Source organism: Pecten maximus, chromosome 16 (assembly GCF_902652985.1).
Source record: "Pecten maximus chromosome 16, xPecMax1.1, whole genome shotgun sequence".
Taxonomy (NCBI): domain Eukaryota; kingdom Metazoa; phylum Mollusca; class Bivalvia; order Pectinida; family Pectinidae; genus Pecten; species Pecten maximus.
This window is the reverse complement of record NC_047030.1, coordinates 19,102,107-19,246,285: the sequence shown is the minus strand read 5'-3', so window position 1 is coordinate 19,246,285 and position 144,179 is coordinate 19,102,107. Positions and strand designations below refer to the sequence as shown.

Sequence of the window (144,179 nt, the reverse complement as noted above, 5' to 3'; positions counted from 1 at the left end):
TTAAAACAGAAAATTAAGTATATTTCATTTATATTTTAGTTTTAGGGCTTTACAAATAAACGCAATAGGGAAAGGAGTATTTTGGGGTAAAAATTTCTTAAAAGCAAAAATTTAAGGATTTGAATTTTGAAAAGAAAATCTTTAGCATTATAATTTTTTCTCAAAATTAAAGGGGTGTAAAAATATTTTTATACTTATTTTCTTCACCTTTTTATTTTTAAAATGTGGATCGCACCCCCTTCCCGCTGACAAAAAACCCAAAAAGGGTCTGTCCCCAAATAAATCTTTTCTACCCCGGAATTAAGGAAAACTTTTTTTCCCTTTATCATTTTTTTTAAAGGGTGGGACTATAAAGGTTTCGAATATCGCTCTAAGTTTCGTATTTGTTTCCTCGGGTTTTTTTAAAAATCCCGACCCCTGTGAATATTCTGACTGGAACCCTTTAACGAAAATTATGAACCCTTGTTATTATCTTTGATAAAATCACAAAAAGAAAAAAAAAACCCAAAAACCAAAAACTTTAAAAACTGGGCCATCATTTTTTCCTATTTTTGAAATTTGGGGGGGGGTTTTTTTCCGGGGGGGATCGCTATTTTTTGTTTTTTATTTCCATATGGGTTAAAATCTTGGTTTGAAATTCAAATATTTCTTCTCGAAAAACAAAGATTGTAATTAAATAGTGTACTATCAAAAATAAAAATGAAAAGCTAAATTTTTTTCGAAGTAAGTATTTTCCTTTTTTTTTTTTGTTAATTTTAAAAAAACCCCAAATTTTCCCCCCATGTATTTTTCTTTCCGTTTTTTTTTAGAATTAAATTTAAACCAGTTTTGGGGGAAACCTGCAAAAATTTTAACGTTGGGAATTTTTTTAAAATTTCCCTTTCCCAAACCCCCTTTTTCCAGGAAATAAAATCCCAAATTTAAAAACCATTCCCATGTTAGGTTTTTGGGGTTTTTTCCTTTTCCTTTGCCCCCTTCCCCCAAATTTTTTTCCCGTGTCCCCCCCTTTCCCTTAAATTGGGCCCCGTGTCCCCTTTGGGGTTTCCCTGTTGCTGTTTAAACAGACAATCACAGGAATTAGTTATTTGAAGGGCCCGGGTTTCGACATTCAAGTAAACCCTGACCTTTTTCCCCTTTGGGGTTTTGGCCTTTCCCCAGCAATTCTTGATAAAAAACCGAAAAGTTTTACTCCCAAAGAATTATTATATTACAAACAAACAGCAAAGTTTAAATAAAAGATATTTTATTTATAGTACTTTCCGTTTAAATTTTTCGAATGTAAATATATATGAAAAAAGGGAATTGTTAAAAAGAAAAAACCGCTTTCCAACAAATAATTTATTGTGGGGAGCTTATTTTTTAAACCCTTTTTTTAACCTAAAAAAAAATTTCGTATCTTTTTAAACAAAGGGGCCTCAATATTATTTTTAAAAATTTGATCAAAAAATAAACAAATATCAAAAAAAAAACGTTTAAAATTGTTGTTTCCGAAAACAAAATGTAAAAAAACCCCTTTTGGCAAACGCTGTCCCTTTTTTCATCAAAATGAAAAATAACGTTTTATAAAATTTTTTTTTTTTCTCCTTTAAACGGAGATCATTTATTTGGGGCTTTGTTTGTTTTTTAAATTAAAATGGGTTTTATTAAATTCTTTCCCAATTTTAACATTTGATGAAAATTTTTTTTTCTTTTTTTTTCTGAAATCCTGCTTCTAAATTTTGTAAAATTTAAATTGTCATCAAAAACCCGGGTTTTAAGGGGGATAAACAGTAAGAATATTTTTACTAGTAGGGACTTTTTCCCGGTACCATTTGCTCTGCTGGGGGTCAAAAAAACGAACCTATCCCCTTCGGAAGGGTTTTAAGCTTTTGGGTTTCCCAAATTTAATCATTCAAACTTGGGGCCCCTGGGGCAGGCCCCTTCGTGGGTTTAAAGGGGCGTCTGATAACCTGTTTAATTGGGAATAAGGAAAAAGTAAAGGGGCGGTTTTTTAAACGGAGGCATTGTGACTCCCGCCACAACGCCTGGGGAAACTGCCCCCTTCTCAGAACATTTTCCCTACGTAAAACCTATAACTAAAAAGGTTTTTTTTTAATGTTATATGAAAAACTCCCCAAAGACACAAAATGAAATTTCATCGTTAAAAATTGGGGTTTAAAAAGGGAAACAAAGTAACGGCAATTATTGATGCAAAGCTGGGACCATACCGTTTTCGCATTCCCGGGGGACCAAAATCAAAAGGGTTTTTATTTGGGGCGCTTTTAAACAAAACAAAATACGAAATTCACCGAATAAACCCCCTCCCCTTTTTTTTTTAACCCCGGACACGGATCAAAATTAACTAAAAACACTAATTTACAGGTGAGCGTCGTCCGTGCACTCCGGGTCGTCACCAGTGTATGTAAAAAAACTACCAAAGAAATTTCCCCACAAACCCCCACGTTTTGGGGCAGGTAAATTGTTTTATTTATTTTTTTCAATACAAATAAATTCTGGACTCTGTGTTCCCTTTTAAAATTAAGCTAAAACATTGTTTTTATTTAAATTTTGTTACCAAGTTAAAGAAAATGGTTTTATGTATATGAAAGTATTTTTCCTTTTAAAAAAATAAAAAACCCTTTCTGTAAATTTATATTTTAAAAAAAACCCCCTCTATTTAAAAAAGGGGACATGTAAAATTTTTTTTGAAGTACGGGTAAATTTTTAAAAAAAACTTTTTTGATTTTTGGAGCCAATTTTGGTTTTATCTTTTTAATTTAATCAAAACTGTTTTTCTTTTTTTTCCCGGAGCTGGGAAAAACAGCGGCTTGGCGAATTTCGGTTATAAAAAAATACAATAGACCAAACCATTTGGGAAAAAATTCAACGCGAGTAAAATAGGGGGAAATTCTGGTCCTTAATTCCCTTTTTGGAAACCTCAGCAGAGCAATTTTTTTAATGCCACAAATAAACGGTTTAAAAGTGGGTATATATGCTATTTTTTTAATCATTGAAATTATGTTCAGGGCCCAAATTTTTCAAAGGGCCAAATTCTGAAAATTACCCGGTACCGAATTTAAAATTATACAACTTTTGGTTAAAACAGGTAAAAGAATTTACAAATTTTACAACTGTGGGGAAAATACAAAGGGACAAAAATTTTCATTTTAAAACTTGTGGTTTTAACCCGGGACATGTTCCAAAAAACCTTGTTTAAACACTCCCCGACTTTTTAAATGTGGGAAACTGGTTGTATAACATGTTTCAAAAACCGTGTTTTTTTTAAAACACGAAATTTTAAAACGTCCACTTTTTTTTTATAACAAAAAGTAAAATGGGTTTTTAAACCCTTTGGGGGCCGTTTAATACCCTTTTACACTTTTCCACTTTCCACTTGGGGTATATTTAAGGGACAAAAACCATGTTTTTCACGGACTTTTTTTTAAAAACCCCCTGTAAACCCCTTGTGGGGATTTACAGGGACAAAAACCATTTTTTCACGGACCCTTTAAAAACACTTTTACCCGTTTTGATTTCAAGGGGGCCCATAAACCCGGGTTTTCACGACTTACCTGTCCAAAATTGTTTTTAATCCCGTTTCGGGGTTCCGTGTTTCCCAACGACTTTCCCCAAAATTCCCACCTTTTTTGTATTACCCGTCCCATACCGGGTTTTTGTGGTACCCTTTTTACCCTCTTTTTTTAAGATAACCCCTACAACCCTGTTACACCTTTTTCCCGGGACCCCTTTGTTTTAATCCCCTGTTTTTCAAACCTTTTAATTCCTTCCTTTCAAATGACCACTTTGGGTTTAATTACCGGACATACCGTGTTTTTTCACACTTTCCACATTACATTTTCCACTGTTTTTATTCCCTTACTCCATGTTTTCACACGATTTTTCACGTCCCTTTCTTCCCGACCCTTTTTTGGGACCAAACCTTGGGCCCCCCAAGTCCCTAGCAAAATTTTAACCCTGTGGGTTCTGTGGTGGTCCTTTGGGCCGCCAACCCCCCCCCCTTTGCCCGGGTGGTTTGGTTATACTAACCAGGGCCCAAAAAAAACTGATGGTTTTTTTTGTGGAGGCAACAAAAAAAAAAAAACGGAAAGCTCAAGGGGGGGGAAAAATTTGACGTTTTTGGTTAAAGGGAGGGAATAAAACCCCTAATTCCCAAAGAACCCATAAAAATTGGGGGAAGGGTGGGTAATTTTTTGGAAAAGAAATTTGGCCCCCTTTTTTCATAAGTCGAAAAAAAGAACCTTAAGCCTACGGGTTCCATAATTTAATTTTTTGTCCCCCCCCTCATTCCAAAAAGGGAAAAAATACCGCTTGGTTTTTCCCCCAAATTCCCTTTGGGCCTTCACCGGCTAAATCTGTTTGTGAAATAAATTTAAAAAAAGGAAAAAGGGCCAAATTCGTTTGGGGGGGGGTTTTGGGATAATTTTCCAAGAAAGAATAAAAACTAAAAACCGGGTTTGTTAGACAATTTAAAAACTTTTTGGGTTTTAAATAATTACCAAAGTTAAATTTTAGGGTTTTGGGGGTTTTTAAAAATTTTGTTATTTTTTCCTTCAAAAATAAATTGCCCCCAAACAAACTTAGGGGTTTTTAACCCCCTCAAGCCCCAACCGGGGAAACCATTGGTTTTTATTTTCCCAACCCAAAACCCCCCCATTCACTTAAAGTTTGGGGGACTTTTGGTTCCACGGAAAGATTTAACCCAAAAGTTTTTAACTTGGGGTTTTAAAAGAAAGTTTTTAAACAACATTTAACTGTTTAAATTTAGAAAAATTTTTTTTAAAAATTTTATTAAAATTTTTTTTTTGTTTTTAAAATTTTTTTTAAAAAACTGTATTTTGTCCAAAAATTTTGCCCCTCAATTTTTATTATAATTCCAAATTTAAAGGAAAACAAACATTTTGGGAAGCGAATGTTCTATTTTTGTTTTTGGGGAACTTTTTCAATTTTTAATTTCCCCTCCTTGCTGAATTGGGAAAACCGGGGTTTGTTTTGTTAAATTGGGAAAACTCTATTTGGGGATTTAGGTAATTTTTCCCCTTTTTTTTACCCCAAAACCCCAAAAAATTTTATGGAAGGGAATGAGGAAATTTTTTTTAAAAACCTTTTTTTTAAAAAACAAATTAAAACAAACCCACCCAATTTAAAACAACAATTTTAGGGGCAAAAATAAAATAACAAATTCAAGTTTTGTGGGGCCTAAACCATTAACAGGTTTTACTTTTGGGGGAAAATTATATGTTTGTTTTTTAAAAATTTAAAACCTTTTTAAAAGGAAAACATTTTTTCCAAAAAAACAAATTTTCAAGTTCAAAGGGTTTAAACAAATAAAAACTTAAAAAAAAAACAAATAATAAAAAGGTAAACTTTGAAAAACATAAAACGCTTAAAAAACCATTGACCCGGGCTTTTTATTTTTAAATTTTTTCCCAAAAAAAATTTTAAAAACATTCCGCAAAAAATTTCAATTTTTCAATGAAAAAAAAAAATTAAAAAAAAATAAATTTGTTTTAAAAATGTTCCCCTTTAAAACCCTTGCCCTTTAAATTTTCTCAAAGGAAATTTTTTCCGGGGTTTTCAAAAGAAATTTAGAAAAAAAAAGTAAAAAAAATATTTTTTTCCATGTAAAACCCTTTGGATTTTGGTTTTAAAAATTGGGGCCCCTTAAAAATTTTTGGGTTAATTGGGTTTAACCTTTCTTTCTTTTTATGTGTTTTGTATTTTAAGCCAGGTTTGCCCCCTCCCTTCTCGGGATAGAATTAAACAGTTTTTGTAACCCTGGGGGAAAAATTAACACTTTTAATTTTTCCAAATTTTTTGACTGAAACAGAAGCTGGGGTTTTATTTCAGAAAAAACGGGACAAACTGGTTCGTATCTATTTTTGGGGAGGCCCGCTTTTCCGGATAAAATACAACGGGCCCCCCAAGGGAATTTTTAAATGTTAAAACCGAGCCTTTATGGTGAAAGTCACTACGGTTTGAAAGTTTAAACCCCAAAATCCGCCACGGGTCTTGTTTTTGGATTGGATCCACACTTTTTCAAATCTTGGGGATGAACCTTTTTGTCGGAGCGGTCGCATCTGAAAACCCCTTCGAGACAAGACGGGGCTTTTAGGGGACGGCGAAGGGAGGGGGCCCAAATTCCCAATAGTTTCTTTGGGGAGTGACGGCCGAAAACCCTAAAAACCCACGGTAATCCCCCCAAACCCCCCCAAAAAAAAAGTAAATTTTTTTTCCCCTTTTTGTCAAAAAATTTAAGATTAAATTTTTTCCTATTTTTTAATATTTGAAATGATCATGAAAATTTTTCTCGATATTTTTGTGGGGACTAAATTTTTTTAAAAAGCAAATGGTAGGGTTTTTTGTTTTTTTTATTTTGACCAGCCCCTTTGGGGCATTGGAAAAGGATGGGAAAGAAACGTCCCGGGGACAGCACCCCCGCAGCCCCTTTTTTTTGGGGAAACGATGTTTTTTTAAGAAAAAGTGAAAAAGATACTACCGGGGAAAAGAAAAAGACAGCGGGAAAGGGGTTAAAACCGGTTTTTAAAACCCCAGGTGTTTTTTTTTTCTACCCAATTGGGGGTTTAAAGGGTTAAATTTAAATTTTTTAATTTTTTTTGTGGGTTTTTTTGAGCCCGTCCCAGTTTTTTAAAAATTTTTGAAAAAAGGTTTTTATTTGGCCCTTGAACAATTTTAAAATCATAACCATAAATAACCCCAAAAAACTTTTAATTTTTGCACCCCGATTTTATTTTTTGGTGGTCAAATTAAGGTCAATATTATACTTGACCGCTTTAAAAAAAGAATAAAAAAAAACTTTTGTACAACATATTCCCCCCTGAACTAAAGGGGGTTAGGTTTGAAAAAAGGGGTGTGTTAAAGCAAAGTGGGAAACCCCTCATTTTCCTTCTTAGCTGGGTCAATTTTTAAACGATGTTTTCCCCTTAAAAAAAATTTAGTTTAATTAAAAGGGGTTTTTGATTTTTGGGTTTAAATGATAATTTAATTTTGTTTTACTTTGATATGACATTGTAAACCAAACAAGGGAGATTACTCCAATAACAACACTTGAAGCGTAGTATTGCTCATTATTTTACATGTTGAATCTCGTCAATGAAAACTTAACTTTATAAATAAATGAAACATATTTATATATTATTGCAGCTCTATATAGTCAAAGCTACATGCAGACTTATATTATTTGCTTAGTTTTCGTAAAAAAAAACGACGGACTACAAGATTACATCCTAATTTTGTTTTCTGATATTGAAGTAAAATATTAATATATTATATGTAATGTTTCAGCTAATTGGAGACACCAGGTATATGCAGTCAACGACTGATACGTTGTCCGAAAGTTGCCGGATGACGGTAGTCAGACTCGAAAACCTCACCATGACGTCATCACCTGGTACACCTGGCAAATCGGTGTTAGGCGAAATGTTGGACCTAGATTGTAGGAATAATTGCTCCAGAAACGGAAGATGTACAAACGGTAAAGTTGTTTTATTTTTAGGAAATGATAACTTTTTAAGTGAAAAGGTTTGATTTACTGTTTAGTACCAGTGCACGTGTACGCATTTTATATCTATATATTTGTTTTATCATTTATTTATTTATTTATCTATTTTATGCATCAAAGCTATAAATCTCATATTTATTCGAAGCTTTCATCAGTTTCTTTTAAACTCTGGGTGCTTCCTTACAAAAAGTAATAATGAATTTCTAAATGTTATTTTATCTTCAAGGAATTTGCGAATGTTTTGACGACTTCGAGGGAAGTGACTGTTCTATACGGCGATCATTACCTCCTATTATGTCATCACGGACAAACCCAGGACTGTGTCAAAGTGACGTATACGCTTGTACTACCTTCTATGTCTCCGGCTCGAATTTTGCAAGTGAAAATGTGACTTGTAGAGCTGTCCATCTCACGGTGAGTATAAAATAGAACTCGTTAATAATCGTAACAAGTCTTTTTCCCGAACGTATAATGGTTGTCCTCTAATTTGTTGCTTATTGATGAAAGTATTTTTTTAAAGAAATTCATTTTAAAATTTGTAAACTCTCGAAATAGTTGCATCAGCATACGTGACGGCGAGCATCTCTTCATTAGAAACGATTGTTCTGATTTATTTTGTTTGTCATTTAAGATACACGAATCAACATACCAGCTGACGTCACAGAACGAGACATTTCCAGCTGTACCAATGTCCGGTGGTATAGGCTGTTCATGTTCTATACCACAATCTCGCCGGATAAGGCGATCTGCGCATGACAATGCTGCGATTGCAGAGGGATTTTTCCTCAGCGTTTCAAATGACGGTGTTGTTTTCAGTGATGACGTATTAATGCTCGTTTACAACTCAACATGCTTTACCTGTAACACAACGTCCATCTCGTGTAACGTAAAGGTAGGTAATACTATGAATCATTGATTGTCATTGGTTACCGTTCCGTTACAAATAAACAAATCATAATAAAAAAAATTCAGTACAGTCCATAAGGTACATTCAAAAACGTGCATGTACAATTTGTATATCATGCATTTGATTGGTAGGTGTATAATCGATTTTATCAAAGTGTAGAAATCGTTGTTGGGACTAAACAACTCACTATTATAAAACTGTGGTATTGATTACATCAATTGTTTGCAGGTTATTGAAAATGCATGATAACTTAAGTGTCATCTATATAGAAAATCAGGTGATATTTTAAAAGCCTATAAATAACCACTATGTTGTATTTAGCAAAGTAACAATTGTCCTTGCTGTTGATATGTAATTTAGCATATATAAACAACATATTTATATGTGTTTGACTTAAAATTAACCCCTGCTTCAAATAATGTTTTAGAGGAACTACATATCTAGGAAAACATTTTGTTATTTTACATGACTGGCTATTTTGCGAAGAAAATAATTATTCGGTTTTGAACATTCAACATTATTTTCCTATATAGTTGACCTTTAATTGATGACTCGTGATTTAGCGATATTCAAACGTTACATCTGGTATTTGTATTTTATTATGATACAGAGCTCTTGTCAGTCTACAACATCTACGTTACCTACAACGTCCCCCAGCAGCAGCTCCGTCAGTACCACACTGCCTACAACACAGGACGATCAACATCATGGTATTATCTAAGTTTATTCCGTCTTGTGTACTTTATCTTAAAACTTATAAAATGTTTTCGAGAAATCTGACAAATAAAGTATTGTACAAAGGCACCCAGAGAGCACCTTGAATTGTGCCTAATATAGCAATGGATCTTAAAGTTGGTTTTGCCTTCTAGACCTCGCTAATGATGCTTGGTGCCAAGATATGAAAAGTCGAAATAAAAATTGAAATAAAGAACGTGAGGTCCTCAAACACCATGATGAAATAAATTACGAAAATCTCGGATTTTGAATAATTGAAAAAGAATATTAAATAGACATTATTTTGAACCTGTGTCACTTTTCATAAGAAATAAAATATGACATGCCGGGTAACGGTAAACCTCGTGGATTTATAGTATTCTGTAACATAGCTTACCACCCAGCAATTAAAAACTATAACAAATATCATTGCTATAGGGCATGACCATGAAACTAATTATTTTACAAAAATTGACCCAATGCTTCCGATCTGGTAATCAAACTCCGGCTGCCCAGGTGAAAGACAAGCGTGTTACTACTGTACCATCTGATAACATCATTATATTAAACTGTGAAAATTGGAACATTTTCATCTGTCTTTTCAGGATACATCAACACTGGATTAGTGGTTGGCGCTGTTGTAGGAGTATTGGGATGTGCCGTCGTGATACTGGTGCTGACTAAACTCATCTCCGTACACGTGAACTCGTATGTATAAATATTTCATACGATATTAGTAGAGTAGTTTTATGTTTCATGCTTTACAGTATTATACTAAAACAGTTTTATACTAATACAGTATTATGCTTAAAGAGTACCATGCTTATAGGTTATCAATCGAATTGAGTGTCATACTTATAGATTACCACACTAACAGATTATCGTATTTAGAGATAAGCACCCTAATAGAGTATCATACTTATAGGTTATCATACTAATAGAGTATCATACTTATAGGTTATCACACTAATAGAGTATCGTACTTATAGGTTATCATACTAATAGAGTATCATACTTATAGGTTATCATACTAATAGAGTATCGTACTTATAAGTTATCATACTAATAGAGTATCGTACTTATATGTTATCACACTAATATAGTATCGTACCTATAGATTATCACACTAATATAGTATCATACTTATAGGTTATCACACTAATAGGGTATCGTACTTATAGTTTATCACGCTAATAGAGTATCGTACTTATATGTTATCATACTTATAGAGTATCGTACTTATATGTTATCACACTAATATAGTATCGTACCTATAGATTATCACACTAATATAGTATCATATTTATAGGTTATCACACCAATAGAGTACCGTACTTATAGGTTATCACACTAATAGAGTACCGTACTTATAGGTTATCATACTAATAGAGTATCGTACTTATAGATTATCACACTAATAGAGTACCGTACTTATAGGATATCACACTAATAGAGTATCATACTTATATGTTATCACACTAATAGAGTAGCGTACTTATAGGTTATCATACTAATAGAGTATCGTACTTATATGTTATCACACTAATATAGTATCGTACTTATAGGTTATCACACTAATAGAGTATCGTACTTATAGGTTATCACACTAATAGAGTATCATACTTATAGGTTATCACACTAATAGAGTATCGTACTTATATGTTAGCACACTAATAGAGTAACGTACTTATAGGTTATCACACTAATAGAGTAACGTACTTATAGGTTATCATACTAATAGAGTATCGTACTTATATGTTATCATACTAATAGAGTATCGTACTTATATGTTAGCACACTAATAGAGTAACGTACTTATAGATTATCATACTAATAGAGTAACGTACTTATAGGTTATCATACTAATAGAGTATCATATTTATAGATTATCATACTTATAGGTTATCACACTTATAGAGTAACGTACTTATAGGTAATCACACTAATAGAGTATCATACTTATAGGTTTTCACACCAATAAAGTACCGTACTTATAGGTTATCATACTAATAGAGTATTATACTTATAGGTTATCACGCTAATAGAGTATCATACTTATAGGTTATCACGCTAATAGAGTATCATACTTATAGGTTATCACACTAATAGAGTATCGTACTTATAGTTTATCATACTAATAGAGTATCATATTTATAGGTTATCACGCTAATAGAGTATCATACTTATAGGTTATCATACTAATAGAGTATCGTACTTATAGGTTATCACGCTAATAGAGTATCATACTTATAGGTTATCACACTAATAGAGTATCGTACTTATAGTTTATCATACTAATAGAGTATCATACTTATAGGTTATCACGCTAATAGAGTACCGTACTTATAGGTTATCATACTAATAGAGTATCGTACTTATAGGTTATCATACTAATATAGTATCGTACTTATAAGTTATCACACTAATAGAGTATCGTACTTATAGGTTATCACACTAATAGAGTACCGTACTTATAGGTTATCACACTAATAGAGTATCATATTTATAGTTTATCACACTAATAGAGAATCGTTACATATAAATACAGTGTCCCATTCATAAGGTTCATAAATACACAGTATCACACATTTAGAACATCATGCTTGTATAGCATCATACAAAAACAGTTTCATACAATAGCGTACAGTGTATCATACTAACGCAAGATCATATTTATAAAGTATTGTACTAATACGGTATCATAGTTATACAGTATCATAATATTAACATCATCCTAATAAAATATCATATTGATAAATATCATACTTCACAGTGTTTTAGCATCGAAGATCATACTTGCAGAGTATCATATGTATAGAGTCTCATGCTAACAGTTTCAAACCAATAAAGTATAAAACGATTATTTATAGCGCATCATCGTAATACATTATCATCCTAATAAGTTTCATGTTTATAGAGTAGCATACTTATAGCATATCAATCATACTTATAGAGCGCCATACTTATAAATATCATACTTATAGAGTGTAAAAGTTATACAGTATCGTATTTGAAGATAATCATATCAAAATAGTGTCATCCTTATGCGTATATATTACCGTGCTTTCTTTATCAGTAGGAAAAAGGCCGAAACAGTCGACTTGGACGAGGAATACCAGTACAGACGAAACAATTACTGGGAACAAGGCAGAGGATATCCGAGTCTTGGACGATCAACTCTATCCAGCCGCATACATACGCGATTTTATTGAGGATCTCTTACACGCAATTATTTCCTTTTGTCAATGACACTCTAAAAGTACAGGTGGTTAAAATGGCCCGTATCATCCAGTCAAAAAAGAACTGACAGGAGCTTTGAATGTTAGTACTGGATTTACATAATCATTTTATGTGTGTTCAAATACAGTTTGAAAATTCATATGATATAAAACTTTTGTTTTTCTCCCACAACAGTTTCAGTACTTTATGATTATCCATGTTATTTTATATGTTTAACAACATATGTATATATCAGATATATTTTTTACGTAATTCTTATTGGTGTAGAGATAAGAAATATAATGTTCGTGACTTTATCACTAAATTACGTCGTTTTTTTTCTGACGTCACTTTATAAAGTGCATATTTGCATTCGTTCTAAAACTATCCGAAAGGTCAATGTAACTTGCATCGATTTATTATCGGCCGGTAGGACCGGGGCCATTCCATGACATGGTTTTACAAATCAACACTGCGTCGCTAGCGATAGCGTAATTATCATAAACCGGTGTTAGCACAATATGTATTTCAGTTTTACAGAATAACACAAATTATGTTTTAACCATGTATAAACCATGCCCATTTTACGATGGTGGTTTGGTACACGTGTGTACATAGCAAGATCATTATTGACCAGCATGCTTTATTTAGATATACTTTTGTTTTTTATCATTTTGTTTTTTTGTTTTTTGATTTTTTTTTCTATTTTGATATTTGTTTGTAAAAATGTAATAAGCGAGCCACAGGATTACGTTAATGCTAACTATCTACGTGAAAAAATATGTTTATAAGGAACAGTTATAAGAAATACGGTTTGAATTATATGCATACATTGCATATCATTAGTTTTAATATGAAGTGTTGACACTCTGAAACAGATTGTAGGACAGTCCTTTATGACTTTTGTACAATATACTCGCCATCTACTCGACACACGTTTATACATATTTATATATCATTTCATGTGTTAACTTTAATAAACCTGAGTTAATTTTACACAAAATGTAGATTGGTTTATGATTTTCATACTCCTCTACCCCCGATGAACTTGGTCTTGGATGGAAGTTGACTGAAACAGCAAGATAAGTTCCCTGGAATTGTCTGCTGACCAGTGTCTGTAGATTTGGGATTGAACATACTATACATTCACTGGCCAAAACGGTCAGTCTGGGCGGACCCTCCCTCTTACAAAATAATGTTATACAAGCTAATATTATTTGTGTTTGGGTTGTTGTCGTCGGTAGACATGTAAAGCCGTTTCGATCAGCTACTCATATTTCGTCTGTCTTTAGGGGTACTTTTGGAGCAAGATTATTGGACACTGCTTCAGTTTTTGTTTGTTTTTGTTTTCAAAATTAGTCCGTCTACAGAAATATGTGCCGCATCTTTAAGCATTTTTAAGTCGTCTATCAGATGATATGAATACCTGGATCTCAATGTATCACGTATTAACAATATATTTACATACATGGATGCGAATTGAACATATCCTCACAATGTATCATGTGCACTTTGTTTTGGTGTTCTGAAGATAAAGATTAAAATTTCCTGTCAAAGTTGTACTATGAGGAACATGTATAATATATGTGTAATTCGCATCCATGTATGTAATGCATTGCGATCCAGGTATATTCTCAAATAGACGATTTTCACTTCCACTTTTGTTATTAGTTCCACAATAAACATGTTGAAATCATAATAAAACGTCACACGTGTAAACGTTATTGGTTGGATCAGAAATAACAATTTTCAACAAGGGGTAGGATTTTGTCAAGTGATTTTCTGTTTATTCCAAATATTGTGTTTTGCTACCCGATACGCTGAAAAGACGTATAAATAATTCAGGTAGAAATTAGATCCGTGAAAAAATCTTTTCAAATTATTACCTACACTGCACCTGCTTTTACAAATTTGAAATTAAAGCAAACATCATGGCTAAGGCAATCTAAAAAAAAATAAAAAATATTAAATATTATCATGGGGAACAAAAGTTATCGGTTGACCCAGCTTATCTGTAACCACACTGCGGTCATAATACATGTATTTATCTGAAAACAAAATCAAAATCAAAGTCTTGTATGCCTTCTGAAGTCTCGCTTCAGTTACATGCACGCACCTATACTTTCAGTTACGCTCCATTTAGTCAGATATGCACCGCATACATAGCGAAAAGCATTCATTTACACATATTTCAGTTTTCAGTTACCTACGACATCCCATTAAGTTCAGTCATTGTGGGTGATAATAGCTTGCAAGGGCCAAGACACTCCGAACATTCTTGAACGAACAAAATAAGAAACATTTTTTAAGGCTAAGTTCTAAGTTGCTTTTGTAAAACGATTGAATACTTCTCTCAGATTTGGCATGGTGGTTTCAAAATTTACACCAAAAACAATGACTTCGTCCAGGCCAGAAAGTACATACAAGTGGTGAACTGCAAGCCTCCGAACACCAATTGCATCAGTGTGGGAAAATGCAGGTGATTCCATTTAATTCCCTTGCATGTAGAAAAAACGATGTTGATTATTTATCAGTTCTTATCCGTTCGGCTCTGCCAATAGCTGCAAATCAATTGTTGAGAACCATTTTGCTCCTGTGTATCTAAAACTTCACAAATGTTTGGGAGGGATATGCATCTTTGCGTATGACCGAGTTTAATCGCCTGTAATTTATACAAATACGATAGTAACAGTTCAAGACCAGAGACTAGTGCTCGGTGAGATATTTATCGGCAAAACTGTGGAGAATATGACATCTAATATTTACACTGAGTGTTAGTAAAACACAATACAAACACAGACCCAGACATTCAGATTACTCAACGGTTAGTCACAGCACCATTTTGTAGTAGGAATGAAGTGTACGGTTTCCCGACAACCCGACGTTCTACATAATCAAGGGTCTCGCCTCTCTAGTCAGCCACTAATAAAGAAATCACAAAAATATACGACAGGCTAATATTACGTAAGGATAGAGGAGGATGTTCCCTCGTGTAACACATTACACCTGGTGACAAGCACGCGGACATTCACATACAATTTGTACTCCTGAATAATTGTACATTATAACGAGCTCGTAATTCTAAATCGAAATCAATAAAACGATGGCACACTGTGAACAAAAACTACAGAGAATATCGACATAATAAGGAACCAGAGATTCTAATTCAATATAGATACGACCAGGGTACAATATGAACAAAAACTACAGAGATTACCGATATAAAACAAATCTATAATTCTAAATCAAATTCGATAAAACTATGGCATAATATGAACAAAAAGTACAAATAATGACAAAATAACGAGACAGTGACTCTTACTCAAAATCGAAAAAAGGGTACAATATACGAGGGTACTATATTAGTAATAATATTGGTTCCACCCTCTCTGTCTCTCTCTCTCTGTCTCTCTCTCTCTCTCTCTCTCTCTCTCTCTTCTCTCTCTGTGTGTGTGTCTCTCTCTCTCTCTCTCTCTCTCTCTCTCTCTCCCTCTCTCTCTCTCTCTCGCTCTCCTCTCTCTCTCTCTCTCTCTCTCTCTCTCTCTCTCTCTCTCTCTCTCTCTCTCTCTCTCTCTCTCTCTCTCACGAAACACTTGGTCTTTGTTCTGATGTTATCACAAACCTGAAACAACAGACTTTTGAAAAATTATTAGAAATTTCACTTCAATGAAGCATTAGCCAAAAACAAGAAACAATATACAAAGTTAATTTTCAAAAATCGAGTGCACATGGGGCGATTATCTGATGCATGTACTATAAAAGGGGCGTGAAAACCGACAAAATCATGTGTAATTCTGATATATACAATCTCCAATATATCACTCGGTTAGAGAGATATCCTTTGCTCGATCGTTTGTGCGTAGACATGAAGAGAAAATTTATTGACCATGGTCTCATAATAATCAAACAAGGGCGGAATACGAACAAACAATTTATTTAGTGTTAGTTCGCCTTCTCCACGGCCTGTGTTAGATCACCTTCTCCACGGTCTGTGTTAGATCACCTTCTCCACGGCCTGTGTTAGTTCACCTTCTCCACGGCCTGTGTTAGTTCGCCTTCTCCACGGCCTGTGTTAGTTAGCCTTCTCCTTGGCCTGTGTTAGTTCGCTTTTTCCATGGCCTGTGTTAGATCACCTTCTCCACGGCCTGTGTTAGTTCACCTTCTCCTTGGCCTGTGTTAGTTCGCCTTCTCCACGGCCTGTGTTAGTTCGCCTTCTCCACGGCCTGTGTTAGTTCGCCTTCTCCTTGGCCTGTGTTAGTTCGCTTTTTCCATGGCCTGTGTTAGATCGCCTTCTCCACGGCCCGTGTTAGTTCACCTTCTCCACGGCCTGTGTTAGTTCGCCTTCTCCACGGCCTGTGTTAGTTCGCCTTCTCTACGGCCTGTGTTAGATCACCTTCTCCGCGGCCTGTGTAAGTTCACATTCTCCTTGGCCTGTGTTAGTTCGCCTTCTCCACGGCCTGTGTTAGTTCACATTCTCCTTGGCCTGTGTTAGTTCGCCTTCTCCACGGCCTGTGTTAGATCACCTTCTCCGCGGCCTGTGTTAGATCACCTTCTCTATGGCCTGTGTTATATCACCTTCTCCACGGCCTGTGTTAGATCACCTTCTCCACGGCCTGTGTTAGTTCGCCTTCTCCACGGCCTGTGTTAGATCACCTTCTCCGCGGCCTGTGTTAGATCACCTTCTCTATGGCCTGTGTTATATCACCTTCTCCACGGCCTGTGTTAGATCACCTTCTCCACGGCCTGTGTTAGATCACCTTCTCCACGGCCTGTGTTAGTTCGCCTTCTCCACGGCCTGTGTTAGTTCACCTTCTCCGCGGCCTGTGTAAGTTCACATTCTCCTTGGCCTGTGTTAGTTCACCTTCTCCTTGGCCTGTGTTAGTTCACCTTCTCCTTGGCCTGTGATAGATCACCTATTCTACGGCCTGTGTTAGTTCACCTTCTCCACGGTTTGTGTTATATCAACTTCTCCACGGCCTGTATTAGTTCGCCTTCTCCGCGGCCTGTGTAAGTTCACATTCTCCTTGGCCTGTGTTAGTTCACCTTCTCCTTGGCCTGTGTTAGTTCACCTTCTCCTTGGCCTGTGATAGATCACCTATTCTACGGCCTGTGTTATATCACCTTCTCCACGACCAGCTTTAGTTCGCCTTCTCCTTGGCCTGTGTTAGATCACCTATTCCACGGTCTGTGTTAATTCGCCTTATCTACGGCCTGTGTTAGTTCACCTTCTCCACGGTTTGTGTTATATCAACTTCTCCACGGCCTTTGTTAGGTCGCCTTCTCCGCGGCCTGTATTAGTTCGCCTTCTCTATGGCCTGTGTTATATCGCCTTCTCCATGGCCCGTGTTAGATCACCTTCTCCATGGCCTATGTTAATTCACCTTCTCTACGGCCTGTGTTATATCGCCTTCTCCACGGCCTGTATTAGTCCACCTTCTTCACGGTCTGTGTAAGATCACCTTCTCCACGGCCTGTGTTAGATCACCTTCTCCATGGCCTGTATCAGTTCGCCTTCTCTACGGCCTGTGTTATATTGCCTCCACGACGGCCTGTGTTAGTTCACCTTCTCCACGGTCTGTATTATTTCGCCTTCTCCATGACCTGTGTTATATCGCCTTCACGACGGCCTGTGTTAGTTCACCTTCTCCACGGTCTGTATTAGTTCGCCTTCTCTACGGCCTGTGCTATATCGCCTTATCCATGGCCTGTATTAGTTCGCCTTCTCCTTGGCCTGTGTTAGTTCACCTTCTCCTTGGCCTGTGATAGATCACCTATTCTACGGCCTGTGTTATATCACCTTCTCCACGACCAGCTTTAGTTCGCCTTCTCCTTGGCCTGTGTTAGATCACCTATTCCACGGTCTGTGTTAATTCGCCTTATCTTCGGCCTGTGTTAGTTCACCTTCTCCACGGTTTGTGTTATATCAACTTCTCCACGGCCTTTGTTAGGTCGCCTTCTCCGCGGCCTGTATTAGTTCGCCTTCTCTATGGCCTGTGTTATATCGCCTTCTCCATGGCCCGTGTTAGATCACCTTCTCCATGGCCTATGTTAATTCACCTTCTCTACGGCCTGTGTTATATCGCCTTCTCCACGGCCTGTATTAGTCCACCTTCTTCACGGTCTGTGTAAGATCACCTTCTCCACGGCCTGTGTTAGATCACCTTCTCCATGGCCTGTATCAGTTCGCCTTCTCTACGGCCTGTGTTATATTGCCTCCACGACGGCCTGTGTTAGTTCACCTTCTCCACGGTCTGTATTATTTCGCCTTCTCCATGACCTGTGTTATATCGCCTTCACGACGGCCTGTGTTAGTTCACCTTCTCCACGGTCTGTATTAGTTCGCCTTCTCTACGGCCTGTGCTATATCGCCTTATCCATGGCCTGTATTAGTTCGCCTTCTCCTTGGCCTGTGTTAGTTCACCTTCTCCTTGGCCTGTGATAGATCACCTATTCTACGGCCTGTGTTATATCACCTTCTCCACGACCAGCTTTAGTTCGCCTTCTCCTTGGCCTGTGTTAGATCACCTATTCCACGGTCTGTGTTAATTCGCCTTATCTACGGCCTGTGTTAGTTCACCTTCTCCACGGTTTGTGTTATATCAACTTCTCCACGGCCTTTGTTAGGTCGCCTTCTCCGCGGCCTGTATTAGTTCGCCTTCTCTATGGCCTGTGTTATATCGCCTTCTCCATGGCCCGTGTTAGATCACCTTCTCCATGGCCTATGTTAATTCACCTTCTCTACGGCCTGTGTTATATCGCCTTCTCCACGGCCTGTATTAGTCCACCTTCTTCACGGTCTGTGTAAGATCACCTTCTCCACGGCCTGTGTTAGATCACCTTCTCCATGGCCTGTATCAGTTCGCCTTCTCTACGGCCTGTGTTATATTGCCTCCACGACGGCCTGTGTTAGTTCACCTTCTCCACGGTCTGTATTATTTCGCCTTCTCCATGACCTGTGTTATATCGCCTTCACGACGGCCTGTGTTAGTTCACCTTCTCCACGGTCTGTATTAGTTCGCCTTCTCTACGGCCTGTGCTATATCGCCTTATCCATGGCCTGTATTAGTTCGCCTTCTCTACGGCCTGTGTTAGTTCAAATTAGCCATGGCCTGTGTTATATCGCCTTATCTACGGTCTGTGTGAGATCACCTTCTCTACGGCCTGTGTTTTATCGCCTTATCCACGGCCTGTGATAGTTCACCTTCTCCATGGCCTGTATTAGTTCGCCTTCTCCACGACCTGTGTTATATCGCCTTCTTCTTGGACTGTAGTATATTGTCTTCACCATGGCCTGTGTCAGATCGCCTTCTTTATGGCATATGTTTTATCGCCTTCTACATTTGTATCTGACATGTGTTAGTAGACTTTATCCATGGCCTGTTATATATTATATTATATGTAATATCGATTTCTCTTTGGCCTAATTTCGGTCGTCGTTCCCACGGCCAGAGTTAGATATTCTTCTTTACGGCCTGTGTTATATCGCCTTCTCCATGGCCTATGTCAGAGAGTGTCGGACTTTTTTATGATGATGTCATTCGAATGTGTCGATTCGCATTCAAACGACTACTTACTGGTTGTCATACAAGTGAAATGCTTTCTTCTTCTTTTTTTTTTGTTTTTTTCCTTGCAATTTATGAATAACACTTAAAGCAGAACCACGAATATTGACCAATATGTTCAAACATTGCGTCATCAAGGTAGTTAAATATGTACCCCGTTCGATACACGGTTAGTGTGCGCTGACGCTTACACCAAGGATGTTTCATAGCTGTTGGTTTTGGCTTTCCTTTCTGATTTTTTCGACACATGGTTGGTATCAGTGTAAAGAATAAAATCATCCTTATTAAACAAATAAAAACATTACGAAATATTATGATAAATATTTTGGATATGATTTAATTTGTTTTTTTCATTGTTTCCAGGACAAACCGACCCTTGTCCTGAGTTGAATCACCACCTATTGGACGATAAATGGCGTTCTACTGCCGTCACCGCCGGGAGTATTTACCAAAATGATGCTCTTTTAGATACAGATTGGTATCGATCAGTGTCGGGTGCTGGCGGTACCATCCCTCTAACGGCCCCTAATTTGGGAACATGTGGAACGAAATATCCAGTGTGGATGAAGGACAGTAAGTATGCTTATTATAATCCAAATCGTTGATATATTCAAACCTGTCGAATTAAATTCATTTAGAATTAAATATAATGCAGGAATTTTGAAATTATCAATCTGCAAATGCTTTTCCCCCCATATTAAGATATCCTATAGTGACAGAGCAGCATACATTTATTTTAATCTAAAATATAAAAAAAAAAATCATACAGTATATAGAGATATTTCGGACATAGTTTAAATGTCATTCAACGCTAAACGGAGCCAATATCATATTGTTCCCCATTATGCTATATACTGAGTTAAATTCCCCTGCTTGACGACTATGATGTAGAAGTAAACAGTATACCTTGAATTGGCTTTGGGCAATTTAGTTAATATATATTTTATATCTCTCCCTTCTTCAGATTATTAAAATCTGAGTGCGTTAGAATTAGCATGAACGCATTGAAAAGGAGCTCAGCGGAGTAATCAGCGCGGGAATCGGTAACATAATTATAACCTCTCTTTGTGACGTTACCGGAACTTCAACTAAGCGGCGCCATTTTCAAAGGACTGATCGGCGCAATTCTAACGTTTTCTCCTGTTACCCGATGATCTCTTTACAAAAAGCTAATGCCAAGTTAGTATTTTCTCAAAAACTAATCTGGAGATTCGATACGTCACTACTAAAGCTGTGTCAATACCCACTGTGTTTGACAACCATAGTTAATCCGAGACGGAAATTGTTGACTGGGAATTAATCAATTAATTGAAAAAGTCAAATATATTAAACAAAATTTTGAATTGTGTCTTTACTTAGATTCACTTGAACTTTATGACATTAGCAACCACGGCTGCGTAGCTACCAACGTCGTAACACATCCATACATTTATTGTCTTCGTAAGTTATTTCAACGATTTGTTTGATGTAAATATATGCATTGAACGGTGTTTTTATTGCGTTTACGGTGGTATGAACATAATAAAAACACCGTCCAATCCCTATATATTTGTATGTTTTTCTTACCACCTGTTGACACCGTAAGGAAAACACTTAGATAGGTTTTGCCTGACGTATATTCCTATTAGTATTGGCTTTTTCTATGTCAATAAAGTTGAAATAGATTTTGATTTAGTTTCGTTATTATGCCGATATTCTCTATGGGATTTGTTCATATTGTGCCCTGATTTTATAGATATTAATTAAGAAGTACGGTTTTGTCCTGTCGGTATTTTCTGTTGTATCGATTGATATATAGTTCTATCTTTCTATATCAGAGTCGATACTTTCAAATGTAGCACGTCGTTGTGACTATTTCCGGATGTTTTCCATGTTACTTATCTAACAGTGTCTTTAGCCCTGGCTTTGGGACAACCACGCGTTTTCCGAAGAGTTTAATTTCAATGTGCGAGCTCAACTAAGGTTTACGAGGGTAATACATCTGAAGGTTCCTCCTCAAACTATTGTTAACGTTCTCCAGAACTTCCTGTAATGGTTGGTGAGTTCCAGTCAAGCCCTTAATCTGATCACAATTCACTTGAGTTAGCTGACTTGTTCCACCACTAGTCCCTCCTCCCACTCTCTTACTCATTAAAAGCCAACTGAGACAACCAACATTCGCATTTGGTGATTTTGGATGATAGCAAAGGTCGTACTATGCTGTGAGTAAAATTGCCCAACGCTGTAAATCCGCCGAAGCCATAGATGGAATGGCTCTGTCCTATTTGATTGTCCCTAACATGGTAAATTCCATCCAATATTTACGATCATTGCTCCCTGGTCCTTATCAGATTGAGAGTAGATTTTCAGCTGATGCTAATCTTTGGATGCGTATGCGATGATCATTTTCATCAGCTTCAAGCCATTGTATGAGAGAGTACCGCACCCAAACTAAATGGGCTGGCGTCACATTTTTCTCTTTGGATCATAGTATGCAGTGAAGCATATGAGGGTAAAAGGTTCTTGTTTAAACGCTTCACACTTCTATTCCTACCATTTCCATTCAGTATTTTCAAACACCAAAGCATGTAATGCCACTACAGCAGTATTGCTGTGTGGTTAGCATCAAAAGCAGTTATTCAACATTCCTAAGGAAACTTGTAGCTCTTTCACGTGTTTTTGAATAGGAGATTCTTTGATGGCACTGACTTAGGTTTCTAGGTTCGCTTTCCCGTTTCAGAAATTTGTTGCCCTGCAAAATCAAGTTCATCTTGCATAAATGTGCAATATCCACGCTTAAGAAGGACTACAGCTCCATCTTGTTTTACGGAAACTTGTTACAAATGATTCATGTGATCATGTTATCAATTCGTTCCACTACCTAGGCTAACTCTGAAGCAAATTCAACATTGTCCTTTGAAAATATTCCATGGGCTGATTCTGATATTGTGTGTAATTGCTGGGTCAAAACGCCCCACTAATATTGTGTTTAGTTGTTTTATTAAAACGTCCCATTGATATTGTGTTAAATTTTTGAATTAGTTTAATTGATAACTTGTTTTTTATTAATTTCAGATCAGGCATGCTTTTTGGTGCTTAAGGGTTCTGCAAAAACAAGAATTGACGACTTAAATCTGATATGTCTTATGTTGTTTTACTTATTTGATATTATTTTTGTAGCATTACCAAATACCGGAGAGACTAAAAATGTGAAGATGTGTGCTGTCGGTGTGTTCTCAGACTGCTATCCTACATGGTCGACAGTTCAAGTGAAAAACTGTGGTTCCTTTTATGTCTACTATCTGACGACACCTCCAGGAGACTATGGCTATTGTTTTGGTAAGTGTATTTCACGAATACTATCTGACGAGACAACCAGGGGACTTTGGCTATTGTTTTGGTAAGTGTATTTCACGAATACTATCTGACGAGACAACCAGGGGACTTTGGCTATTGTTTTGGTAAGTGTATTTCACGAATACTATTTGACGACACATCCAGGAGGCTATTACTTTGGTAAGAATAATTCCTGATTACATCTGACGACACCTCTAGGAGACCTTGGCTATTGCTTTGGTAAGAGTATTTGACTAATACTATCTGACGAGACCTCCATGAGATAATGGCTATTTTTTTTATAAGAATACTTCCTGACTACTATCTGACGAGACTTCCAGGAGACTTTGGCTATTGCTTTGGTAGTATCTTGGTAGTATTTCGCGAATGCTATCTGACGAGTCCTTGGGACAATGGTTGTTGCGTTGATAAGAGTAATTCACGACTACTATCTGAAGAGACACAGGACTCTGTTTATTGTTTACTGCCGCGACCTGGGGACACCTGCTATGGTACTGATAAGAGTAATTTAGGATTACTATCTGTTGAGACATGTGGACATTAGCCTTTGTTTGCTAAAAGAAATCAATCCACTGCGATTACCAGTGAATTACCTTTTAATATTAGTGTAATATATAATATAATACATTTTATATAAGTGTCATGCATCATAATGCATTCAAAATGCAATACAATTACACGAAATAGCAAGCTGTGATATCAAGCCACAACCAGCTTATGATACACTGTATACCATACATGTAATATCATGGTTCATGAAAATAACAAATGGATTTTGGAGTTTCAATATGATTTCAAATAAAGGAAAACATACTCAAATAACTCTATAAAGAGGCCAAAGAAATTTGAAGGAAACGTTTGAGCAGTTTTTTATTATTATTATTTTAGGAAATGAAACAGAGTGTCCAGATGGTGAGACATCAGAAACTGGATTTACGCCCCGATGTATAAGTAAGAAATAGTTTGTAGTCAATATTTGATGATGGTCTGAATCTGAAAAACAATATTTGTTTATATACTGGACAAAAGTATCACCTAATATAAGATTTGTTACTCTGATTATGTAAGCGCTACAAGGCTGTGTACGACCAGGGCACGGAGACATCCTTTATTTAGGGATGTCCACCTGGCGCATTAGTAGCAGCTTAATATTTGACTTGGCGACTTACTGATGGGGATCATCCATTGGGCACCAAGTCATGTTGTTGTTTTTTTGTTCCTAAGCTATTTATATAAGATCGGGTGTTTGGAATGGCAAGCGTCATCTTCTTTACCTGCTAAACAGACTATGTCGAATCCAGACTCAGTCACACTCTTAGGATGAGAACCACGGTAGGGAGAACGGAGTTACAGAGCATTTCAGCAAGCACAGAACGCGTATGACTTCATATCGCATAAGGAAATATAATATTTCCGAATGATATGTAGATCGTATTAATATATCGCTGTGTAGTCGACATCTGTCACGGAATTCGTGATAGTGGAAGGGGAAGCAGGAATATTACATTCGAAAGTTGGCAGCTTAACAGTTTGGAAATTGAAATATACAGCCAACATGTAAGGTCTTCCTGCTGGTTGTGTTGTGATTAAAGATCGAGGTAAAAGGCCGATGTTGAAGAGTCTGTAGTGTCCTTGATTTCAAGTTCTACCTGATATATCCGATTGACATGGTCAATACATGTTTGAGTTATTTAAGGATCCTTAACATACCTATAGGTGAAATTTAAGGAGTTTGTAGGGTCTCTATTACCTGTGCTGATAAGCTTTTCAATATGTTCAGCCTGGCTTAAAAACAAAGTCGGCCAGAAGAGGGGCACATTTTGTTCTCATGGTAATGCCAATACTCTGTTGGAAGATCTTGTCACCAAAGTAAACAGAGATGTTGCGGGCCAGAAATTCATTTTCTATGTGCCCAAAGTCGTATGTTTAACGATATATCCTCCTGTACACTAAGTAGTTCACAACCATGTACAGCTGTATTTATAAAACATAATGCGTGTATATCATGTACACTTTCCCAAAGGTTAATTATATGATTTACTTGTGTTTTGTCTCATATATTTAACCTTCATACACCTTACGTATGCTTTAAGATGCTTTATCGCCAACAGTATATTCACTGCTTCTCACAGAAATGCACTAAATGACACCACTGTATATAATTTTATGTAATTAACAACAACAAATTAATCAATAACAGCGTCATTTTTAAAATGATCTATTGTAAGACAAAAATATAAAGACTGAGCACAATAGAATTTCTTCATGATGCAAATATCATTACATACGTATGAATTCAAAATATTCATTTAGAAAATTCTGGGGGATATGGTTACATTAATAAGTTTTTGTATTGTAAAAAAATACAGCATTGTGTTAAATCAATCATGATGATGTAGCATGCTTTATCACATCTCTTTTATCTAATTAGTACAGTATTGTTAATTAGTCGTAAGGTTGTGAGTTACTTGTGTCAAATGTAATCAAGTCCTGTCACTGTCTATGTCAAATGTAATAAAGTCCTATCACTGTCTATGTCAAATGTAATAAAGTCCTATCACTGTCTATGTCAAATGTAATAAAGTCCTATCACTGTCTATGTCAAATGTAATAAAGTCCTGTCCTGTGACACTGTCTATGTCATGTGCCATGTGCTTGTGTTTATATGTTGTATTTGTGACCCTTGACTTCATAATAAGTACCTTTAACCTGTGACCATGTGACCAACTTTTGACCACCTGGCCCACCCTGCATATGCAGAACTGGGACAGAACTGGTCTGAACACCGGGAAAGTGTAGTTTGAAGACTCCAATTATAAGGTATGTTAATCCTATGTCTCTCTGATTTAGTTTAATTTTTTCATTAAATCAGGAACTGTATTTGTATATATATGTACAATTTGCAGTAAGTTATATCTTGCCTAATAATGAAATATCATTAGGTTCAGTATTAATTTTATCTACAAAACAAAAAAGTATGTTAAATGTATCGCCTGACGGCCATATTGGAAATAATCTATAAATATCTATAACTTTATGCTGTATGTCCATCATAGCACAGTTCGGTGGCTTATTAATTATCTTTAAAGTATTTTTCCTTTATATGTTACTGTATAAATTATGATGGTATAAGGTATCTTCTTTAACTTTCAGATTCATTGTTATAAACGGAAATTATATATTCCGTGGACTCAGCCCCTGTTTTTTTAAAAGAGTAAGTGTAGTTTATTACATTTTTACCAGTGAAATATCAAAAATTATTCATTCTATAAAAGTGATATTTTTCACTAGTAAAAAATATCACTTTTGCTGATTTGACCAATCAAATTAATTATTAGAAAATACCAAAATAATTGACCAATCAGAAAGCCCGACATATATGTCAGCACCTGGACAGGGGGAACTACATTTTTTGTTTACAAATTATCGCTGTAGGCCTAGTTAGCATACGGGGTAGGTTTTTCGTTGATAAAAAAAAAATGTAATAAACAGAATATCTAACAGTGTCTTCAGTAATACCAAATATATTTCACTCGTGTGGCTAATATTTTGATATTTTTGCGCACTCGTGAAAAATATCAAAATATTAGCCCCACTCGTGAAATATATTTGGTATTACTGAAGACACTGTTAGATATCCTCTATCTATTATTCTAGAAAATTGTCAAATTGTTTACATGGTCTTTATGATGTTTATAATCAATATAATTATCAATGTAATTCGAAATGGTGTAATTTTATCATTATCCTGGTAGCTTAGCTTGATCACATGTAATTTTTCAAAGTTTTTGTATTGTTGTATCTGCATGTATTTGTGATATCAATATCGACCGTGAACTTATAATGGTTGTTTCTATTGTTTTAGGGTGTCTTGTTGAGACTACGGGAATATATGTGATAACTAAGAACTCTGCATCATCGTTATTCATTCCGCCTCTGTTCAAAATCTCCACCCGATATAATTGATCATATAGTAATAACGACAGTACAGAACAGTAAATTGTCGAATTTTTGCCGCAATCTGCCACTTTATCAAGACTAAAGTAAATTACAAGCTATGCCCCAAACCTATTGATCAAACGAAATATATATAACAAATCTAAACGATTGCATTGATCACATGCTAATATGTAACTCTTTCTAGTAATAGAACTAGCGAAACCAATCAATATCACTGTAAGAATGCCATCATTATCTCTGTAGGAATGCAAAATCTTTCTCTTTAAAAACTCTGTAAGAATTCAATTAATTTCTCTTTAAGAATACATTCAATGTCTGTAAGAACTCTATAAGAACATAATCAACTACTCTGTAAGAACTCTGTAAGAATAGAATCAATATAATCAATATCCCCTGAAGAATACAATCAATTTCTATATAAGAATACAATCAATTTCTTTATAAGAATACAATCAATTTCTATATAAGAATACAATCAATATCTATATAAGAATACAATCAATTTCTATATAAGAATACAATCAATGTCTCCGTAAGAATGTAATCAATAGCTCCTGAAGAATAAAATCAATTTCTCCTTAAGAATGCAATCAATATCACTGTAAGAATATACTCATCGTATAATAGGTTTTTCTCAATACGTAACGTGTGTTACTGCACATGTTTTGCAAGATATGTACGACATGACTATATTATGGTTAAGGGACACATAACATTGCGGTGTAAGATAATGAACGATACTTTCTAGTTCAACTTATTTAATCTTCATCTGAATAGTGACCCGGTTTTAAATACAGATATATTCACGTTTACCTGACTTTCTTTTTTATAAATAATTATGAAATTTATCGCACTATTTGACATTTCCTTCCACCTATGTTAGTCCTCTCCTTGTTATCAACGCTTTTGGTCCTCACCATCACTGACGAGTCCTAGAAAAATGAAACAGCTGTATGGTGACCCTAACCATCACTGACAATTTTGTTTGTAAATGTGCTAATATCTTGTTTGTCTTTCGTACAATCCTTTGATTTAATTTCTTTCCTTCCAAATAACAACATCAAAAATGTTGAGTAATCTAGGACAAGGATTTCTGTAATTCTTGTAATTACGAAATTTGTTTTAAAGTAAAGTAATTTATATTGATTAGCTGATATTTGTTTATTTCATGGCACCATTTGATGTAAATTACAAACATTAAAAAAAAATTAAAAATAACGTAGAAACACTTCAGAGAAAGGGCTTTTGCTTGGCTTTCGTACACTAGTATCACTTTTTCCTAACAAGTATTTTATAATCTTTTATAGATGTAGATGATGTGGTCTTTAACGTTTCGATAACCTCTGGGCTGGAGGAAAGAAGAGGACCAATGGTAGGCCTACCTGACTCTGATACTATAAACCTCGAAATAAAATTTGAACACAATATAATATTCAGTGACGATAATATGAACCCAGGGCTGTTTTTATACGACGTTAACTGGTACATCAATATAAACCTATTGACAAACTGTTCACACGCATTGATTCCATACGCCAACCTATCCACGACTCATCTGAGTGAGACATGCTGGCGGGATACCTATAGAATGAATTTTCTGGTAAGCTATGCTGGTATATTTCTGACTATATTTATAAAGCAACATATCGTGATCATTAATATCGATTAATGTATTAAGGTCTAAACAATTTTCGTCTGACTGTCACTGCGACATCCAGAGTATGTTCAACTCCCATAAGGATGCTGATATCATCAACCATATTCTTAGTTGTAAAGGTTGTGTTGGTACTTTTTTGCAATGATTGTATAGTTTCGATAAGTAAACAATGGTATATGTACAGGAGTATGTTTAACGCGTAGACACGACGATATTTCTTCACCAAATCATCTTGTTTTGATTGATTTAGTGTAACGTATAAGGAAAAAGTATGACAGTTTTTTGTACCTTGAATATAACGCAAAAATGCGATTTACAAATGTTGAAAATCCGATAACTCATTATAATCGGTATGATAATAATGAGTTGGTGGAAAGCCATCATTAATATCTCCTTATATATGATGATGACATTGGAAACAAAAACAATGTAAGATATTTATTCAACCTGAGAATCGTTTCCGTGAAAACTGTACAAATAATTTCCACGTGAATATCGTAGATGCTATGGCTTTCAATAGATTTCATAAAGCACACGGAATTGTCTTTTCAGGTTAAATGTGAAATTCGCCTTCGTGGACTTGACGAAAACATACTCAGTGAATTCAGGTCTAGCGATTTATTTGAAGCTGGCTTTAAGGTATGTATATATGACAATATATATATAGTTGATCATGTAGTAATAACGACAGTACAGACAAGTAAATTGACATATATTATACAAATATAGCAAGGGTGTCTGTGCAATAGTCCAGACTATTGACACTTTGTACATGTAATCAACCAATGTATTATTGCACGAGGCCGAACTATTGAAACATTGAGATTTCTGCCTCGTGCAATAGAACAATGGTCGATTACAAGTGCCTCGTGTCAAATATTCTGGACTATCGCATGATATATTTGTATACCATTGCACAGGCACCAATGATATATTTGTTTCATTACATAATCATTAACAGTATACAGTTATTGTATGGGTGTGAGTTAAATAGCACCTTTGTTGTCCACCGAGACATGAACTATTTTCCGAGGCGAAGCCGAGGGAAATAGTTAATGTCAGCGGGGACAATAAAAGTGCTATTACCAGAAATACCCATGCAATAACTGTTTTTTTTATACCAGCATTTAAATCATTCCATTTTTTCTCCTCCACTTTTCCTAATAATTTTTCCCGAAGATAGTCTTTAAGCATGCTAACTGTCGTTGTTATTACTCGTTGTGTGTTCGCGCTGTTTTTTTTTCAGAAAAAAAATCCTCTCCAGCACTTCCTCATCTAGATTATCGATTTCAGTAAACAAACACTGTCTGCTTCGTCTTGGTCTCGAAAACGCACAATGAACGAAGCAAAAAACCAGCGAAAATATAAATGTACTCATTCCGGGTAAATAGCACTTGTGACTATTAATATGGTTAATAGCATTTTTGAAGGATGTGGTTGAAATATAATCTCTAGTGTCTATATGTTATATAGTGTAAAATAAGTATAATAATTCAAAATATAGCTTATGCGTATATTTAAGGGAAATCAAAAGCATTATGTAATAAATATATATATATTTACATTCATATTATCATCATTACGTTGCAAATAAGGAAGTACTCGTTTTAGACGAGAATATCGCCTACAACCGAAAAATACTCGTTTACGACACAAAAACATTCGCTTACAATTGCCGCAAATATCCGTTTACGGCTGGAAAATACTCGGGGAAATTATTCGTTTACAAAGGGAAAATACTCATTTACGAGTGAGAAAATATTTGTTCACGCAGGGGGAGGGGAGGGGAGAGAATACCTGCTGAGTTGAAAATGCTCGTATACGACGAGAGGAGACCCGTTTACGGCTGGAAAATACTCGGGAAAGTATTCATTTACGAGGGGAAAATACTCATTTACGAGTGGGAAAATATTTGTATACGACGAGATAATACCTGTTAACGGTTGGAAAATACTCGTTTACGACCGGAAGATACTCGTTTACAATGGGAAAATACTCATCTACGAATGAGAAAATACTTAACAGGGGGGGAATACTTGTTAACGAGAATGAAATATTCATATATGACGAGAAAATACCCGTTTACTGCCGTAAAATACTCGTTCACGAGAGGGAAATTCTCGTTACGAGGGATAAATACTTTTTACGGCTGGAAATTACTCGTTTACGATTGGGGGAAATTTGTTTACAGGGGGTTACTCGTATACTGCGAGAAATTTCCCATTTGCGAGAGGAAACCTGTTTACGAGGAGAACACTTGTATACGGTCGAAAAATACTTGTTAACGAGGCGAAAATCTTGTTTACGGTCAGAAAAGATTCGTTTACGAAGGTAAAATACTCGTCTACAGAGATAAAATATCATATACGATAAGAAAATACACATTTGCGAGAGGAAACTTGTTTACGATGGGAAAATACCCTTGCCTTTAAGTGAAGTTAGGCAAGCAGCATGCCAACCAGCCAAACTACTCTCACACCCGGGTTCTTGGATTCCAATGTTTTTGCTATTGTTTTACAGACTGATCAGACCAGCTATACTGTAGCAGAGGGTTCCCCAATCCAAGTCCAAATAACACTGACAGTCCCTGTAGGATGTGTGTATCTACTCGATACGCCAATAGAAGAGTAAGATTATTTTTTTTTTTATATATATATATATTTTATATATATTTTCAAACTTTTCTACAATCATCAATAGCAACCATTGATCATGACAAAGACAAGCAACAATTAACTAAAAATAAGTATATGGTATACATTGTATTTGCTTTGAATGGTAATAGAAATGCACAACTATGTGGCACAGTTAGATACGAATTCAGAAATAGCTGCAATGTCAGTATAAAACTGCATGCCAAATATACACAGTTAGTTGGTGAACAAAAGGTGTTGGAATCCGTATTAATGTCATCGAAATCACAATGGACATAAAACTAAAATCTATTTTCTCAAAGGTAATATATGAATAAATTAATTTGATGAATTGACTTTAAATAATATTACACTGTTTTTAATTATTCTAAGTACATGTATCGTGTACCTATCATCTGTACATTTGTACCAAATCGTAATTCCAGTAAATCTCTTTCCAAATGATGCTTAACGAAAAACTTGGCTTTCGATTTTGGTGAACCTTAAGAGGACAAATTAGTTGCATTATTGCAAATAGCAATTTTTGTATAGTATCAATAACGTAAAATCAAGAAATTGTTGATAGTTGATTGCAATCAAAACACTTGATAACTATTGTAGAAGGTATGCTTTTGTGGAGGAACACTGTAGCGAAAATATTGAAGTACACGCACCACGCACTGACGAATGCTCGACAGGAGGAGTAAGTAAAGAAGTACTAACGTTTGAAAATAACAACTATGGTGTGAACGTATCTCATAACGATTGGAATACGACCAAGTATATAACAGTGTATGGCGCGTCAGATAATACAGTGAATGTAGGAAGTCGATCATCATACATACGTTTGAAGTTTCCAGTAGAATTCAATCTTCACTCGGCTTGGAATGCTGCTTCGAAACCGGACATATTGGTAAGTTTCACAACCCTACACTACACTACACTACACTACACTGCACTGCACTGCACTGCACTGCACTACACTACACTACACTACACTCACTACACTACACTACACTACACTATACGAAACGACACGACACGACACCATATGACACCTCGATATTCTACACTGTACTACAAAGCACAATAATGCACTGTACACTAAATTACTACACTACATAACACGTATTAAATATACCCATGATACGACGTATCTCCATTTGCCCACTTTTTAAAATAACAATATAGGGAAAATGTTGTGATAGGGATTATAGTCTATTTCAGAGTAGTTCACCTTGTTTTTACCTGTGATTTACCTGGGATTTTCACCTCTGTTACCTGTGCTACATGGCTCATACCTATAAGGAACTATAAGATATAAGTAGCTACATGTATAATTTTATGCAGTACTTTATATAGGAAAAAATACACATTGATTACAGTATTATTATTTTGTTGTTATTTATGATGCGCAATGTACCTGTTTATAAGTATTTATATTTAAATATACAGTACTTTATATGAAAAAAAAATAATATTGTTTAAAAGCTATTAATGTTTAATATTAAAAGTAATAAGATGTATTTTCATTTGATGTTGTACAATTCAAAATTTATGTCAGCATTTAAATTTCGTTTACCTATCTACTATCTATGTTTATGTAAAGAGAATTCCGGTCGTTATCCAAGCTGATGTTAATTAATTACTATGGGGGGAGGGTGGAGGATTATAGGTGACCATTGGTCAATTATGATCCAAGCTGCTGCTGATGCTTAGCGGTCTCTATTATGTTGTTGACCATTGGTCAATTATGATCCAAGCTGCTGCTGATGATTTGAGGTGTCTGGTCCAAGCTGTTGGTGAGCTGTGTTGATTACAATTACAATGTTGAGTTGTTAATACAAGCCAGTTCATTATAAATTTGACTGAATCTTGACCCATTGGTATCATATTCGAGCTATCCTAGCAAGAGTAAATATGTGCAGATAATATTATCTGAGCCTGACCACTACTACCGAGAGATCTACTACCTCCGAAACCACCACTACCGAGACCACCACTCCCGAGACCACTACTACCGAGACCACCACTACCGAGACCACCACTACTACCGATACCACTACTACCGAGACATCTATCACCCACCACTACTACCGAGACCACTACTACCGAGACATCTATTACCCACCACTACTACCGAGACCACCACTACCGAGACCACCACTACCGAGACCACTACTACCGAGACCACCACTACCGAGACCAATACTACCGAGACCACTACTACCGAGACCACTACTACCGAGACCACTACTACCGAGACCACTACTACCGAGACCACTACTACCGAGACCACCACTACCGAGACCACTACTACCGAGACCACTACTACCGAGACCACTACTACCGAGACCACTACTACCGAGACCACCACTACCGAGACAACCACTACCGAGACCACCACTACCGAGACCAATACTACCGAGACCACTACTACCGAGACCACTACTACTACCGAGACCACTACTACCGAGACCACTACTACCGAGACCACTACTACTACCGAGACCACCACTACCGAGACCACCACTACCGAAACCACCACTACCGAGACCACCACTACCGAGACCACTACTACCGAGACCACCACTACCGAGACCACTACTACCGAGACATCTATCACCCACCACTACTACCGAGACCACTACTACCGAGACCACCACTACCGAGACCACTACTACCGAGACATCTATCACCCACCACTACTACCGAGACCACCACTACCGAGACCACCACTACTGAGACCACCACTACCGAGACCACCACTACCGAGACCACTACTACCATGACCACTACTACCGAGACCACCACTACCGAGACCACCACTACCGAGACCACTACTACCGAGACCACCACTACCAAGAACTCTACTACCGAGACCACCACTACCGAGACCACCACTACCGAGACCAACACTACCGAGACCACCACTACCGAGACCACTACTACCGAGACCAACACTACCGAGACAACCACTACCGAGACCACTACTACCGAGACCACCACTACCGAGACAACCACTACCGAGACCACTACTACCGAGACCATCACTACCGAGACCACTACTACCGAGACAACCACTACTACCGAGACCACCACTACCGAGACAACCACTACCGAGACCACTACTACCGAGACAACCACTACCGAGACCACCACTACCGAGACCACCACTACAGAGACCACTACTACCGAGACCACCACTACCGAGACCACCACTACCGAGACCACTACTATCATGGCAAATGCACAGATACAGGAGATCAAGTTTGTTAGGAACAAACATGGAGGGCGGAATCTGGCACATGGCGGTTATATGTTTAGCGTCAAGAACAACCGTGGGGAGAGAACATACTGGAGATGTGTTGTACGCGGTTGTCCAGCCACCCTTGCCACCCTCAACGACATTCCTGTCAGATTTGGCCAACACCAGCATGTCCATCCTCCTGACCACGCCAAAGTCATTGCTACAGAGATCATGACCACCGTTAGAGACCGCTGTGAGAGAGAGATAACACCCATACCAACCATCTACAATGAGGAAGTGACCAAGCTCCGGACCGACGAATGGGATGACGACAGCGAGAGGATAGTTCAGCGACTGCCGACCTTCTACTCTGCCCACACTAGACTCTACAGAGCCAGACGAAAACAAACTCCAAAGTTACCAACGACAGTACGCGACATTGACTTGGACGGCATGTGGACCCAGACGACCGCCGGGGAATCCTTCCTTTTATTCGATGATGGAGATGACTCTAGGATCATCAGCTTTGCCACTACGAATAATTTGTTCGATCTTGCCAACGCCGACACCCTCTACTGCGACGGAACCTTATTCACCTGCCCCAAGCTTTTCTACCAGATTTACACCATCCATGCAGACATTGGAGGACCAGCAGACCTATACCCGCTTCCTGACCCTACTGAAGATGACTATGAACGAATACAATCTCCCCCTTCAGCCAACCACCGTTTTTGTTGACTTTGAAGCAGCCGCCCACAACGCCATCCACCAGGTTTTCCCCGGAGTGACCGTCAAGGGATGCTTTTTCCACTTCACTCGGTGTATATGGAGAAAAGCACAACAGACAGGATTGCAGCAACTCTACAGACACAACGATGACGTCAACAGACTGGTACGCCTTGCTGCAGTATTGCCCTTGGTTCCCCTTGATAAAGTGGAGGACGTCTGGTTTAATGCGCTAGAGGAGCTGGATGATGCTGACCTACCCGTGGACACCCTACCCTTCACCGACTATGTTGTATCCCAGTGGATGGAAGGAGACCGACAGACCTGGAACCACTACGCAACAAAAGGACACCGGACCACCAACAACCTGGAAGCTTGGCACGGGAAGCTGAAGAAGAAAGTCCGTCATTCCCACCCCAACATATACACAATCATCAGAGTGTTCCAGGAGATCCAGGCGAGCATCGAGATCGACAGGATACAGAAGGACGCAGGGGGACCAACCAGACCAAGATGCAAGAAGTACAGAAACATCGACCGCCGACTGACGCAACTGAAGGAACGCCTGGAGAACAACACATTGAGCCTGATGGAGTATGCTGATGCAGCTTCACACCTTCTGCACCTGGAGTAGATTTTGAGTCTATGTTCTTGATATACATGCATGTACAGATACATGCATATAAAGATAGAGAGATATATCTTTTTTTCTGAAATGTTACGTAAATTGTATTATATTATGCAAGTGTAATGAAAAAATGCAATATGTTACTGCTAATGTATTACTAGTGCTATACATGTTTGTAAATTGTTATGTATCTAATGTTTTTTTTATATCTATGTGAATATGATGTTCTTTTCAAACTGAAGAATGTAACATAGAATGTTTGAAAAATGTTAACTATTAAAAATGCAATATGTTACTGCTAATGTAGTACTACTGCTTAATGTATAATGTGTTATATATGTTATGTATCTATTATTATATATATGTGTGAATATGATGTAAAATGTATGAAAAATGTTTTTAGTATATATATTATAATGTATTACCAGTGCTTATGTATAATGTTTGTGGATATGTTAACTATCTAATGTGTGTCCTTTCTTATATATATATGTATGTAAATATGATGTGTGTATGATGAAATTCACGAATAAATGATAAAATTTTTAAAAAAAACCTATAACTTAGTGTTATTTTCCCCACTTCTCAGGTACATAAATATACCTCTCTTTTTGCCCACTTTTTAGCACAGGTAAATCATACAGGTAAACACAGGTAAAATTATTATGGAACTGACTATAATTGGTTTTCCATTGTTCTCCTATGTATACACTTTTCTTTGTTCTAAAAAAGAACAACTCACTACATTAAATTACACTGCTCTGCACTGCATTACATGCTAAATTACTCTACACTTCACTACATAACACATTAAACGCGATACGAAACTTCATGGCACCATACGAAACCTCCCGACATGATACAACACCATACGCAAGGCACCTTACCTCTCTTAGTTACATTTGTAGTTGGGCAACCAAAGTTCGTTCCGCTATTTCATGGGCACAACTATCAACATTGTTTCGTATTCTTTGCCTCGAAAATGTGAACATTCTCCTGTGATAACACTTAGTGTCGTTGTAGTGTCTTAAACATTCTTATATGTGCTTTGTGAAAGCTGTGAATTGTTTCAGAAAGTCGTTAAAATTAATGATAAATTCGTCAAACCAGAAGATTGACTCATTTTGATTGGCGCTACTTGTTCTATCGTCCGATTTGAGATTTTTTGTCATAATTTAACCGCTCAGTATTATTGTTTGGGAATTTTCTTGTTGATATTATTGATCATATAAAATATTAAGACACCGGAGTTTAGGATCTAAGTCATAACACTAGCTCCATAGAAAAGATATCCGTGTATTTTCTTTTCCAGATCGTTGTGGAGGATTCAGATAAGATCGTTTTGAATAACCAATGTTACAGCAGGGACGACCCACACATGCGTACTTTCGACGGACGGTAAGTCACCCACCATCTCAACAATCTGAAGGTGAATATTCACCAAAGGTTAAAGTTCAAATATATGTGACTGATCAGTTTCCGTTGACCAAATAGAATGATATTTCAGTAAAAAAAAGTTTCCTGTTAATAGTCATGTTAAAACTCTGCATCACGGTCGCCGGTAGACCTAGTTCGTCTTGTGCGTGGGGAGAAGTCGTTACAGTTTAGGTAAATAAATGTTGCAGGATTATTATCAGTGATATTAACTTCATTTCAATGAATCAGTTTCTAAGGAAAGTCTTTAGATATCGAGATATTGCAAGTTGTCGTTTTCGGTGGTACACCGTAAATAACTGTTGTCGTTACTCAGATCAATAGGAATGCTCAAATTATCTTCAATCAATACACACATATAACACAATCCTCAAGTTATCATATGCGTACTTTTTTTTGTCTCTTTGTTACGTAAATTGTGGTTTTCTTGGTAATGTTGATTCAGGTCATGAACAGTAAAACGAAAATAATATAAATAGATAAATATAAGTACTTGTAATTCAATTAAATTTACCATTTGGGTTTGTGAACAAAACTGTTTCAGTGTTGCATCTGTGTATATATCTCAGATAAAAATATATATGTATGCTATTATTTTTCAGCACATGGGAAAACCAGCGACTTAAAGAGTTCGTGTTATATTACAACGAGCAGAGAAATCATTGGGTAAATAAAAGTAACGAAAAAAAAGGCATGCTGTTCACGCTTATTACATGTACAATATTACAAATGTGTGTTTTGTTAACCTAATTCTAAAGGCAAGATAAGTATGAATGAAGCTCAAAAATCATTTATCTGCGGTTCTAGCATAATGTTTCATTTGAATTAGCCGGTTTCACATTTATTGATAATAATAAGAGGGGATCGGTAAATTTGGTACTTAATAAATGTTTGGAAACTTTTTTTCTTTTTTTTTTTAATTTTCCAGAGAAATCGTCCCAACAAAAACTATATATTACATTTGTGATAGACGTGTGTTAATTATTTCATGATCTGCCTCCTGAATTGATATGATATAATATAATATAATATAATATAATTTATAATATTTTAGTAACAAGAAAGTGTTACTGTCCATACAGGTGCATGCAATGTTCCAGTCATGTATGCCACCTTGGGAAAGAGCTGCATGTAACTGTGGAGTGGCGATAAGAAATAATAAGGCTCTTTTTGTCGCCAATTTTTGCGATGAAATCATCGGATGGACAGTCTCTGAAACACGATCAAACAGATATGTAGAAATGTCTTTCTGTGGTGACACACACATGCTCATCAACAAGAATGGGAATAGCTATACGGTAAGCATTGGTATAATAGTAAAGGTAAAGATTTGAATTTCCTGTACTGTGATGGATATTAATAATGTGTGTACAATTCGCATCCATGTATGTAAATACATTGCTTTCCAGGTATTCATATCGTCTAATAGACGACTTCCACTGGCCATGTCATGCTATCGGGCCGACCATCACTGCCCCATTGAAACATTCTTTATTAAGAACGCCAATATGGCGCAGCGGTATCAGCTGCGGGTATTTTTGGCTAGGCGATTGGGTGCCGCAGATTGTGAGTTCGTGGCTCGATCAGGGCAGGAGTTGTCTTTCTTCGTCAATTGTGTGTTACTATGTTATATATTAAATAATAAGCACAATATATCATATGCACTATGTGTTGGTGATCCGAAGATAACGATTTGAATTTCCTGTTGTAGTTGTACTCGAACTCAAGAAAAGAAATTAGTGGGTGATATTATAAAAAAAATACTGGATGCACTGAAAATGAAATAGTAATGGATAAAATAAATGTATTGTGTAGAGAGTCTGGAGAACTCTCAAAATATCATGCAAAGAATCAAATTAGCTATCGTCCCTGAGAACAAAGTTATATGAAATTTATTAGGACTGTACAAACCAAAATTTACGAGTGCCGCTATGTCACTGTGGTATACACTACAGACAGTTGAAGACTGTAGAGATAAAGTTAGGGGCGGGAGGCGTCCAAATTTTGGAAACGTCGCAGCAGTGTAATGTACAAATATTGTCAATGACGGAAGCTGACCAAATAGCAGCAATGGAATGTAAGATATCTGAGGAATGCTGCTGAAGATGTCAAAAAATACTAACATATTAACACTAATGAAGAAGGAAGATCATTTTATAACTCGTGCTCTGATTGGGCGTCGAATCGCGCTCTGCGGCACCTAATCGTCTAGACAGAAATGCCCGCAGCGTATACCACTTCACTAAATCCATGTTCATCATCTATGATGTATTTCGGATATGTGTCCTAAGCAGAATAGGAGTATGTGAATTCTGGACCGGCAGTGACCTTGTATTCATATTCATTGAAGTGCAATGTGGATTAGTTTCCAGTTGCGCATTTCGAAAGCTTAAATATTTGTTTGTGTTGAGTGTTTTGTTGTTTACATCGAAATCCAATTTAATTTTGTATTGAAAGTCCTAAATATTTGTTGGAGTTGATTGATTATAACATAAAGTCGTGACGTATACTGATGGTTGATATGTGTGGAGAGAATGGTGCATTTTTCGGCGAGAATACTTATGAACCAATCCTCTACCAGTATTTTAGATGTGCCCAAACTTTTGCATGTGTTATTGCTGTCTTTGATTAGTTTGTACAGAAGCCTGCCATCTGCAAATTCGTGGAGATTTAGATTAGGAACAGTATTGGTCCTTGCAGGCTCCTCGAGTCACAGAAATGTTGTTCAAGTCTTAGGTAGCAGTGTACAGTAAAAATGCTCAATTTTGAACAATATGGCACATGTCTTAGATATGTAAACATTGCCAGTTAACCCTACATATAACCTCCCATAAAGTATATATATTTGTAATCTCTACAACATTTGCAATTTTAATACAACTCTGAAGGATAAGTAAACTGATATTTTCTGTGATCTTTAGAGCTGTGAATACCATGGTAACCGCTTGAAAAATGCTCAAAAATTGCAAAATATTATGATATTTGACCCAAAATGACACAATTCTCTACACAATTTTTTTTCTGAAACCTATTTAAAATTAAATATCTCTATCCCAAAGACAGAATTAATCTTGTTTTGACATATGTTGTAAATGAAGTTTTTCCGCTATCTCACCTTTTCTGTGGGCTTCCATTTTTCGCTGTAGGCAAAACTAAATTTCATGTGTAAGGACTCACACAACTAAATAATTTACTATATGTTATTACTAGTGACCCCATCCCTTTATTCGCTCGGTTGAAGTTCAAATGATATGAAATTTATATCAAATTGAAGTTTGAAGATTTTTCTATCGGATAAATGTTGTCATTGTATAGGTTTAATGGCATATTAGAGTACATGGGTACTCGAAAGACAGTAACCCTGACGTTAACAGTACACCGGGGTGAAGTCATTGTTACTGTTACTTGGGGAATTCACGCCTTTTTACACCTCGAATTCTACGCCATTCTATTTTCAGTAGGATTGTATATTTTTGATTTTCCAAACCTCAAGACCCTACACTTTATTCTCGTATATAGAAAGTTCCCATTTCATATGTTATTTACTCAGGAAAACAGCTACCATCCTAAGAAACACATTTTCCTCAGGGACTTGGTTCGGATGAAACACCAGCTGATTGGCTGATTTAGTTGTGTGAGTAAATTTTCATTTTTTCTTTATCCGTAAACTAATTAAAATTAATCTATAATGTTCTGCAAACAAAATTCTCAAGTCACAGCAACCTGTATTCAGCAGTTCTCCTGAAATAGCAGATTGTCTCCCATGATGTGCTGGCACATCTGACCTTGACTGTGCCAAGAGTAACAATGACTTCACCTACGTTGATGCCCTCGTTTACCTATCAGTTTTAAACATTATTTTTTTTCTAAATTGGTGCACTTGTGATATACATATATATCTTTAATAAACTAATGATTTTAAACTGATCAACGAATTCAATGCAGTTTTATCAACTTTTAAATAATTATATAATAAATACCTGAAAATTTATTTTAAAAACCAAGATTTTTTAAAAATGTAAGAGGCTGGAGGCACTGCGAGTCTGTCTTGTACTGGTGAAGAGTATGCTTATATGATATAAATAAACATTGGTAACCAGATTTAATCTGGGAATCAAATAGCCATTCTGCTCCCTCAGGTGGGGTGTCTGAGCGATCTGTCAGAATGGGGGGTGGGGACAATTAAGCTGCTATAATGACGCTTGACTGGCCTGACAGACGTCATTATCCTTTAATCTCATTAGCAGAGATACACTACCATATGTATATAACACCCACTGAAATCAATTTTCATTGCATTCTGAGAAAATTCGCCGAAAGTACAGTAAACTTTCTAAATCTCTAAGATTTCCAATGGGGAATGTCCCACACAGCAATCACACATCACTGGTCAACACAAAAATGATATCTACTTGTGTATTAGAATCCAGAATCATGTCTGAAAACAAAGATGTTCCCACTTGTTGTCATATCCAGAATTCCGACAAATATGAAAATACTATGACCAAAAGACAAACTGAAGGCAATACCTACAAATGAGCTCAAACACATAATACAAGAAATTCAGACAGCTAAATTAGTAAGTTGTACTGGTCTATACTAATATTAAGAGACTACGAAACGGACTAATTAGAAAACCTCACAAAAAAGTCTTACTTTGACAAGTTTTTGTCTGTAGTGCCCCTGTAGTAAGCAAACATCGCCGTTGAAATAATGAGAGAATGATAGATAATATACTTATATCAGAGTGTGTTTTTATATTACAAAACACCAAAATTTCACACACACAAAAAAAAACCACTGAACACTGATAATGTGGTTGAACTCGGACTTAATTAACTTCTAGACTACGTTTTACATGTAGTTACTTTAAGTTTAATAGGTACGGTCCCCAGGATCCGAATGGTCACCACGGCCTGTAATATATCACCTTCTCCATGGCCTGTGTTATATCGCCTTCTCCACGGCCTGTAATATATCACCTTCTCCATGGTCTGTGTTATATCGCCTTCTCCACGGCCTGTGTTAGATCACCTTCTCCATGGCCTGTGTTATATCGCCTTCTCCATGGCCTGTGTTAGATCACCTTCTCTATGGGCTGTGTCAGAACGCCCGGGTCTCTCTCATAATCATGTCATCCGATTCCAATGATTTGCATTCAAGCGACTTCTAATTGGTTGTAATACTAGTGATACATTTTCGTCGGTTTTTGCTCCAAATGTTCTACTATGTCCTATAGCACTGCGAGCTGATACACTGATCTTGACAATTGTTTTTAAACATTACGTCACCAACAAGAATGTTATATATGTACTCCATCCTATACACGGTTAGTGCGCGCTGACGCTAACATCAAGGATGTTTCATAGCTGTTGGTTTTGGCTCTCCTTTCTGATTTTTTCAACGCATGGTTAGTATCAGTGTAAAGAATAAAACCATAATTATTAAACAAATAGAAATATCATGACACATTATGATAAATTCCTCAATACTTTGGGTATGATTTGATTTGATTTTTTCATTGTTTCCAGAACAAACCGACCCTTGTCCTGACTTAAATCACCACAAATTGAACGATCCATGGCGTTCTACTGCCGTCATCGCCGGGAGTGTTTACCAAAATGATGTTCTGTTGACTGAAGGCTGGTATCGCTCAGTGTCGGGTGCTGGCGGTACCATCCCTCTAACGGCCCCTAATTCGGGAACATGTGGAACGAAAAATCCAGTGTGGATGAAGGACAGTAAGTAATTCTTATTTATTTCCAAGAACTGGTAATGTATTTAAAATAAATCCGACAAATGAAAGGTATTTAAAATGAAATATCATGCAGGATTTTGAAAATCATAAATAATAGAATGTCGGTATGATCTATAGGTTTTGTCCATATTGTGGCAGTGTTTTATCGAGTTTTAGCTACAATTAATGTTTCGTTGTAATGTCGGTAGTACCATTAATGGGCCCTCGTTTCACCAATTTGGATTTAAAATTAGTATTTCGTTATTATGTTGGTATTATCGGTAGTGTTTGCTCTTAGCGTGCCCTCCATTGGTATTAAGAATTATGGTTTCGTTACTATGTTGGGTGTATCAATCAGTATGAATAATGGAATATGGACATTTTGTTTCCATTTTATTGTTAATATCAATGCAACATTAATTTCATATTGAATCAATTTCATTTCTATCATGAAGCATACTTATTTATTCCATGATTTTTTTATTTTTTTTTAAACAACAAATAAGTTTTCAGAGTTGATAGCTACATTAAGATGTATATCACAATAAATTATCAAGTCAAATTACAAAATTTTAACAGTAAACCGAGCTACTTAACATTGATTTGACAATTAATACAAAGTCTAAACTAGGCTTAAATCCTAATTGTATCTTGAAAATATGTGCTGAGATATATATGATACTGCCTGTAATTTTGAATCAAATTTGAGTTTGATACACGTGTTGACGCTGCCAACAAATCGGGTTAACATACACAACAGTTTCCCCAATATTTATTTCCCGTCTTTGGTACGGACACCGGACTGATATACACCACCATTTCTAAAATCATTAATCCCTGTCTTTGAAAAGACAATCAGACTAACATACACCAACATTTTCCAATCATTATGTCCTGCCTTGGATACTGAAATCGGACTGACATGCACCACCATTTTTTCAATCATTATAACGTGTCTTTGGTTCGGAAATCGGACTTACATACACCAACTTTTCTCCAATCATTATGACCTGTGTTTGGTACGGAAATCGGACTGATATACACAACAATTTCTTAAATCATTATGTCCTGTCTTTGGTACGGTATCAGACTAACATACACCACCATTTCTAAAACCATTAAGCCCTGTCTTTGAAAAGAAAATCGGCCTAACATACACCAACATTTCTCCAATCATTATGACCTGTGTTTGGTACGGAAATCGGACTGATATACACAACAATTTCTTAAATCATTATGTCCTGTCTTTGGTACGGTATCAGACTAACATACACCACCATTTCTAAAATCATTAAGCCCTTTCTTTGAAAAGAAAATCGGCCTAACATACACCAATATTTCTCCTATCAGTGACCTGTCGTTGGTATTTACATATCCTAATGAGTAATACAGTGGCTAGCTTTAGCCTTCATCTTTCATTACAGAGACAGTGTTTAATTTTCTATCAGGATAACCATTAATTCAGAGTTACTTTAGTAGTCAACAACACAATGTAATGTCATGTAAATTCTAACAAGTTTAAAAGATTCAGTCGAAAAATTGAGGATCTCAGAGACAAAAATCAAATGCTCTTATAAATAGATGGTAATATCTTTGTAAAAGATAGGCGAATACAAATTTTCTTCGGTGAATCACAACTATATACCGTGGTCATAATATATACTAAATTTCAAAGAGATAGGTCAATAAATGTAGGCGGAGATCTCCAGACACATACAAATTGATGTCATTTTACTCCCGTCACGTATAAAAAGGTGTATTCGATATATATAAATCAATAGCTTATTGGACGTGTACCAGTAAAGAACAAATGGGGCTTGAGAGTTAACAGCAGTTTAATGTGGTGGAATCGTACTTAATGATAAAATGACAAAATAAATATATATAAATATATGGAGACAATTGAGTAAGAACAAGTAGAATTTGACCAGGAAGTCATGGAATTGTTGTAAGCTATATACTATTACTGTATACAGTAGGTAAATTACGTGAGAGCGTGAGTGAAGTTTACATTACAAAGATATATGTTATGCAATGCTATTTACGAACAAGGACTATTTAGGGGATAAAAAACCTGAACATTTTATTTTGTAATGAATATCTTCTGTATTGTGATGATGACCTGACTCTATCTGATAGCTTTACATTCAACCAACAGCATTACAAAACGTACAGGATAGGAATTCACCAAACCGACACACCTTCTGTTATTGTACCTTTAGTCATATTACCTACACAACATTCCTTGCTAGATTTAGGTCGCCGCCTAACGCAAAATGTCCTCACTTAAAACAACGCCACAAAACAACATTTTTTGTTTCTCCCAGAATTCATCAGATGACAATGGTAATCTTCAAATCCCGGGACCGACTACAAGTGTCAAGATGTGATTATTACCGACCACAACCATACATTTCTGGTCATTACTAATACAGTACATTCCTTCCCCCTTTTGGTTAAAAAATATACAACTCAGTTTTACGATGGTTCACATGACTGAATTTCGTCCTCAAGCATTCTTCACGTTCTCCAGAACTTCCTGTAAGAATGAGTCAGTTTTAGTCAAGACCTTAATTTGATCACAATCCACTTGAATTGAGTTGAGATGCTCGATCTCTAATATAGTCTCACTGTCTCACTCATTGGCGCTAGAATAGTGCAGATGTTTGGTAAAGAGCAAGAACAGTTTTCCAACATACATTTTGTACCGAAGAAAGCTTGATGCTCTTCCACATGTTTTGAATAAGAGTAACCTTGATGGTATTGACCTAGGCTTCTTGTGGACGCATTCCACTTCCAGTGATCCGGTGTCCAAGGAAAACAACATTATCGTGCAGAAATGTACGTTTCCCACACTTGAGTTGGACCCCAGGTCAATCTAGTCGCGTGGAAACTTTTACCAAATGGTTCCTGTGATCCACTTCAACCTTTCACCAAAATATCATCAACCCGTACTCTGATTTTGATGGGCTAATACTGATTTTGTGTTTAATCGTTGGATTAAAAAGTCCCATTGGTATTGTATTCAATGGTTTGATTAAAACGTCCCACTGATATTGTGTTTAAATGTTGGATTAAAACGTCCCACTGATATTGTGTTTAAATGTTGGATTCAGGCGTCCCACTGATATTGTATTTACTAGTTTGATTGATAACCTGTGTTTTGTATTAGTTGCATGATCAGGCTTGCTTTTCGGTGCTTTCGTCTTGATTGGGCGGTATGATTTTGATCTTGCAGATTTGAGTTCAATAAACTGTTTATTTGAAATGAATTGAGGACTTAAACCTGATATGTCTGATACTGTTTTATTGATTTTATATTATTTGTTGTAGCATTATCAAATACCGGAGAGACTAAATATTCAAAGATGTGTGCTGTCGGTGTTTTCTCAAACTGCTTTCCTACATGGTCGACAGTTCAAGTGAAAATCTGTGGTTCCTTTTATGTCTACTATTTGACGAGACCTTCAGCGGACTTTGGCTATTGTTTTGGTAAGTGTATTTCACAAATAGTATCTGACGACACCTCAAGGAAACTTTGGCTATTGTTTTAGTAAGTGTATTTCACGAATACTATGTGATGAGACTTCAAGGAGACTTTTCTGCTATTGTTTTTATAAGAATAGTTCATGACTACTATCTGACACGACTTCCAGGAGACTTTGGCTATTGTTTTGATAAGATTAATTTACGACTACTATCTGATAAGACTTGGGGGAGTCTGGCTATTGTTTTGATATGAGTAATCCATTACTATTACAAGGGAATAGCGTTTTGATATAAGTCCAATACAGTGGTGTTGAATTCAAGTGCCATACATCATGATGCATTTAAAAAAAACAATACAATTATATATAATAAGTAATAGACAGTGTATAGTACACATGTAATAGCATGGCTCATTTAATTTGAAAATAACAAATGGATTCCGAAGTTTGTATTGGATTTGAAATAAAACACATCCTGAAATAACTATGTAATTGCACATTGACACTTTTGTTTTTTTAAGGAACTGAAACAAAGTGTCCAGTTGGTGAGATATCGGAAACAGGCTTTACGCCCGGATGTATAGGTAAGAAATCTGTTGTGGTCGATATTAGAAGATAGTATTAAATACACCGATTTGAAAAGCAATACATTTTAAATATTGGACAAAAGTATCGTCAAATAGTAGATTTGTTACTATGATCATGTCAGAGTACCGGGCTGTGTAAGACTACGCACGGAGACATCCTTTATTTAGGAATGTCCACTTGGCATTGGTAGCGGCTTGAGATATATCTGGCTTGGCGACTTATTGATGGGAATCGTTCATTGGATACCTAAAACTATTTTTTTATTATAACAATCCGACTATAAGAAAATGGTGGTTACCGACATAATAACAAACTCGAAATTATACTGAAAATCGATAACACGAAGGCAAATTATGAGTTTTTGTTATTTGAGGATAGTGAAATTTGCAAAGTCTCTGTTACCTGTGCTGATAAGCTTTTCAATATATTCAGCATGGTGTGAAAAAAAAGTCGACCAAACGAAGGACATATTTTGTTCCCATAGTTATGCCAAAAGTCTGTTAAAAGATCGTGTCACCGAAGTCAACAGAGATGTTGTCGATGAGAAATTCAATAATTTTCTATTAGCCATAATCGTATGTTTAACAATATATGCTCATGTATACTAAGTAGTTCACAACCATGAACAGCTGTACTTATAAAACCAAATGCATGTATATCATGTACACTTTTCCCCAAAAGGTTAATGATATGATTTACTTGTGTTTTGTCTGATATATTTAACCTTCATACACCATATGTATGCTTTAGGATGCTTCATCGCCAAAAGTGTATCCACTGCTTTGCACAGAAATGAACTAAATGACACCTACGGTATATAATTTTATGTAATTAACAACAACAAATGAATCAGTAACAGGGAGTCTGAAGTTGGTTCCCTGTTACTGATTCATTTGTTGTTGTAAATTACATAAAATTGTATACCGTAGGTGTCATTTAGTTCAACGGAACTCGGAACTCGGAACCAACTTCAGGCTCCCTCAGTAACAGCGTCCTTAAAACGATTAATTGTAAGACCAAACTACATGCCAAGTTATAACGATGCAAAAATTAATATATCAATGGCGATTCAAAAGATACAGTTAGAAGCTCAAACATTTGGAGGGTAGTAGTAGCGGTAATGATGTAACGTTTAGTATAAAAAAAACCTATTATTGATTTCAACTAATCATAATGACTCTGCGATATAGCATACAACTAACTTCACTGTCAGAATTCTGGACGAAAACAATAAATTTCTCTGTAAGAATACAATCAATTTCGCTTCAAGAAAATAACCAATTTCTCTGCAATTTAGTCATATGTGAAGTCATAATACGGTGTTATTTCACCGTTTCATAATATATGTGTACTTGACGTTCTTTTAAAATTTGAAAATCATCAATTTATCGAATTATGGAGCTAATGCACGTGTCCATTAAGATACTGCATACCTGATATTTTTCGCCCCAGGTTATTTTCGCCCTTGCGCAACACAAAAGATATTCGCCCAGTTTTAATTTCGCCCTAAACTACTTTTCCTCGTTTACAATCGGAAAAATCCGTTCGGAATTCTCGATACAATTACACACTCGGGATTTATCGAATTTTCCCATTTTCTTTTCTGTGCATATCCCGCTGAGGTGTGAACTGTAATCAGGTGTGAAATAAACAACGTTTACCTGTGTTCATATTTATTTTTAGCTTATATTGATTCAAATAGTATCAGGTATGCATGGTCGATTTTAAGCAAACACAATGAGTGGTAAGTTCACCGTGCCGTGACTAATTACTGTCCAGTGTTTTCTCTTGTTCATTTGTCATCGATGGAAGCCACAAACGACGGTGAACTCATAAAATCAGTCTTCACAATGGCAAGAATTTGATGCTATTTTATGTGCATCATTTTAAAAAATGACTGAATTTGAAAGTTACTTAGTATTTTTAGGTTTTTAAAAAAATGAATATACTAAAACTAGTACGCTGTCTTAGCCCATATTCTCGATTTAACTCAACGTGATATTGCAAATTTACTAGGCCTAGATTTGGATCTAGATTTTATTTCACAAGCATAGATTGGAAGAAAACAATTAATTATTTTATAAATTTAGTGTAAATATATATAACACGTGTTGTTTGTAACTGTATAGAATAAAACACAATTGAAAAGTACGAGGGTATGTTTTGGATCCGACTACAATTAGCCTATGTACGATAACTTGTAAATACTTCAATTAAGCTTGAAATTTTTGCCGTCATCTTAAATTCGCCCTATTATCAAAGGGCGAAAATGGCAAAAATTAAACGGGGGCGAAAATTACCAGGTATACAGTAGTCGCTTCCTTGTTATCAACACTTTGCGGCCCTTACCATCACTGACGATTCCTAAAAGAATGAAACAGCTGAATGGTGCCGTTAGATGAATCTAGCTCTACCGTATCGAACACGCAATTTGTTTTGAATGATGCTCATTTCTAGTTTTGTCTTTCGTTCAATCCTTTGATTTTATTTCTCCCAAACATTAATTTCAAGGTTGACTATGGCCGACTGTGGAACCAGTAAGGACTAATCTAAAGTATGAGGTAGAGTACTATTATTTACGACGTAAGTTGTTTATTTATTGTTTTAGGGTTTTGTTATATATATTGTAAATGTAAAAAAAAGAAGTGTTTTGAAATAGTTCTTGAGGTTGTTTTATTTTTTGAGATAACAATAACTCATTAACGACTTTAAGATTTTACCATGTGATTTTGTAATTACAACATGACTTTCAAAGAATAGTACAATAAACTTAAATTATTCAATTATATTAATTAGCTAATGTTTGTCCATTTCAGGGCACCATCAGATGTAAAATAGCCAAAAGAACATAAAGGAATACTTCAGAGACACAGAGAGATAGAGAGAGAGAGAGAGAGAGAGAGGGAGAGAGAGAGCTTTTGTTTGGCTTTCGTGCTTACTGATTAAATATTCCTTTAAGCTTTATGATATATATCGCTTTTTTCTTAATTCTGCAGACGTACTAATGCTTTTGCAAAAGGCTGCAAATATTACATACACTTCTAACAAATATCGCAAGAAAAAACTAAAAAAAAAAAAAGAGAATAAAAGATAAAAACAAAAAGTACATGTATGTATTACAAATTGTTGTAGATGTTGATGATGTGGTCTTTAACGTTTCGATAACCCCTGGGCTGGAGGAAAGAAGAGGACCAATAGTAGGCATACCTGACATCGATGCTATAAACCTCGAAATAAAATTTGAACACAATATAAAATTCAGTGACGACAATGTGAACCCAGGGCTGTTTTTATACGACGTTAACTGGTACATCAATATAAACCTATTGACAAACTGTTCACACTCATTGATTCCATACGCCAACCTATCCACGACTCATCTGAGTGAAACATGCTGGAGGGATACCTATAGAATGAATTTTTTGGTAAGCTATGCTGGTATATTCCTGATAATATTTAGTTTAGGTAATAATCTTGCCCACATTATGTTTATAAATGGAACTATCATGATCACTACCATCAACTGATATATAGTTGTGTAAACAATATTCGTCCGCCATCACTATGAAATCAAACGTATGTTTAACTCATATCGATTCTGGCAACGACAACCATATTCTTTGTCGTAAAGATTGTGTTAAGTATCTTTTGCAATACTAGTTCGATAAGTAAATAATGGTATATGGACAGGCATGTTAAACGATGATATTTCCTCACAGAAACATCCTGTTTTAAATGATATGATTATATGTCATGTGATGAAAAAACGTATGAAAGTTTCTTTTACCTTGAAATACAATCGCTAATACCTCCTTAATTACGATTATGACAGTGAAAACAAAAACAATGTAAGGTATTTTCTATTTCATTTTATTCAACTTGAGAATCGTTTCCCTGAACACTGGATATATACTTTTCACGTAAGAATCAATGATGACATGAAACATACAGACTTGTCTTTTCAGGTTAAATGTGACGTTCGTCTTCGTGGATTTAACGGAAGCATACTTAGTGAATTCAGGACTAGCGATGTTTTTGAAGCTGGCTTTAAGGTATATATATATATATCAACATTTGATGTATCGTAAATTGATAGCAAAACGTTAACATTATCATCATTACACCCTTTACACCATTACCGCCTGCTTAGGAGGAAATATTTGTTTGCGACCGAAAATGCTCTTTTACGATTGGAAAATGCTTACAAAACGTGCCGACAGTTCCTCTCATTTCTCGGCTGAGGAAGCATGCCGCCGAATACATGAACATAAGGAGCTCTTTGCAATAAAGTCCTTCAAAAGAACAAATACTTAAAAGTACGCTTGCCGATGTCGAACATAGCTATATTTCCATGAAACAGAGATAACAATTCCCGCCACAATCGTTGGGGGGTTAGACAACTCACAAGGTATGAAATAATAATCACAACTGTTGATTAATATCCAGTTTATACCACACATGGAATAAACAATAAATGCGTTTATAGAATCCATTCTAAATTAAATCGATGTTTACACAGAATGATTTTTCTTTTTCTTGTAGGTATGCGATATAAATAATGTATCATATATCTTTTATGTAGACAGAGATATCATAACCCTCGTGTAAAAATGTAGCTAGCTTAGCATCACCAGCTAAATCTACTCTTACACTCGGATTGTCGGATTCCAAAAGTAAATATCAGTTTTCGCCATTGTTTTACAGACTGATCAGACGAGCTATACTGTAGCGGAGAGTTCCTCCATCGACGTTAAAATAACACTAACAGTCCCTTTAGGATGTGTATATCCACTCTCATCGACAATAGAACAGTAAGTTTTTGTTTTGTGTTTGTTTGTTGATATTATTTAATACTTTTCTGTAATGATCAAAGACAATAACCAATTAACTGGAATAAGTAAAATGGTATACTTGTTTTGAATGATAATACAAATATAAAACTAAATAACACATTAAGCTACGAATTCAGTACGAGATGCAATGCTTTATAGTCGAATACTGAATGTCAAATGCAAAGAGTTAGTTGGAGGACAAAATATGTGGGAATCCTAATGGGTGTTATCAAAATCACAATTGACAAACAAATATGCCAAAATCTATATGGGGTATTGCAAAACCCATGATATGAAATATTCGGTAGTCTACGTTTATGGGAAATTACTGAAGGTAGTATATTTTGACGGATATATAAATATATGTATATGGTGAATTGACCTTAAATTAAACGTAAAAACTTGTTGAATGGTTGACTGCAATAAAAAGAGCTACATTCATTATTTTAGATAAAAGTAAAAAAAAAGATATCCTTTGTAGGAGGTATGATTTTGCGGAGGCAAACTGTAGGACAGTGATTGCCGTACAGACAACAGGCACTGTCACATGCTCCACAGGAGGAGTAAGTAACGAAGCAGTAACGTTTGGAGATACCAACTGTGGTGTGAGTATATCTCCTAACGATTGGAACACGACCAAGTCTCTGAAGGTGTATGGTGCGTCAGATAACACGGTGACTATGGGAAGTCGATCATCATACATACGTTTGAAGTTTCGCGAAACTGTCCTGTATCACTCGGCTTGGAGTGATGTTTCGAAACCAGACATATTGGTAAGTTTCACAACATTACACCGTTAGTTTACTGCACTACGCTTTACTGCACTACGCTGTTCTGCACGGCATTGCACGACACGATACTGCACGACACGACACGACACCGTAGGACATATCATTACACTACACTGCACAGAACTGCATAACATAGCACATCGATTTTATGCACACTAAATTTCTCTACATTATACTATATGATAAGGGGCCGCGGTGGCCGAGTGGTTGCGGTGTTCCGACACTTTATCATTAGCCCTCCACTTCGGGATCGCGAGTTCGAAACACACTTGGAGCAGTTGCCTGGTATTGACCGTTGGCCGGTGTTTTTTCTTCAGGTACTCAGGCTTTCCTCCACCTCCAAAACCTGAGCTTAGTTAAAAACTAAAATAAAATCATAAACCAAATGCTATATAATACACATTAAACACGGAAAGGTACTATACGACACAACACAACACGACACGACACGATACGGCATCCCTTTACACAACACTACACTGCAAAACACAATAAAATCACTACGAAACGAAAACGACACTATACCTCACCACAAGACTTCATACGCTATCTTATGGCCACTGCGATTGAAATTAAAGGCATCAAGTTTCATAACACGAGTAGCATACTGGGTATCAGGACGCAGCGTGTACTTTTGAAGCTCATACAAAATGAAAAAATATGAATATATATTCATCCCTATTCTCAGACATCGACAGTATCGAGGGTTAGAATACATGAGTGAAAGTGAATCTAACCCTTGGATAACGAGGTTGCGGGTACATCCCTCGCAAGTGAACTTAATACCTGAAGAATCGAGGATGGGAGTACAGGGAGCGAAAGTGAACGTTGCTCTTTGAGTATCGGGTTGTGGTACATATATTGAAATGACCGTCACTTTTGGATTATCGAGGATGGAGGTAGCCCTCAGAGTATCGAAGATGGAGGAAACCCCCGGATTATCGAGGATGGAGGTAACTTATGGAGTACCAAGAATGGAGGTAAGAGCCGGAGTATCAAGGATGGAGATTATTAACGGAGTATCGAGGATGGAGGTAACTCTGGGAGTATCGAGGATGGAGGTAACTTATGGAGTACCAAGAATGGAGGCAACAGCCGGAGTATCAAGGATGGAGATAATTAACGGAGTATCGAGGATGGAGTAACTCACGGAGTATCGAGGATGGAGGTAACTTATGGAGTATCGAGGATGGAGGTAACTTATGGAGTATCGAGGATGGAGGTAACTAACGGAGTATCGAGCATGGAGGTAACTAACGGAGTATCGAGGATGGAGGTAACTTATGGAGTATCGAGGATGGAGGTAACTAACGGAGTATCGAGGATGGAGATAATTAACGGAGTATCGAGGATGGAGTAACTCACGGAGTATCGAGGATGGAGGTAACTTATGGAGTATCGAGGATGGAGGTAACTTATGGAGTATCGAGGATGGAGGTAACTAACGGAGTATCGAGCATGGAGGTAACTAACGGAGTATCGAGGATGGAGGTAACTTATGGAGTATCGAGCATGGAGGTAACTAACGGAGTATCGAGCATGGAGGTAACTAACGGAGTATCGAGGATGGAGGTAACTAACGGAGTATCGAGGATGGAGGTAACTGACGGAGTATCGAGGATGGAGGTAACTAACGGAGTATCGAGGATGGAGGTAACTGACGGAGTATCGAGGATGGAGGTAACTAACGGAGTATCGAGGATGGAGGTAACTAACGGAGTATCGAGGATGGAGGTAACTGACGGAGTATCGAGGATGGAGGTAAGACCCGGAGTATCGAGGATGGAGGTTACTCACGGAGTATCGAGGATGGAGGTAACCCTAGGGGTATCGAGGATGGAGGTAACCCTAGGGGTATCGAGGATGGCGGTAACGCGGATTATCAAAGATGAAGGTAACTTACGAAGTTTCGAGGATTGAGGTAACTCACGGAATATCGGGGATCGAGGTAACCCTCGGAGTATGGAAGTTGATATCAACCATGTCTTTTCTGCAGTATTTCATATTTTGTAATATTGTTTCATGTTGTTTCTCGAGGAAGTGCCGAAAATTTCCCTGTGAGATCATTTTGTGTCTCTGTAGTTTTCTTAACATGTAACGCGAGACAAAGCTGTGCATTTTCTCATAAAATAATTTTGGTCATACATTTGTTAAGGCTGTCAAGCTATAAGATTTATCCATTTTGATTGACGCTACTCAGTTTATCCATTGTTCTATTGTTCTAGTTGAGATCCTTTATCATAATGCTATCGCTCAGTATTATTGTTTTTGATTTTCCTGTTTATTTTCTTTGATCATATTGAAGATAACGACGCCGATATAAAGGTTCTAAGTCATAAAACTAACGACATAAGAAAGATTTCCGTGTATTTCCTTTTCAGATCGTCGTGGATGATGCAGATAGGATCGTTTTGAATAACGAATGTTACAGCATGAATGACCCACACATGCGTACTTTCGATGGACGGTAAGTCACCCACATATTGTAGTAGAAAGGTTTTCGAATATCGGGATATTACGAAATCAGTAGCCGATGTTACACCGATACAATAACTGTTGGCGTTACTCGGAGCAATAACGTTCAATGAACACTCAAGATTGTGTTCAATCAATGCAAACATATGACATAATTTTCAAATACGCATATGCATATTTGTTTTTATTTCTCTCTTTGTTACGTAAATTGTGGCTTTTATGGTAATGTTGATCCACGTCTTGAACAGTAAGACGAAAATAAATTATTTCTCAGGACTTATAAATTAGGTTTGTGAAAAGAACTATTTTAGTGTTGCATTTGTGTACTTATCCTAGATAAAGATAGTAATGGTATTGTTTTCAGGAGATGGGAAAATCAGCGACTTAAAGAGTTCGTGTTATATTACAACGAACTGAGACTTCATTGGGTAAATACAAAAAAAATAAGTAACAAATGATTTGTCAATGAAAGTAAGTATCGATATTTATATCACATGAGATACTATTCCTGCTGTATCGAACTGAATGTCGTAAAAGACGGCTAATCGATGGGCCTGCCCTGCAGAGTCGGGCTGGTTTCTCCTTTGTTTCTAAATCAGTGAATATTGGAGAACCCAAGAACAAGGCCATTTATATCATACTGCACGTTGATCGTAGATGGTGAATAGAAGTAAGCCCCATGAAGAATCCGTGAATTTCTTCCGTGTCTTATATTTAGGGGATGTGGAGGATACCAAAATAGATCTTCTGTCCCAATCCAACAATCAGGATCTTAATTATATTTCCTTTCTTTCCTCACTACTCTGTCCTTCTGTGCACTGTTTGTCTTCATCTAGATCACACAGGTGCATGCAATTTAACTGTGGAGTCTCATTGACATCCGTCCTCATGTGTCTCTGATGGGGACGTAAACCCTTAAAACAAAAAGAAAAGTACGATGTTCACACTTATCACATGTACCATGTTAAAGTTTTGTAAACCAAAAAATCAAATTATATGCGATTCCAGCATAACATTTAAATTAGTCAAATGTACTTTTATTCAAATTGTTACTCGACTTGTTCAAGAGTGGATTAATAGCATTGGTACCCAATTACTCTTTGAAAACATGCTTTAATTTAATTTTTCTTCAGTCCATTTCTAATAAATGTAACATCAAGAGAAATCTTTACACAAAAATATATATTACACGTATACTAGACGTGTATTAATTATTTCAGAGTTTGTCAGCTGAATTAATATAATATAATATAATACATTTTACTAACAAGAAAGCGTTACTCTCCATACAGGTGCATGCAATGTACCAGTCATGTATGCCACCTTGGCAAAGAGCTTCATGTAACTGTGGAGTGGCGATTAGAAATAATCAGGCCCTTTTTGTCGCCAACTTTTGCGATGAAAAAATTGGATGGAGTATCTCTCAAACACGATCAAACAGATACGTAGAAAGATCTTTCTGTGATGACACACACATGATCATAAACAAGAATGGGAATAGCTATACGGTAAGTATTGGTATAACAGTATCATATATTACACACCAGGACCCAATTGTTCAAAAGGTGGATTAGCTTAATAATTTTATTAGTAAAAATCTCATTTCTCCTTTACTTCAAATCATATGTGTTTATATCCTTCGAAATCAGCAGGTATGAAGAGACTGATATTTGTTATAGTTCAGAAAATTTTGTCAAATAAGTTTTACCAGAAATTATTTCATCAGGATTTTAATATTGTTGTTAAACTGTAATTACCCTAATGTCCTTTTGAACAACTGGGCCCAGATATATATATATATAACATTTTAACACAAATGACGAAGGAAGACAATTTCATGTCTCGTGCCCTGACCGGGCCTCGAACTCATGATCTATGGCACTTAATCGCATAGCCAAAAATACCCGCAGCTTATATCAAAGCACCACATCCACGTTCATGATTTATGATGTGTTTGAGATGTGTGTTCCAGCCAGAATAGCAGTATGTGACTGGCAGTGACCTTGTGTTGGCATTGTTTTTAGTGCAATGCGGATTAGTTTCCAGTGGCGCAATTCGAAAGCTTAAAGATTTGTTTGTGTTGAGTGTATTGTTGTTTACATCATAATTGAATTGAAGTATGTACTTAAAGTCCTAGATATGTGTTTGGGTTAATTTATTGTAACATAGAGTGATAAAATGTATACTGATGGTTAATATATGTGGAGAGAATGGTGCATTTTTTGGCGGGATTGCTCGAGCCAATCTTCTTCCATCATTTTAGTTGTACCCAAACATTTGCATGTGTCATCTTTTTCTTAGATTATCTATACAGAATCCTGTCATCTGCAAATTCCCCTGGAGATGTAGATTAGGAAAAGACTTGGCCTAAACAGATTCCTTGACTCACAGTGATTTTATTTAAGTCTTAGTCATCAAATTTGAACTTTTCAGTTAAAATGTGCCAAGAGGTCTGGGATTTACGCCCTATTTTTTCGACATTGTTACAAGCTTCGGCAAGTTTCATATTTGAATGTATCTTTCTCACTGTGATTTGTCTTATATTGATATTATTATTTTCATAAAGGAAAATATCGTTAAAGGTCTTTCAATATGGTATTGTTTTCTCCAAATGTTTTGCTGATGTTGATAGTCCAAAGGATGTGTGTATATGGAGTTGACATTAATTTACCTCTGGTTTATTGAAGTTGTTGCTGTTTTTGCGAGGTTTCCGTTAATGTTTGTTACAATGATGTATTATAGTTTCTCCGAGTTGTTTACCATGCACAATATCGAGTCCTGTACCTTTTTTCAGTAACCTGGTTGATTTTTTTAAATTTCTTTACAAAATATTGATATTTGAGATATTGGATCCTTGCCTTGTATCGGACATATTACAATTCAGAAATAGATATGATCTTTCCCTACCTTGTTGGTATGATTTCTTCAGCCCGAGGTGTGGCGTTTTCTGATGTCGAACCCGAGGCTTTGCTGAGGTTAAGACAATCAAGAATATCATCCCGAGGTGATTTGAAGTGAATATCGTCCCAGAGGTGATTCGTGATTTAAAAAGAGGAAATTTTAAAAGAATATTTTGCATTGTTTGACTAAAACCGCAAAATATTTGTAACAACAGAAAACTTTCAATCAATTTAACGAAGATTGCAATTGAATGGTAAACTTGGTGATTAAATACTTTTCAAAACTATATCAACCGATAAATATTTGGTTGACATAATTATTAATCTTTATTCGGCATACAAGATACAGTCAACACAATCTGATTTCTTACATTTAGAAATACGAAAACTTGATGACTTCGATTAATTACTCAAAGCGTGTTTTTTCTTTATATTTAGATTATTCTTCCAACAGGAACTCAAATTTCGTTTAGAAGTTTTTCTTTGGAAAACAGAATGTTTATTTCCACGATTTCAATCAAGCCATCATTAGCTGATTGGAAAACCTCCTCGGGGTTATGTGGACACTTGGATAACAACAACAACAACGACTTCAGAACCAGAGATGGAACGACGACCCACGACAGTACAGTCTTTGCCCGCGACTGGATGTGAGTGGGATACAATATAATTATTATGTTCTCATAACGTACGGCTCATGTTGTTGTGGTTATGCTGATGGTTAACATCATGAAATAGCGGGGAAGACTGTATTCCCTTGTTTGGAAAACCTGGTCTTAACTTCATCAACGATTTAGGACCTTACCTTCACTGACGAGTCCTAGGACAAAACAACTCTATGTTGCTTTATAGTTCATCTAATGTGTCTATTGTACAATCCCATCAAAAATTTCTCGTGATACACTCTTTTATGGTTGCTCAAGGTCTTTAAAGTAGTTATTGTATATCATGTATTTTCTCTCAATTATCGTTTAATTAAATGTTGATATAACCATGCTTAACGAAAAAACCTCGTATTACCGATATAATACATAAAGGCATTTGTGTACGAAAGATAATCAACTTTATATTCTCCGCCTTCTAATTATAGGAGAAAAAGTACACTTTTTCAGCCAGAAAAAGGCCATTACCACGGGTTAACTATGGTGCTGCATTAATGTAAACTGCTTCATTCTTTTAGGGTGCCCAAGAACGAAAGTTTATTTGGCGATGTTGATTTGTCTGACGCAGCTCTAGACCTACCACGGTATTGTAAATGCAGATCAAACTCAACTGAAAATCCAGATTTCGACAATAACATAGAGTGTGACATTACGGAAACGCCATTATGCTCGGTTACGGATACAGATAGCGTTTTCAAAACCTGTGATGAACCTTCTAGGAGGAAACGTTCAACTTCACATCGTCGGTATCGCCGAGCTGTAAATGAACAAGACTCCCCGTCGAAATTCGAAATCCTTTTTACTGATGATGCTGACGACGAACCAGAGGTATTCAAAATTAGTCTAGTTATAGACAAATCTATCGATATTACTCTCTCTCTCTCTCTCTCCATTGAATAAATGGCTAATTGCAAATATACAAATGATTAAAATATTGAAGCATTATTTTTTTTAAATGTAATATCAAATTACATTGGAAATTATAGCCTCCGTCGTGGAAGAATGGGTGGAATGAAACTTCAGCGGAAGAAGCTTGCAGAAAATTTATTCAGGATAAGATTTTTTTGAAGAAATGTGAAGAAGTTTTAGAAGCAACAGCCAATGATAATGAAGAAGGTGTTCAATCCTGCATTGAAGATATCAAGGTACTCTACAAACAAGAGCAATATATTATTTAACCTGGCATTCTTTAGAAATTGAAGAAAAATGGAAATTTTCAATTCTTTTTGCGCTATACAATGTACGGTTATGGATAAATAAATTCACACACCCATTCAATCTTCCAGCTTATTGGAGACACTTTGTTTATGCAGTCCACCGCTGATAGTCTTGCCATAAGTTGTCGGATGACGGCACTGAAACTAGAGAATCTCACACAAACAACAACAGCCAATGATACGGGTGGTGAGACAATACTGGAAACCATGCTCAATCTAGACTGTAGAAATAACTGTTCTGGAAACGGAGTATGTCAACAAGGTAAGTAATTTACATCGACTTGTACCATTTTATCATATATTACTCATTCTTGTTTTCTTGGATGGAAACCAGTAGGGGATACCCGGAAAAGGGTGGCGAAAGCGCGATACCTACTCTGTCACTGATAACCATGCAGCTTGTATCATACACAACATGCACTTGTTTCTTCCATTTTCAAGCGTAGACTGTAAATTGTTTAATATAATTATTATTGTTTTATTATAATAATAATTTGCCATTTCATCTGCTAGGTCAGTGTGTATGTTTTGGTGACTTTGAGGGTAATGAATGCTCCACCAGGCCGACACAGCCACCCTTTGTATCACCTCAGACAAACCCAGGGCTATGTAAGCGTGATGTGTATGCTTGTAACACATTCTTTGTGTCCGGGTCAAACTTTGCAGATGAAAACGTGACTTGCAGAGCTGCTCATTTTACGGTACGATAATAGAGAAACAATATACGTGTAGTTTACATTTCAGTATTTGACCATTCCATGTCTCCTCCCAGAATAGGACGCGGTCAATTAGTTACATGTACTGTTACGAGATATGTACTGTTACAAAGATAAGAAAGCCAAGCAAAATATCAATTTCTATTATGTTTTGTATGTAAATACGATTAACGTTAACTTTAACGTTTATCTATATGAATATATGATGATTACATCCTTCACAAGATGTTGTTTCTTATCATATTGAAGTACTTTATTCAAATGATGCAATATTAATAGCTCTGAGATGTAAACTAATTGATAATGCTTCCACGATAACGAGGGAAAACAACTTTGAGATCCACAAATACATACCCATGATCTCATATCGTTATGTATTATGTAGTTACAATTTTTCAATTGGCATTCATGCTGCAATTTTTTTAAATACTGTTACCGATGAAAATTTGGTCCAGCTATCGGGAAGGCATTTAAGTTTGCAACTCTGAGTATTCCCAAGTAATGGGGATGCATAGCGGGCCGCGCTACATCCCTCAACAAAAGTATTGCATTAGAACACCAGTTAGTACACATTGTAGTATTAAATCTCGTCTATAGACAGAGGTGATGAATTTTACATGCACTTTCAGTTTTACGTTGATATGTATAGATTGGCAATGCCATTATTTGTAGTTCAAACTTTGGTAAATACCAAAAATTAAAAAAAATAGATAAAAAAAAAAATATATCCAAAAGCATTACAGAAACAGTTCCTGAACTAACATTCTCTCCTTTAATCCAATACTGCTCTCCTATGGAAAAACTCAGATAAGGAATTTTCTTAAGTTAAGGGACGTTAATGATTCCGGAGTCTGTAGAGTTTACCAGCAATATTAATATTAAAGGGTTATATATAGCACTAGTGAATATAATCTCGAATGTGAATATAATAATGGATCCAGTACATGTCCAGGAATATAAAACCGAACCTATTCTCTACCTTTATCCATAGGTCACAGGGAACGGGTACAATCTGACCTCAGTCAATGACACATTTCCAGCCAGGTCTGTTGGGGGTGGGTTCGGCTGTACGTGCGCGATTAGTGACGTCTTGAGGAGGAGAAAACGATCAATAGACGACGTCTCGGGCAGGGTGAGGCGTTCTACAGATGAGAATCCTATAGCAGAGGGTTTCTTCCTGAGTGTGTCCAACGACGGCTCGACATTCAGTGATGAAATCGTCGTTATCATATACGACTCCTGGTGCCAGACATGTAACACAACGAGTGTATCCTGCTTCGAATTCGTGAGTTTTGATATTTTGTATGAGTGAGTTACGTAATAATATTATACATCAGGTGAAATGCTTAATCATACACACTGTCCATCAATGATGAAATCTTTTATTTCTTCATAGGTAGCAGTATACAGTAAAATGTCCAACTTTGAAAAATAAGACACATGTTAGCTTGGCTAGTTAACCCTACATATTACCTAAAATGAAGTATATATATATTTGTAATCTATACACCATTTGCAATTTCAATACAGCTCTAGAGTATCAATAAACTTATTTTTTCTATGTTTTTTAGACATGTAAATACCATGGCAACCATTAAAAAAAAGAAAGGAATTGGTAGATTAATCTCACTATCTCGGAACACCTGGGTCTGCTACCATAATAATACTATTTCAACAATGTTCTGTCATTTTAACTAACGCCATGAATTTAGACACTTCTGGACTGAGAATTAATTGAGCGCAAAAACAAAAAACGGAATTGCTGTTACAATTCCTGATAGCTTTGTGGTAAGGAACACACTTGCTATAAACTATTCTTTTGTCACATCTATCGGTTGAAAAGGTAATTCTGTAGTTATATCCGTTATATAACAGTTAATGGTTTTTTTCACAGACTTCATGTATAACAACGACGCCCTCGCCAACAACAACCACTATGGATCCTTATAATACCACCTCTGACCAAACAACCACGCTTCAATCGACAACAACTTCGGATGCAGCAACAAACACTGCTGACTCGACAACAACCACTAATGAACCCACAACTACCACTACTGAACCCACAACAACCACTACCGAACCCACAATAACCACTACCGAACCCACAACAACCACTACTGAACCCACAACAACCACAACCGAACCTATAACAACCACTACCGAACCCACAATAACCACTACCGAACCCACAACAACCACTACTGAACCCACAACAACCACTACCGAACCCACAACAACCACTACCAAACCCACAACAACCACTACTGAGCCCACAACAACTACTACCGAACCCACAACAACCACTACCGAACCCACAACAACCACTACTGAACCCACAACAACCACTACCGAACCCACAACAACCACTACCGAACCTACAACAACCACTACCGAACCCACAACAACCACTACCGAACCCACAACAACCACTACCGAACCCACAACAACCACTACTGAACCAACAGCAACAACCACTAGTGAACCAGCAACAACAACAACCGAACCCACAATAACCACTACTGAACCCACAACAACCAGAGCCGAACCCACAACAACCACGACTGAACCAACAACAACCACTACTGAACGCACAACAACCACTACCAAACCCACAACAACCACGGTCGAACCAACAACAACCACTACCGAACCCACAACAACCACTACTGAACCCACAACAACCACTACTGAGCCCACAACAACCACTACCGAACCCACAACAACCACTACCGAACCCACAACAACCACTACCGAACCCACAACAACCACTACTGAACCCACAACAACCACTACTGAACCTACAACAACCACTACCGAACCCACAACAACCACTACCGAACCCACAACAACCACTACCCAACCCACAACAACCACTACCGAACCCACAACAACCACTACCGAACCTTCAACAACCACTGAACCCAGAACAACTACAAATGACCCCTCAACAGCCACTACTGAACCCACAACAACTACTATTAAACCGACAACAACTACAATCAAAACCCCAACGACAACTATCGAACTCACAACGGCCAATAATGAGCCTACAACAGCGAGTACTGAGGCGGCAACAACAGCTGCCGGTATGTATCTTATTAATAATGACAGTTTAACGATATCCGTTCAAGAGTCTGCATTTCATCAAGTGTAATCAGTAAATCCGGAACATTTATTTACATTCATAGATGGGGGTTTTTTTTTATTCAATCTGTAATAATTTATATTTGTTCATATGTTTTCGATTTTGAATTAGTTTCCTTTACCTGTTATTCTTAGTTTTTTTTAATTGTACTATCTATATAACCTCTACTCCTAACTTAATATTTTTTTACAGATGTTTTGTTAACAGCCATTGTTACTCCAGGACTAGAGGAGAGGACGGGAACACCCCCTAGTACCAACACTTCCGTGGAATTCAAACTTTTAGAAATAAAATTTGAGTGTGGTGTAGCGTTTAGAGATAAAAGTGTGGATCCCGAACAATTTCTATATGACATCACGTGGTACATAAACGACGCCATGATACTGAAGAGTTCCATTACGAACCTGACGTACGCTGACTTAGCAACAACAGGACGACTACAGGAGATACACTGGAGGGGCGTGCATAGATTGAGTTTTGAGGTAGAATAAAATATAGATAATTGATAACTAGTTTTTCAGATGATACTTCATAGCAAAACCAAGTATTCATCATATCACGTTAACAGTATAACAGAAGAGGTAGAACCCTGAAAATGAAATGTATTATTTCGTCCGTTGTCAGTGGTCCGTCCGTTTTCCATGGTCCGTCTTTAGTCCTTTAACAATCCACGTTACTGATATCTCTCAGAAAGAACAACTGAATGGTTCTTTCTAAAATATCATAAACAAGATTACTTTGGTCTCTAGTTTTGCATAATATATTTTGAGACAGATCAGGGTCGACAGGCGATAATTTTAAATTTCAATAATTGAAATTTGCTATCACAGTTTATGTATTTTTTATACTGACATTTGGGAATTGGTTTCTATCGTCCTTTATTGAGATGTACTATTATAGAGTAAGACGAGAAAGAAGAGGTATTAGAGAAAATATATGTATATATATAAACTAATATAAACTAATAAAGATAATTCTTTCATGGACTTAAAGATCCCTCTTCAGTATTTTCTATTCTTGGAACACATTTTTTGTGAACGTAAATAAATGGACATCCTCCCTATGGATCATATTAACAGTAAAATTAAGTATATTTCATATATATTTAGATTAATGCTTTACATCAACAGCAATACGTAAGGATGTATATTTGTGTAAAGATATCTTACAGCAATATGTAAGGATTTAGATTTGTGTAAAGATATCTTATAGCATTATAGACTTTCTCTATTACAGGTGTAAAGATATCTTATAGCATTATATGCTTTCACTGTTATTACAGGTAAAATGTGGAGTCGCACTCCGTTCCGCTGACAACAAACCAGGGTCTGTCACCTTAAGTGAATCGTTCTATGCAGGAATTCAGGTAACGTTATTCCTTATCACTTTATTAAGGTGGGACTATAAAGGCTCGAATATCGCATCTAAGTTATCGTATTTGCTCCTCAGGTTATTTTGAATCCCGACCTTGTGAATATTTTGACTGGTATACATTTAACGACATTATGAAGCATTGTTGATTATCATTGATATATCATCGAAACAGAAAAAACCCAAACCAGAACTTTAGAAACTATACCATTGTTCCTATGGTGCAATTGGGGTCATTCCGATGATCGCTGATGCTGTTTTTTAGTCCATATGTTGGTTAATCTTGGTTTGTATTCGAATATTTCGTTCTCGATAATCAAAGATATATATATATGAATTAGTCGTACTATCAAAATAACAATGATAGCTAGAATATTTCGAAGTAAGTATGCTTTCCTTTGTTATTTTACACAATTTCATGTATTTTTCTACCGACTTTTTTTAGAATTCAATTTAACCAGATTTGAAATGCGTAAAAGTTATCGTTCGAAATTATTTATATTAACGTTGTACTAAAACTTAGTATAAGGTCAAAATAACATTAAATAAATAACAAAGTAATGTTAGTTATTGGTAAATTGTTGACGTTCGTGTCCAATATCAGATTTATTGCCGTGATCACATCATTTACAGTTAAATTTGAATTAAGGTCCAGAATGATACCATTGCGTTCCTGTTGCTGTATTACAGACAGATACACAGGAATACGTGGTTACTGAAGGTGACTGGTTCGACATTCAAGTGAGACTGACCATTCCTTTAGGATGCTACTTCCCAGCTAATTCTGATATTAACGAGTAAGTTTACTATAAAGAATTATTATATTACAAGACAACACAGCTAAGTTTAAATAGAGATATATAGTGATAGTAATATTCCGATGAAGTTTCGAATGTAAATATATATGCAAAAATGAATTGTTACAACATATGCAATTCAACGATAATTTATTGCTGAGAGCGTATGTATCTGAACCTTTTTACATAAAAAATATATTCGTATCTTCTTCACAAATGGCCTCAATATTATGTTACATTTGATCAGAAAATGTAAACTATATCGAGTAAAACGATATAAATTGTTGATCAGAAACACATGTAAAACACCCATATTGGCAAACGCTGTGCCTTGTTCAGTCAAAATGTAAAATAACGTTTTATCATGTTTATTTCTCCATTTGACGGAGATCATTTATTTAGGCTTTGTTTGTTATTTTATTAAATCGGTTATTCATTCTTGCCAATTAAATTTGATGAAAACTTTTTTTCTTTAATTTATGTCTGAAATACTGCTTCTGAATTTTGTAGAATTAATGTCATCAAAGAAACCCAGTGTAGGATGACAGTTAGAATAGTTACTAGTATGGACAGTTCCGGTACCATTTGCTCTGCTGGGGGTCTAACAAACGAACCTATCGCCTTCGGAGGATATAGCTGTGGCTTACAATTCAATCATTCAAACTGGGACTCTGCGCAGGCCGTTCGTGTTTACGGGGCGTCTGATAACCTTGTCAATGTGAGGAATAGAAACGTAAAGGTGCGCCTTATAGCGGAGGAAGTTGTGACTCGCCACAACGCCTGGAATGCTGCCTCTTCTCAGAACATTTCCGTACGTAAAACCTATAACTACAAGGTATAGTAATGTCTATATGAAATCTCCCAATGACACTAAAATGAATTGCATCGTTAAATATGGCTTTAAAAGTAAACACAGTAACAGGCAGATTATTGATGCAAAGCTGCACCATACAGTTTTTAGCATTCTAGGTACCAAAATCAAAATGTTGAGATTTGGACGCTTTATCAATACAAAATACGACGAATACCCCCTCCCCTTTTATTTTACCTGGACACGTCAAAATTAACTAAAAACACTAATTTACAGGTGAGCGTCGTCGATGCAGACATCCGGGTCGTCACCAGTGTATGTAAAAGCTACAATGATCCACACATCCGCACGTTTGATGGCAGGTAAATATTTTCATTATATTTTATCAATACATATATAGATTCTGGATTCTGTGTTTCCATTTAACATTAAGCTACACATTAGTTATATGTATTTTGTTACCAAGTTTAACGCACATAGGTTGATGTATGCTAGATCGTATATACATTTAATATAAATACAAACCTTGCTGTATTCTTATATACACCTCTCTATTTAAAGGGTACATGTAATTGGTTTGAAGTAATGATACTTTTTAAAGACTCATTTTTAGATTTTCGGAGGAATTATGGTGATATCTTTTATTCAGTCAAAACTGTTTTCTTGCAGGAGCTGGGAAAATCAGCGGCTTGGCGAATACGTGTTATACTACAATAAGGACACACACCATTCGGTAAAAAATTTAAACGTCGAGTAGATAGGGGGACATTCTGGTCCTTAAAACATTTTTGGAAACCTCAGCAGAGCAATTTTCTAATGCGCACACTAAACGTTTAACTGTGATATATACATCTATTTGTCAATCATTGAACTGGTATGTACAGGTACAGAATTTACATTATACAACTTGTGGTATATACAGGTACAGAATTTACATTATACAACTTGTGGTATAACAGGTACATGATCATACCTTGTTATCACGACTTTACACTGTACCACTTGTTGTAAATACATGTACATACCCTGTTATCACGACTTTACACTGTACCACTTGTTGTATACCCTGTTATCACGACTTTATACTGCACCACTTGTGGTATATACAGGTACATGCCATGTATCAGACCTGTGCCAATGACGTCACTGGAGCGACCTGTAACTGTGGATTGGCTGTGAGGAATAAAAAGGCTCGCTTTGTCGCCAACTTCTGCTCTGCTCGAATCGGATGGTTGGTTAGTGACGTAACCAGGTCAAACCGGTACATAGAGGGGTCGTTTTGTGACGACACACACATGGCGATAGAGAACAACGGAAATGCATACAAGGTATTAGTGAATAGTATTTATTTAAGTATCGTTATGGTTAGAATGCAGGAAAATAATATCATAATCTAAAGAACTAATAATCTGCGGGAGTGGTGGTTTTAAGATGTATGTGTGCATTTTTATCATAAGTAACAAGAAAGATGAAAATTAAGCCTAAGTTCTATAATATGTTTGTAACACTCATGCCACCAACGGGAAACTTATATACGCTTGTTATTCAATCCATTTGACCATATCATCATGTCAATAAAATCTGTTGAAATGAAATAAAATGTGACAAGAAACAAAATAGTTTGTTTAAATTTGGATATTTCAATAGATATAATACTAAACTATTAAAATGTTTGAAATTGAGACATATCAACTATGTTTTAAGTAATTACCGATAAGTTATTTTTTATGTTTGTAGATTTAATTTACGTATTTTTGTCCCAAGATAACATTGCCAACAGGCACACAGATATCATTCTACCACATCACAGACAACAGCAGTACAACCATTGGTGGTATCACAATCAAGCCCTCTATTGCTGACTGGCAAACGTCTGGGGGACTCTGTGGCTTCCTGGACGGAAATATTACCAACGATTTCAGGACTAGGGATGGTGGAACGACAAGTGACGAACGAACATTTGCACTGGACTGGAAGTGAGATAATTGTTTTAGAATTTATTAACATTTTTCTATTGGAAATATTATTTAAATATCTTGACTGCCATTTTGCGTCAATTTTGATTGTAATTCACAAGTTCATGAAGCAAACATAATAAGTGCAAGCAAATGTACTATTTTGTTTCGTGGGGCACTACAACATACATCACCCTACTGTGCATGAATAGTACCAATTTGTTATTGTATAAATGTAAGAAGGAACTCCATTTGCATGTAAGGAATAATATTTGTCATTTTTTTCCACATACAAGTTCAATGGAGAATAAGGCAAATGTTTAAAACATTGTTTCAACAAACTGTAAACAAAACACACACCAATGAACAACAGATTCAGATACGCAATAAGTAACAAATCAAGTAAAAGTGGCATGCATAGAGACACAGTAAAGATCACTGGGAAATGATATGTTCTAGATTTTATCCAATAAAAGCATTCAAAAGAAGCATTCGCAAAATACGATTTCAAGGTCTTAATCAATGAAAACACTCAAGAGAATATAAAACAAATGAATAACGGTAAACTTTGATCAACATATAACGCTTACCTATTCGAGCACCTGGTCTTGTCCATTTACCTTTTCAATGATAATTTATAAATCGATGTATGTCAAATGTTATCTTCATTACTCAATGAAAAAGTAAAAAGTAAAACAAAATAATATTTAGTTCTAACATGTAATGTGGTAGAAAGCCGTTAGCAATTAAACGTACAGGGAATCGGATTTTCTAGCACTAACTAATGCTTGGAGAGAGCATTAAATACCTAGCATTTAAATGTGTCTAGCAAAGGAATGGTCGGCGCTTCAAAAGAATGTTAGAAGTATCTCCTCGGAGAAATATATACCATTTACATTTGAACTTCTTAGGGTGATATTAGCCATACTTATGTAATTGTCGGTATTGTCTTTAGCACCTGTCTGTTCATCATCGGGATAGTATATAGCATTTACATGTACCTTCTTGGGATAGAATTAAGTACGTATATGTACCTGGAATGTATTAAGCAGTTATATCATTTATGACTGAATCAAAGGCTGGGTTCTATATTACAGAATAACGGGACAAACTGGTGACGTATCTATGTTTGGTGATGCCAGCTTGCCGGATATAAATAAAACATCGCCAAGGTATTGTAAATGTAGAGACCGAGCGGCTCATGGTGACGTCACTACTGTCGAATGTAACCTCGAGTCCGCCACGGCTCTGTGTTCTGGCACAGGATCCGACAGCTTTTTCAAATCTTGCGATGAAACTTTTCGTCGGAAGCGGTCGGCATCTGAACCTCTTCAGAGACATAGACGAGCTGCAGGTGACGGCGATGTAGTGGCCAAGTTCCCAATAGTTCTGGAGAGTGACGCCGACCTAGAACCGACGGTAATACCACAACAACAGTAATTCTTTGTCAAATATTTAAAGATTAAAGTTCAGCATAGTTTCAATATTTGAAGTGATCATGAAATTTATCTCGATATTGTTTGTGTACTAAATTTTTAAATAGCAAATGGTAGATTCTTGTTTTCTATTTTGACCAGCCTTTGTCATGGAGGAATGGATGGAATGAACAGTCGGCGACAGCAGCCTGCAGACAATTTCTGGAGAATCAGATGTTTTTGAAGAAATGTGAAGAGATACTACACGAGATGAGAAAAGAGACAGCGGAAGGGATTAAAGCCTGTGTTGAAGACATCAAGGTGTTTTTAGTTCTACCCAATTGGGTTAAAGGGAGTTAAATTAATCATTTTGTTTGTGGGTTTGTGAGCCCGTCCATGTTAACATTGTGAACAAGGTTTCTATTGGACCGTTGAACAGATTAAGATCATAACCATAATATAACACAAAACTTTTAATTTCTGCACCTGATTGATTTCGGTGGTCAAGATTAAGGTCAATATTATACTTGACCGCTTTAAAAAGAAATAAAAAAAACTTGTGATAACATATCTCCTGAACTAGGGGTTGAGGTTTGAACGGGATGTGTTATAGCTATGTGAACCACTCTCATTTTCCTTCTATAGCTGATGCAAGTATTAAACGATGTTTCCCGTAAAAACTTTAGTTTAATTAATGTTTCTGATTTCGTTTAAGTAGATAATTACGTTCACTTTGATATGACATTGTAAACCAAACAAGGGAGATTACTCCAATAACAACACTTGAAGCGTAGTATTGCTCATTATTTTACATGTTGAATCTCGTCAATGAAAACTTAACTTTATAAATGAATGAAACATATATACATATTATTGCAGCTCTATATAGTCAAAGCTACATGCAGACTTATATTATTTGCTTAGTTTTCGTAAAAAAAACGACGGACTACAAGATTACATCCTAATTTTGTTTTCTGATATTGAAGTAAAATATTAATATATTATATGTAATGTTTCAGCTAATTGGAGACACCAGGTATATGCAGTCAACGGCTGATACGTTGTCCGAAAGTTGCCGGATGACGGTAGTCAGACTCGAAAACCTCACCATGACGTCATCACCTGGTACACCTGGCAAATCGGTGTTAGGCGAAATGTTGGACCTAGATTGTAGGAATAATTGCTCCAGAAACGGAAGATGTACAAACGGTAAAGTTGTTTTATTTTTAGGAAATGATAACTTTTTAAGTGAAAAGGTTTGATTTACTGTTTAGTACCAGTGCACGTGTACGCATTTTATATCTATATATTTGTTTTATCATTTATTTATTTATTTATTTATTTATTTTAGGCATCAAAGCTATAAATCTCATATTTATTCGAAACTTTCATCAGTTTCTTTTAAACTCTGGGTGCTTCCTTACAAAAAGTAATAATGAATTTCTAAATGTTATTTTATCTTCAAGGAATTTGCGAATGTTTTGACGACTTCGAGGGAAGTGATTGTTCTATACGGCGATCATTACCTCCTATTATGTCATCACGGACAAACCCAGGACTGTGTCAAAGTGACGTATACGCTTGTACTACCTTCTATGTCTCCGGCTCGAATTTTGCAAGTGAAAATGTGACTTGTAGAGCTGTCCATCTCACGGTGAGTATAAAATAGAACTCGTTAATAATCGTAACAAGTCTTTTTCCCGAACGTATAATGGTTGTCCTCTAATTTGTTGCTTATTCTTTTTTTAAATTTGTAAACTCTCGAAATAGTGCCATCAGCATACGTGAACTTGACGGCAAGAGTCTCTTTATAAGAAACGATTGTTCTTTATTTATTTATTTTTTGTCATTTAAGATACACGAATCAACATACCAGCTGACGTCACAGAACGAGACATTTCCAGCTGTACCAATGTCTGGTGGTATAGGCTGTTCATGTTCTATACCACAATCTCGCCGGAAAAGGCGATCTGCGCATGACAATGCTGCGATTGCAGAGGGATTTTTCCTCAGCGTTTCAAATGACGGTGTTGTTTTCAGTGATGACGTATTAATGCTCGTTTACAACTCAACATGCTTTACCTGTAACACAACGTCCATCTCGTGTAGTGTAAAGGTAGGTTATACTATGAGTCATTGATCGTCATTGGTTACCGTTTCCGTTACAAATAAACAAATCATAATAAAAAAAAAATCAGTACAGTCCATAAGGTACATTCAAAAACGTGCATGTACAATACGTATATCATGCATTTGATTGGTAGATGTATAATCGATTTTATCAAAGTGTAGAAATCGTTGTTGGGACTAAACAACTCACTATTTAAAAACTGTGGTATTGGTTATATCAATTGTTTGCAGGTTATTGAAAATGCATGATAACTTAAGGGTCATCTATATAGAAAATCAGGTGATATTTTAAAAGCCTATAAATAACCACTATGTTGTATTTAGCAAAGTAACAATTGGTCTTGCTGTTGATATGTAATTTAACATATATAAACAACATATTTATATGTGTTTGACTTAAAATTAACCCCTGCTTCAAATAATGATTTGGAGAAACTACATATCTAGGAAAACATTTTGTTATTTTACATGACTTGCTATTTTGCAAAGTAGATAGTTATTCGGTTTTGAACATTCAACATTATTTTCCTATATAGATGCCCTTTAATTGATGACTCGTGATTTAGCGGTATTCAAACGTTACATCTGGTATTTGTATTTTATTATGATACAGAGCTCTTGTCAGTCTACAACATCTACGTTACCTACAACGTCACCAAGCAGCAGCTCCGTCAGTACCACACTGCCTACAACACAGGACGATCAACATCATGGTATTATCTAAGTTTATTCCATCGTGTGTACTTTATCTTAAAACTTAGAAAATATTTTCGAGAAATCTGACAAATAAAGTATTGTACAAAGGCACCCAGAGAGCACCTTGAATATGCCTAATATAGCGATGGATCTTAAAGTTGGCTTTGCCTTCTAGAACTCGCTAATGATGCTTGGTGCCAAGATATGAAAAGTCGAAATAAAAATTGAAATAAAGAACGTGAGGTTTTCAAACACCATGATGAAATAAATTACGAAATTCTCGGATTTTAAATAATTGAAAAAGAATATTAAATAGACATTATTTTGAACCTGTGTCACTTTTCATAAGAAATAAAATATGACATGCCGGGTAACGGCAAACCTCGTGGATTTATAGTATTCTGTAACAGAGCTTACCACCCAGCAATTAAAAACTATAACAAATATCATTGTTATAGAGCATGACCGTGAAACTAATTATTTTACAAAAACTGACCCAATGCTTCCGATCTGGTAATCAAACCCCGGCTGCCCCGGTGAAAGACAGGCGTGTTACTACTCTACCATCTGATAACATCATTATATTAAACTGTGAAAGATGGAACATTTTCATCTGTCTTTTCAGGATACATCAACACTGGATTAGTGGTTGGCGCTGTTGTAGGAGTATTGGGATGTGCCGTCGTGATACTGGTGCTGACTAAACTCATCTCCGTACACGTGAACTCGTATGTATAAATATTTCATATGGTATTAGTAGAGTAGTTTTATGTTTCATGCTTTACAGTATTATACTAAAACATTTTTATAATAATACAGTATCATACTTATAGATTACCACACTAATAAATTATCGTACTTACAGATTAAGAGATTACCACACTAATAAATTATCGTACTTACAGATTAGCACCCTAACAGAGTATCGTACTTATAGGTTATCGCATTTATAGAGTATCTTACTTATAGATTATCACACTAATAGAGTATCGTACTTATATGTTATCACACTAATAGAGTACCGTACTTATAGGTTATCACACTAATAGAGTATTGTACTTATAGGTTATCACACTAATAGAGTACCGTACTTATAGGTTATCACACTAATAGAGTATCGTTCTTATAGGTTATCACACTAATAGAGTACCGTACTTATAGGTTATCACACTAATAGAGTATCGTTCTTATAGGTTATCACACTAATAGAGTACCGTACTTATAGGTTATCACACTAATAGAGTATCGTTCTTATAGGTTATCACACTAATAGAGTACCGTACTTATAGATTATCACACTAATAGAGTACCGTACTTATAGGTTATCACACTAAAAGAGTATCGTACTGCTAGGTTATCATACTAATAGAGTACCGTACTTATAGATTATCACACTAATAGAGTATCGTACGTATAGGTTATCATACTAATAGCGTATCATACTTATAGTTTATCACGCTAATAGAGTATCGTACTTATAGGTTATCATACTAATAGAGTATCGTACATATAGGTTATCACACTAATAGAGTATCGTACTTATAGATTATCGCACTAATAGGGTAGTGTACTTATAGGTTATCACACTAATAGAGTATCGTACTTATAGGTTATCATACTTATAGAGTATCGTACATATAGGTTATCACACTAATAGAGTATCGTACTTATAGGTTATCATACTAAAAGAGTATCGTACTTATAGGTTATCACACTAATAGAGTATCGTACTTATAGGTTATCATACTTATAGAGTACCGTACTTATAGGTTATCATACTTATAGAGTATCGTACTTATGGGTTATCATACTAATAGAGTATCGTACTTATAGGTTATCATACTAATATAGTATCGTACTTATATGTTATCATACTAATAGAGTATCGTACTTATGGGTTATCATACTAATAGAGTATCGTACTTATAGGTTATCACACTAATAGAGTATCATACTTATGGGTTATCATACTAATAGAGTATCGTACTTATAGGTTATCATACTTATAGAGTATCGTACTTATATGTTATCACACTAAAAGAGTATCGTACTTATAGGTTATCACACTAATAGAGTATCATACTTATAGGTTATCACAATAATAGAGTATCATACTTATAGATTATCACACTAATAGAGTATCATACTTATAGGTTATCACAATAATAGAGTATCGTACTTATAGGTTATCACACTAATAGAGTATCGTACTTATTTGGTATCACACTAACATATTATCGTACTTATAGATTATCACACTAATAGAGTACCGTACCTATAGGTTATACTAATAGAGTATCAACTCAGTATAAAACTTATAGAGTTCGTACTTAAAGAGATCGCACTAATATAGTGTTACACTTATAGAGATCGTTCTTATAGAGTGTTAAACTTATACAGTGCCATATTTGAATGTAATCATATCAAATCAGTGTCATCTTTATGCGTATATATTACCGTGCTTTCTTTATCAGTAGGAAAAAGGCCGAAACAGTCGACTTGGACGAGGAATACCAGTACAGACGAAACAATTACTGGGAACATGGCAGAGGATATCCGAGTCTTGGACGATCAACTCTATCCAGCCGCATACACACGCGATTCTATTAAGTGTCTCTGCCACGCAGTTATTTTCTTGTTTTAATGACAGTCTTAAGTCTTTGTGTGTTCATAAACAGTGTGAAAATTCATATGATATAAAACTTTTGTTTTTCTCCCAAAACAGTTTCAGTACTTTAAGATAATTCATGTTATTCAATATTTATATGTAACAACATATGTATATATCAGATCTATTTTTACGTGATTCATATTGGTGTAGTGATATGAAGTATAATGTCCGTAACTTCGTCTCTAAATGACGTCGTTTTTTTCTGACGTCACTATATATAGTGCATCTTTGACGTTCGTTCTAAAAAGGTTTTAGGAATCAACACTGCGTCGCTGCCAGGCTTACTCTTGCTAGTCAGCAGCAAATAGCAATTCGTTAAACAAGTAGCTATTGTATACATCCCCGATAGCATAATTACCATAAACTGGTGTTAGCACAATATATATTTCAGTTTTACAGAATAACACAAAATGTGTTTTAACCATGTAGAAATCATGCATATATTACGATGGTGATTTGGCACACTTGTATACGTGGCGAGTTCATGATTGACCTGCATGCTATACTAGTGGGTTGACACCTAAAGGAGTGTCACAGAAAGCATGAAGTATAGTGAGGGGCAATAACTCTGTTTCAGAGTGGTTTTCATCAAAAACACTCAATATCTAAATTTCGACCAATAAAAAGACTATGTGTTGGTCCCAATGCAACGAAAGCCATAAAGTTGAATTTGCAGTCGTCTAATACACCTACATACCAAATTTAATCAAAATCGAACAATATCTGAATTTCGACCAATCTGAGGCCAGAAATTGGCGGCCATTTTGTTAAAATGTGGAAGTAAGGTTATAGGAGTAACCAGTGTCCCATGATGTACCTACATATCAAATTTAATCACAATATCTTAAATTGGACAAATCATAGGCCTGGAAAGGCGGCCATCTTGTTAAATGCGAAAGTGACGTTACGAGAGTGACCAGTGTTCTATGATGTACCTACATACAAAATTTTATTGAAATCAGAGAATATCTAAAATTAGACCAATCAGAGGTCAGTAAATGGCAGTCATTGTGTTAAAAACTTAGTGAGGTGAGAAGAGTTAAGAGTGTCCAATTTTGTACCTGTATCATTATCTAATTTCATCAAAATTCCACAATATCTAAATTTGGACCAATCAGAGGCCAGGAAATGGCGACCATTTTGTTAAAATGTGAAATGATGTTACGAGAGAGACTGGTGTCCCATGATGTAGCTTCATATCAAATGTTGTTAAAATCGGACAATATCTTAATTTGGACCAATCAGAGGCCAGAAAATGGCGGCCATTTTGTTAAAAAAAGTTATTGTGAGGTTACAAGAGTAACCGATGTCCCATTATATAACTTCATACCAAATTTCATTGCAATCGAATAATATCTAAATTTTGACCAATTTCTTCGATTCACTCATTCACTTGTAAATCTTAAGGATTTGATGGAAAATGTCTCACCCTAATATTTTTAATTTTAATCTTAGTGTTTAAAATCACTTTAAAGTTTATAATCGATCGTCACGATTGTATTAACTATCTATGATCAATTATTGATCGATTATGAATAGAAAGAAATATCTGCAAAAACATAAAAATGAAAAAAATATTCAATAATCGCTACATTATAATTTATAATTTATTTAATATCATGACCAGAGGAGCTATCCAAGATGGCAAATTAGAAAATTAGAAAGTTTTAAAATGTTTTAAGTGAATTTCAGCAATAATTCCTGTAAATAAAGATTATCCGAGTATAATAAATCATATTGTTTTTTTTTGTTTTTTTTAATTATTTTTTCAACCTCTTGTTAGGTTTCAGTGTACATCAGTTTGACTGGTTTCTTAAAATTAAGTGGCATTTCATACTCTTACATATATTAAATGTAAATAGATGTAAATATCTGCCTATGGCGGTGTGGACCAAAAAATAGAAACATATAAACTATTTACACTAGTAACTGTGTTCCTGTATTTAAACTGTATGCAGATGACATCTCGAAGAAGACTATTTTGTAGAATTGTTACCATCAAATCCTGGTTAATGCTTGAATTTGTGAAATCATTCTATAATACATTTACTATTAATAAGTTGAAATAAGTTTAAATTCAAAAGATAAAAAAAACTACTACATGGATCCCCACTCAAAAATAATTGAATTTAATTTAGTGCGACACAATATGAATACATAATAGTTCAAAACTTTTAGTATGAATTTGTCAGAATTGGTTTCTTGCACATTTTTTTCTTTGGTATGTGTAAGCGAAAGGTTGAAATATGTTGGTATGGTATTAAAGCAAAGATGTTTCAAATTTTACTTATTATTACCTGTGTGCAGATGACATTTTGAAGACAAACTATTTTGTAAAATAGTGATAATAAAATATTGGTAGTTCTTACATTTGTCAAGTAGTTTTCTATAATACCTTTTATAATAAGCTGAAAATGATTTAAATTAAAAAGATTAAAAAAAATACAACATGGTTCCACACCCTAAATTAGTTAATTTAACTTAATGTGACAAATCAATTAATTGACATGATTTTAGTTTTCTTTCGCACACGGTTTTCTTGGCACATGTAAGCAAAAGGTTGAAATATTATGATATGAAATTTATAATAAAGTGACTCCCAGATATTTGAAAATTTACTAATTTATGAAATTTCGAAGTAAAATTGTGATAGCTAAAACCTGGTACTAGTAACTCTTAGATTTTGTCAAATAATTTTCCATCTTATACCTTTTGTAATAAGTTGAAATTAATTTAATTTCAAGATTAAAAATAATACATGACATCTTTCTGCACCCAAAGTAACTGAATTTAACTAATGCGACATAATCATTGACAATATTTTAGCATAAATTTCTCGGAACAGCTTTCTTATATATATCATTTTCTTCGGTGCATGAAAGTGAAAGGTTTAAATATGTTGTATAGTATTTGAGGCCAACATATTTGAAAATTTAGTTCATTTATTTATTAATGCAAAAGATGATATAATTTGAATCTGTCCTAAGAACCATCTCAATAAAGGGCAGGTCAGAGACTTTTATTTCAAAATTTAAAGCATTTAGACAATATTTCATTAAAAATTTGAGAAAAACGACTCTATTACTGAAAACAATTTTTTTCAGTATACTGCTAGTGTGTACTAAAGTACATGTACAGTAGTTCATTGATAGTCATCGTAAGCTAATATGTATGTGATATGATTCTCTAAACGTTGCTACTCGACATAAACAAATATAAGCTGATCAAGATATCAAAACATAACCATGCATCACCTAACGAAACAGTAATTTCATTAAACAGACAATAAAGAAAATAAATATTACATATTCAAACGTCGCCTGTCTCTAAAACGTTAATGAACACGTATGACATTTACAGTAGGCCTACTCAAAGCTTACGCGAGTTTAGATTTGTTATCGAAAATAATTGAACGCTGGTCTGGGTTGACGATGAATACTGATCCTGTCAAGCAACAAATTTTGTCATAGTAGAACAGCTATAACCTCCAATGTCTCTTTTAATATGATATATTATTTAAAAGTCCTGGTCCTGACGACAAAATGCAATACAACTCACTAAGACTGTAGCTAAAACCTTGAGTTCAATGAGAAAGCGGCGTGAAGTCCCTGCTGTTATTCCATCTGGAACTCCTCGGAGAATCATTTCAGCGACAATACCCGATGAGTTCAGAATGGCGTTATTCTTTAGTTTTCCTTTATATATGTGGACAAGCCGACCAAACCAATTGTGTCAATAATTTCTATTACAAAAATGTACGTATATACTTCATACACCAGTCTTAAAGCCACATACTCCCGAAGAAACATATATCAATGTTTAAATTCTGAGGTTTTTACAGTTTTCGGACTTGATACATACCTAACAGACTATCGTGAATCAGAATCTGAAAGAAAATGTGTGTTTATGAAAGTATGTACGGGAATTCTCGGAAAATTAGTCCCACAATGCAACGTCGGGTTTTACAGTCCATACAAAATGGCGGAACGCTGCAAGCGTGGAACTGCGGAAATGCAGACAAAAATCTGCAAAAAAAAAGACACAATCGGCAAAACCTGAGTATCTCCTTAGGAAAGGAAATAATTTGTTGGAACTTAACGAGAGAAGAAAAAGGAATAGACTCGAATTCCGATTTTTCTGGACGTCTATTGGATTGCTGGTTAGCTTTTGAACATTGTCAACTTCACCGATCTAAGATTTTATCGATGTTTTGTTGTATGCATATTGCTACATTATAAAATTAAGTATTTAAATGTAAACTATGTTTGTTTATTTTGTTCAGTTACCTGGATATTACGCGAATATTCTGTTCATATGTTTAAATGAAAGCATTAAGAGGCAAAGTTCACGTATGCTCGATATGTAAACAACGGCCATGTGTTATAGCTTCGTTCTTGTTTCCATGACAAATCTCACTATAAATATAAATGCGGCGAGTTATTTTTATACACCGATGTCTCAAGGACTCCCCCGGTCAAGCGTCCAGGTCAGTGGTTATTTCAATGTTGGGAGAACGTGAATGAGCATCGTGGATTGTCATTAATACACGTGTGCAACAAGAATTTTAGGTTGTTCGGGAGTATGTGGCTCTTAGTCACATATTTTTTAAATTTTCTACAAGGTGAAATGGATGACACTATATGTGTACCTGGTAACACAAATGATTATGTTAAGTATGTAAAGACATTGCCTGTATATGGTAACAACATACAATTTTTAACTGCTTTCATGAAATCTTAAATAAAGATCGTCACAATAGTAATATTAAAATTTGCCTGTATTGTCAATATTACATCAACATTTCGTCATATCTAGGATGGCTACCTACATTACCCATACACAAATGATCTTACCTGCACTGCTCAAGTTTGAATGGGCACAACTGTTGCTATCTTACAGGTAAATCACGGGACCTGATTTCTACCTGTGATGACCTCCTTATTGCCAGGGGTCAATTGTTTCGAAATAACAGATAATATTGCAACAGTTATGAATGCAGAGTCGGTCACACATTCGAATACTTAGTTATCTTTTGAAGATGTTAGACGCTGTGTGATTTAGAACATGCACTCTGTGTTACTTGTATGATAACTATCATCTTTATTTCCGTTTCAATCTCGCCGTAGGCGCGATGAATCATCAACCAATCAACTGCTTGCGATCATTAATGATATGTATTATCTTTAGGTAATGGTAAGAAAATAGCTGCGACATTTTGTGATAATAGCAAAGCTTTTGACCGTGCTTGGAATAGAGATCTTCTTTGTAAATTATCTGGTTATGGAATTCGAAAGTCTTTTTCCAATGGTTTACAGAGAGTTGTCATCAATGGTAAACATGTTGGTGTTGTTATCTTTTGTTTTATATACATAAACACCATTGAAGTAATTCGCTGATGAGACCTCTCCTTGTCACTGTTGAATTATCCATAATTAAGGTGGCTGTAGGGCTTACAGTATAAAGAAACTGAATTGAAATGCCAGACCCCCACCCCACACACACTCAGAAATCTGGTCAGACTGGGGGATCAGTTTGAAAAACGGTGTCCTGAAGAAGGAATTTGACGATGTTTTCACGGATTATTGTGTTCTGGATGTAACAATTAAGTGATACGGTAGGTAGAAATGAATGTTTCTTGATGACGGTAGTATATAGTATGCGCCTTGTCCGGTTGAATAAATATTTTTTTAGTCGATTGAAGTAAGGTGGGGTGTCGTTTCGTTCGTTGTGCAGTTGCCAACCGTAAACATTTCATAGTACACATAACAAGGAAATGATTACCACCATAAATCATTCAATTTTCTATGCAAACACCTGCGATCGAAAAAGATCCTGTTTTCGTATCATCTATATCTTCTCTTCTTATTTGCAAGGACAAACATTGAATGGCTGTGTTTCTCGTAAATAAAATATATTCATACGTTTTGAGTGTCAGTTATGCTTTCATCGACTGCAAATTCATATAGATAGTTTATACAATGGCTCTTCCGTCCAAATGTTAATATTACAACATACATTTGTAACTACACAAGAAAAATGCACAGGCGCCAAATTGTGCTGGAAAACATACCCAATAAGGATACGATATTTGATGACCCATGGTGCATCATTTGAATCAGAAGTTCGCTACATGGTTGTTGTTGTTGTTGTTTTTTTGTTTTTTTTGTTTTGTTTTTTTGTTGTTGTTTTTTTTTTCAAATGCCATTTTCTTTTCCCTCTGTTGTATTATATTCTTTCTGTATCTCTTGTTACCAGTATTTTATGTTTTGTTTAGAATTCAGACTTTTGTGGTTTGCTCACGAGGATTGCAGGTCCCAGTTACAACAGATAAAAAGATACTGACTGAACATCACGATAACTTTATTATAAGATATACCATAACAAAATAAAACATTTGGTCAGTAGTTAGTTGAAGCACATTTGATCTGAAGGATTGTCATATTTTCACAACGAAATCCAAAAACAATATTGAATTTGGGCTGTTTAACAAAAACAAAGTATTTATTAATAAATGGTTATTTTGAAAATTCACTAAACTAAAAATTGTAATAACATGATAATGAACAGCATATATGTTAAGATATTATTTATGTAACGCATATAAGTTTTGAAATTAGCGACACCACGTTTACATTCAAATGCAATTACAAGCAATTATTTCCCATCATAAGGATTGAATGATGCTTTAGTCTAATCCATCGGGTGATGAATTGAGTTGCATTTAAGAAAAAATTAATGAACTATTGAATTTGGCACCAGACCAACTCAATACATGGAATCGTTCAAAGCAATATTCCAATCTAATATTCCAATTAAGACATATTTTCCTAATAAATTGAAGATTAAGCCTAGTTACTAGAACTTCTGTAAGTCTACTGGTTTGTGTAACAAAACAGTCCGTCATTAGAGGATAATTAAACAGCATAACTAAGACAAACAACCGATTGTGCAACACATTTTCAATAAAACTATACAAATGTATAAGTAAATAATAATTTATTTGAAATATCAATTTTGTCGTTGAATTTAAAAACTTATTATGAAAATAATGACCAGACTATGTTCTATGCTTGTTTCCCGCTTCCATTTGAACTTGACAGCCATCTTAACGAAATATGTTACGGAACAGGGTCTGACATTGATACTAACTCTACAACTGATTAAATAATACAGCTTAATTTATTGAATGTTTACTGATAACACTAGTGAACAGTTCTTTGCGTACATGGTCTAACAGAGGCGTTATTATCAGCACCTGATACACTGGAACTTGACACGCATTCTTGATGACCAGTCCACTATCCACTCAAACGATTATAGGATAGGGTAGAATCATTTAAGTGATGATTACATACTAGTTTGATTGTACATGTGCATTATAAAACATTTAAAACTAATTTTAAATGTATCTTTATACAAAACCATCGGAATGAGTGTATGATTTGCGCATTATCAAAATAACATTTGCGTTATTTTATAAAGCTGAAATATATTGTGCTAACAATGGTTTATGGTAATGATATATTAAACAGTACTTATTATATTAAATGTATTACTATGTACTGCTTCCTAGCAAGAGTAAGTCCCACATCAACACAGTGTCAATTCCTAACACTATTTATTATGGAATCGCCCGGTCCTACCAGCCCATGATAAATCGTTGCAAGTAACGTTAATGAAACTGTTTTATTAAGTGGGCGGTAAGAATTTGCGTGACTTAAAATAGTGACGTCAGAGAAAACGACGTAATATTGTGACGAAGTGACGAGCATTATCCTTCATATCACCACAGTATTGGGAATTACGTTAAATTGATATCTGATATATACATATGTTGTTAAATACAAATATAGAATTACTTGAATTCTCTCAAAGTAGTGAAACTGTATTTGGAAAAATACAAATTGTATATCATTGTTCAAACTGTATACATAAAATGATTCTGTAGGTCCGGTACGTATATTCCAAGCTACTGCCATTGTTTATTTACAAGATGAAACGGATAATTCTAACCAACGGGACTTTAAACAGTCATTGAAAACAAGTAAATAATTGGATGACAAAGACCCTTAATGAAATCACATTTGTATGCGGCTGTATAGAGAGGATCGTCGTCGACTCGGATAGCCTCTGCCATGCTCCCATTAACTGTTTCGTCTGTTGTAGTGCACCAAGTCGACTGTTTGTGGCTTTTCCCTGCTGACAAAGAAACAACGGTGATACATACACATAACTCTACAATATTATACTCTATATGCATGATACTTTATAAGGAAGATACTTTATAAGAATGAGACTCTATAAGTATGATACTTTATGAGGATGATTCTATATAAGTATAATACTCTTTAATATAATACTCTGTAAGGAAGATACTCTAAATCAGTATGATAATTTATTAGTATGATCTATTTAAGCATTGATGTCTTGTTTGCAAAATGTATGAATCCGCGAAACGGATTCTTACAGATGTTTGCAAACATTTTTTTTGTTCATACCCCTATGAAACTAAAAAATAATTGACATCAACGCTGATAGTTAATTTTTGAAAATCATATTCTAATTGAAAACATGTTTTATGTACAATTTTACTGGTTTTATATGGGATTCTTTTTCTCAAATCAATACGCAACGTCAATTTTCGTATTGTGACGTCACATTTTTCGCGCCATTCTCGTAATTTTTTTTTTAATAGTGATATGAAAAAAAGTCTCAACTTATCAGAAAGCCGCATTCTGCGTACAAACAATGGAAAATTAATTATATAAGTATGATACTCTAGAGGTATAAGAGTAAAACATATAAACATGGCTGTGTGAAGTTAGCTCAACATACGACATACGACATCAAATATTCAAAAAAAGTCATATCTTGTGTTTTCACTAGCCAACGAGGACACTTTTTAATGTTCAGCGGCTCGACATATGACATTCATATTTTGAATGTTCAGCGGCTAGACATACGAAATACGACATTCAGATTTTGAATGTTCAGCCGCTCAACATTCGACATACCACAAAATATGAATGTCGTATGCCGAATGTTGAGCGACTGAACATTCAAAATCTGAATGTCGTATGTCGTATGTCTAGCCGCTGAACATTCAAAAGTTCCCTCGTTGGCTAGTGAAAACACAAGATATGATTTTTTTAATGTTGCATGTCGTATGTCGTATGTTGAGCTTACTTCACACAGCCTATAAACATGATATTCTGTAAGTATTATTCTATATTCGTATGTTACTCTATTGATATGATACTCTTTTAACATAATACTCTAATAGTATGATAACTTATTAGTATGATACCCTTTTAGTATGATAACCTATAAGTATGATAATGTATTAGTAGGATACTACATAAATATGATCTTGTATTAGGATAAAAAATGTATTAGCATTGCATTCTATAAATATAAAAGGTATTAATAAGATGTCTAGATATACATACGATGTCACGCGAACCAAGATGAGTTTTGTCAGCAACAGTACCACGACGACACTTCCTAATCCTCCAATAACAACGCCAACCACTAATCCGATGTTGATGTATCCTAAAAAGACAGATGAAAATGATCCGTTAGTCAGTTTAATACAATCATGAGCTACCGAGTGGTACAGTAGTAACAGATTTGCCTTTCGGGGACGGGTTCCATTACCTGATCGAACGTGAAAAGGGGTCAATTATAAAATAAATACAATAAACAAGTTTGTATATTTCATATGTCGTCATGGTCACGCCCTCTTTTATTGACACCGGTTCATAATAATGCGTGTTTAATGTTATTCTACGATTATCTAAAATCCGAGAATTTTAAATTTTATCTAATCATGGTGTTTGAGAACATCTCGTTGTATATTTCATTTCCCTTCTGGCCTTTCTTTCATTGGCACCAAACATTATTGGCGAATCAAAGAAGGCAAAAATAGCTGTACAATAGATTGCTATATCATGCATATTGGGTTAATTGTTGTAAAATAAATAATGTTTTATGGTCAATCCCTATTGTAATGGCCTATGTTAAGTTTTTAATTGGTGGGTGGTTAGCTCCGCTACATAAGACTATAAGTCCACGAAGTTTGCCGTTACGCGGCATGTCATATTTTATTTCTTATCTAGAAAGTGACGCCGGTTCAAAATAATGTGTATTTAATGTTCTTTTTCAATTTCAAGTCCGAGAATTTCGAGATTTATTTAATCAACCTCTCTGTTATGTATATGGTGTTACTGGTCTGTGAGATATCTTATAATTGTACAATCTAGGGGAGATTATCTAACTCCATATGTATATGAGTTATTCCCCTTTGTTGTAATTCTTTTCGTTTGTAAAATACATTTTTGAGGATTCATGGACAGACGTGTCTGGTTTTGCTTGCGATATGAACAGCGAGTTCCCCATACTTCAAAACATTACAATCTAAATCCTGTTTGGTGTTCAACTACTACTATGTAACTTTTTTATATTGTATTTCGTCGTGTGGCCGGCGAGTCTTTGTACTCGTCCCGGCTCGTCGGCCAGACATTTCACGCCATGTGCTTTTTTGTGGGAAGATGTGGACTTCAGACGTATTCACACTATTATATCCACTGACAGCATGTATCACTTTTATTTATATTTTTGACATTTATAATATATCGGATATTAATATTGATGCAAGAAGAAACTTTCCATGTTCTGTCTATATATTTCAATCAATGTGCCATGACGTCACTAACATGATGATAGATCGAGGATGTGAGTGTGACTACGGTCCGCGGTATCACTTGATTTACTTCGTTTTTCCAAGGAAAAGTATTCCTTTATCCTGATTTGTACATTTAAACGATCCAGTATCCTGATTATCGTTCCTGACGTCTAACCATGACCCCGGGATAATGCTGACGGTATTTCGCTGAATTCAGTTGTTGGCTTGTTGCAGTTTGTTTTTCATTAACGTTTCATCTCGGTTCCAGTTCCAGTCAGACGACTTCAACTTATATCATACTGGTCCACCTACAGATATCTGGACTTCTCTGGACTTCATACCAATATTTGAACTTATTTTCAATCTACTATAGCAGTGACGTTCTTTGTTTGCTTTGTTAGAATATTTTTCATGGTTTACTCTATAACTGATAATCACACGGTATAATACACAACATGGTGATATTGCAAGTTTGTATATATGTATATATAACAAAGTTAGCTGAGTATTACCACAACGGATTTACCATTTATCATGTTACTGGTATTATTTTTGAATGACGAGCTTGATAGGTTTCAGAATGACAATCTGCATTTGATCTACTGTATCAAATGCAAACATTCTTAGGTTCATAGTTGAATACTGTATAGTATCTTGTGTAGAAGTCATAATTAATTACTAAAGTTTAATACAATTCTTGTTAAATTACTGAAATTAATATCATTTTAGTGCAGCTTGATAACTTGTATTTTTGTATGTGAAATTCTATTACTCATACTATTAAGTCTGCATCCTTGTAGTTGTGTTCCAGAAATGCGCAGCTGGAGGGTAGATATAGGTATGATGGAAACATGGTGTTGTGTAAGCGAAGTTTTACGGCAGATTTACTCGTTTTTTATAGTTACGTTTAAATGTATAGTGTAAAATTCTTGATTTCTGTATATTCATGTAATCAGATTTCTCACGACCAGTTGTTAATTTCACAGGGTTCAATTTTTTAAGGAGGGCATGTTATGTATATGGTGTTACTGGTCTGTGAGATATCTTATAATTGTACAATCTAGGGGAGATAATCTAACTCCATATGTATATGAGTTATTCCCCTTTGTTGTAATTATTTTTGTTTGTAAGATACATTTTTGAGGATTCATATAAAAGACTTGGAACTGGAAAGACGTCTCTGGTTTTGCTTGCGATATTTAACGTACAGCGAGTTCCCCATACTTCACAACATTACATCTCATTCTTTATTTCAATTTTCATTTCGACTTTTCATATCTTGGCACCAAGCATTATTAGCTAGTTCTAGAAGGCCAAACCAGCTGTGAGATCCATTGCTATATTAGGAACAATTCAAGGTGCTCTCTGGGTGCCTTTGTACAATTCTTTTATTATTTGTCAGATTTCTCGAAAATATTTTATAAGTTTTAAGATAAAGTACATACAGCAGAATAAACTTAGATAATACCATGATGTTGATCGTCCTGTGTTGTAAACAGTGTGGTACCAACGGAGCCGCTGCTTGGTGACGTTGTAGGTAGCGTAGGTGTTGCAGACTGACAAGAACTCTGTATCATAATAAAATACAAATAGGAGAGGCAACGTCTAATTTTTTAATTGATCAATAAAGACTCTGCTTAAGAGCAAAATAATGTTAATTTTAAAACCAAATGTTTGCATGGAATGTACTTTTAAAAATCATCAATAATTTGCAGTAGATACTAAACTAACAGTTTCTTCCGTAGAGCTACTTTGCGGTAGGATGAAGAAGGGGAAAATGACCATAGCGTTATGCTCACTACTGTCTATTGTACGAATTTGGAGCATTTGTTTGATCGGATTGACTTTATGTACGTATAAACACTTATTTTGTTTTTACCTTGAAATGCAATGTTTGGCTGTGAATAATAATGCACGAATATGGCATAAAGGGGAGCATTTCAATCAATGACAATACTTTTGTGTCATATTATCAAGGCATTTGAACATTGTAATAACGACGTTTTCAAAACAAATAGCGATACTGTGGATTTAATGATTTTTTTTCAGAATATGCATCTTTACTTCAAATTCAAAGATTTTTTTTTTTTCTTCAAAAAAAAAAAATCTTCTTACCATTTTCAGATTTCTTAATTGTGTGTAATAAGGGCATTTTGGGTGCTTGAAAAAACCTCCCTGTATACAATAGTTGTGTGATATTACTTAGTTTCGTTCCTTTTGTGTGCTATACACACGTGTGAACAAAAAAAATGATGATATTGTGCAATATACGTCATACAAATGAGCAAATTGTGTCCATCAAAACACGTATTTTTCGTTTTGTTGAAATTCACATACAGCTTACTTATAATACTAAATATTTATCAAGTTATTTCTGTTAAATTGCACCATATTGGTGAATTTTAGCTTTGGAAATATTGCTACCACTTAATTTGCTGTATAGTTAGCCCATAAGTTATCAAGCATTTTTCATTACCCAGCCAACAATTAATGTAATTAATGTATCCAATATCACAGTTTCGTAATTGTTAGTCATCCAGTCCCAACAATGATATTTACACTTTGATAAAATCGATTATGGATCTATCCAAAATAACATTATATACTTATTGTACATGTACGTGTCTGAATATACATACTCGATTCTACTGTATATTCATTATGATTTGTTTATTGGTGATGGAACGGTACCGAATGACGATCAATGACTCATATTATTACCTACCTTTACACTACACGAGATGGACGTTGTGTTACAGGTAAAGCATGTTGAGTTGTAAACGATAATTGCTACATCATCACTGAAAACAACACCGTCATTTGAAACGCTGAGGAAAAATCCCTCTGCAATCGCAGCATTGTCATGCGAAGATCGCCTTATCCGGGGAGACTGTGGTAAAGAACATGAACAGCCTATACCACCGGACATTGGTACAGCTGGAAATGTCTCGTTCTGTGACGTCAGCTGGTATGTTGATTCGTGTATCTGAAATGAAAAAGGATTAAAGATCAATCGTTCCTAATAAATGGATTCTCGCCATCCTGTTCACGTATGATGATGCCAATTTTGGAGTGTTCACAATTTTCAAAATGTATCTACATATAAAACTAGACCATTAAACCATGCGACCAGTTTGTGTCCAAGGCTCGGTGATAACCGGAACAAGGACGTTTAGCTCTATCAATCAATGCCACCAGTTTGTTGAAAAAACGCTTGGATGAATTAAGAAAAAAATAAAAAATATTCGGAGGCACACGTAATTCATTTTCGAAAGAGATTTGTTACGATAATTAACGGGTTCGATTATAGACCCACCGTGAGATGGACAGCTCTACAAGTCACATTTTCACTTGCAAAATTCGAGCCGGAGACATAGAAGGTAGTACAAGCGTATACGTCACTTTGACACAGTCCTGGGTTTGTCCGTGATGACATAATAGGAGGTAATGATCGCCGTATAGAACAGTCACTTCCCTCGAAGTCGTCAAAACATTCACAGCTTCCTGGAAGATAAAAACACATATTCTAATCTCCATCATTACTTTTTGTTGGTAAGCCAACAGAGTTCTAAAAGAGGAATTTCCAAGTCAATGATAAAGATGAAGATTTTGAATAGATATGATACTTATAGCTTTAAAACAACTATACATGTGCACTGATATTAAACAATAGATTCACACTTTATCTGGGAAAAAAATGATTTCTTCAAAATAAAAAATAAAATTACCGTTTGTACATCTTCCGTTGCTGGAGCAATTATTCCTACAATCTAGGTCCAACATTTCGCCTAACACCGATTTGCCAGGTGTACGAGGTGATGACGTCATGGTGAGGTTTTCTAGTCTGACTACCGTCATCCGGCAACTTTCGGACAACGTATCGGCCGTTGACTGCATGAACCTGCTGTCTCCAATCAGCTGGAACACGACATAATTCAGTAGTTCCACGTATGTCACAAAAACTTAGCAAACAATAAGAGTCTGTAGCTTTGGATATATAAAACTGCACAGATATATATCTTTTTTAATACAAAACTGCAACAATGTCTATGTATCCTTCATTTATGAATTAGGTTTATTTTTCATTGACGAGATTTATGTGCCATGCTACTTTTCAAGAATCGTTATATCGTTACCCCTTGTATGGTATATATCACATGCCACTGTGCCATATCGAATCGTTATTGGGGTCATAACTCCACCCAAACCCCAAACAACACACACACAGAGAACATTATTACTTTCTACTCCCTTCAACCCAGAGGAGTATTGGTAGAAAGTACCTTGATATCTTCAACACAGGCTTGGATCCCTGTTGTTGTCTCGTTTCTCATTTCGGGTAGTATCTCTTCACATTTCTGTAAAAACTTCTGATTCTCCAAAAATTGTCTACAAGCTGATGTCGCTGACTGTTCATCCCATCCATTCCTCCATGACAAAGGCTGGTCAAAATAAAAAACGGGAAGCTACTGACCATTTGCAATTTTAAAATGTATTACACAATTAACACCGAAATAAATTTCATGATCCCTTCAAAAATCGAAGCTATGCTGAACTTTGTCCTTAAATAAAAACTATAATTTAAAAGAAAATTCATTCGTAAAAATTTGACAAAAGAATCACTGTTGATGTTGTTATACCGTCGGATCTAGGTCAGCGTCACTCTCCAGAACTATTGGGAACTTGGCCACTACATCGCCGTCACCTGCAGCTCGTCTATGTCTCTGAAGAGGTTCAGATGCCGACCGCTTCCGACGAAAAGTTTCATCGCAAGATTTGAAAAAGCTGTCGGATCCAGTGCCAGAACACAGAGCCGTGGCAGACTCGAGGTTACATTCGGCAGTAGTGACGTCACCATGAGCCACTCGGTCTCTACATTTACAATACCTTGGCGACATTGTATTGATATCCGGCAAGCTGGCACCACCAAACATAGATACGTCACCAGTTTGTCCCGTTATTCTGTAATATAGAACCAAACCTCTGGTTAAGCGCTCTATGATATCCCTTTCAGGGGGGGGGGGGGGGGTGTAAATAAATATATATCGTAAATACGTTCAAGAGAAGGTACATTACCGTACTAAGTTCTATCCCGAGAAGGTACATTAAGCGCTAAATACTTTCCCTAAAAGGTACATATACGTGTTAAATACTATCCCGATGATGTACAGATAGGTGCTAAAGACTGTCCCAATAATTACATATATCTCGCTTATACCATCTCAAGACCTCAAATATAAGTAATATTTCTCCGATGATATATTTTCAAGATTCTTTTGAAGCGCTCGTCACTTCTTTACTAGATATATTTAAATGCTAGATATTAATGTTCTGTCCAAGTAACAGTCAGTGCTAGCCAATCCCATGCCCTGTACGTTTAAGTGCTAACGACTTATTTGCTAGATATATGTAAGTGATAACTACCATGTAACATGTTAATTTAGAAAAATATATAACTGATCAGTCATTGGACAAGTTTGCGCCATATGGCAGTAAACATTAGAAACTTTCACTACAAAACTGTTAAAGTTTTTAGTCATTATGATTTTGACTTTAGCCCTGAATATTTCAGACTCCGTGGCATTGTGCTGAGATAATCCTTTGGTTTACATTTATTATCTGATTTATATTGTTTTCAGTGATTTTATTGGTAAAAACCTAGAAATTGTATTTTGCTAATGCTTGTTCTGAGTGATTCCATCTGTTAAACCTGAAAAGATTTATTTTCTAACGATCTTTTGAGTGATTTTATTGGTTAAACTCTCGAACATATTATTTTTTCAATAATCTTTTTGGTGATTGTATAGGTTAAAACTCAAACATTTAATTCATTAAATCCTATATGCATGTCACTTTTACTTGATTTATTGCTTACTTTATACTTGATTCTGTTGTTCATTAGTGTGTCTTTTGTTTACAATTTTAATGTGTAACAAGTCTGGTAATTCAAAAGTCCTTTTTTTTTTTTTACAAAAATGACATTAAAATATAGATATTCATGTATCAGTAGATTCGCTTGAACCTATAGTATTCAATAAAAGAACCAAGTTTTGTTAATACTTTTGTAAATTTATATTGTATCTTAGGATGACATTTAACATGTGTTCCATTCTCATATGAACGTGTATGTGTAAAAACAGGATTAATAATATCCCTTATATGCAAAAAAGAACTAAATGATACTATTCATGCTCAATATGGAGTTTCATGTTATATGACCACACCGAAACAGGAGAGTACACTTTAGCACGTGTACTTTAAAAACGTGAGACAAAACCTAACGCCCGTGTGACCTCGCTCTTGACACGAACTTTGTTGCTTTTTATTGTGCATTTGATGAATTAATGATTTAAAAATATAGACATGTTAATTTTTTAGGGAAAGAACTTTTGGCTATGTATTATTTTGTCGTGACATTATGACTATCTGGTGTTGCCTTATATAAATTAAAGCATTAAAAAGAAGTCCAACTATTCATATGAATATTATGTGAATTATTATTGAAACCATGGCAGGCATTCTCATTGCTTCTTCGTTGGGATCATTGTAAACTACTGCGTCACTGATATACATGTAGTAGATGTAAGACCGATGTGCAAACTGTTGAGTTATATTCATTAATGCAACAACTGGTATAAAAATACTTGCAATATATAACTTAAAGCATCCAAAGTCAGCATGATGTATTGATATATAGAGGGAAAATCGATCTGAATTTATAAACCTAATTGGAATGGAAATATCTCTTTATAGCCCCGGTACGAACTTGTCTTATAAAGGTTACTGGTAATACAGCTATTCCAAGTTTAGCACAACATCGAAATTTATCAGATCAACGCAATGATCAACTGTTACACCCATAACATTTGTTTCAGGAAAGAATATACAGAAACAACAATTATTACAATAAAAGATAGCGTCAAGATACTTAAATAAGATGTCCACTAGAACAGTGTTGATAAGTTCTAAAACAATTATCTCACTTCCAGTCCAGTGCAAATGTTCGTTCATCACTTGTCGTTCCACCATCCCTCGTCCTGAAATCGTTGGTAATATTTCCGTCCAGGAAGCCACAGAGTCCCCCGGACGTTTGCCAGTCAGCAATAGAGGGCTTGATTGTGATACCACCAATGGTTGTACTGCTGTTGTCTGTGATGTGGTAGAAGGATATCTGCGTGCCTGTTGGCAATGTTATCTTGGGACAAAAATACGTAAAACATTTATCAACTGTATCAAAAAATAATAACTTATCTGTATTTATGTAAACGGAATATCTCGATTATAAACCTTTTAATAGTTAACTATTATATCTGTTGAAATATTAAAATTTTAACAAAATTATGATTGCTTCTTGTTACATTTCCTTTCATTTGTACATATCTAAGTGACATGATGTGAAGGTCGAATGGATTTAATAACAGGCAAGCTCATATAAACTAATTCCATGGGTGGCTAGAAAGTTACGAAAATATTATATAACTAAGCGAAAGTTTCTTCTTTTTGAAACATATAATGAAAATACAAGCATACATCTTCAAACCACATCCCTTACGGATAAGTAGTGCTTTCAATTATTATATTATTTTCCTGAATTCTAACAAAGACGAACGTAAATAGATACTATTCACTAATACCTTATATGAATTTCCGTTGTTCTCTATCGCCATGTGTGTGTCGTCACAAAAGGACCCCTCTATGTACCGGTTTGACCTGGTTACGTCACTAACCAACCATCCGATTCGAGCAGAGCAGAAGTTGGCGACAAAGCGAGCCTTTTTATTCCTTACGGCCAATCCACAGTTACAGGTCGCTCCAGGGACGTCATTGGCACAGGTTTGATACATGGCATGTACCTATATATACCACAAATGGTACAGTGTAAAGTCGTGATAACAGGGTATGTACATGTATATACAACAATTGGTACAGTGTAAAGTCGTGATAACATGGTATGTACATGTATTTACAACAAGTGGTACAGTGTAAAGCCGCGATAACATGGCATGTTCATGTATTTACAACAAGTGGTACAGTGTAAAGTCGTGATAACACGTTATGATCACGTACCTGTATACACCAGTTCAATCGGATCGCGCTTCTAAGGCTTACGAATATTTATTAAGGACAAGAATTTTCCCTAAGCTGTTTTACATTTTATATACGAGGGATGGCCTGTAGTCCTTTGAAGTACTCAAGGATGTTCTTTTCAAGTCCTACTTTTTCTCTTTTTTAGGGCCGTGTACCATGAGGATGAGGACTGGTTTCATTTGGTTGGTTTATACCGAGGAGGTAGCACTCTAAAGTAACCAAGACAAGAGGCTTTTGCAAAATGGACAAAATCATACATGAAGTGGATGACTCTCTGAACAGTCAAGAAAAGGAACTCTATAAAAGTGGTATTGAGGCCCTTAAACACCGCTTGTAAAAGTGTATAGATACTGAAGCAGATTATCTTGAAAAATAAAACAATATGTCCAGCAAAATTCAAATCCTTCAATATGAGGCTTACTACATATCGTATTTACCGAAAGCTGTTTGTCCTTATTATAGTATAACACGAATTCGCCAAGCCGCTGATTTTCCCAGCTCCTGGAAGAAAAATGGTTTTGACTTAATGAAATATATCACTATAATAATCCAAAAATGAGTCTTTAAAAAGTACCCTTAGTCCTACCCAACCTACCCATTTAAAGAGATGGGTATTGGAAGAAAAGAATACAGCAATGTTTGCATTTATACTTCATGTATGTACGATTTAGGACGTGGTGTATAACACGGCGTTCATTGAATTCACACGTTTCAATGGTACAACTTTCATACATGATTAAATATACTTTAATGATTGATTATGATAATAAATAACATTCAAGACAAACTACATGAATGTACACATATATACTAGTCCTCCCCCAAACCTATAGTCTTGTTACAAAATACATAAAACTAATGTGTAGTGTATTGTTAAAAATGAAGAAAAAATATATATAAAATGATTAAATATATTGAAAGTATCTACCTGCCATCAAACGTGCGGATGTGTGGATCATTGTAGCTTTTACATACACTGGTGACGACCCGGATGTCTGCATCAACGACGCTCACCTGTACATGTAAGTCTGAGATGATTAGTTAATTGTGACGTATCCAAGGTAACAAACAAACAAAACAAAATATGATGGTTAATGTCGTTCTTTAATTTTGTATTGATTTAGGTCTTATTTCCACATTGTGGTTCCTAGAATCACTAAACACTGTATGATACAGCTTTGTATCCATAATTTGCCAATTATTGTGTTTTATTATTAAAGCTATATTTAACGTTGTAATTCATTTTAGTGTCATCGGGAGATTTCATATAGACATTACTATACCTTGTAGTTATAGGTTTTACGTACGGAAATGTTCTGAGAAGAGGCAGCATTCCAGGCGTTGTGACGAATCACGACTTCCTCCGCTATAAGGCGCACTTTTACCTCTCTATTCCGCACATTTACAAGGTTATCAGACGCCCCGTAAACACGGACGGCCAGCGCAGAGTCCCAGTTTGAATGATTGAATTGTAAACCACAGCCATATCCTCCGAAGGAGATAGGTTCGTTTGTTAGACCTCCAGCAGAGCAAAAGGTACCGGAACTGTCCCTACCAATTACTATTCTAACTGTCAGCGTACACTGGTGTTCCTTAATGACATTAATTCTACAAAATTCAGAAGCAGATGGACAAAGTATGTCTGACATAAATTGTTTATTTCAAAATTTTTCCCCAAATTACATGTTTAACTAGGGATATGGCTTTGAGTATAATGTCCCCATGACATTTTGGGTAAATAAATTTACAGGCGAAATTTTAATGTTTCTTTCAATTGTATAACACTTTCTATTATTTTAACTTACTCGTTTAGAGCAGAATTAGCTTGGAAGTAGCATCCTAAAGGAATAGTAAGTCTCACTTGTATGTCGAACCAGTCACCTTCAGTAACCACGTATTCCCGTGTATCTGTCTGTAATAGAGCAACAGGAATACAATAATATCATTCTGGATATTTAACTGTATATGATGTGATATCAAGTGCATTAGAAATATACTACCGTTTATATATGGAGATTCTACAATTAGGAATGTAACAGCATATTCGAACGATGAATTATTTCCGTTAAATGGTCAAAGAGGAATAAACATAAATTTTAAGCAAAAAGTTATTTAACCTTTTCACATTAAAGGTTTAGATACTAGCGATGTCAACACTAAGCTATCATTGAATTGTACACATCGTAACAACCTTTTGCATATACATATTTCATATATTCACAGGCGGCAACTATTTGTTGTCGATTTAATGGAGTATCATACTCATTGCCATATCCCTGTTTAAAGTCAGATCTGAAAACAAAAACATTTTATGATGGTGATGGACCGTGTACGCATTCACATCTGCTCTTGACATTTTTTCCTTATATTTAATGTTATTTTGACCGGTAACTAAGTAATTGTACTACATGTATGTTTTTGAATTATGTTTTTTTTCGAGTATTATTAGTTTGAATTCAAAAATACTACAGACAATTACATGACATTAAGTAAAATAACAAAGGGAAGTATATTTAATATCTCTGAAATATCAAAATTATATTGTCAATGAGACATCTCCAGTATTTCCCTTTGTATGAATTTATTCATATAAGTAAATATCTGATTATAGAAAAAATAATATTTGAATACAAACTAAGATTAATCAATATAAGAACTTAAAAAGGGTATTAAAATTGATAGTACAAATGTATTACTATCTCAGTATGCAGATGATACTTATCTGACACTAGATAGTACTGAGCAATCATTGAAAGAATCAATAAGTTAATCAAATACTTCTGCAAAAATTTCTGGCTGAAAGATTAATATCAACAAAACTGAAATTGTATGGATTGGGAGTAAAAAATAAAGTCAGGACCAATTCTTGCCAGAGTTAAATCTACAATAGGGAAAAAGAAATTTTGTTTATTATTAGGAATAGATTTCAGTGTTGATCTGCATGAAATGATAAAGATAAATTTTGACCAAAAAAAAATGTGAAACTAAAGTCTTAATAAAACTTGAAGTAGAAGAAATCTAACTCCAATCGGAAAAGTACACTTGATAAAATCGTTAATGATTTCCCAGTTCAATCACTTTCCCTTTATGGCACAGTAAGGTTGATAAAGTTAAAAGGGAGGTTATAGTTCAAGATTATGCTCAGGGTGGACTGAAAATGCTTAATACTTAATTTTATTGATGCATTGAAGTTAAGTTGGATCAAGAGACTATATGTATCCCCAGGTAAATGGAAATTTGTTTTAATAAGTAAAATAAGTGAACTTAAAACGACTGTTATATTGGAGGTAACTTTAAAAAGATCTGCCAAGAAAAATGTAAGAATAATTTTTTGGAAGGATGTTTTAAGTGCCCGGTATAGACCAGATAACTCTGATAATATAAAACAAGTAAAGGGGAAGTCACTCTTGCAAACACCCATTTGGCATAATGCTAATGTAATAATTGGTAGCAAACCAGTATTCTATCACAGGTGGTATGAAAAAGGCATTTATGTTTTAGGCGACTTCATTAAGGACCATAATATTAACACATTTTTACATATGATGAATTTATACATAAATACAACATTTAAACAGACTTTTTGAAATATAATGGAATACATTGTAGTATCATCCATTAGAAAATGTCTACAAAACAATGTACAGGTAATTGTAGAAAAAAAAAGAAACTCGTCCTATTCTACCGGTCAACATTGTTATATTTCTTAAAGGACTAAAGGTTCAAAAATATTTTATGACTTGTTAAACAATAAAAAAAACTCTAGTCGCCAAAGGCAAGGACAAATCTTAATTTTAATCAGGAGGACTGATTGAGTGCATACACACTGCCTTATCAAACTACTAAAACCTCCAAGCTTCAGTGGTTACAGTTTAGAGTTTTCCACCATATTCTAACCACCAATTCCTTTCTTCTTAAAGTAAAACTTGGAGATAGTCCTCTTTGTAATCTTTGTAACTCTCAAAAAGAAAACATTGAACATGTATTTTGGGAATGTGATCAAGTTCAAAATCTTTTACGAAGATCAAATTTGTTATTGAAAGCTCTTTTAATTCCTTTTACTTTAAAGAAACAAACAAAACTTTTTGGCAAGATTAATACTTATAACCCTGCATTATACAAAATTGACAATCAAATAATGTTGCTAATAAAGCAATATATTTACAGAAATGTATGTCTACATAAGTCACTCAACATCAATGCATTGATTTATTCTATACTTGATCATTATAAAGTACAGAAATACATCACTAACATTAAAGGGGAGGGAGCTAAAGAAGAAGTGGGAAACATTAATACAAATTTTACAGTGACATGTATATATATATATAATATATAACATCAAAAAGTACATGAACATGAAAATGTTAATTTTCGTCTGTGTAACTTTATTCTAATTTTGATATATTTCCTTCCGCAAGGGCAACGTTTTTGCATTACTACTTACATCTTGAGTAAATTGAGTAAATCTCCGTGTACTTTACCAGTCCCTGCCATTTGATGCCTCTATTTTCTAAACAAATTCATTTTTTAAATATAAATCACCTCTCTCTCTCTCTCTCTCTCTCTCTCTCTCTCTCTCTCTCTCTCTCTCTCTCTCTCTCTCTCTCTCACACACATCATGGGTGTTAGATAATGTATGGCTGAAAGTGGATGTCATGTCATTATTATGTGATATGTAAAAATTCTTGCAAAAATAAAATAAACATAAAAAAACACTTAAAAAGCAGCATCAGCGATCATTGGAAAGGCCCAAATCGCACCTCAGGAAGACTGATATTGTATTTTGTGTTCTAGTTTGTTGTATTCTGTTGCATTTATTCATGGGTGAAAAGCAACATATCTAATACTTTTTTTAATATATACCAGTTAAAATAGACACATACTGATTTTTAAGTGATAATCAACATTTCAGATTGTCGTAATTCATCGACCAGTTAAAATAATAAGAGAGGTCGGGTTTCGTAATGGCCCGAGGAGCAAATACGATAGCTTGTGTGTACTATTGGTAGGCTCTGCAGTCATATGTTTACGAATAGGCCTATGGGAAATCAACATTGCTGGACACCACACCTGTCCACTTTTTCAGGTCGGAAAATATTGCCTCGACATGTTCAATCAAATTGTTTCTAAGTTAATAAGCACAAAGTGTCACTGATTCGGAAGCTGTCACGAACGTATACAAGTCTTTTGTAATAAACAGCTAATTAACAGCTTTTAATTAGATATGTATCTGTCAAAGATCAAAGCAACTACGACACTGCATGGGCTTGCACACAAATTCCTTTACTCTTTATAGATACACTGTATTTTGGTTATCACTGCACTATCGGTTATTATACTGGGTATAAAGCCAAAGTTAATTGATAAAAAAAAACTTGTTAACTGATAGACAAATGATTGTCAAAGCACTATCATATTGTCATGGAGATTCATGTACTCAACATAGACAACCGTAATAACTTCAATAAAGCATAAAGAAATGGTGGATACATTAGAAATCATAGATATATATGATAAGGGATAACGTTACCTGAATTCCAGCATAGAACGATTCACTTAAGGTGACAGACCCCGGTATGTTGTCAGCGGAACGGAGTGCGACTCCACATCTCACCTGAAATAACAGAGAAAGTCTATAATGCTATAGTGTGTCTTTTCACAAATATAAAATCCTTACATATTGCTAAAAGATATCTTTACTTCTGTATCAACAGAGAAAGTATATAATGCTATAAGATATCTTTACACAAATACTAAAGCCTTACATATTACTATAGGATATCTTTACCCAAATATAAAATCCTTACATATTGCTGTTGATGTAAAGCATTCATATAGATATACATTGCATATGAGAAACGCGACATAGGCAGGAAATTTATTGCGTTACATCCCAAAAAAGTATGTTACAAGAATAGATATCAATATCTTTCAGTTTTGTTTTTTTTTGTTTTTTTTTTTTTTTTGTGGTTTTTTTTTTTTTTTTTTTTGCATGTAACATGTTTATTGCAAAAATTACAAAGAATAGTCCATCCAGATAAGATCCTTTATGTTGTAAGAGAAACTTAAATTAAATTAAGTTAAAATTAGATTAAGAATTAAGTTTTCCCTTAGTTCAATTAATGTGTTGATGATTTGAGTTGGTCATAAAACAAAATTGAGAAGAAATCCATGTTGCTTTATTTTGCTAACTACCCCTTCGGTTCGACAAAGCAAGATACAATGCTTTATCTTTATTCAACACACTTGTTTAAACCGAAGCGTGCTGATACTGGGACTTGCAGAAGTCTATGCAAAGATAAAGGCTGTATGGTGATTTTCATAAAACGTGATTCAAATACAAATATACAAGATATATCCAGATCAACGTGATATAATTAATACTTGATTTTGCTATGAAGTATCAACTCAAAAACTTATTTATTCTACCTCGAAAGCTCAATCTATGCACGCCCCTCCAGTGTATCTCCTGTAGTCGTCCTGTTGTTGCTAAGTCAGCGTACGTCAGGTTCGTAATGGAACTCTTCAGTACCATGGCGTCGTTTATGTACCACGTGATGTCATATAGAAATTGTTCGGGATCCACACTTCTATCTCTAAATGCTACACCACACACAAATTTTATTTCTAAAAGTTTGAATTCCACGGAAGTGTTGGTACTTAGGGGGTGTTCCCGTCCTCTCCTCTAGTCCTGGAGTAACAATGGCTGTTAACAAAACATCTGTAACAAAGTTATAAGTTAGGAGTAGAGGTTATATAATTAATACAATACAAAACCTAGGAATAACGACATGTAGAGGGAAACTAATTAAAAATCGATAGAAATGGCAAATATAGGCAAATATCAATTCACATTAAAACCATTCAATAAGTACGAGAACAAGACCAACAAGGGGTTCCGAAAGATGCATCGTCAATTATCATAGATAGGATAAACTATGATTAAGTTACGTATCTATACATGTAAATTAATACTCGGGATTTATTTAGTATACTTAATAAGATACACTTAATAATTAATAAGATACATACCGGCAGCTGTTGTTGCCGGCTCAGTACTCGTTGTTGAGGGTTCGGTAGTGGTCGGTGTTGGTTGGATAGTGGTTGTTATGTGTTGGGTAGTGGTAGTTGTGGGTTCAGTAGTGGTAGTTGTGGGTTCATTAGTGGTTGTTGTCGAGTCAGCAGTGTTTGTTGCTGCATCCGAAGTGGTTGTCGATTGAAGCATGGTTGTTTGGTCAGAGGTGGTATTATAAGGATCCATACTGGTTGTTGTTGGTGAGGGCGTCGTTGTTATGCAGGAAGTCTGTAAAATAAAGGCATTAACTGCCATATAACGGATATAACTACAGAATTACCTTTTCAACCGATTGATATGGCAAGAGAATAGTTTATAGCAAGAGTGTTCCTTACCCCAAAGCTATCAGGAATTGTAACAGTGATACCATGTTATTTGTTTTTTGCGCTCAATTTCCTCAGTCAAGAAGTGTGTCATCTAAATTCATGGCGTTAGTTAAAATGACAGAACATTGTTGAAGTAGTATTTTACGGTAGCAGACAACAGAAAGACTGGGTGGCCATGGGTGATTTTTCTTGTTAAGCAAATAACTCCTGTATTATGATATGCATAAAATATGAAAAAATGAATGTACACTATAATTGGTATATTCATTATGAAGTAGTATACACAGGCTTCACGTTTGTTAAAACTAAAATAAATAAATTGGTTACGGATTTTCCGAAAATATATTACATCGGAATTTTGGTTTTGCCTACAGCGAAATATGGTACCTCACAGTCAAGGTAAGATTGCGAAAAATCTCTATGTACAACATATGACAAAACAATATTTATGCTGTCTTTGGGATTTTCAAATATATTTCAGAAAATAAAATGTGTAGAGAATTGTGTAATTTTGGGTCAAATATCATGATATTTTGTTTAAGATTTTTTGAAGTGGTTGCCATGGTATTCACGTGTCTGAAAAACATAGAAAAAATGTAGAGATGTATTGAAATTGCAAACGGTGTATAAATTACAAATATATATATACTTTATCATAGGTAATATGTAGGGTTAACTAGCTATGTTAACATGTGCCTTATTTTCCACAATTGGGCATTTTGACTGTACACTGCTACCTATGAAGAAATATAAGATTTCATCATTAATGGACAGTGTGTATGATTAAGCATTTCACCTAATGTACCATATTATTACGTAACTCACTCATACAAAATATCAAAACTCACGAATTCGAAGCAGGAGACACTCGTTGTATTACACGTCTGGCACCAGGAGTCGTATATGATAACGACGATTTCATCACTGAATGTCGAGCCGTCGTTAGACACACTCAGGAAGAAACCCTCTGCTATCGTGGGATTCTCATCTGTAGAACGCCTCACCCTGTCCGAGACGTCGTCTATAGATCGTTTTCTCCTCCTCAAGGCGTCACTGATCGTACACGTACAGCCAAACCCGCCCCCAACAGACCTGGCTGGAAATGTGTCATTGACTGAGGTCAGATTGTAACCGTTCTCCGTGACCTATGGATAAAGGTAGAGAATAGGTTCGGTTTTATATTCCTGGTTGAACATGTACTGGATCTATTATTAGATTCAATTTGAGATTGTATTCAGTAGTGTTATATATAACCCTTTAATATTAATATTGCGGGTAAACTCTACAGACTCCGGAATCATTAACGTCGCTTAACTTAAGAAAATTCCTTATCTGAGTTTTTCCGTAGGAGAGCAGTATTGGAATTAAGGGGAGGATGGTAGTTCAGAAAATGTTTCTGTTACTTTTTTTTTTTATTTGCGGTATTTTTTTAAAAGTTTTAACTCCTACAAATAATGGCATTGCCAATCTATACATATCAATGTGATACTGAAAATTCATGTAAAATGCATCACCTCTGTCTATGGACGAGATTTAACACAACAATGTGTTATAACCGGTGTTCTAATGCCACACTATTGTTAAGGGATGTAGAGAGGCCCGCTATGCATCCCGATAGCTGGACCAAATTTTCATTAGTAACAGTATTTAAAAAAAATGGCAGCATGTTCAAGAATCCTATTGAATAGAATTTCGCAAGAAATTGTAACTACATAATACATAACGATCTGAGATCATGGGTATGTATTTGTGGATATCAAAGTTGTTTTCCCTCGTTATCGTAGAAGCATTATCAATTAGTTTACATCTCAGAGCTAGTAATATTGCATCATTTGAATAAAGTACTTGTGAATGATGTAATCATCATATATTTATATAAATAAGCATTCAAATTAACGTAAATCGTATTTACATACAAAACATAATAAAAATTGATATTTTGCTTAGCTGTCTGATCTTTGTAACAGTATATGTAACTAATTGACCGCGCCCTATTCTGGGAGTAGATATGGAATGGTCAAATACTGAAATGTAAACTATATTGTTTCTCTATTATCTTACCGTGAAATGAGCAGCTCTGCATGTCATGTTTTCATCTGCAAAGTTTGACCCGGACACAAAGAATGTGTTACAAGCATACACATCACGCTTACATAGCCCTGGGTTTGTCTGAGGGGATACAATGGGTGGCTGTATCGGCCTGATGGAGCACTCAGCACCATCAAAGTCACCAAAACATACACACTGACCTAGCGGATGAAATGATAAAGTATTATTATGATAAAATATTTAATAATTATATTAAACAATTGTATTTTCACCTTCTTTAACAGTCTACGCTTGAAAATGGAAGAAACAATCGTATGTTGTGTATGATACAAGCTGCATGGTTATCAGTGACAGAGTAGGTATCGCGCTTTCGCCACCCTTTTCCGGTATCCCCTACTGGTTTCCATCCAAGAAAACAAGAATGAGTAATATATGATAAAATGGTACAAGTCGATGTATATTACTTACCTTGTTGACATACTCCGTTTCCAGAACAGTTGTTTCTACAGTCTAGATTGAGCATGGTTTCCAGTATTGTCTCACCACCCGTATCAATGGCTGTTGTTGTTTGTGTGAGATTCTCTAGTTTCAGTGCCGTCATCCGACAACTTATGGCAAGACTATCAGCGGTGGACTGCATAAACCTAGTGTCTCCAGTAAACTGGAAGATTGAATGGGTGTGTGAATTTATGTATCCATAACCATACATTGAATAGCGCATAAACAATTTCCAATTTCTAAAGAATGCCAGGTTCAATAATATATTGCTCTTGTTTGTAGAGTACCTTGATATCTTCGATGCAGGATTGAACACCTTCTTCATTATCATTGGCCGTTGCTTCTAAAACTTCTTCACATTTCTTCAAAAATTTCTGATCCTGAATAAATGTCCTGCAAGCTTCTTCCGCTGAAGTTTCATTCCATCCATTTTTCCACGACGGAGGCTATAATTTCCAATGTAATTTGATATTACATTTAAAAAAAATACTGCTTCAATGTTTTAATCATTGGTATATTTGCAATTAAACATATATTCAATGGACAAATCAAGCAATATTAAACTCATGTGCTGATGCATGATAGGGATAGTATACCCGAGAAATCACAAAATATGGTAAAACCCATCTCACAACCTATTTAACCTCTTTGAGGCTTTGGAATACCTATCTTACATATATATAAAAACAAACATAATGAAAGAGTGTATTTCGTGTCACTCTACTAAAGTTCTAGAGGGAAAAACTCTCAATCATTCGTATTGATTTGGAGTTGCAAAATCGCTATTATATGTAAAAAAAAAAACATAAGTCAAACAATAAACATCATATATAGTAAGTGAGGGTTTTAGAGATATCATAATGACATCCCCCCTGCATTCTGGCAAAAAAAAATCGAGATTTTTTTTTTGCGATATATTTTAAACTTGAAGAATGAAATTTGTAAAATGCTAAATAACGTGCAGAAATCCGGAAATAATGAATTCACAAATGCATGTATTTTTTCCCAAAATCAAGACGTTCTTTTCCTGACACAATAACAGAGAGAGAGAGAGAGAGAGAGAGAGAGAGAGAGAGAGAGAGAGAGAGAGAGATTTGCGATATATTTTAAACCTGAAGAACGACATTTGTAAAATGCTAAGTATCGTGCAGAAAGAGAGAGAATAATAAAATATTTATTAATACCTCTGGTTCCTCGTCAGCATCGTCAGTGAAAACGATTTTGAATTTCGGCGGGGAGTCTTGTTCATTTAAAGCTCGACGATACCGACGATGTGAAGTTGAACGTTTCCTTCTAGGAGGTTCATCACAGGTTTTGAAAAAGCTATCTGTATCCGTAACCGAGCATAATGGCGTTTCTGTAGTGTCACACTCTATGTTATTGTCGAAATCTGAGTACTTAGTTGAGTTTGATCTGCATTTACAATACCGTGGTAAGTCTAGGGCTGCGTCAGACAAATCCACTTCGCCAAATAAACTTTCATTTTGCGGCACCCTAAAAGAATGAACCAGTTTACATTAATGCACTACCATAGTTAACCCGTGGTAATGGCCTTTTTCTGGCTTCGGATGTACTTTTTCTCCTATAATTAGAAGGCGGAGAATTTAAAGTTGATTATCTTTCGTACACAAATGCCTTTATGTATTATATCGGTAATACGAGGTTGTTTCGTTAAGTTATATTAACATTTAGTAAGCGATATTTGAGAGAAAATACATGACATACAATAACTACTTTAAAAACCTTTAAATCAACTTTTTCTAGAGCAACCATGAAAGAGTGTATCACCAGAAATCTTTGAAGGGATTGTACAATAGACACATAAGATGAATGATAAAGCAACATAGAGTTGTTTTGTCCTTCTAGGACTCGTCCGTGAGGTAAGGTCCTAAATCGTTGATGAAGTTAAGACCTGGTTTTTCAAACAAGGGAATACAGTGATCCCCGTTATTTCATGATGTTAACCATCAGCATAACCACGCAACCACAACCGCATACGTTATGATAACATAAAATGATGATATTGTATCCCACTCACATCCAGTCGTGGGCAAAGACTGTACTGTTTTGTGTCGTGGTTCCATCTCTAGTTCTGAAGTCGTTGTCCTCGTGTTGCCATCCAAGTATCCACACAACCCGGAGGAAGTTTCCCGATCAGCTAGAGACTGGCTTGATTGAAATGGAGGAAATAAACGTTCTGTTGTTGTTGGAGTAATAATGACTGAACGAAATTTGGGTTCCTGTTGGAAGAATAATCTAAATATAAAGAAAAAACACGCTTTGGGTAATTAATCGAAGTCATCAATATAGTTTTAGTATTTCTAAATGTAAGAAATCATATTGTGTTGACCGTGTCTCGTATTCCGAATAAAGATTAATAATTATGTCAACAAAATATATATATCGGTTGATATAGTTTTGAAAAGTATTTAATCACTAAGCTTACCATTCAACTGTAATCTTCGTTAAATTGATGGAAAGTTTTCTGTTGTTACAAATATTTTGCAGTTTTAGTCAAACAATGCAAATTATTCTTTTAAAATTTCCTCTTTTTAAATCACGAATCACCTCTGGGGCGATATACACTTCTAATCACCTCGGGATGATATTCTTGATTGTCTTAACCTCAGCAAAGCCTTGGATTCGACATCAGAAAACACCACACCTCTGGCGGAAGAAATCACACCATCAAGGTATGGAAAGATCATATCTATTAATGAATTGTAATATGTCTGCTACAAGGCAAGGATCCAATACCTCAAATATCAATGTTTTGTAAAGAAATTAAAAAGAAATCAACCAGATTACTGAAAACAGAAACAAGACTCGATATCATGCATAGTAAACTACTCGGGGAAACTATAAGACATCATTGTAACATACATTAAGGGAAACCTCACAAATTACAGCAACAAATATAGAAATATTTAAAACATATGTACAATTCGTATCCATGTATGTAAATACATTGCGATCCAGGTATTCATATCATCTTATAGACGACTTCCACAATGATCATGTCAGAGTATCGGGCCGACCATCACTGCGCCATTGAAACGTTCTTTTTAAGAACACCGATGTGGCGCAGCGGTATAAGCTGCGGATATTTCTGGCTAGGCGATTTTGTGCCGTAGATCGTGAGTTCGAATCCAAAAAGTTGTCTTCCTTCGTTACTTGTGTTACTATGTTATATATCTATTTATTAGCACAAAGTATCATATACACTATGTGTTGGTGATCCGAAGATATAGATTTGAATTTCCTGACGTATTTGTGCCGAGAGAAATGTATATATATATATACTTCTCTCGGTACAACTACGACAGGAAATTCAATATATATATGGGTCAAAGAAGTAATATAAACGGTTATTATCCTTGAAAAGGACATATTAATATACATCTGGTGTGTAATATATGATACTGTTATACCAATACTTACCGTATAGCTATTCCCATTCTTGTTTATGATCATGTGTGTGTCATCACAGAAAGATTTTTCTACGTATCTGTTTGATCGTGTTTGAGAGATACGCCATCCAATTTTTTCATCGCAAAAGTTGGCGACAAAAAGAGCCTGGTTATTCCTGATCGCCACTCCACAGTTACATGTAGCGCTACTCCAACGCGAACATGACTGATACATTGCATGCACCTGTATAGAGAGTAAGCTTTCTTGTTAGTAAAAAGTATTATATTATATTATATTATATTATATTATATTATATTATATTAAATAACATTATATTATGTTATATTATATTATATCAATTCAGCTGACAAACTCTGAAATAATAAATACACGTCTAGTATACGTGTAATATATAGTTTTTGTTGAAAGATTTTTCTTCACGTTACATTTATTAGAAATGGACTGAAGAAAATTAAATAAACCATGTTTCCAAAGAGTAATTGAATACCAATGCAATTAATCCACTCTTGAACACGTCGAGCAGCAATTTCAACACAAGTACAATCGGCTAATTTAAATATTATGCTGGAATCGCATGTCATTTGATTTTTTGGTTTACAAAACTTTAACATGGTACATGTGATAAGTGTGAACATCGTACCTTTCTTTTTGTTTTAAGGGTTTAACGTCCCCAATAGAGACACATGAGGACGGATATCAATGAAACTCCACAGTTACATGAAGCTCTATGAAAAGATGTTATACATGACTGGTACATTACATGCACCTGTGTGATCTAGATGAAGACAAACAGCCAGAGTGAGGAAAGAAAGGAAATGATTAATATCCTGATTGTTGCAATGAGACAGAAGAATTATTTAGGTATCCTCAATGTCAGCTAAATAAAAGACACGGGGCTTACTTCTATCCACCTTCTACGATCAGCATGCAGTTGGATATAGCGGGCCTTATTCTTGGGCTCTCCAATACTCACTGATTTAGCAACAAAGGAGAAACCAGTCCGACTCTGCAGGGCGGGCCCCACGATTAGCCGTCTTTAACGACTTACCGTTCGATACAACAGGGATCTTCTCCAATGTGATATAAATATCGATACTTACTTTCATTGACAAATCAATTGTTATTTTTTCGTTGAGAATCATTTTTTTTACTTTTATTTACCCAATAAAGTCTCGGTTCGTTGTAATATAACAGGAACTCTTTAAGTCGCTGATTTTCCCAAAGTCTGAAAACAATACCATTACTATCTTTATCTAGGATATATACACAGTTGTCACACTAAATAGTTCTTTTCACGAGCCTAATAGGTTAATAAACTTGATTTATGAGTCCTGAGAAATAATTCATTTTCGTCCCACTGTTCAAGACCTGGATCAATATTACCGTAAAAGCCACAATTTACGTAACAAAGAGAGAAAAAATATGAATATGTGTATTTGAAAATTATGTCGTATATTTGCATTGATTTAACAAACTCTTGAGTGTTCATTGCACGTCATTATTCCAAATGAAATGTAATAAATTATTTAAAAATTTAGTTAAAAATACAAACATAAATTATTTTAGAATTTACTAAAAGGATGTCAAAATTATATCTAATTTGAAATCATTTTTGACAAAGGGACGAATGAAATATGATAAATTATTTTAAAATTTAGTTAAAAATATATAACAGATTTTATATCCAAAAATATTCCTAGGTCTGTACTTTTATATAACACATATTTTACTCTGTTTACCTGTTGACGTAGTTGATCTGATATTAACGGTACCAGTTCTACATGGTTATGTAATAATGTCTTAGGCTATATGACAGACGTCGTCTGTGTTATCATGTATCAATCAATCATACTGTATACTTAGGACTATATAAGGCTAGATATTTCTGTACTATTTTGTCGGCTTCCAGGGAGTCACTCCTGGACACTCAGTCTTCGGCTGGGCTCTAGCCCGGGACAGGCCAGTGCACATACATTTATTAACGTTAATTCCCATGGCATAAAATATTCATTACAATTGTTAAATAATAATAAATGCGTTTTGATTGGTTGAAACGGTCACCTTTAACCGGGACGTGGTTCCGTAAAACATAAGGCACAAGTACTTCGCAATTGCATTTTTTTATGTTTTTACAAATATCTATCATTTTTTTATCAGTTTATTGCTTTGAAAAAAATAAACTTGCTTATCATTTGTAAAGATTTGTAATCAATTGTAATATTTCCACGTTTCCGAAATTTCAGTTTTTGAATATTGATTAGTGGCATTGCATTTCACTTAAGGTCATATTCTAACATTCCAACTGATATTGCGAAAAGAACACGCAGTTGATACAAAACAGGTCAATTTAGCCTCAAAATAGCTCTTATATTGTGATAGAAACAGGTCACACACTAAAACTCATGTTTTTGTAACTTTTGAAATAGTTCACTCGAGTGAAAGAAATACCATATATAACGACCACTCGTCGGTGTGTAACATCTATTTCTTAGACACCGATTCACTCAATTGAGTTAATATCACTGACGTCAGTACTATAACGTCTATTCACTGTTTAATATGTCATATAAACAAAGACTGTAACGACTTAATCCAAACCACGACGATACAGATCAACCGACGCCCAGCTTTAAATTTCTAGTCATTTTAGTTACTCACCAAAATCAACAGATGAGAATTCCCCTCTGAGCTTATTAAGAATCTATGGTGCTATGGTGCGGGATAAATATTTTTGAGGTGGATGTTAACAGGTTTTTTTGTTTGTTTGTTGTTTTTTTTTTGTTTTTTGTTTGTCTGAAATATTTGTTTGTCAACGTCACTTGTAATGAAACTTTTATACTTGGTGCATGTTTACCCTCAGATTGTTGAGATGGTATGTACTTACTTTCCGTCGAAAGTACGCATGTGTGGGTCGTTGCTGCTGTAACATAGGTTATTTAAAACGTTCATATCTGCATCATCCACGACGATCTGGAAAAGAAAATACATGGAAATGTTTCTTATATCATTGAAAACTTTAAATCGGCGTCATTATCTTCAATATGATCGAAGAAAATAGGCAAAACAAAAACAAAAAATAATAATGAGTGTTTGCATTATGACAAAGGATCTCAACTTGAACAATAGAACAGTGGATTTATGGAGTTACCTCAATCTTCGATTCTCCGAGTGATACCTCCATCCTTAATACTCCGTGAGTTACCTCCATCTTTAATACTCCGTCAGTTACCTCCATCCTTAATACTCCGTGAGTTACCTCCATCCTTGATACTCCGTTAGTTACCTCCATCCTTGGTACTCCACGAGTAACCTCCACCCTTGGTACTCCATAAGTTACCTCCATCCTCGATACTCCGTGAGTAACCTCCATCCTTGATACTCCGTGAATTACCTCCATCCTCGATACTCCGTGAGTTACCTCCATCCTTCATACTCCGTGAGTTACCTCCATCCTTCATACTCCGTGAGTTACCTCCATCCTTCATACTCCGTGAGTTACCTCCATCCTTAATACTCCGTTAGTTACCTCCATCCTTCATACTCCGTGAGTTACCTCCAACCTTGGTACTCCACGAGTAACCTCCATCCTTGGTACTCCATAAGTTACCTCCATCCTCGATACTCCGTTAGTTACCTCCATCCTTCATACTCCGTGAGTTACCTCCATCCTCGATACTCCGTGAGTTACCTCCATCCTTAATACTCCGTTAGTTACCTCCATCCTTAATACCCCGTTAGTTACCTCCATCCTTCATACTCCGTGAGTTACCTCCATCCTTGGTACTCCACGAGTAACCTCCATCCTTGGTACTCCATAAGTTACCTCAATCCTCGATACTCCGTTAGTTACCTCCATCCTTGATACTCCGTGACTTAACTCCATCCCCGATACTCCGTTAGTTACCTCCACCCTTTGTACTCCGTGAGTTACCTCCATCCTTGATACTCCGTGAGTTACCTCCATCCTTGGTACTCCGAGGGTTATATCCATCCTCGATACTCCGAAGGTTACCTCCATCCTGGATACTCCGTGAGTAACTTCATTCCTCTAATACTCTGAGGGTTACCTCCATCCTCGATACTCCGTAAGTTACCTCCATCCTTGATACCCTGAGGGTTATCTGCATCCTCGATACTTCAGTTGTTACTTCTATCCTTGGTACTCCATGAGTTTCATTATGTACCTCCATCCTCGATACTCCGGGGGTTTCCTCCATCCTCGATACTCTGAGTGTTACCTCCATCCTCGATACTCAGTTAGTTACCTCCATCCTCGATACTCCGTGAGTTACCTCCATCCTCGATACTCCGTGAGTTACCTCCATCCTCGATACTCCGTGAGTTACCTCCATCCTTGGTACTCCCTGAGTTACCTCCATCCTTGGTACTCCGAGGGTTACCTCCATCCTCGATACTCCGAAGGTAACCTCCATCCTCGATATTCCATGAGTAACTTCATTCCTCGATACTCCGGAGGTTACCTCCATCCTCGATACTCTGAGGTTTATCTCCGTTCTCGATACTTCGGTTGTTATCTCCATCCTTGATTATCCGTTAATTATCTCCATCCTTGATACTTCGGTAGTTACCTCCATCCTCGATACTCCGGGGGTTACTTCCATCCTCGATACTCCGAGGGTTTCCTCCATCCTCGATACTCTGAGGGTTTCCTCCATCCTTGATACTCCGTTAATTATCTCCATCCTTGATACTTCGGTAGTTACCTCCATCCTCGATACTCCGGGGGTTTCCTCCATCCTCGATACTCTGAGGGTTTCCTCCATCCTCGATACTCCGTTAGTTACCTCCATCCTCGATACTCTGAGGGTTACCTCCATCCTCGATACTCCGTGGGTTACCTCCATCCTCGATACTCCGTGGGTTACCTCCATCCTCGATACTCCGTGAGTTACCTCCATCCTCGATACTCCGTGGGTTACCTCCATCCTCGATACCCCAAGGGTTACCTCCATCCTCGATACTCCGTCAGTTACCTCCATTTTTGGTACTCCGTTAGTTACCTCGATCCTTGGTACTCCGAGGGTTACCTCCATCCTTGATACTCTGAGGGTTTCCTCCATCCTCGATACTCCGTGAGTTACCTCCATTCTTGGTACTCCGTTTGTTACCTCCATCCTCGATACTCCGTTAGTTACCTCCATGCTCGATACTCCGTGAGTTACCTCCATCCTCGATACTCCGTGAGTTACCTCCATCCTCGATACTCCGTGAGTTACCTCCATCCTCGATACTCTGAGGGTTTCCTCCATCCTCGATACTCCGTGAGTTACCTCCATCTTCGATACTCCGTGAGTGATCTCCATTCTTGGTACTCCGTGGGTTACCTCCATCCTCGATACTCCAAGGGTTACTTCCATCCTCGATACTCCGTGAGTGATCTCCATTCTTGGTACTCCGTGAGTTACCTCCATCCTCGATACTCCGAAGGTTACCTCCATCCTCGATACTCCGTGAGTTACCTCCATCCTCGATACTCTGAAGGTTACCTCCATCCTCGATACTCCGTGAGTTACCTCCATCCTCGATACTCTGAAGGTTACCTCCATCCTCGATTCTTCGGTTGTTACTTCCATCCTTGATACTCCGAGGGTTACCTCCATCCTCGATACTCTGAGGGTTACCTCCATCCTCGATACTCCGGGGGTTTCCTCCATCCTCGATACTCTGAGGGTTACCTCCATCCTCGATAATCCGAAAGTAACGGTCATTTCGATATATGTACCACAACCCGATACTCAAAAGATAACGTTCACTTTCGCTCCCTGTACTCCCATCCTCGATTCTTCAGTTGTTGACTTCACTTGCGATCTCTGTACCCACAACTCGATAGCCAAGGGATAGGTTCACTTTAACTCTACTTACCCCCACCATCGATACTGTCGATGTCTGATCATATGGATGAATACATATATATGTTTTTATGAGTGTCTAAAAAAGGCCTGCTACCAAAAAGTATAATCTGGTTGTGTCCTTTTTAGTGTTTACTTAGTATAAGTAAAGGCTGGTATTTCGCTACCTGCCATCTTGCAATTAACGATTAATAGGAAGCAAACGAAAATGTAATTGTACCTGAAACAAACGAAAGATAGAAAATACATACAGTGATGTGGCTGGGAATGCTTCCTCTATAGTGTGTAAGCTGACACATATTTTTGTATACAGAGTAAATATTTGTCGTCTGCATTTTTTTTTTGCTCTGCTGTACACGATGCGTTATGATACCCAAAATGCTACTCGTGTTATGGAACGTGATGCCTTCAATTTCAATCGCAGTGCCAATAAGATAGCGTATGAAGTCTTGTGGTGAGGTTTGGCATGGTGTCGTGTGGTGAGGTGTGGTATGATGTTATGTCGTGAGATGTCTGGTCATATGGTGAGGTGTCGTATTCGTTTCGTTGTGATATGTATTGTGTTTTGCAGTGTAGTGTAGTGTAGTGTAAAGGGATGTCGTATGGTTTGGTGTCGTGTCGTGTCGTGTCGTGTCGTGTCGTGTCGTGTTTAAGGTATTATAAAGCATTTGGTTTATGGTTAATTTTGGTTAACGTCCTCTTTACAGCCATGGCCATTTCAGTTCAGGTTTTTGAGGTGGAGTACCCGGAGAAAAAAACACCGGCCAACGGCCAGTACCAGCTAGGCAACTGCTCCACGTGGGTTTCGAAGTCGGGATCCTGAAGTGGAGGGCTAGTGATAAAGTGTCGGGACACCGCAACCACTCGGCCATCGCGGTCCCTAATCTTACAGTATAGTAAAGTGTAGAATTATTTAGTGTGCATTAAATCGATGTGCTATGCTATGCAGTACTGTGCAGTGTAGTGTAATGATATCTCCTATGGTGTCGTGTCGTGTCGTGTCGTTTCGTCGTGTCGTGTCGTGCAATGCAGTGCAGTACAGCGTAGTGCAGTAAACTAGCGGTGAGTGTTATGAAACTTACCAGTATGTCTTGTTTCAAAACATTATTCCATGCCAAGTGATGCGGGATAACGCCGGGAAACTTCAAACGTATGTATGATGATCGACTTTCCGTAGTCACTGTGTTATCTGACGCACCATACACTGTTAGAGACTTGGTCGTGTTCCAGTCGTTATGAGATATACTCACACCACAGTTGGTATCTCCAAATGTTACTGCTTCGTTACTTACTCCTCCTGTGGAGCAGTCGTCAGTGCCTGGTGTCTGTACGGCAATCACTGTCCTGCAGTGTGTCTCAGCAAAACCATACCTCCTACAAAGGATATCTTTTTTTTTTACTTATATCCAAAATAATGAATGTAGTTCTTTTTATTGCAGTTAACCATTCAACAAGTTTTTACTTTTAATTTAAGATCGATTCACCATATACATATATTTATTTATCCGTCAAAATATTCTACACTATGTACCTTTAACCAATAAACTTAGACTACAAAATATTTCATACCATGTGTTTTGCAACACCCCCATATACATTTTAGTATTTGTTTATGTCCATTGTGATTTTTATAACACCCATTAGGATTTCCACACACTTTGTCCTCCAACTAACTCTTTGCATTTGACATTCAGTATTCGACTATAAAGCATTGCATCTATTACTGAATTCGTAGCTAAATGTTTTATTCAGTTTTACATTTGTATTATCTTTCAAAACAAGTATACCATTTTACTTAATTGTTAATTGTCTTTGGCATGTTCAATGGTTGGCATTGATCATTACAGAAAAGTTTTAAATAATATCAGCAAACAAACACAAAACAAAAACTTACTTTTCAATTGTCAAAGAGACGTTATAAACACATCCTAACGGGACAGTTAGCGTTATTTTGATGTCGATGGAGGAACTCTCCGCTACAGTATAGCTGGTCTGATCGGTCTGTAAAACAATAGGCGAAAACTGATATTTACTTTTGGAATCCGACAATCCGAGTGTAGTTTTGGCTAATATCTCTGTCCACAGAAAAGATATATGATAAGTTATTTATATCGCATACTTACAAGAAAAATATTATCACTGAGGAGATTGACCCTTAGTAGCGTCACCTCCATTTAGAAATTCGAATGTAAAAGTTTATCTCCACTGATGGAAGTTTTCAACGCTTTTGATTTCCCACCCTTATACCCTACCAGTGTAACAATCTTAGACTCCTTATGCTTGCTAATATACAAACTTTTCATCATGTTGAAAATGGTATCTCTAGGTTATATAATCTTTATAATTATCGCTGATAATTATTGCTTTAAATCAATTATGGATGTATTGTTTGTGTAATATACATGTCGTGCCTATTTTTTACCCCATCTTTGCTGTTATATTCATAATTTCTCTAATTTATAACTTGGGGTATATCTTTATATCTGTAATTGATTCGTCATTAATAAATGACCATTTCAACACATATTATGTCTTCATTATCAATTTCGATTGTGGTCACCTAGCTCGTGTATAAGACAGAGATGACATAAAAGTCAGTCGGTGTAAACGTCGACTTAATATAGAATAGATTATATAAACATGTTTATAGTTTATTCCATGTGTGGTATAAACTGAATGTTCTTCAACGGTTATAATTATCATTTCATGCCTGGTTAGTAGACTAACACTCAACTATTGTGGCGGAAATTGTTATCTCTGATTCATGGAATCATAGCTATGTTCGACATCGACCAGCGCACTTCTAAGTGTTTGTTATTTTGAAGGACTTTATTGCAAAGAGCTCTATATTTTAAAGGATTTGGCGGTATGCTTCCTCAGCCGAGAAACGAGAGGAATTGTTGGCACATTTTGTTAGAATTTTCCAATCGTAAACGAGCATTTTCGGTCGTAAACAAATATTTCCTCCTTAGCAGGTGGTACCGATGCAATGATGATAACGTTAAAGTTATGCTATCAATTTACGGTACATGAAACGTTGATTTATAGATATATATATTAATACCTTAAAGCCAGCTTCAAAAAAATCGCTAGTCCTGAATACACTAAGTATCCTCCCGTTAAATCCACGAAGGCGAACTTCACATTTAACCTGAAAAGACAAGTGTGTATGATTCATGTAATCATTGATATTCACGTGAAAAGTACTGCAAACGTGGAAATTTACGCGAGGGGGGAATTTACGCTTATTACGTGGTCGCGAAAATTTCCCTGTAGTATATCATTTAGATATTAATTTGAGTAAACTCGAGCTCAAAACGAAGGTTGGTCAATTGGGAAAATTACCCCAACGCGTATAGTTTACATATATCGAAATCGCGAAATTAACCCCCGTGAAAAAAAACACGTCTACAGTATATCATCAATTTACTGGGAAACGATTCTCAAGTTGAATAAAATGAAATACCTTACATTGTTTTTGTTTTCGCTGTCATAATCATCGTAATTAAGGAGGTATTTGCGATTGCTAACCGCCAACTCATTATCATCGTACCAATTTTCAAAACTCTATATTAATATATATTAATTGAAAGTAGTGACCATTATATGTCCATTTATAAACATAATGTGGGCAAGATTATTAGATAAACTAAATATTATCATGATTCGTTTGGTTGATTTATTTTGTTTAACGTCCTTTTAACAGGCAGTGTCATTTAAGGACGTGCCAGGTTTCGGAGGTGGCGGAAAGCCGGAGTAACCGGAGAAAAAACACCTACCTACGGTCAGTACCTGACAACTGCCCCACTTGGATTTCGAACTCGCGACCCAAACCTAAAGTGTCGGGACACCTTAACCACTCAGCCACCGTGGCCCCTAAAATTATCAGGAATATGTTAGCATAGCTTACCAGAAAATTCATTCTATAGGTATCCCTCCAGCATGTCTCACTCAGATGAGTCGTGGATAGGTTGGCGTATGGAATCAATGAGTGTGAACAGTTTGTCAATAGGTTTATATTGATGTACCAATTAACGTCGTATAAAAACAGCTCTGGGTTCACATTGTCGTCAGTGAATTTTATATTGTGTTCAAATTTTATTTCGAGGTTGATGACATCAGAGTTAGGTATGCCTTTTATTGGTCCTCTTCTTTCCTCCAGCCCAGTGGTTATCGAAACGCTAAAGACCACATCATCAACATCTACAACATTTAGTAATACATATTTTCTACCTTTCTTAGAGTCTTGCTTGCGATATTTGTTAAAAGTGTATGTAGTATTTGCAGCTATTCGCAAAAGCATTAGTATGTCTGCAGTAATTGGGGGAAAGCGATTTATTACATTTTTACCAGTGAAATATCAAAAATTATTCATTCTATAAAACTTTTGCTGATTTTACTAATCAAATATAGATTAGAAAATACCAAAATAATTGACCAATCAGAAAGCCCGACATATATGTCAGCATCTGGACAGGGGTAAACGTATGCAAACTTTCGCTGTAGGCCTAGTTAGCATACGTGGTAGGCTTTTCGTTGATAAAAAATGTAATAAACAGAATATCTAACAGTGTCTTCAGTAATACCAAATATATTTCACTCGTGTGGCTAATATTTTGATATTTTACACTCGTGCTGCGCACTCGTAAAAAATATCAAAATATTAGCCCCACTCGTGAAATATATTTGGTATTACTGAAGACACTGTTAGATATCCTCTATATATATCATGAAGCTAGAAAGTAATGATTAATCAGTAAGCACGAAATTACAAAATCACATAAAGAGTTTGCTTCAAAAATCTTAAAGTCGTCAATCAGTGATTGTTATCTAATAAATAAAACAACGTGAAGAACTATTGAAAAACACTAAATCTTTACATTTACAGTATATATCAAAACCCTAAAACAATAAATAAGCAACTTACGTCATCAATAACAGTGCTCTACCTCATACTTTAGATTATTCCTTACTGGTTCCACAGCCGGCAAAAGTCAACCTTGATATTAATGTTTGGGACAAATAAAATCAAAGGATTGTACGAAAGACAAAAATAGATATAAGCACCATTCAAAACAAATTGGGTGTTCGATACGCTAGAGCTAAACTCATCTAACGGCACCATTCATCTCTTTCATTCTTTTAGGAATCGTCAGTGATGGTAAGGGCCCAAAAGTTTTGATAACAAGGAGGCGACTATCTTAATGGACACGTGCATTACCTCCATAATTCGATAAATTGATGATTTTCAAATTCTAAAAGAACGTCAATTACACATATATTATACACCGGATCACCTTTCAAATGAAGATAAAATAAGTTTATGCATAAAGTATCGTATATTATCTTACATAACCAAGTTAAATGGCCCATTTCCCATGTACTACAACTATGCCATAGATATCTTGCAAAAATTTTGACATGACACTGTATTATGACGTCATATATACTTCTTTTCGAGTGTATTCTTACAGGGAAATTGGTTTTTTTCTGGAAGCGAAATTGATTGTCTTCTTACAGAGAAATTGATTGTTTTCCCCCAGAATTCTTACAGTGAAATTAGTTGTATTCTTAAAGAGTAATTTGTTGAATTCTTAAAGTGTAATCAGTTGAATTCTTGAAGAGTAATTAATCGAATTCTTATAGAGTGATTAGTTCATTTCTTAAAGAGTTATTAGTCGAATTTTTAAAGAGTAATTAGTTGATTTCTTCAAGTGGAATTAGTTGAATTTTTACAGAGAAAATAATTGTATTCATACAATCATATTTATCAGTTTCGCAAGTTTGATACATATTATCGGTAACATTAGTTGTATTTACTTCTTTTCATTAAATCAATTTTGCATTGCCACTCATACAAGTTGTTTGATGTATGATATAAAACATTGACATTAAGCATTAAATATCTACGAAAAAACTTGATAAATTGTTATGTTTATTTCATTTCTAAGACTGGCACCTTCCTGAAAAGACTTCAATCGTCCAAAATACTTTGAAATATACTACCTGTATCATTCATGTACTTTTGCATTGGGTGTTCGGATTAGTCCATTGTATAGTTATTTGTGTCCTGATATTTCATTGTTGTTTTACTGACTTTCGTGATTTGATGACTCTTTTTGTCTCTGATTAGAATTATTTAAAAAAAAAAATGTATGTTTACTTTATCTATGAATTAGGATGTAACTAAATATGCTTAATCGTAAAGAGTCATTATGATAAGTTGAAATCAATTGTAGGCTTTTTTATTTTAAACGTTACATCAATAATGCTACTACTATCCTCCAAATGGTTGAGCTTCTAACTCTATCTTTTGAATCGCCATTGATGTATTAATATTTGAATCTTGATAACTTGCTATGTAGTTTGGTCCTACAATCGATCATTTTAATGACATTTCATATAATTAAAAACAATCAAAGATACAATAACAGCGTCCAAGATATTATATACCTTTGGTGTCATTTAGTGCAATTCTGTGAGAAGCAGTGGATACACTTTTGGCGATGAAGCATCCTAAAGCATACATATGGTGTATGAAGGTTAAATATATCAGACAAAACAAGTAAATCATATCATTAACCATGAAAACGTGTACATAATATACATGCATTGTGCATTATGTTACAGCTGTACATGGTTGTCAATTACTTAGTATACAGGAGCATATCTTGTTAGATATATGATTAGGGCAAATAGAAAATTATTGCATTTCTCATCGACAACATTGATTATGGTGACACGATCTTCCAACAGACTATTGACATTACCATGAGAATAAAATGTGCCCCTCTTTTGGTCGATATTTTGTTTTCAACCCAGGCTGAATATATTGAAAAGCTTATCAGCACAGGTGTAGTAGTGTAAAATTTGTATTTTAAATTATTATTATATGCTTTAGGAAATGGTGTTATTAATCTGTAATGTTATATTGATGTGCTCGATTTTTAATGTATTTTGATAAAGGTATCATAAACATACCTTTGTTAGCAGCCAGGTAATATGCCACGGGGCTAATGGTCAGTGTGAACAGTGTTTGCCTATGTGTAGTTTTACTTGGTAGATTTATACATTGATTCAAATATAAAATTAGACCTTTGAACTTAGACTGACCTGTGGATTGAACTTGACCGATTGTTTTTATTGGATAACATTTAGAGCGGGAAATAGGCATGCTTTTTAGACAGTTTAGGATATAAGGAAAAATTGAGTTTTATCCCAGGCCAGCTAAGAGAGTGGTAGATAACAATCCCTTCAAGCGGGATGGGATCATTGGTAAGTTATTCTTATTATTGTATTCCAATATCATTGTTGGTAATTGTATGTAATTTTTTATTTATGATTTAAAACATAATAAATTACTATCAGGTTGATATTATGGAATTCTTTTTAGGATTGGTATTGCTATTTTTCCAGTTTGAATCTATATATTTATGATTTATGTGACTTCTGTATATCTACAGTTTTTATATTTGTATTTGTCTATTGCAGGGTATATTTTCCTACTTAATAAATTGTTAAACGTCGACTTGGTTATCGTCGTTTTTGATAACACCTATCTAACAGCTAAGAGACCTTGCAAATTTGACGATGCTCAAATAACAAAAAACTTATCGACCGGGTATACCATGAAGAACTTCAAATCTGTATTTGTGTTCATATTCTGCCTTCTTGTTATCGATTTTGAGTATAATTTCGAGTTTGTTATTATGTCGGTAACCACTTTTTTATAATAAGTGTTATCCCACTGTACTACACCTAGCCCTTCGTGTTTACTCACGTGCTGAGAGAAGTTCCCGAAGCGTCCACTCACTTTGCTGGTTCAGGAACAAATAACCATCATAGCTACCTTTTCGTGGTCCCTGTCCTTCCGGTCCTCTCCTCGGATCTCCTCTAGACTATACATATACAATGGCTTAAATGGCTAACCCATTTACTTACCTATCATTCTTCCCCTCTATACAAGTTGAAAACCTTCCCCAAACCCACAAATGCGACACGGACCGCAAGCGCAGTGCCAGTGTCAATCTCCCCAAACCTGTTTTAACAACCAGAAAATTGTTCCTAAAAAGGTCACATATGACCCCCTATTTACAGATTTAAAATATTAACACCTTCCTTGCCTATTTACAAATTACATACATCCACAAACACTATTATAATATTTAATTCAACGTCACCAATTGCAAAGAACGCTTTTCCTCCCTATCCGAATCATCGCGGTCTTCTTTATCATTTTGAATTCCCACTTCCCGATTCTCCCTGGCATTCTGTCTGATCACACTGATAAGGTGATCGGACCAACGAAGCTCTTCTGAAGGATGCACTTCATCCACCAACTTAGTATACTGAAAACGCAGTCTACCCCTTGACACTTTGTTTGTAAACTTATGAAGGAATAGTGTCACTTTCATTTCAACATATTTTATTGTATACCATTATACAAATGGGTCAGACAGCAGGCTAGGCCTAAATAAGTCTAAATGTAATTTCCCGTCCATAGCATCCATATCCGTAGTTTTACAGTTCACTCTTTGAATTGTCTGATTCAGAGTGCCCTGCATAATATCGTACTGGTAACCAAGACACATCTTTACACATCTATTCTACAATATCCCCAGACCGCTGCCATGCAGGTTGTACTACCCTCCTGCCTGCCCTGGTGCACCTGGCCGTAACTTCTTGTTAAATTGCGATGCCGCGAGTGGTAGTTCAACATCCAAACCATCCTAATGTTGTGTCGGTCCAAATCCAGCCTCTTCAGGAATTTCCTCATGATCCTGCCTTACTACCTGGTCCTCATCCCCCTTACCAATGGTCTGATCGTCTTCGCTAGCACCTTCATGTTAACCTTCCCCATATCTTGATCTGGAGTGTATTCAATGTCACCCAAGTAAGACACTGGTCAGCGCCATTGTGTAGTGCCGGATCCGTCAAACATGGAGCCTCTGGAACTGGCTTGAGTCTGTTGTAATGTACCACTGTACGTTCTCGTCCATGCACCAATTGAATGCGAAACACACAATCCCCGAGAACCTTTTTAACTACAAACGGGCCAGACCACGGGCTATGCAACTGCCGGGACCTGCCCTTTCCCACCACAGGTTTATATAGCATGACTCTATCTCCGAACACTGGACCATTAGCACAGCGATCATACCTTAATTTTTCGTATCGTTGCTTCACTGTCGACTTATCCCTGACTATCCGAAACGCAGCTTCCATAGCCTTTTCCTGTTTTCTTAACGTACTTCCCCGTGGACTCTTACCGAGAATCTGACCCACCAAACAGCACATTAACTGGATAAACTCTCGACCAAACATAACATAGTTTGGGGGAAAATATACGTCAACATGAGTTTAGGTATCAGCATATCCCAATGTTTTTGGTTTTGGTCAGCGTATATTTTCAGCATAGAACAGAGAGTTTGATTAAAGCGTTCTACTTGTCCGGCGGATTCTGGTTGATACGGAGTTGTCCGTGTCTTTTTGATTCTCAGCAGTCCACACATATCTCTCATCAACCCAGACTCAAAATCTCTTCCCTGGTCTGTATGTATTCGTTCTGGTACCCCAAACCTGCAAATCCATACATTAACCAACTTCTCTGCTACCGTCATTGCCTTGTGATTTGGCATAGGAAATGCTTCTGTCCACTTCAAGAACTAATCTATGATGACCAGAACAAACCCATTACCCTCCTCTGATGTTGGTAAAAGACCCAAAATACCCATGGCTATTCGTTCCATTGGGTACCGAGTCTGATCAAGGACCAATGGGGCCCTTGACCTTTTTCTCGGCTGCTTGGTCAGTAGCTCTAGCTAGAGTTCTATCAAAACCCAGGTGGCCTGCTGTTTGATTGTCATGAGAGAATTGCAGAACTTTATCTTTCATACTCGAAGGTACCGCCACTTGCAAACTTTACCTATCTTACCTTCAAACTGTCTGTACAGAATGCCATTTTCAACCACCATCTGGTCATGACTCCAAAAACATCGTTGGGACTTACTCGCCACTATTGGTAAAGTGGGTCTGTCGTTTTTACTTCTAATATGGAATCAATGATGTACCCTGTTGAATTTTGTCCAATCTCTGTTCATGTCGGATACCGTCAGGAAAATCCTTCCACAGTTTGTCCTGTGTGTGAAGATCTCCTGTTCAATCATTACCGAGCATGAGCCTGGCAGTTGCAAGCGCATCTTGAGGAGACTCACGCTTCGCTTCAACCTCTCCATTTGTTCCAGAGTCACCGCCTGACATGAGCTATCATCGACCTCATTACCGCCTGCGATTTCGTGACAACGCATTTGTGTTACAATGGCGATGCCCACTCCTGTATTACACCTTAAAATCATAACATTCAGCCCAATGGACCATCTCTCGCTCCGACCAGTGGGATAATGTCCTCCTTTTAGATCCCTCAGATTCAATAAGGGCTTATGATCAGTGACAGCTAATACAACCACCCAAAACTCACGGTCATATGTTCCCCATTTTCTCTCTGTTTTGTACTGACTTTTGCTTCCATACCCTATGACCTGCACCAAGACCTGACTATCCTGTTGTGGACACCATCTCTTGACACTTTGTGCCCCAGAAAAACTACCTCTGTTTGAAAGAACTAACATTTAAATGGTTTTTGAGTTTTAACCCCGATTCACGCAAGTAAGAAAACACTTCACCAAAGGCTGTGATATGCTATTCAACAGTTCTACTATGAACAATGATATTATCTATACGCCAATCAAGATTGGCCACAACCAGCTGCATTAGCCTTTGAAAAGTAGCAGGTGCATTTTTCAAACCGAAAGGCATAACCTTAAATTGGTACAAACAATTTCCTGTTGTAAAAGGGGTATTTTCCTTATCACGGGGATCCATCTCAACCTGCCAATACCCCTATGCCAAGTCCATCACCGAGAACACATTGGCCCCAGACAGTGCGTCAAGACAGTCATCGATACGGGGCAACGGGTACGCATCCTTGTGGGTACAGCTATTCAACTGTCTGTAATCCACACAGTACCTGAAACTCCAATTTTTCTTCTTTGCGAGGACTACAGGCGACGCCAAGGTACTGCTACCTTTCTCGATTACATTTCTCTCCAACATCTCCTGTGTCTGACGCGGCGCTTGCTTGATTAGTTGTGAGTCATTAGTGATAATTTTGATGTCGCACTACATCTGTTCTCCCAACTGAAAACACACCCTCCTAATCTTTAATCATCTTTACAGCTTTATCACGTTGTCCTGCGGCCAAATTACAAGGCGGCTGCTTCAACATTTATTCCCATTCGATATGTCGTTGCTTGCTAGGTTTTGTATTTAAACATAAATGGCATGAACCAGGTTCCATGATTTCGTAGACCCCAATATGAGATATAGAGTCCATGGTCGTATAGAACGTTCCAACATGGCTGTTCCCTCTCAACTGGCTTGTCAGATACATTTAGCGCCTGAACTGAAGCCACATCTTCCATAGCTGAGGTAACAGCTCTAGGAAACATAACATCACCACTGGAATTTAGATCTTTCCTTCGCTCAACAACACCCCAAAAATGTCTGGGAAAACTGTTTATGGATATACGGACACACTCACTCATAATAGTAATGGCCGAACCGGTATCCACAAATGCTTTTGTACGGTAGTCATCAAACTGCACCTCAGCATATGATGAGATATCATTCGATGATAAAACCGGTATCGCACCCTCCTCAGTACCGGCGGCTTCTAGTTTAAAGAACTCGGACATTCCGTACTAAAATGACCCCGACCTTTACATCTGTAACAGGTGACAGAATTTTCCCGTCCAGATATCCCCACCCGGCTGTTGGTAGACTGTCTCCCTCGACAATTGCCTCGAGACGAATTAGCACCCTGCCTCATTGCTGGGACATCCCCGTTTAAAATACCCAGGAAGTCTACACTCGTAACAGATCCGACTGCTACCACCGGTAGACTTCTCCTTTATTATGTCAATTTGTGCAGCCATAATAGACATTTGCTCAGAAATTTTGTCAAATTGTTCCTAGCAATAATGTTAATCACCATCTCCAACAGCTTCATCAACATCATATGGTACTGCACTCTGTACTGCATTAACCTCATCCACAGCTCTCCTACTAGCAATCTTTGTAGCCAGGGTAACAGCCTCATCTACAGTCTTTGGTTCTTATTTCCAACCTTTCGCCCACATTCTATGCCATTAAAAAATGTGTGAGCGTCATTTCCCCTGTGGCAACATCATTGTACTTGGGGAAGGCCCTTTTCACTAAAAACTTCAATGCTGCTGTCTTTAATTCCGTCCTAAAGGTTTCTAACATTATTTCAAACGAGTACGCCTCCCTCTTTTTTTGTTTTTTGTTTTACTTCCTTTCATCTACCCTCCCAAAGAACATAGTCGTCGCCTAGTTTACCTTCAAATTTAGGAGGAGACCTGAGTGTTGCCGACACTCTAATCACCCCTTCACCGTCGTTGGTAGGCATATTTATTGCTATTTTTCCTTAGTAAACTTCAAATTATATTCAATTTTAATTCCTGTGCCCTCATAACAAAAATTATTTACAAATAAATGTAATTTTTATAAACTGCTAACGAACAATGACCTTATTCAAATCTCCCGCCAATACGTCAAATTAATTCTGAGCGGAGTCGAGCAACTCTCACCCAAAACCACCAATATACTGTAATCATTAACGCATATTAATCACCGCTGCCACCAAATGTTATCCCACTATAATACACCTAGCCCTTCGTGTGTACTCACGTGCTGAGAGAAGTTCCCGAAGCTTCCACTCACTTTGCTGGTTCAGGAACGAATGACCATCATATCTACCTTTTCGTCTTCCCTGTCCTTCCTGTCCTCTCCTCGGAACTCTTCTAGACTATACATATACAATGGCTTAATATGCCTAACCAATTTACATGTACCTAACAATTAGATTAATATAACAAAAACCGTACACAGCACGGTACTCTGACATGATCATAGTAACTAATCTACTATTGGCAAAACATTTGTCGAATAATTTGCTTTTGAAATTTGTGTGTATAAACACTATCTTCTAATATCGACCACAACATAATTCTTACTTATACATCCGGGCGTAAATCCTGTTTCCGATATCTCACCAACTGGACACTTTGTTTCAGTTCCTAAAATTTCAAAAAAAGTGCAGAAGTGCCATTAAGATTTCTTTAGCATTTCAAACAGTTATTTGAATTCCTATACAAACTATCGCATCTATTTGTTATTTTCCACTTAAATGATCCATGTTATACTAAAGGTTCATGACCAGTAAATATCACTTGCTATGGAAATAGTTTGTACAAACAGAAACATATATAACAAAGATAAGTAGCTCTTTTTGCCCCTATAGTCTACGTGGTGGCCCCTGACCTTCCCACAATCCTTAGCGGGTGTTTGATAGGTGACAAGGCGATCTCGATAAGGGATACGATTGACTGGTTACGAATAAAGGGAACCACCATTTGTACGGGAAAATAGCGATGTTTCTTATATCTCTAATACATGTTTCTTGTACAAACACCAGGGTGTTTGCGAGATTAGTTATGGTTTTACCTGTGTTTCTTTTGAAAATGGGACACTCTTGTATTCACAAAGGCCTAACAATTCTCCCTAATAAACCAAACTGGTTGTTTCGTTTACAGAGAGAATAAGTAGAACTTTTTTTAATCTATCTCAAAACAGGCTACAGATACGAAATTACCCTTTTCTATATGTAACAATATGACATTTACAAAGGTACTCCTATACTTGAATTATAAAAATACATTTTAGATTTTAACTTTTAGTGTTGCAAACTCACATATCCTATGTAATAACAGACCACTTCAGAGGGGGTAGGTAAAGTACATGTGTCAATGATTGTTTTGTATTTATAATCAATACTCAGGTGAAATATTTTTATTTTTTGTAATTTTTTATTTTTAAAGCATTTTCATCAACAACATATGATGTACATAATAAAATAATTCATTCAAATTCCCTTCCGTTCATCATCATCCCAAAAAAAACCACATAAATCAATATAATAAAACATACATAATGATAAAATAGAATTAAACACTTTTTAAGCTTTTAGAGGTCTTAAATAGATAATATTTTTTTCCATTTATTCCAATCCAGATCAAACTTTTTCAAGAAAACAAACTCCTTTTGATGTTGCTATATATTTTTTCAGATTGTGGTGGTCCTTAATTACATTTATTCATGCATGTACATTTAAAGAGCTACTGGAACATCTGGTTATATATATGTAATGCTTAATAACCATGGTAATTTCATTATCAATATTGTTATACTTTCCAAGTGGCGAAAATCCAAAAATAAATGATTCTTTATTGTAAGTGAACGGGATAACTAGTGCTTCGAGAAGTGATTCAAAACTTTGCAAAAAGAACTGAACTTTTTCACATTCCCAAAAAAATGAATTATTGTTTCAGGGTGCAATTTACAAAAAGTACACAACGGACTTGTAACAATGTTTGCTTTAAAAAGAACTGAATTTAGAGTTAAAATATTGTGCAAGATTCTAAATTGAAACCACTGAAGTTTTGAATTATTTGTTACTTTAAAAGGTATGGAAAAGATATTTGCCCATGTTGAATCTGTAAAATCAAATACTTCATTCCACTTTTTTTTCCTGTAGCAATTTCTGTATTTTTTGAAAGACTTTTATATATGATTTTATTGTCTTGTTGTGATTTGAGAAATAAATATATATTATGTGGAATATATGGTAATGTCAGGTCTTTATCTTTGATCTCCTGTATATGGAAGTTTTTACGAATAGAATTAATAACACCCTGATATTTAAGAAAGTTTGTTTGTATATTGTATTTCTGAGTAAATTCGTTGAATGTATCAAAAGAACGAGTATTTAAATCTTTTAACACATCATTAACTACTTGAACACCCTTCCTAAACCAGTCTTTATAGAAAACAGAGTGTCCACCAATACTAATATGTGGATTATGCCATAGTGGACTTTTTAGAAAAAAGAGTTGTTGATGTTTTGTATTACTTTCTGATGTCAATAATCTTTCCGCAGCTTTGAAAACATCTGCCAAGAATTCCTTTTTACATTGTTTTTGACATAAACTTATATAATCAATCCCAACATTTATGCAATAGTTCCAGTTAAACAGATTGTTGAATAAAACCTGCCATTTTCTTATACATGTATTATGAAGTTATCTTTTTGACCATCCTAGTTTAAGGGAATCAACAAAGGCATAGATATTTATCATTTTTAACCCACCCTCTGAATAATCCTTAGTTATTACTTTTCTCTTCACCTTATCAGCTTTACCATTCCATAAGAAATTAAAAATAATGGTATTGAGTTGTTTCAAAAAGGCCGTACTGGGGTTTGGGAGTGAAATAAACAAATGGTTAAATAGAGAAATAAGGAGGGATTTAATAATGTGTATTTTACCTATAGGGGTCAATATCCTTCTATTCCAAATTTTAATTATGGATTTTAGTTTAATAGGTTTTTTATCAAAATTAAGTCTAGGTATTTCATGTAGGTTGACACTAAAATCTATTCCTAACAGTGCAAATTTCTCCCTCCCCCATTGTAGATTTAGATCAGGCAGATATGTTTCATTACTATATTTTTTACTCCCAATCCAGATTATCTGTGTTTTATGTGTATTGATCATGAGCCCAGATATTTGTGCAAAAACGTTTAATTCTTTAATAGATTCTAGCAAGGACCTCTCAGATCCATCAAGAATAAGAGATGTATCGTCTGCATACTGAGATAGAAGTATCGGAATGTTATCAACGTTTATACCTAATATTTTTTTGTTATTTTTTAGGTAAAATATTGCTAGCAGTACCTTTCAGACAAATGGAAAAACAACTTGTATTATTTTTATAATGATGCTAGTTCCAGAAATGGCTCTGGATTTCTTGATAGGAAATACATTTTGCCATTGGATTTGCTAATATTGGACAATACGTAATGGATATCGAACTCAGTGTCGGTATGCATCGCTATACTAACCTGGGCTCGTGCATGCTGTTATTAGCACGTGCACGAGCCCAGGTTAGTAAAACGATGCATACTGACTCTGAGGTCGTTATCCGACTTACCGCATGGTCTCTAAAATAAAACATCGCGGCAATTGCGGAGGAGCCGAATGGTTAGCGTCCTGGATTTTGTACTATTGATAGGTATCTATGTGTTTTCTAATTCCACTAGCGCGAAAGGTATATTTTTATATTTTTGTTACAAAATTAAATGAATTCGTTCTGAACTTCGATTGGTTACTTTTCTGAATACATCTTGCACGAGCGAAAGTTATTTTCCTTTGTTTCGAATTACATGTAAAGAAAAATTGACGCCTTATACGACTCTGATACCATCATTGACCAACTCTTCAAGGACAATACCCGATGAGTTCCGGATGGTACGTTACCTGATTGTCACGCACGAGAGGAGGTTGAAAACCAAATACTAACCTGTGCACATGCTCCAAACAGGTTAGTATTTTGATACTAACCTGTCCTCGTGCGTTCTATGGGGTAATACGTCCATAACTAACACTAATCAAACAAAGGAACTAAGCGGTAAACAGATAGTATGTCCTTGGATTGTAAAAGTGCAAGGTAACATGTGGTTCATTACGGGAACAGCATACATTTTCAAAGGAATCTTACGTAACAACGATTTTCAATTTCGTTAAATACCCAATGCAGAACCTCACCAGCGAAAACCTGTTTTGGAGCCAGTATGGTATCTGCGGTGAAGCATGACGGTGTTACAATAGGATTCGCTGAGAGCGTTGATCTCAGTAACCCTCAGTAGGCCAGGTGTGATTACCGTAGTCGCTTCGTAAGAACCATTGGTTTACAAGTAAAATAAATCTGAACGGTGATTTTTTGTCAGAATTGTGGTCATGAAACTTAACCAAAGTTCTTAGTGGTCACTTTTATATTTGTATCTAATCTATTTTATGACAAATCCCAAACGAATTGTACAGCACATGCGCCTGTATCCACATATAGTTGTATTATTGTGTCGCCTCTCTGTGTATTCGCATTTCATTAAAACACTTAATATAGGAAGACTGACCACCAAGGAAAGAGGCAGAGCAGTTGTAATGTTAATAGCTGGCAGTGCTTCGAAACAGGCAAGTACATGCTATGATGGGAAATACAATTTAATTCATATTACGCACACAATTTATTGTGATACATGTTTAATTATTGAAGGCTGAAGGAAGCCAACAAACTGGCTAAATTGTTGACCACAGACGTCAACCAAGAGGAAGAGTTACGTCTGCTCGTCAGGATAGATATATAAGACGTTTTCATCTCAGATTTACCACAGCTGTGGAGACAGAAAGAACTAAGCATGGAGCACATCGAAGGTCTGTTAGTGCTCAAACCATTAGAAATCGGTTAAAGGAGACAAATTTATCATGTCGGCGTCCTAGGGTATGCCCTGTTTTTACTCCGACATCGTATTCGCTTAGCATTGGCAAGGTGTCATCTGCGATTCACAAGAGCAGACTTGGCCAATGTTCTTTCTGTTGACGAGGTTAAATTATTCTCCAAGCTGCTGATGACCACAAAAGAGCGTACAGAAGAAACAGTGAGCAGAATGATGCCAACTGCGTTATTCCGAGGGAAAACTTTGAAAGCTGGTCAGTGATTATTTGGGGAGGTATTGCCTTGTATGCAAAGACATAGGTTTTTCGGATAAGAAAACTGTAATGGCGACTTCGTATCAAGCAGATGTCTTGTAGCCAGTTGTAATTCCCCATATGAGAGGCAACCACAGAGTGATTCTATCCCAGGACAATGCACCTTGCCATGCCACAAGGACCACCCAGCAAGTATTGACCAACAACAGCATACGTTGTCTGCAATGGCCAGCTCGCAGTCCGGATTTAAATCCCATTGAATAGGTTGGGGTGGGGACCTCTTGAAAATAAAAGTGAGGGCATGAGGCCATCAACAGAACTTTGGTCAACTGGAGCAAAACATAATAGCTGAATGGAATAGAATTGGGTAAAACACTATACAGAATTTCGTTTCATCAATGAGACGACGATGCCAAACTGTTATCAACGCAATACTCATTGAGATTGTGACTTTCACTTTTCGAGGCGAGGATCTTGCAGCTGCAATACCGGCTACAGTCAGCTGAATACATTGAAACGATTTGATACCCCATGTCACTAAATATGAATAATTAAATTTATGATTTATGAAACAAATCTTATTATCAATTATCATTTTATGAATCAAACAGTGTGCGACCACTTAGAACTTTTGTTAAGTGTACATAATTGTATTTTATTTTTTCAATTCATCATGATGTATGACAATCGAATTTAATACCGTCGTATTGTTCTATTATCAAAACGTTATTCCCTTGTAATTAATCTTATCAAAACAATAGTCTCCTGGAGGTGTCGTCAGATAGTAGTAAGAAATTATTCTTACCAAATCAATAGCCAAAGTCCCCTGGTTGTCTCGTCAGATAGTAGTCGTGAAATACACTTACCAAAACAATAGCCAAAGTCCCCTGGTTGTCTCGTCAGATAGTATTCGTGAAATACACTTACCAAAACAATAGCCATAGTCCCCTGGTTGTCTCGTCAGATAGTAGTCGTGAAATACACTTACCAAAACAATAGCCAAAGTCCCATGGTTGTCTCGTCAGATAGTATTCGTGAAATACACTTACCAAAACAATAGCCATAGTCCCCTGGTTGTCTCGTCAGATAGAAGTCGTGAAATACACTTACCAAAACAATAGCCAAAGTCCCCTGGTTGTCTCGTCAGATAGTATTCGTGAAATACACTTACCAAAACAATAGCCAAAGTCCCATGGTTGTCTCGTCAGATAGTATTCGTGAAATACACTTACCAAAACAATAGCCAAAGTCCCCTGGTTGTCTCGTCAGATAGTATTCGTGAAATACACTTACCAAAACAATAGCCAAAGTCCCCTGGTTGTCTCGTCAGATAGTATTCGTGAAATACTCTTACCAAAACAATAGCCATAGTCTCCTGGAGGTGTCGTCAGATAGTAGACATAAAAGGAACCACAGTTTTTCACTTGAACTGTCGACCATGTAGGAAAGCATTTTGAGAAAAAAACGACAGCACACATCGATGCATTTTTAGTCTCTCCGGTATTTGGTAATGCTACAACAAATAATATAAAATCAATAAAACAGTATCAGACATATCAGGTTTTAGTCCTAAATTCATTTCAAATAAACAATTATTTGTGCATTTTGCAGAACTAAAATCTACAAGATCACGTTCATACCACCTAATCAAGAAGAAAGCACCGAAAAGCAAGCATGATCAAGCAATTAATAAAAAAAAAACACGTTATCAATCCAACAATTAAACACAATATGAGTGGGACGTTTTAATCCAACAACTAAACACAATATGAGTGGGACGTTTTAATCCAACAATTAAACACAATATGAGTGGGACGTTTTAATCCAACAATTAAACACAATATCAGTGGGACGTTTTAATCCAACAACTGAACACAATACCATGCACCTGCTTACCCCTGGTGCAATCAAAAATGAATTGTTGAAGACACCTTTTCATGAAAGGGTTAAACAACATGCCGAGCGTTGAACACATTATCAAGCGAAGGAGCGACATTTCTCTGTTGGCGATTAAGGTTTCGCTAAAACTTTTGGCTTGATGAAATTGTATAGCACAATAGTCCAGTATCATGTTTTGTAAGGTGACAATGGGGTCCTAGTTTGTGGACACGTCGATTTCTTGTCTTCATCAAAGCATAAATTGCAAAATATCCCGCTAAACACATTTTCATCTGTGAAGACCCCGTGTGGAGGGAGGTCAGGGCGACAAAGATGAACTTTAGTCTATCAGGATGACTACGTTCAAACTTAGTCTTGCATGCGTCATATAACTGTGCGAGGCGTAAGGCAGTGTTCAAGAGTGAGTCTGTCATGATTACAAACTGTTTTTAGAGTTCATGATTCTTCTTAAAAAGCTATGAATAATGCCTAGGAACCAAGTAATTTCTAAATATTATGGAGGACTGATCATCTGAGGAGTTGACCTATCAAATAAGCGTCTTCAGTAAGAATTTGAAATTCAAAAGTATTTCTGAACCAAAAGGAGGAAGGAATGTATTAGTAATGATCAGACATCGATGCTTGTTGTGGGTAATAATCACATCTTGACACTTGTAGTCGGTCCCGGTTATTTATGATTACGATTGTCATGTGATGCATTCTGCGAGAAACAAAAAAAAATTGTTTTATGGCGTTATTTTAAGTGTGGACGTTTTTTGTTAGGCGGCAACCAAAAGCAAACAGAGAATGTTTTGGAGTAATATAACTAAAGGTACAATAAGAAAAAGTGTGTCGGTTAGGTGAATTCTTATTCTGTACGTTTTGTAATGCCATTGGTCGATTTTAAAGCTATCAGATAGAGTCAAGTCATCATCACAATACAGAAGATATTCATTACAAAATAAAAAGTCCAGGGTTTTACCACTCGAAAACTTCCTTGTTCGAAAATAGCATTGCTTAAAATGATATATATCTTTGTAATGTAAACTTAGCTCACGCTGTCACGTTTTTAACCTAATGTATACAGTTAGAGTACAAAAACTTGTTCTTACTCAATGGTCTCCATTTAGATATAATTATTTTGTTCATGAACTCCGCGACATTAAGTACGATTCCACCAGATTAAATTGCTGTAAACTCGCATTTGTTCTTTACTGGTACACGTCCACTAAGCTATAGATTTATATATCGAGGACACCTTGTTTACGTGAAGAGAGTAAAATGACATCAACTTTTATGTGTTTGGAGATCTACGCCTACAGTTACTGACCTACTTCTTTGAAATTTAGCATAAATTATGATAAATTATAGTTGTGATTCACCGAAGAGAATTTTTATTCGACTATCTTTTACAAAGATATTACCATCTATTTATAAGAGCATTTGATTTTCGTCTTTGAGATCCTCAATTTTTCGACTGAATCTTTAAAACATGTTAGAATTTAAAATCATGACATTAAATTGTGTTGGTGACTACTTTAGTAACTCTGAATTAATTATTATCCCTCTCTGTAATGAAAGGCGAGGGTTAAAGCAAGCCACCTTATTACTGATCAGGTAATGTAAATACCAACGACAGGTCACTGATAAGAGAAATATTGGTGCTTGTCCTATTTACGTACCAAAACAGTTAATAATGATTGGAGAAATGTTGGTGTATGTTAGATCGATTTTCATTTCAAAGACACGGCTAAATGATTTAAGAAATAGTGGTGTATGTCGGTCCGATATTCGTAACAAAGACAAGACACAATGATTTAAGAAATTGTTGTGTATATTAGTCCGGTTTCCGTACCAAAGACAGGACATACTTATTTGGAGACATTGTTATGTATGCTAACCCGATTTGTTGGCAGCAACACTTGACAAATTCAAATTTGATTCAAAATTACAAGCGTTATCATATATATCTCAGCACACATTTTTAAGATTCAATTAGGATTTAAGCCTAGTTTAGACTTTGCATTAATTGTCAAATCAATGTTAAGTAGCTCGGTTTACTGTTAAAATTTTGTAATTGGACTTTGATCATTTATGGTGATATACATCTACATGTAGCTATCAACTCTGAAAACTTATTTGTTAAAATAAAATAATTTAGATATGGAATAAATAAGTATGCTTTATTATAGAAATGAAATCGATTCAATATAATAATGTTGCATTGTTATTAACAATAAAATGGAAACAGAATGTCCATATTCCATCATTCATATCGATCGATTCACCCAACAGAGAATAGAAAATGTAAACTTTACTTATTTTACAGCAATTGCAAAACAAGATATATTAACTTATATTAATCATGCGTGTTGGCCCGAATAGAAGCGCGCGAGGGGTCTTACTGTTGGAGGAAACCGGAGTACCCGGGGCAAACCCTTGTGGTCGGGCAGGTGACTCCATACCTTTTCACGTCCGATCGGGGAATCGAACCCCGGCATTATAACGAAACATTAATTGTAGCTAAAACTCGATAAAACAATGCCACAATATGGACAAAACCTATAGATCATACCGACATTCTATTATTCATGATTTCCAAATTCCTGCATGTTATTTCATTTTAAATAACTCTCATTTGTCGGATTTATTTTAAATACATTACCAGTTCTTGGAATTAAATAAGAATTACTTACTGTCATTCATCCACACTGGATTTTTCGTTCCACATGTTCCCGAATTAGGGGCCGTTAGAGGGATGGTACCGCCAGCACCCGACACTGAGCGATACCAGCCTTCAGTCAACAGAACATCATTTTGGTAAACACTCCCGGCGATGACGGCAGTAGAACGCCATGTATCGTTCAATTTGTGGTGACTCAAGTCAGGACAAGGGTCGGTTTGTCCTGGAAACAATGGAAAAAGCAAATCAAATCATACCCAAAGTATTGAGGAATTTATCAAAATGTGTCATGATATTTCTATTTGTTTAATAATTATGGTTTTATTCTTTACACTGATACTAACCATGAGTTGAAAAAATCAGAAAGGAGAGCCAAAACCAACAGCTATGAAACATCCTTGATGTTAGCGTCAGCGCGCACTAACCGTGTTTCGAACGGGTTACACATTTAACTACCTTGATGACGTAATGTTTAACCACAATTATCAAGATCCGTGTATCAGCTCGCAGTACTATAGGACATAGTAGAACATTTGGAGCAAAAACCGACGAAAATGTATCACTAGTATTACAACCAATTAGAAGCCGCTTGAATGCAAATCATTGGAATCGGATGACATGATTATGAGAGAGACCCGGGCGTTCTGACACAGGCCATGGAGAAGGGTGATCTAGCACAGGCCATGAAGAAGGTGATCTAACACAGGCCGTGGAGAAGGTGATCTAACACAGGCCGTGGAGAAGGTGAACTAACACAGGCCGTGGAGAAGGTGATCTAACACAGGCCGTGGAGAAGGCGATAAAACACAGGCCATGGAGAAGGCGATATAACACAGGCCGTGGAGAAGGTTATCTAACACAGGCCGTGGAGAAGGTGAACTAACGCAGGCCGTGGAGAAGGTGATCTAACACAGGCCGTGGAGAAGGTGAACTAACACAGGCCGTGGAGAAGGTGAACTAACACAGGCCGTGGAGAAGGTGATCTAACACAGGCCATAGAGAAGGTGATCTAACACAGGCCGTGGAGAAGGTGATCTAACACAGGCCGTGGAGAAGGTGAGCTAACACAGGCCGTGGAGAAGGTGAACTAACACAGGCCGTGGAGAAGGCGATAAAACACAGGCCATGGAGAAGGTGATCTAACACAGGCCGTGGAGAAGGCGATAAAACACAGGCCATGGAGAAGGTGATCTAACACAGGTCGTGGAGAAATAGAGGTTACACAACGAGTGGTTGTTGAATATGGAATTTATTTTACACGAGTAAGTTATTTTTTAAAAGTTACAAAAGACACGAGCTTTAGCGAGTGTTTTTTGCAAGTTTTAAAAAATAACTTACGAGTGTGAAATAAATTCCATATCCAACAATTTCGAGTCGTGTGACCTGTTTCTACCACAATAATATCGGCTTGAATCAAAGGGAAACGTGGCCAAGTATAATTTCGCGTATGCAAATAAAGTGTACCGGTGACGTCCGGGACCCGGTGATGTGACGTCATTAGATTATTGATGACGTCAATAACAATTGCAGCTTGGGTCAAAGTTCACCGTGTTAGCCAGTCAAAATGCGTACAGAGTTTATACCACGTGTGGTATAAACAGATTGTTAATCAACAGCTTTAATGATTAACTGATGGTCTGAGAGTTGAATAACACAGGGTATTGTGGTAGAAGGCGATATAACACAGGCCGTGGAGAAGGCGATATAACACAGGCCTTGGAGAAGGTGATCTACCACAGGTCGTAGAGAAAGTGAACTAACACAGGCCATGGTGAGGGTGATCTAACACAGGCCGTGGAGAAGGCGATAAAACACAGGCCATGGAGAAGGTTATCTAACACAGGCCGTGAAGAAGGCGATATAACACAGGCCATAGAGAAGGCGAACTAACACAGGCCGTAGAGAAGGTGATCTAACACAGGCCGTGGAGAAGGCGATATAGCACAGGCCATAGAGAAGGCGAACTAACACAGGCCGTAGAGAAGGAAAACTAACACAGGCCGTGGAGAAGGCGATATAACACAGGCCGTGGAGAAAAGGCGATATAACACAGGCCGTAGAGAAGGCGATATAACACAGGCTGTGGAGAAGGTTAACTAACACAGGCCGTGGAGAAGGCGATATAACACAGACCGTGGAGAAGGCGATATAACACAGGCCGTGGAGAAGGTGATATAACACAGGCCGTGGAGAAGGCGATATAACACAGGCCGTGGAGAAGGCGATCTAACACAGGCCGTGGAGAAGGTGATCTAACACAGGCCGTGGAGAAGGTGATATAACACAGGCCATGGAGAAGGTGATATAACACAGGCCGTAGAAAAGGCGATACAACACAGGCCGTGGAGAAGGTGATCTAACACAGGCCGTGGAGAAGGCGATATAACACAGGCCGTGGAGAAGGCGAACTAACACAGGCCATGGAGAAGGTTATCTAACACAGGCCGTGGAGAAGGCGATATAACACAGGCCGTGGAGAAGGCGATATAACACAGGCCATGGAGGAAGGTGAAACTAACACAGGCCGTGGAGAAGGCGATCTAACACAGGCTGTGGAGAAGGCGATCTAACACAGGCTGTGGAGAAGGCGATATAACACAGGCCGTGGAGAAGGCGATATAACACAGGCCGTGGAGAAGGCGATCTAACACAGGCCGTAGAGAAGGCGATATAACACAGGCCGTGGAGAAGGCGATATAACACAGGCCGTGGAGAAGGCGATATAACACAGGCCGTAGAGAAGGTGAACTAACACAGGCCGTGGGAGGAAAAAGCGTAGAAAAGTGAACTAACCAGGCCCGTGGAAAGGTGATCTAACACAGGCCATGGAAGGCGAACTAACACAGGTGTAGAGAAGGGGATCTAACACAGGCCTTGGGAAGAAGGCGGGAATCTTAACACTGCTGTGGAGAAGGCGATATAACACAGGCCGTGGAGAAGGCGATCTAACACAGGCAATGGAGAAGGCGATCTAACACAGGCCATGGAGAAGGTGATATAACACAGGCCGTGGAGAAGGTGATCTAACACAGGCCGTGGAGAAGGTTATCTAACACAGGCCGTGGAGAAGGCGATATAACACAGGCCATGGAGAAGGCGATATAACACAGGCCGTGGAGAAGGTGATCTAACACAGGCCGTGGAGAAGGTAATAATCTAACACAGGCCGTGGAGAAGGCGATATAACACAGACCATGGAGAAGGTTATCTAACATAGGCCGTGGAGAAGGCGATATAACACAGGCCATGGAGAAGGTGATATAACACAGGCCGTGGAGAAGGTGATCTAACACAGGCCATGGAGAAGGTGATATAACACAGGCCATGGAGAAGGTGATCTAACACAGGCCATGGAGAAGGCGATATAACACAGGCCGTGGAGAAGGCGATATAACACAGGCCGTGGAGAAGGCGATATAACACAGGCCGTGGAGAAGGCGATATAACACAGGCCGTGGAGAAGGCGATATAACACAGGCCGTGGAGAAGGTGATCTAACACAGGCCGTGGAGAAGGTGATCTAACACAGGCCGTGGAGAAGGCGATATAACACAGGCCATGGAGAAGGTGATATAACACAGGCCGTGGAGAAGGCGATATAACACAGGCCATGGAGAAGGTGATATATAGAGAATACATGGTCAGTGTCTTAAAATATAAGCTGTATTTTGGCGAGGGTAAAGAAAGAGAAAAGTGGCGAGCCTTGGCAAGCCACTTTTGTCTTTCTGTCCCGAGCCAAAAATACAGCTTATATTTTAAGACACTGACCATGTATTCTATTTATCCTGCAACAGTCATAAAAATACTCATAAAAAATAATCTAAAACACGGGTAAAATGAAGAAAAGGCTTTTAAACAGGCCTTTGGAGAAGTCGAATGACGCACGGCCAAAGATTCAACACAGCTGTTTTGGAGCTGCGTTATACACAAAGCCTGAAAACGGGCGATGTATCCACAGGCCGTGGAGATGTGATAAACACACGCCGTGGAGAAGGCGATCTAAAAACAGGCCGTGGGGAAGGCGATATAACACATGCCGTGGAGAAGGTTATCTAACACAGGCCGTAGGGGAAGGGGATCTAACACAGGCCATGAGAAGGCGAATAAATAGAGAATATCTATACCAGGTCTTAAAATACTAACAGTGCTTGGGAGGGTTAAAGAAAGAAGGCCTGGAAGACTTGGCGTTCTGTCCCGGCCAAATATAACAAGGCCTAAGAATATTTAACAGGCATGAGAAGGCGTTATTACATTAGGCCTGAAAGGCGATAAAAGCTAAAGTTCTAAAAAATAATCATTTTGAAGTGAAACGGTGTAAAATGATAGAAATATGATCGCCTTTTAAACGTAGTTTCACTTTGAAGTAGGTCAGTCGAACTGACGCACGTGCTCAGATTCCAAAATACAGCTGTTTTCCGTCACTGCCGTATACAGCAAAAATATATACGGTGGGTGTATTCCGACAATGCGGTGGCAGTTGCAGGATAAAACACAGGCCGTGGAGAAGGCGATATAACACAGGCCGTGGAGAAGGCGATATAACACAGGCCGTGGAGAAGGTTATCTAACACAGGCCGTAGAGAAGGTGATCTAACACAGGCCATAGAGAAGGCGAACTAACACAGGCCGTAGAGAAGGTGATCTAACACAGGTCGTAGAGAAGGTGAACTAACACAGGCCTTGGAGAAGGCGTTATAACACAGGCCATGAAGAAGGCGATCTAACACAGGCCGTGGAGAAGGTGATATAACACAGGCCATGAAGAAGGTGATCTAACACAGGCCATGAAGAAGGCGTTATAACACAGGCCGTGGAGAAGGCGATATAACACAGGCCGTGGAGAAGGTGATCTAACACAGGCCATGGAGAAGGCGTTATAACACAGGCCATGGAGAAGGCGATATAACACAGGCCGTGGAGAAGGCGTTATAACACAGGCCGTGGAGAAGGCGATATAACACAGGTCGTGGAGAAGGTGATCTAACACAGGCCGTGGAGAAGGTGATCTAACACAGGCCATGGAGAAGGTTATCTAACACAGGCCGTGGAGAAGGTGAAAAAACACAGGCCATTGAGGAAGGTGATCTAACACAGGCCTTGGAGAAGGTGATCTAACACAGGCCGTGGAGAAGGTTATCTATCACAGGCCATGGAGAAGGTTATATAACACAGACCGTGGAGAAGGCGATATAACACAGGCCGTGGAGAAGGTTATCTAACACAGGCCGTGGAGAAGGCGATATAACACAGACCGTGGAGAAGGTGATATATTACAGGTCGTAGAGAAGGTGAACTAACACAGGTCGTAGAGAAGGTGAACTAACACAGGCCATAGAGAAGGTTATCTAACACAGGCCGTGGAGAAGGCGATATAACACATGCCATGGAGAAGGTGATCTAACACAGGCCGTGGAGAAGGCGATATAACACAGGCCATGGAGAAGGTTATCTAACACAGGCCGTGGGGAAGGTTATCTAACACAGGCCGTGGGGAAGGTGATCTTACACAGGCCATGGAGAAGGTTATCTAACACAGGCCGTGGGGAAGGTTATCTAACACAGGCCGTGGGGAAGGTGATCTTACACAGACCGTGGAGAAGGTGAACTAACACAGGCCGTGGAGAAGGCGATATAACACAGGCCATAGAGAAGGCGAACTAACACAGGCCGTAGTGAAGCTGATCTAACACAGGTCGTAGAGAAGGTGAACTAACACAGGCCTTGGAGAAGGCGTTATAACACAGGCCATGGAGAAGGTCATCTAACACTGCTGTGGAGAAGGCGATATAACACAGGCCATAGAGAAGGTTAACTAACACAGGCCGTGGAGAAGGTTATCTAACACAGGCCGTAGAGAAGGCGATATAACACAGGCCGTGGAGAAGGCGATATAACACAGGCCGTGGAGAATGTGATCTAACACAGGCCGTGGAGAAGGCGATATAACACATGCCATGGAGAATGTGATCTAACACAGGCTGTGGAGAATGTGATATAACACAGGCCATGGAAAAGGTTATCTAACACAGGCCGTAGAGAAGGCGATATAACACAGGCCGTGGAGAAGGCGATATAACACAGGCCGTAGAGAAGGCGATATAACACAGGCCGTAGAGAAGGCGAACTAACACAGGCCGTAGAGAAGGTGATCTAACACAGGTCGTAGAGAAGGTAAACTAACACAGGCCTTGGAGAAGTCGTTATAACACAGGCCATGGAGAAGGTTATCTAACACAGACCGTGGAGAAGGCGATATAACACAGGCCGTGGAGAAGGCGATCTAACACAGGCCGTGGAGAAGGCGATATAACACAGGCCATGGAAAAGGTTATCTAACACAGGCCGTAGAGAAGGTGATATAACACATGCCATGGAGAAGGTGATCTAACACAGGCCGTGGAGAATGTGATATAACACAGGCCATGGAAAAGGTTATCTAACACAGGCCGTAGAAAAGGCGATATAACACAGGCCGTGGAGAAGGCGATATAACACAGGCCGTGGAGAAGGTGATCTAACACAGGTCGTAGAGAAGGTGAACTTACACAGGCCTTGGAGAAGGCGTTATAACACAGGCCATGGAGAAGGTCATTTAACACTGCCGTGGAGAAGGCGATATAACACAGGCCATAGAGAAGGCGATCTAACACAGGCCGTGGAGAAGGTGATCTAACACAGGTCGTAGAGAAGGTAAACTAACACAGGCCTTGGAGAAGTCGTTATAACACAGGCCATGGAGAAGGTTATCTAACACAGGCCGTGGAGAAGGTGATCTAACACAGGCCATGGAGAAGGTTATCTAACACAGGCCGTGGAGAAGGCGATATAACACAGGCCATGGAGAAGGCGATCTAACACAGGCCGTGGAGAAGGTGATATAACACAGGCCATGGAGAAGGCGATATAACACAGGCCATGGAGAAGGTTATCTAACACAGGCCATGGAGAAGGCGATATAACACAGGCCATGGAGAAGGCGATATAACACAGGCCGTGGAGAAGGTGATATAACACAGGCCGTGGAGAAGGTGATCTAACACAGGCCGTGGAGAAGGTGAACTAACACAGGCCGTGGAGAAGGTGAACTAACACAGGCCGTGGAGAATTAAGAAATAATTAACGATGATTCGTGTATTGTTGCAGGATATACAACGAGGACGAGGATATTTTGCAATTAAATTAATAACGAAGGCCGCAGGCCTGAGTTATTAATTAAAATTGCAAAATGTCCGAGTCCGAGTTGTATATCCTGCAATAATACACGAGTGAAAGTTGATTATTTCTATTCTACCATGTACTGTTTAGTTCTGAGATCGACCTCTTTCTAATAGAAAAACAGCAAAGAAACCCCGGGAAGACCTTGTAATTTATTTCTTGAGTATTGCATTATTTGTTGATGAAATATACATTTCTTGACAGGGACTACAGTATTACGATCAAGAGCATCTATCATATGGCATGGATTTTGAAAATTTAAAAAAAAAAGGGATAAAAAAGGGAAGAAAAAAAAAGAAGAAAAAAAAGGGGCCTCCGTAGGATTCGAACTCGCGTCGTGATAAAATTTTTATGAAAGACTAACCCATTAGCCCACTCGGCTATAGTAACATTATATGAAATTTGTGAATATTAGATATATATAAAATTGTAACAGCCGTGACTCACGAGCGTGTATTATTGGCACGAGCGTGTATTATTGGAAAATAATGCATGGTTTTAAACTAATCAAAACTAGCGTTGCATAGCAAACATGGTAGAATGTGATATAACACAGGCCGTAGAGAAGGTGATCTAACACAGGCCGTGGAGAAGGCGAACTAACATTAGCCGTGTAGAAGGTGAACTAACACAGGCAGTGGAGAAGGTGAACTAACACAGGCCGTAGAGAAGGCGAACTAACACAGGCCGTGGAGAAGGTGAACTAACACAGGCTGTGGAGAAGGTGATCTAACACAGGCCATGGAGAA

General features: G+C 36.4%; 5 protein-coding genes across 5 annotated transcripts; 3 read left to right on the top strand and 2 right to left on the bottom strand.

Annotated features, from left to right (window-relative positions):
• Positions 1–7,342: 7,342 nt before the first annotated feature.
• Positions 7,343–12,357, top strand: LOC117345340 (von Willebrand factor D and EGF domain-containing protein-like). The gene is made up of 6 exons (XM_033908408.1): positions 7,343–7,492; positions 7,746–7,933; positions 8,151–8,411; positions 9,037–9,136; positions 9,746–9,848; positions 12,217–12,357. Exons 1-6 carry the CDS (start codon positions 7,363–7,365, stop codon positions 12,350–12,352), a joined length of 918 nt encoding a protein of 305 aa, XP_033764299.1. The 5' UTR covers positions 7,343–7,362; the 3' UTR covers positions 12,353–12,357.
• A 22,872-nt stretch (positions 12,358–35,229) lies between these two features.
• Positions 35,230–36,233, top strand: LOC117314710. The gene has a single exon (XM_033868800.1). The coding sequence runs from the start codon at positions 35,257–35,259 to the stop codon at positions 36,115–36,117; it is 861 nt and encodes a 286-aa protein (XP_033724691.1). The 5' UTR covers positions 35,230–35,256; the 3' UTR covers positions 36,118–36,233.
• Positions 36,234–62,887: 26,654 nt separating this feature from the next.
• LOC117344687 (von Willebrand factor D and EGF domain-containing protein-like) lies at positions 62,888–78,313 on the top strand. The gene is made up of 17 exons (XM_033907515.1): positions 62,888–64,040; positions 64,292–64,581; positions 65,382–65,465; positions 66,161–66,267; positions 66,778–67,078; positions 67,355–67,440; positions 67,748–67,811; positions 68,188–68,406; positions 68,843–69,054; positions 70,131–70,452; positions 70,611–70,769; positions 71,468–71,657; positions 71,915–72,102; positions 72,304–72,564; positions 73,192–73,291; positions 73,900–74,002; positions 75,752–78,313. Exons 1-17 carry the CDS (start codon positions 62,888–62,890, stop codon positions 75,882–75,884), a joined length of 3,972 nt encoding a protein of 1,323 aa, XP_033763406.1. The 3' UTR covers positions 75,885–78,313.
• A 3,971-nt stretch (positions 78,314–82,284) lies between these two features.
• On the bottom strand, positions 82,285–106,752 carry LOC117344686. Its single transcript, XM_033907514.1, has 22 exons — positions 106,707–106,752; positions 105,853–105,995; positions 104,956–105,114; positions 104,639–104,831; positions 104,183–104,370; positions 102,970–103,266; positions 101,769–102,023; positions 100,251–100,334; positions 96,523–96,629; positions 96,025–96,325; positions 95,646–95,731; positions 95,155–95,218; positions 94,264–94,482; positions 93,613–93,824; positions 91,270–91,591; positions 90,913–91,071; positions 90,358–90,547; positions 89,946–90,133; positions 89,355–89,615; positions 88,098–88,197; positions 85,395–85,497; positions 82,285–84,141 (listed from the first exon to the last, which is right to left on the bottom strand). The coding sequence occupies exons 1-22, from the start codon at positions 106,750–106,752 to the stop codon at positions 84,090–84,092; spliced, it is 3,729 nt and encodes a 1,242-aa protein (XP_033763405.1). The 3' UTR covers positions 82,285–84,089.
• Positions 106,719–136,618, bottom strand: LOC117345094 (von Willebrand factor D and EGF domain-containing protein-like). The gene is made up of 12 exons (XM_033908044.1): positions 136,560–136,618; positions 136,229–136,438; positions 133,009–133,167; positions 127,065–127,127; positions 117,881–118,173; positions 117,035–117,121; positions 115,865–115,971; positions 115,053–115,344; positions 110,985–111,070; positions 109,262–109,325; positions 108,110–108,322; positions 106,719–106,924 (listed from the first exon to the last, which is right to left on the bottom strand). The coding sequence occupies exons 1-12, from the start codon at positions 136,609–136,611 to the stop codon at positions 106,823–106,825; spliced, it is 1,728 nt and encodes a 575-aa protein (XP_033763935.1). The 5' UTR covers positions 136,612–136,618; the 3' UTR covers positions 106,719–106,822.
• Positions 136,619–144,179: the final 7,561 nt, after the last annotated feature.

Excerpts from the sequence above, each read along its gene's own strand:
- LOC117345340 (XM_033908408.1), top strand. The coding sequence starts at position 7,363 with ATGACGGTAGTCAGACTCGAAAACCTCACCATGACGTCATCACCTGGT. Across the intron at positions 7,934-8,150 it reads GTAGAGCTGTCCATCTCACG|ATACACGAATCAACATACCA; the intron begins GTGAGTATAAAA and ends TTGTCATTTAAG. Across the intron at positions 9,849-12,216 it reads ATCTCCGTACACGTGAACTC|TAGGAAAAAGGCCGAAACAG; the intron begins GTATGTATAAAT and ends TTTCTTTATCAG.
- LOC117314710 (XM_033868800.1), top strand. The coding sequence starts at position 35,257 with ATGGAGATGACTCTAGGATCATCAGCTTTGCCACTACGAATAATTTGT.
- LOC117344687 (XM_033907515.1), top strand. The coding sequence starts at position 62,888 with ATGGATCCTTATAATACCACCTCTGACCAAACAACCACGCTTCAATCG. Across the intron at positions 66,268-66,777 it reads GCTAATTCTGATATTAACGA|AATTAATGTCATCAAAGAAA; the intron begins GTAAGTTTACTA and ends TGAATTTTGTAG. Across the intron at positions 72,103-72,303 it reads GTAGAGCTGTCCATCTCACG|ATACACGAATCAACATACCA; the intron begins GTGAGTATAAAA and ends TTGTCATTTAAG.
- LOC117344686 (XM_033907514.1), bottom strand. The coding sequence starts at position 106,752 with ATGGAACCACGACACAAAACAGTACAGTCTTTGCCCACGACTGGAT. Across the intron at positions 93,825-94,263 it reads ACAACGGAAATTCATATAAG|ATAACATTGCCAACAGGCAC; the intron begins GTATTAGTGAAT and ends TTTTGTCCCAAG. Across the intron at positions 88,198-89,354 it reads CCATCTCGTGTAGTGTAAAG|AGTTCTTGTCAGTCTGCAAC; the intron begins GTAGGTAATAAT and ends ATTATGATACAG.
- LOC117345094 (XM_033908044.1), bottom strand. The coding sequence starts at position 136,611 with ATGTTTCATAGCTGTTGGTTTTGGCTCTCCTTTCTGATTTTTTCAACT. Across the intron at positions 136,439-136,559 it reads TCTGATTTTTTCAACTCATG|GACAAACCGACCCTTGTCCT; the intron begins GTTAGTATCAGT and ends CATTGTTTCCAG. Across the intron at positions 133,168-136,228 it reads TCCAGTGTGGATGAATGACA|CATTACCAAATACCGGAGAG; the intron begins GTAAGTAATTCT and ends TATTTGTTGTAG.